A 121,896-nucleotide genomic window follows, 5' to 3' on the forward strand; every position below is an offset into this window, starting at 1 on the left:
GGGCCCCACTCCCCATCTCTTGGCACAACTGTGAGTGGCATCTCAGGCCTCCTTCCTCCACCATGTCAGGAATCAATATAGTCTTGTGAATACGGGGAGCTTTTCTATGGAGGTTTTAATGTTTTTTCCTTTCAAAAGCCAGGCCTTTCCTTCTTAGGCCAGGCCCCCAGTTCCTGGGACTTCCTTCCTCCCCCTTGTTTGAGGAGGACGTGGCCCCACAGCTCCACCTGTTTATAACAGAAAAGCAGCAGAGGAGCTGCCGCCACCTGTTAGTAGCTGCAATTTGGTGAGGGACACTTGGGACTAATTTAATGGGTCCCTACACCCTCCTGAGGCCAGACTCCAGGAGAGCCCCCGGGAGATGCCCTACCCGTCTCGGACATATGCGCCCTTCCCCAGAGCAGCGCCGGGGGCAAAGGAAGAGCCCAGGACTCATCTGATGAACGAGTGGATGGATGGATGGACAGACTGACCAACAGGGCGGCAGCGGATGGGGTGTGTGCAGACGAAAGGTGTCCCCCCAAGAGCCTACTGGGGCCGTACCCCTCAGCTGCCTTCCATGCCAAGGACCAAGGCCAGAGACCTCAGAGCTGCCCACCCACAGGCCCGGGGCAGGGGCAGGGGCCACACTCCATAGGGTGAGGGGTGGTGCCCATAGGCAGCAGGGTAGGCTCCGTGGAGGGGCTGGGCCCTGGGCTGGACTTGGCTGGAGCCCAGGTCAGAAGGTTTGCAAAGCGTGGGCGCCAACAGGAAGCACCAGGACGCTTGCCTCTGGGTGAACTGTGCCCCCACACTAGGTCCATCAACCACCAAGGGCATTGGGGAATGCACTCCCCACCCCGCCGCTGCAGGCGGTGGGACCTGAGGCAGCCTCCCAAGCCTCTCTGTGCACCAGCACACTCCTGAATTCGGTTTTGACTATTATTTTGCTTCTAACGTCCTCACACCTTTCTCCCCAGATCCTCCCCCTTCTGCTCCTTAAGGCTCCCACCCCATCCCCCTCCATCCAGGCAGGCTCTGCCCTGTAGACTTGAGTATGTGCCCTCCCACAACTCCAGGCATGCACCTGGCAGCTCTACCCCCGACCTGGGCCCAGCCCACCTTCTCCGTGAGTGCCTCCCATGCCCCCCACGCTGAGCCCACCGCACCCCGAAGCCCTCCTGCGCCCTCTCCCACCTCCTCTTGGGAGGTGATTGACAGGCCACCTGCCACCTGGGATCCAAGAGCAGTGCTCACTCACCCTTCGAGGCCCTCACGTTCCGGGTTCTCAACCTGATTGTGCACCCAGAGCGACCTGAGGCTACATGCAGATTCCAGGCCCCACAGACAACCGCCTCCTCCAGGAAGCCCACCGCCTCCTCCAGGAAGCCCACCACCAAGCCCTCGTCCAGGGCTCCTGTGCCAGGAACTGGCTCCAGGGAGAGCGAGACACTCGGGGCTGGTCACAGGGCTCAGATAAGACTCCTCTGAGCCTGGGGCTGGAAGCTGCAGCGGTGGTCTAGCAGGCATCGCCATCCCTCTGGCCTGACTGCGGTGAGGGAAGGTGCACCCCAGATTCCTGGCTTTGCCAAAACTGTGCCTGGCAGGGACCATGCATCCTCCGGGAGGCGCCGCAGCTCTTGGGGGACACCCGCAGCCCTCTCTGCCAAGGGGAGGAGGGAAGGTCGGCAGAGGCCCTCCAGGCTGGCTTCCCCTGCCACGCGGCCCCGCCTGGCCTCTGCAGGGCCCCAGGTGGGCCTGGGGTGGACCTGGATGCAGGGCGGGGCCCAGTCCATGCCAGGCACATACCTCCAGGCCCGCTCTGTGCCGCACAAACTTGTCTCCCAGGATTTTTCCACACGAAACCCGTCTCCCAGGGAATCAGCCAGTCTGATGAGCTGGGCGTTCCCACCCCGCCCTCCGGGGCCCCCACAGTCCTGTCCCACCGCAGAGGCTGCCCCGCACGCGCCAGGCCAGGGATGGAGCCCGGGACACCTCAGCTGTCAGCAGTGGCCTCTGGAATGAGCTGGGAGGCTGGCGGGATCCGGACCATGGGCAGGGTAGGTCTCCCACCCCTGCCCCACCACCCCGACCCCACCTGGTGGCCCAGCCCAGGCCTCGCCTGTCCTTTCAGTGGGCCCTCCCCTCCCCCTTTAGCCCCCAACGCTGATTTCCGACTCCCACCTCTAGCTTCCTTCCCCTCAGCACTGACCTCACCCTTAATGCTGCCTCCTAACCCTGGATCCACCCTCACTGAGGGGAAGGGTATGCCCGAGAGGAGAGCCCAGAGCCCGGGTCCAGGGTCCAGAGAGAGGCAGAGGCTGTCAGATGAGCTCATAAGAGAAGCCCAGGGGTTGTCAAGATGTTCAGCTCCCACCCCCAGCCCTCCTAGGCTTATCCCCACCCCCCCCATCTACCAGGGGCCTGTCCCGGAGGCCAGAGGGCCTCAGAACCTGCCTGCTGGCTCCACTGGCTGTGGTGCTCGAAGGAGACCTTCTGGGCACAAGCCCTGCTTGGTCTGGGCCTCCCCCGCCACCCCACCCCCACCCTCACTCCCTCTCCATCCCGGCCACTGCTCTCCCAGACCCCCTGGTTCTTCCCCGCACACCCCCACCCTCACTCCCTCTCCATCCCAGCCACTGCTCTCCCAGACCCCTGGTTCTTCCCCGCACACCCCACCCTCACTCCCTCTCCATCCCGGCCTCTGCTCTCCCAGACCCCCTGGTTCTTCAGCGCACACCGCTCCTGCCCCAACCTGGCATGCGCTGACAGGAGTGCAGGCCCCTCTGAGTCAACCCCCTGGGGCAGCCCCGCCCCCTGCACCCTGACTCATGTGCTGGGAACGGCCTCCCACCCGAGGGCCTGGGGGGCAGGAGCAGTGGTGCCAGGGTCCCAGAAGCCAGAGAGGGTCAAGTCAGCCCTTTGGAGGCCTCTGTGGGGGGTGAGGGGGTCCTGAGGGTGAGTTCCAGGGTCGGCAGGCCTCGGGGGAGGGCCGGTCCATCCACACGCTTCCTGTGGGGAGGGGGCTCTCTGGGTTCCAAGCACCAGGGCCTCCATGGAGTCCGGTTGGACCCTAAAGCTCCGTCCCTCCATCCTGTGTCCTGACCCCGGCACTGACCCCTGGCCCCCCACAGTGTCTCCTGCCAACCCCTTCCTAGGCCTCATCCCCGCCTCACCAGCAAGGCTGGGCTACCGTGGAGGCTGTCTGGTCCTTGGAGCTACCTAGGGCCCTAGACCCCCCAGGGGGTGGGACACCCTCCCCTTCATGTTGGGGGTGGCAGGACATAGGCCCCCTCAGGACCTCTGCCCTTCCCTGACACTCGGGACACAGAGGGCCCCTCTGTCCCAGCCCCACAACAGAGGGCTCGGTCCGGCCTTTACAGGCTGAGAACAAGAAGGACCCAGGGCCCCCGTGGCCCTGTCGTGGGATGGGAGAAAAGGAGGCAGGAGGCCAGGCTGGGACCTGGGGCCATGCAGGGCCTGTTCTTCCGCCCAAATTCCACCTTAAGCAGGCGGTGGCCCCTCCCTCCCACCTGGCCAGGTGTCCCCGCCCCCAGCTGCGCTCAGGGCTGGGCAGGCGTCTGTCTCCAGGCGGCCCTGGGTGAGGCTGGCGGGGCGGGGACTTCAGGGAGAGGGCCTGGAGGGACAGGACGTGAAGATAGTTGAGTTTGGAGGCGGCCGCCAGGCCTAGGCCCGGTGGACCTGCCGCCATGCAGGATGGTAACTTCCTGCTGTCGGCCCTGCAGCCCGAGGCCGGTGTGTGCTCCCTGGCGCTGCCCTCTGACCTGCAGCTGGACCGCCGGGGCGCCGAGGGGCCGGAGGCCGAGCGGCTGCGGGCGGCCCGCGTCCAGGAGCAGGTCCGCGCCCGCCTCTTGCAGCTGGGACAGCAGCCGCGGCACAACGGGGCCGCTGAGCCCAAGCCTGAGGCGGAGACTGCCAGAGGTAGGCCAAGGCACAAGGCAGGTGCCGGGCAGAGGGGACCGCGGCGGGGACGATGGTGGCGGAGAGAGGTGTCTGCGGGCGGAGGTGGTAGGGCGAGGGCAGAGGCCGCAGTGAGGCTGGCTCCTGACTCACCAGGCCTCACACTGAGTCACGCACCCCGCCCCAGCGGGCGTGGGGAGAAGCCATGGGTGGGGCTCCCCATCCAAGCAAGGACCCCCGGGTCCTCCAGGGACAGAGCCTGGCCAGGTCCCACCTGTGTCCTCAGCCTAGAGCCTCCCCCGTGGGGGATGACAGGGAAGGCTGGCACACGGCAGGCGGGCCAGGCCCCTCAATCGGCAAACCCGGAGCACGCACGCGACTGCCCCAGAAGCACAGGCTCACGCACGGTCTCAGGGACACCCAGACACCCACGCTTCTCCCACACCTCATGGGAATGAGCAGAACAGGAAAGCGGGGAGAGGTGTGGGGGGGCTGGGAAGTCCTGGAGGAAAGCCAGGCCTGTCTGGACCAGGGGCTCCCTGAGGAATTAGAGGGGAGGGCCCCACTGGAGTGACCCAGATTTCTCTGTGGGAACAGCAGGTGGAGGAGCACCCCTCAGTGCCAGCCAGACCCACCTGTGGCGGAATCCTGGCCCCACTCACGCGAGTGCGTGTGCATGCGTGTGAGTGTGAGTGACAGGAGCACGCAGATGCTGTGGTTGAGGGCAGTGGTTCTAGAACGTCATTTCCTCCTTCGCCAGCTACAGCAACAGGGATTAAGGTCAGACAGTAAGAGGAACCTCCCAGAATGCCAGGGACCCAGATGCCAGTTCATCGTGGTGTTTAGAGGGGACCCCCAGGACTGGTCTCCAGCTACTGGCCAGGGGGAAGTGAAGGTCACCCAGCGGAAGGGCCGGCCCGGCGGCCTGGACTGTGGGGTCCTCCCTTCAGGGGCCTCAGCCTTGCTGGTGACCAAGTTGGGTGCCCAGGGGTCATGGGGTGGAGGACGGTGAGGGAAGGGTTAATTACCACCCTGGCTACCCTGCCAATTAGAGGGGGGTGGATTATAATTGGGGGGTGGGGGTGAGGTCCCCAGGCTGGGGCGTGCCCCTACTCCGGGCTGGGCCTCACCAGCGTCAGAGAGTTAATAGCCCCGGCCCAGAAGCCCCATTAACCAGGGTGAGTCTGGGGCCCCTGCTGTGGGGGTGTACCCAACAGAGCATCCAGCTCTGGGCAGAGTTGTGGGAGGGCCATGGCCCCCTTCCCTGTACCCCACACTGAGCCCCTCAGCCAGTGGTCGCTCTGCTGGGCCTTCTCATGCCCCCGCCATCAGCCCGTCCTCTCTGCACCCACCCACGAGTCCATCCCTCTCCCCACTCACCATCCACCTGCGGGACCCACCATTGTCGCCGGCTCTCCCACCCCTCCGTCCACCACTCTGTCCATCCTTCCAACAGTCACAGCAGCCCTCCCATCCTCCTCCTGCCTGTCTCTCCATCCACCCTCCGCCCTCCGCCCTCTGTCCACCCGCCTGTCTGTCCACTCACTGTGGAGTCGGGCTGACGCAGCTGCCCTTGGCGTGTGTGTGGCTGGACGGGGTGGGTGTGGCCCCTGCCTCGGGCTCTGCCGGATGGGAGAGAGCACTGCAACAGGGCATACTGGTCCAGGGAGACAGTGTCACTCTCCTGTGACTGGGCACAGATGAGATTTGGGCACAGGAGGGGCTCAAAAGGAGTCAGTGTGAGTTGGGGCAGGCCAGGTTGGCTTCCTGGAGGAGGAGGCTGGGCGCTGTACCATGGCAGGGATTGGAGAACTGATGTCAGAGTCCCTGGCACATTCCTCCAGGCGACCAGGAGGTCAGTGGGTGAGCGCATCTGCCTTCTTGGGCAGAGGAGGCACAGCTGGGGGGTGGGCTGTGGAAGGTGGACCACCAGGGCTGACATGTGAGGAGACCAGGCCATGGCAGGAATGGGGAGGTCCTGGCCCCGAAGCCCCTGGCCTCCCTGCCCTGGATTGGAGGCTGCTCCTGGGGTTGCGAATAGCGATGGAGTGGGGAGGAGGCAGGAGGCCGGGGCTTTGCCGTGTGGCAGAGCTGGGCTACCACCGTCCCTCTCCACAGGCACATCCTGGGGGCAGTACCACACCCTGCAGTCTGGCTTCAGCTCTCGCTCTCAGGGCCTGAGTGGGGACAAGACCTCGGTGAGCAACGGGCCCAGCCCGAGGGGGACAATCTGAGCTCTGCAGTTCGGAGAGGGGGAGGCTCTGCGGCAGGGCTGGACGCAGGTGAGCCCAGGCACGTCCTCACTGCCCCCTCTCGACCCACAGGGCTTCCGGCCCATCGCCAAGCCAGCCTGCAGCCCAGCCTCCTGGTCCTCCCGCTCCGCCGTAGACCTGAGCTGCAGTCGGAGGCTGAGTTCTGCCCACAACGGGGGCAGCGCCTTTGGGGCCACTGGGTACGGGGGTGCTCAGCCCACCCCTCCCATGCCCGCCAGGCCTGTGTCCTTCCACGAGCGCAGTGGGGTTGGCAGCCGGGCCGACTATGACACACTGTCCCTGCGCTCGCTGCGGCTGGGGTCCGGGGGCCTGGACGACCGCTACAGCCTGGTGTCTGAGCAGCTGGAGCCTGCAGCCACCTCCACCTACAGGGGCTTTGCCTACGAGCGCCAGGCCAGCTCCAGCTCCAGCCGGGCAGGGGGGCTGGACTGGCCCGAGGCCGCCGAGGTTTCCCCGAGCCGGACCATCCGTGCCCCTGCCATGCGGACCCTGCAGCGATTCCAGAGCAGCCACCGGAGCCGCGGGGTAGGTGGGGCAGCGCCGGGGGCCATCCTGGAGCCTGTGGCCCGAGCGCCATCTGTGCGCAGCCTCAGCCTGGCTGACTCGGGCCACCTGCCGGACGTGCGTGGGTTCAACAGCTACTGTGGCCACCGAACCCTGCAGAGACTCAGCAGCGGGTGAGTGTCTGGGCCTGGCACAGGGAGGGGGCTTCTGCCACAGGCCCAGCCTGAACCCAAAGTTAGCCTGACTCTTGACCCCTGGCTCCGCAGTTTTGATGACATTGACCTGCCCTCAGCAGTCAAGTACCTCATGGCTTCAGACCCCAACCTGCAGGTGCTGGGAGCGGCCTACATCCAGCACAAGTGTTACAGTGATGCAGCGGCCAAGAAGCAGGTGACCACCCGACCACCCACTCACTGCCCCTGGTGACCTCCCTCAGGGCCCCACCACCTCCCACTGACCTCTGCTCACTGACCACCCCTCATGGTCCCCAAGCTGACCAGGCAGACCCCACTGTGTCCAGAGTCCCCTCAGCAGAGGAAGAGCAGTAGGGTACAGTTTGGATACACGTGCATCACCTGCATACATCTGCATACACTTGCGTTACCTCTGTACGCCCGCATACACCACCTCCATACACCCGCATACACCTGCATCACCTCCATACACCCGCATACACCTGCGTCACCTCCATACACCCGCATACACCTGCATCACCTCCATACACCCGCATCACCTCCATACACCCGTATACACCCGCGTCACCTCCATACACCCGCATACACCTGAGTCACCTCCATACACCCGCATACACCTGCATCACCTCCATACACCCGCATCACCTCCATACACCCGTATACACCCGCGTCACCTCCATACACCCACATACACCCGCGTCCCCTCCATACACCCGCATACACCCGCGTCACCTCCATACACCCGTATACACCCGCGTCACCTCCATACACCCGCAGACACCCGCGTCCCCTCCGTACACCCGCAGACACCCGCGTCACCTCCGTACACGTGTATACACCCGCGTCACCTCCATACACCCGCATACACCCGCGTCCCCTCCATACACCCGCATACACCCGCGTCACCTCCATACACCCGTATACACCTGCGTCACCTCCATACACCCGCAGACACCCGCGTCCCCTCCGTACACCCGCAGACACCCGCGTCACCTCCGTACACCATCACCTCCATACACCCGCATACACCTGCATCACCTCCGTACACCCGCATACACCTGCGTCACCTCCATACACCTGTATACACCTGCATCACCTCCGTACACCTGTAGACACCTGCATCCCCTCCATATCTACATCTATGCACCTGGACACATCTGCACACACGTGCATAGTCTGCATCCATCCACATGCATCTGTGCGCCCCCATGTGCCTCCGCCCGCAGGCCCGCAGCCTTCAGGCCGTGCCTAGGCTGGTGAAGCTCTTCAACCACGCCAACCAGGAAGTGCAGCGCCACGCCACGGGTGCCATGCGCAACCTCATCTACGACAATGCTGACAACAAGCTGGCCCTGGTGGAGGAGAACGGCATCTTTGAGCTGCTGCGGACACTGCGGGAGCAGGACGATGAGCTTCGAAAAAACGTCACAGGTGCTGCCTGTCCTCTCCTCCACCTGTCCTTCCTCCACCTACCCCCCTCCATCTGTCCTCCATCTACCTGTCCTCCATCTACCCCCTCCTCCACCTGTCCTTCCTCCATCTACCCCCCTCTGCCTTCCCCCCTCCACCTGTCCCCATCCTCCACCTGTCCCCCCTCCTCCACCTGTCCTTCCTCCATCTACCCCCTCCTCCACCTGCCCTTCCTCCACCTGTCCTCCATCTACCCCTCCTCCACCTGCCCCCCTCCACCTGTCCTCCATCTACCCCCTCCTCCTGTCCCCCTCCACCTGTCCTCCATCTACCCCCTCCTCCATCTACCCCCTCCTCCACCTGCCCTTCCTCCACCTGCCCTTCCTCCACCTGTCCTTCCTCCACCTGTCCTTCCTCCACCTGCCCCCCCTCTGCCTTCCCCCCTCCCCCCGCCCCCTCCACCTGTCCCCCATCTACCCCCTCCTCCACCTGTCCCCCTCTACCTGTCCTCCATCTACCCCCTCCTCCACCTGTCCTTCCTCCATCTACCCCCTCCTCCACCTGCCCTTCCTCCATCTACCCCTCCTCCACCTGTCCCCCCTCCACCTGTCCTCCATCTACCCTCTCCTCCACCTGCCCCCCTCCACATGTCCCCCCTCCACCTGTCCTCCATCTACCCCCTCCTCCACCTGTCCTTCCTCCATCTACCCCCTCCTCCACCTGTCCTTCCTCCATCTACCCCTCCTCCACCTGTCCCCCCTCTGCCTTCCCCCCTCCACCTGTCCCCCCTCTGCCTTCCCCCCTCCCCCTACCCCCTCCCCCTGCCCCCATCTACCCCCTCCTCCACCTGCCCCCCTCCACCTGTCCCCCCTCTGCCTTCCCCCCTCCCCCTGCCCCCTCCACCTGTCCCCCCTCTGCCTTCCCCCCTCCACCTGTCCCCCGCTCCCCCCATGTCCTTCCTCCTCCACCTACCCCCTCTGCCTGTCCCCTACTCCTCCTGTTCTCCCTCTGTGTCCCCCCAACCTGGTCCCCCTCCTCCACCTGCCCCCTCCGCCTATCCTCCCACCTGTTCCCCCTCCTCCACCTGTCCCCCTTTTCTGCCTGTCCCCCTCCTCCTGTCCCTCCTCTGCCTGTCCTCTCTCCTCTGTTCTGATCCCTCCACCCCATTTGGTTCCCTTCTGTCCCTTTGTCCCTTTTGCTGGCCATGTTTCTACTTGGGCCTCCCCTGCCCGCCTCTTTCCTGGACCCCTGGCCACTCTGTCCTGTGGCTTTGTCTCCTTGGAGCCACCTCCCGCACCAAGCCTGCTCACCACACCCCACATTTTGTCCCCTTTTGCTTGGTCCCAGCTCTATCACCCCAAATGCCACCCCAGGGTCTCCCCAGCAGGGCTTGTGGGTGAGGCACAGAATACCAGGCCAGCCCCTGGGGAGAGGCAGGACCTCCTCACTCCATGCCCAGAAAAGTGGAGGGGGTTGGAGGGCAGACTCTGAGAGCAGCCTCCCCCGTGGTCCAGGGATCCTGTGGAACCTCTCATCCAGTGACCACCTGAAGGACCGCCTGGCCAGAGACACGCTGGAGCAGCTCACTGACCTGGTGTTGAGCCCCCTGTCCGGGGCTGGGGGTCCCCCCCTCATCCAGCAGAACGCCTCGGAGGCGGAGATTTTCTACAATGCCACCGGCTTCCTCAGGTGCGCCAGCCTCGGGCAGTGAGGCAGTGGGGTGGGGACTGCGGGCAGGTTCATTGTAGGGACTCCGCCTGGCCTGGCGTTCACAGCCCCACACACCGCACGCCCCGCACTGGGGGATGGGCGTGCGAGGGCCCAGGATGGGATGGGACGGGGCCTGGGATGGGGGGTCCCTGGGGGGCTCTGATCCGCCTCGGTCCCCAGGAACCTCAGCTCAGCCTCTCAGGCCACTCGCCAGAAGATGCGGGAGTGCCACGGGCTGGTGGACGCCCTGGTCACCTACATCAACCACGCTCTGGACGTGGGCAAATGCGAGGACAAGGTGAGGGGCGCGGTGCGGGAGGGGGGGGCCGTGCACCCCGGGCCGCCGCCCTGACCCGCGCCCCTGCCCGCAGAGCGTGGAGAACGCGGTGTGCGTGCTGCGGAACCTGTCCTACCGCCTGTACGACGAGATGCCGCCGTCCGCGCTGCAGCGGCTGGAGGGTCGCGGCCGCAGGGACCTGGCTGGGGCGCCGCCGGGAGAGGTGGTGGGCTGCTTCACGCCGCAGAGCCGGAGGCTGCGCGAGGTGGGCACCAGCCTGGGCGGGGCGTGGGGGTGTGCTGCGACCCCGGCCCCACTGACCCCGCCCCGCTCACCCCGCCCCGCTCACCCCGGCCCTGCTCACTCCAGCCCCGCTCACCTTGCCCCGCTCACCCCGCCCCACTGACCCTGGCCTACCGCTGACCCCGGCCCGGCTCACCCCGGCCCCGTTCACCCCGCCCCGCTGACTCCCCCCGCTCCGGCGCAGCTGCCCCTCGCCGCCGATGCGCTCACCTTCGCAGAGGTGTCCAAGGACCCCAAGGGCCTCGAGTGGCTGTGGAGCCCCCAGATCGTGGGGCTGTACAACCGGCTGCTGCAGCGCTGCGAGCTCAACCGGCACACGACAGAGGCCGCCGCCGGGGCGCTGCAGAACATCACGGCAGGCGACCGCAGGGTGGGGCACCCAACCCAGACCCGAGGGGCTCCCAGGGGTTCATGCTGTGGCGGGGGAGGGCAGGGGAAAGAGGGAGGGGAGGAGGTAGGGGACGCAGGGGGCCCGCGGAACCTCCGAGGTCAGTGTCCCAGTGGGGCAGGCCTTGGGCCCTGGGAGGACTGGAAGTTCTGCCCTGGGTTTGAAGGGAGGCACCTGATCCAGGCTGCGGATGATGTCCCCAACTGGGGGGCAAAGGCGGAAGCAGAGGCCCCCCTGAGGGTGGCAGGAGGATGCAGCGACCCGGTTGTCGCAGGACCCCCCCAGGTGAGGGTCTGAGGCCTCCGGTCACGGCTCACACCCTCCCTCCCCACAGTGGGCGGGGGTGCTGAGCCGCCTGGCCCTGGAGCAGGAGCGTATCCTGAACCCCCTGCTAGACCGTGTCCGGACCGCAGACCACCACCAGCTGCGCTCACTGACCGGCCTCATCCGAAACCTGTCTCGGAATGCTAGGAACAAGGACGAGATGTGTGAGTCAGGCAGACCCTCGTCCCCACCCTGCTGGGCCCACACATCAATTTTGTCTTTACATGTGGGCTTCAGGCCGCTGGAGTCAGTCCAGCTCCCTGAGGGAGGCAGGGGACCCCAGGTGCCCAGGTGGCCGGGAGTAGGGGTGTAGACTGACCCCCGGCCTCCCACAGCCACGAAGGTGGTGAGCCACCTGATCGAGAAGCTGCCGGGCAGCGTGGGTGAGAAATCGCCCCCAGCCGAGGTGCTGGTCAACATCATAGCTGTGCTCAACAACCTGGTGGTGGCCAGCCCCATTGCCGCCCGAGACCTGCTGTACTTTGACGGGCTCCGAAAGCTCATCTTCATCAAGAAGAAGCGGGACAGGTAGGGGCCGACCCAGGCATTCAGCAGCCTGGCCAGGGGTCCTCCCAGCCCACCCTGCTTCCTGGCTGTGTGTCCCCTCCTGACTCCCCTCCACCCTCAGCCCCGACAGTGAGAAGTCCTCCCGGGCAGCGTCCAGCCTCCTGGCCAACCTGTGGCAGTACAACAAGCTCCACCGTGACTTCCGGGCGGTACGTCTCCCGAGCCCAGAGCGAGCCGGGACCCAGTGCAGGGCATGGGATGCCGGGGGAGGGTCACGGAAACCCATGTGGAGCAGACAGTGAAGAGGCCAATGGGAGAATGGAGACCAGGGACCCAGAGGGGAAGGGTCCGGGCCACACCCTGCACACTGCAGGAGGGACAGAGAGGGCAGAGGGCTGCACGGGCAGACATGCACCCTGACCTTGGGCCTCTCTCCACTGTAGAAGGGCTATCGGAAGGAGGACTTCCTGGGCCCATAGGTGAAGCCTCCTGGAGGAGGAGAAGGTGACGTGGCCCAGCGTCCAAGGGACAGACTCAGCTCCGGGCTGCTGGGCGGCCCAGCCTGGAGGAGAAGGCTGATGACCGAGGGGCCCCTCGCTAGGACCCCTGTGTGCACCTTGGAGAGTCCTGGGCCACCAGGAGGGGCAGGGGCTTATAGCTGGGGACTTGGCTTCCGCAGGGCAGGGGTGGGGCAGGGCTCGAGGCTGCTCTGGGGTATGGGGTGGTGATCCAGTCACATTGGCAGAGGTGGGGCTGGCCGTAGCCTGGCAGTATCTTGGGATAGCCAGCACTGGGAATAAAGATGGCCATGAACAGTCACTGCCCTGTGTCCTTCCATGGCTGGCCTGACTCTGTGGCTGGCAGCATGATCCTGGGACGTGAGGTGTCCCCAGGCACCCCCCTGCTCCTGAGGACACCCACCCCCTGGGCTCACACACAAGCCTCCCAAGGTCAGAAGATGCAGGACACGGAGAGCCCAGCAGAGGGACAGCTGACACCTCAGGGCCGAGAGGGGACAGGGTGGGCAGCAGGTGCACCACAGACACAGATGGAGCAGAGCTGGGGGCCTCAAGAGCAGAGGGTGACCGGAGTGGGAAGAGGGGGGCTGCCTCGTGGGCTATACTCATTCAGTAAAAGAACCCAGCTCCCTCTCCGCCCGCCTTGGGCCCGGAGTTGCCTGGACCAGGGGCTCTCACACTGGCTGCCTGAGGTCTGGGGGCGAGTAGGCTCTCGGACACCTCCATCCATCTCACCCAGTGCCAGGCCATTTATTTGTGAAGTCACTGTGGATATTTTTAAAACAGAAATCTTCTGTGACGCTCAGAACTTGAGGTCTCTAAGGGGCCTGCTCCGTCCAGAATCTGCCTGCATGGGAGGGGTCTAGGAACAGTCACGTCACCAGGCAGGGAGGCCCAAGGAGGCTACTGTGAGCACGGGACATGCCTGAGCTGGCTTAGGAAGGGGGATGGAGAGAGGGCAGATTTGGTGATTTGTGGGGTGGGGATGAGAGAGGGAGGGGTGGAGGGCTGAGAGAGCCACAGAGGGGAGCCGAACCGAAACCTTCTGCCGCATGGGAGGAGACTGAGGCCCAGGCAGAATCCAAAAGGACTTTATTTTCTGGCACTGGGAGGCACCCCTGAGGCCACAGCCTTTTCCCCCAGGGTCCCAGGGCTGCTGGCAGGGGGTGTGGTCCTGCTGAGCAGAGGAGCGATCCCCCAGCCCTGGCCCCCGCTGTCCCTGTGATCCTGCACTCTGGGGTGGGAGCTACATATCATCCTTGGACACCAGGCAGTAGAAGTCTGTGCGGGCACTGTAGTTTCGCGAGCCGAGGTCCGAGACGTCCACTTCACTGCTCCGGCCCTCCCCCAGCGAGACCCCACTCGTGTGCGGTGGAGCTGATGGCTCTCCAAAGACAGGCCCCCGGACACCTGGGATGGGGAGACCGATACGCCTGAGGTGGCCACCCACAGCCTTGGCCCAGACCCACTGCCAGGGGCTGCCCCTGCTTGCCCCCTGCTGTGATGGCCTGTGAGGCCCAGGAAGTTCCCAGGTAGACCGAGGGCCAAGCACCTCCCGGGCAGAGAGGTGGTGCAGGGGCTGTCCGTGCCAGGAACAGTCCTCACCACCTGGGGCCCCCTCCAGGCCCTCTGCCCTGTGCCTCTCCCCACTCCGCCCCGTGCTGAGCTTCTCCAGTCGGAAAGTGGGGCTGGGCGGGCATACCCAGGTCTCCCTCAGGGTCCGGGTCCACCTCTGAGTCCAGGGCCCGGCCCTCCGGGACTCGGCCTCGAAGAATCAGCATGGGGTCCTTGTCGTCCTGGAGCTGCGTCTGGGGGTCTCCTTCCACCGGCCTGTAATGCACCTTCCGCGGCAGCGCCAGCTGTAGTTCTTTCCAAAACTCGGAGGAAGGAGTCTGGGGGCCAGGTTGGGGCGGTTCGCAGGTGTGAACACCTCGGAAGCCCCTGGCGTTCTGGCCCCCAAGGGCACACCTGCGGCTGCCCGTGGGTTCCACGTCCTGCAACAGCTATTCCGTGGCTCCGGGGCCCTCAAGGGCCGCTCCCCGCATCGGGGTCCCAGGCAGCGGAACCTCCCCCCAGGGCCCATTCAGAAAGCGTGGTGCCGCAGAGCTCCCCACGGAGGGGTCCCCGCCTGGAGCCCGGGCACAGCCCATCTCCAAACCGCCGCTCGCCCCGGCCCCCCACGCCTGCTCCGCACCACGGAGCCGGGCCTCCAGAGCAGCAAGGTCACCAGGTGGCGGTGCTGGCGCAGCAGGCGGAGCGCCGGGTGCGCGGGGTCGCGCCTCTGGCCCTCGAAGGTGATGAAGATGGGTCTGCGGGTGAGCTCCAGCAGCCGGCACAGGCCCTCCCTGCGGGGCGGGACCGTCAGGGGGGTGGGTGCTAAGCTGGGTCCCACCCAACCCCGCGCGGGACCAACCGGAAGCTGTGGCTGCACCAGGCCCGGCTCAGGAAGGCGTCGGAAAGCACCACGATGAGGCGGCGGCAGCGGCTCAGGTTCACCAGGAGGTCGGCGGAGGGCTCTGCGGGAGGGTGGGCGTCGGAGGTGCGGGGCGGGGGCGCAGGGGCGGGGGCACAGTGGCGGGGGCACAGGGGCGGGGGCACGGGGCGGGGGCGGGGCCCTGATCGGTGGGGCGGAGCTCGTGGTGGAGGCGGGGCTCGGGGTGGGCGGTGAATGGGGCGGAGCTCGGTGGTGGGGGCGGGGCTCCGGTGGGACGGTGGTGGGGCGGGGCCTCTGGGGGCGGGGCCCGATTGTGGGGGCGGGACCTCTGGGGCAGGGCCCAGTGGGGCGGGCCCTCCGGGTGGGCGGGGCCCGGGATACCAGCGCGCGGCAGGAGGTCGCGGTCGTCCAGGAAGAGCTTGTATCCCCGACGCCGCTCCAGCTGCGGCTTCAGGATGAAGTTCACGAACTTGCGGTCCTCTGGGCAGTCGCTGTAGGAGACGTAGGCGTCGTAGAGCTTCCCGTCTGCGGATGGCGGCCAGTCATCCCGGTGGCTCCTGAGGCGTTACTCCAGCCCTGGGGGTCCCCAACACCCCTAACCATCTCCCACGTGCACAGAGGCAGACCCGCCCCGGACTTTAACCCCAGCCGGGCCCGCACAGAGCCCCCTGGGGCTAACTCCTCCCCGCCCCACGCCTCCAAAGCTGAGCTCAGCAGCGCAATCTCAGGGAGGCCGTGGCGACCCCTCCTCGTGTCCACGCGGGCCCCACGCACCGTTCATCTCCACCTCCCCATACGCGTCCTGGTACCAGAGCAGCACGTTGAGACGGCACTTGACATAGAGCAGGGCAGCCAGCAGCAGGGTCAGCAGGACCAGGAGGGAGGCCAGCACTGCAGCCACGTGGCTTGTAGGGCCTGCCGATGGGCTGCCTGAGCCGCTGCCCCTCCAGCAGCCCCCAAGCCTCAAGGTCCCTGGGCCTCACTGGGTCTAGGTCCCCTCCTACCCTCCACCTGGGGAACCCCCATCACCAGCTCTCTGAAGAGTGAAGGAGGAGGAGCTGACGTTCTGGATGGAGCAGGCAAAGGCCCCGTAGACCTCAGCGCTGGTCACATTGATCCCCAGGACGCTGGACACAAGCACCTCTGACAAGTTGGCCTTGTCCCTGGGGATACCAAGCCAGGGTCAGGGTCGGCCGTGGATACCAGTGGACACCCCAGAACCCCACCTGTCTGGGTTCGCCCAGGGAGGCTGCAGAATTGGGCCTCCTGGGTGGTTCTTGGGCCTTAAGCCAAGAGAAATGACCTGAACCTGGAGGGGGTGCAGATTTGTTTCAGAACAGCCGTCCCAGTCCTGGGTCTGGGGCCTGGAGGTCCTCTGATCACAGGCTTGGCCAGATGGTCAGCGTTCATTCAGGCCCTAGACTTTGCTGACACCCATAGCCCTGGGCAGTTACAAAGTGTGTGTCTACAGGGGCCATGCGGACCCGAGGGTCTGTCCCTGACATCACTGACCCTCCATCTGGGTCCACAGAGGCACTCTGCTCATGTCATGTCTGGCCAGGTGGTTACAGACCCAGGCGTTGGTCAGGGAGACCACTGCCCTTGGCATGTCTGAGAGGTCACTCTGACCCTGGATACCCAGGTCTCTTACCAGGAGTACTCGTGGAGGCTGTAGTGGCCCCCATTTCCCAATGGAAGCCCATCTTTCAGCCACTGGACTGAAGGCAGGGAGCAGTGGGGCCCAGAGACTACCCAAGCTGTGCAGTTCAGAGCCACTGAGCTGCCCAAGGCAGGCCTCAGCACCTGGTCTTCAGACGGGGAGAGGAAGTCAGGGGCCTTATCACAGACACCTGAAGAGAGAGGACACAGTGGGTCAGCTGTGCCAGGGTGCCTGGCCCTGCCACGTCCACAGTGGTCCGTGGTGCAGGAAGAAATAAGGCCTCTGTGTGGCTTGGCAGTCACACCATGTCTGCCCATGAGTCCCATGAGGACAGGCTTAGCACTTGGCACGTCTTCCCCCAGTAGTGGCCAGGCTTTGTGTGTTCCACCCACCCTGTGCTGAGGGGGCAGAGAGCAGTGGCCAGTCACAGTTGAGCTGCCTCAGGCCCACACTCAAGCCCCATCTGGCTGCTTGTCCACCCAGGACGTGAGTCCAGCCCCCCATTTCCCAGATGCACCTGTTGCCCACCCCTGGTGACACCGTGAGGCCTGTCTCAGAGGAGGGGCCAGGCACTGCGCCCCTCAGCCTGGCCTGCCTCTGCTGGGGGATCTGCAGACAGTGTAGGCGCCAGTGGGTTTGGGGACCCAGATGCCCAGTGTGCCAGCACCTTCCACCTGGATGGGCAGAGCTGGGAGCCTGGAGCAGCTGGCCTCATTCTTGCCTCAGGGGTCTTGGGGCCCTCTGCTCCTGGCCACAGGCAAGCCCTCCTCACCACCTGAGGCCTGAACTTGTTCATCTTTACATCAGGGTGATGAGCCCTAGCGGGAGTGAGACTGCCATCTTCTCAGTGGGGTATGGTCTCCTACCAGCTCACATCTGCCACACCCCTGCTGTGGGCCCCAGCAGTGCCCACTCCTAGTATTCCTGGGCTTTACTGACCTCATGAGCCTGGTCTGAGGCAGGAGAGGGTACAGGGCTCATCCTCACCACTCGCCCTGGTTTCAGGGCCAAGGGCCCAGAGGGAGGGGTGAGCAGGGGCCTTTGTACCCCCGGCATGTGGCCAGGCAGAGCGCCTGGGACAAGAGAAGGATGCACACCGTGAAGCTAGCCTGAGGGGCAGGAGGTGGGAGTGGGAACTCAAGCCCATCCCTCTCTGACCTGCCTACCTGGCATGGTGCTGAGCCAGGGCCTCCTCGGGGCAGGCTGGGCTCCAGGGTCACCCCCGGCTCCACCGGGCTCCTCGGCCGAGCAGACTGATCCAAGAGCTGGGCAGGACTCCTCTCTGTCCTTGCAGTCAGCTGGACAGGGCACCTGGACGGGTCAGAGGCTGCCGCCATCCCCAGGGAACAAGTTAAACAGGAACAGGATGAGTTAACCAGTAACTGCCGGCCACAGACAGCACTGGCCCTAACCAGATGCCACCTTGAGCAGCCGCATGGATGCTGGCAGAGTTCTCAGAGGCCAGCAGGTGTCTCTTTGAGCCCCTTACATGTGGCCAGAATGGGCATCACCTCATGCAGCCCAGGGCCACAGGGAGGAGCCATCAAGTCCAGGACCACCTCCACCGGCCCTGGGGCCACCATGACGACCCCAGGGTGCAGTGGACGTACACCAGGTGGGACCCTGTCTCCTGAGACGGCAGTTGGCCTCACTCCTGGCTGTCCCCTTCAATGGAGCTGCCACTGCAGGGGATGCTGCAGTGCCAGAGACACAGCCTGGTCTTGGGGCAGGGGTGAGTGATGTGCCCTATACCATGGGGGGCCCATCTCTGACCACGTCTGGATGCAGCCAGGGGGTGGGTGCCCAGCTCTGACCCATGTCTGGATACAGCCGGGTGGGGGTGCCCAGCTCTGGCCATGTCTGGATACAGCCGGGGGGGGTGCCCAGCTCTGACCACGTCTTATACAGTCAGGAGTGCACATGAGCACAGACACCTCGAAACGCCTCGGGAAACGCCTCGGGAACCTCAGCTTAGCCTCGCCCTGCGGTTGTGAGGCTGGAGGGTGAGCGGGGCCCAGTGGGGATATAGGTCCCGGGTCTTGGGCCCTTTCCCAGCCCGTAGCAGCAGCCACACACACCTCAAGTCTCCCAAAGCTCCTCAGTGAGGTAGCCGCAGGGAGGAGCCCAGAGCCTCTTCCTTGGCAGCCCAGGGCCCTGAGGGCCTCTCCTCACTGGGTACCACAGGGTCACCCTGTTTATTCAACAGGCACTGACTGTCTACGCCTCTCCCTGCTGCAGGGACACAGTGGAAGTGGGGATGTGGGGATCAAGCCTAAGGTTCTGCACCCCAGCTCCCTCAGGATTCCTCCCCGCTAAGGCCCCAGAGGCGGTAGCAGGGACGGTCCTCTTAGCCTGCCACCTGTTCCCTCTGCATGGGTGAAGCACAGTCAGAGGCCCAGGTCTGGCTGTTTGGCAGTTTCCTCGGGAACCAACATGGCATGGGGTGCACTCCCATGGGGGATGGCAAGGGGGTCCTTGAAGAAGCCCTTGCGGTGGAGGACAGTCCAAGGAAAGTCTGACCCAGGGGAACCACCCACTGAGGGTCCTTAAAACACACACTTCCCAGGCCACCAACTCCTCACAGCAAGTGCGGGAGGACACACCCCCAGCCCAGCAGAACCCCCGGCATCTCCTGCAGTGCCTCCATGACTGCCCCAAGCTCAGACCTCAAAGTCCTCCCTCCAAAACAGCCTCAGAGCCTTCTGGAAGTCAAGGGCAGACTGCCAGGATATGAGCACAGCAAGAAAGTAGGTGCCCTCCCCTGCACCCTCTCCCCTGCCCACCTTCCCCTGCACCCTCTCCCCTGCCCACCTTCCCCTGCACCCTCTCCCCTGCACCCTCTCCTCTGCCTGCCTCCCCCTGCACTTTCTCTCCTCCCCACCTTTCCCTGCACCCACTCCTCTGTGCACCTTCCCCTGCACCCTCTCCTCTGCCTACCTTCCCCTGCACCCTTTCCCCTGCACCCTCTCCTCTACCTACCTCCCCCTGCACCTTCTCTCCTCCCCACCTTTCCCTTCACCCTCTCCTCTGCCTACCTTCCCCTGCACCCTCTCCTCTGCCTACCTTCCCCTGCACCCTCTCCTCTGCCTACCTTCCCCTGCACCCTCTCCTCTGCCTACCTTCTCCTGCACCCTCCCCTGCACACCTTTCCTTGCACCCCCTCCCCTCCCTACCTTCCCCTGCACCCACTCCTCTGCCTCCCCTCCCCTGCACACATCACATACACACAGCCCTCTGCCCAAGCACACCTGCACTGAGCTTCAGTCTCAGCCCGTGTGCACGCTTGCACCTCCCACACAGCACACTTCCTACCACACACAGCTCCCATTACCACTGCACAGAGCTTAGGCTGCAGACCCCTCACACACCTTCTGAGTATATACAACACCCATTGCAACACTTGTCACAGAGCCCAGGACCACAGGCACCCCACAGCACACACACTGTACCTCACACCCACCCTTGGCCGCTGATGCCACACTCACAGCCTCCTGCTCTCTCGCACTCTCTCACACACACATACACACATGCATGCATGGGTCCTGTGCACCGCAGGCCTCCTCTCAGCCAGGCCCTGACACAGGCTCACTCAGAGCAGCAGGGAAGGTACAGTCACCTGGTTCCCGTTCTTTCCTCCGGGGGGCAAATGTTGGTCATTGATGTGCCTTTGGGAGCAAACTCTCGCCTCCGCTGGGTCCCAGTGAGTGTCCACAGCACCAAGGCTGCTCTGGGTGCATCACCAAGCGCGGTGGGGACCTGGCTTGTGTTTATGTGTATTTTAATCAGAACTTTCCTGTAGCTTCCTGGCCTTGCAGTCACATCCTCTCCTAAACCTAAACCCCACCCAGGCACCCACCCCTTCCCTAGGCGGGCGGGAGGACGGGCAGTTGGTGGTTCTCACCCCGCCTGCCCCGGCTCTTCCTGTAGCTCTGAGTCAAGCGGCTCCTTCCTCTGGGGCCCGCCCCAACCCACCCAGGCACGGCACTTTCCTCTGTGCTGTGTGTGTGTGTTGTGTGTGTTGTGTGTGTGTGTTTGTGTGTGGTGTGTGTGTGGTGTGTGTGTGTGTGTTGTGTGTATGTGTGTGTGGTGTGTGTATGTGTGTGTGGTGTGTGTGTGTAGTGTGTGTGTTGTGTGTGTGTGTGGGGTGTGTGTGCTGTGTTTGTCTTGTGTGTAGTGTGTGTGTGTTGTGTGGTGTGTGTTGTGTGTGGGGGGTGTGTGTGTGCTGTGTGTGCTGTGTGTGTTTGTGTTGTGTGTGTATGTGTGTGTTGTGTGTGTGTTGTGTGTGTGTTGCGTGTGTGTGTTGCGTGTGTGGTGTTGTGTGTTTGTGTTGTGTGTGTGTGTGGGGTGTGTGTGTTGTGTGTGCTGTGTGTGTTTGTGTGTGTGTTGTGTGTGCGTGTTGTGTGTGGGGTGTGTGTTGTGTGTGTGTTGTGTGTGCTGTGTGTGTTTGTGTTGTGTGTTGTGTGTGTATGTTGTGTGTGTGTGGTGTGTGTGGGGTGTGTGTTGTGTGTGTGTGCTGTGTGTGTTTGTGTGTGTGTTGTGTGTGTTGTGTGTGTGGGGTGTGTGTGGTGTGTGTGCGCGTGTTGTGTGTGGGGGTGTGTGTTGTGTGTGTGTGTTGTGTGTGTGTTGTGTGTATGTGTGTGGGGTGTGTGTGTTGTGTGTGTGTGCTGTGTTTGTGTTGTGTGTGTGTTGTGTGTGCTGTGTGTGTTTGTGTTGTGTGTGTGTTGTGTGTGTTGTGTGTGTTGTGTGTGTTGTGTGGGGTGTGTGTGTGTGCTGTGTGTGTTTGTGTTGTGTGTGTGTTGTGTGTGTTTGTGTGTGTGGGGTGTGGGTGTGTTGTGTGTGGGGGTGTGTTGTGTGTGCTATGTGTGTTTGTGTTGTGTGTGTGTTGTGTGTATGTGTGTGTGGTGTGTGTATGTGTTTGTGTTGTGTGTGTGTTGTATGTGTGTGGTGTGTGTGTGTTTGTGTTGTGTGTGTGTGTTGTGTGTGTGTGTGTTGTGTGTGTGTGTGGTGTGTGTGTGTTTGTGTTTGTGTGTGTGTTGTGTGTGTGTGTTGTGGGGTGGGGGGGTGCTCAAAGGGGCAGGTTCCGGGGGTAATGGGTGGGGGGTCCTCCAGCCAGAAGACCCCAGCCAGGGCCATCCTGCGCACACACAAGGAGGACGGGGGACCGTGCAGCCTCCCCGGTGCCACTAGGACTCACACTCAGGAGCCAAGGGGCCAGCCGGTTTGCTCTCCAGTGTGCCTCTGACCTCTGACCCGGGGAACGGGGACCTTCAGAAACTTCAGTCAACAATGGGGCTCCAGCAGAGCTCATCAGCCCTCTCCCGGTCCCTCTCCCAGGCCCCGCATGGGTGAGCAGTTGCAAGGGGCTATGGCATCTTGCGGACCTTCCCTTCAGGCTGGGGTGGGAGGGCAGCGCCCCCTTTTCCAGATAAGGAGCAAACACAGGTGGCTGAGGATCCTGGCTCAGAGCAGGTGAGGGGCAGACGGCATCTCCTGTTGTCACCACACTGACACCCCCCAGGTTGACCTGGGACTCGGGACCCAGTGACCGGTGGCTCGTGCTGCCCACACAATCAGACAAGGGTCTCCTTTGGCCCCTGGCCCTGCCCTCAGCCACATGGGGGCAGGGCTTCATCATGGAGGGGCTGCCCTCCAGCCTCCTGGCCCTGGCTAGGCAGCCTCACAGCAGCTTTCTCCAGGTACTTACCTGCCTGAGTCCCAGCCCCGCTAGGACCCTCCTGTGTCTGGGCACTCAGCCTAGGGTGATGGTGGACCTTGGGCTCGGGATCGTAAAGAGCTGGACGGACAGCATCCCTTCCCCCACAGAGCCTGGTACCAGCCCCTCCTTGAAGTGGGCCCTTGGAAGCCCCTCAAGAAGGTTCTCCCCACACTGCAGGTCAGGAAGCAGGCACAGCAGAGCCCAGGGCACCCCCGCAGGAAGCGGGAGCAGGGCCTCCAGCACAGGCCCCGGGGTCAGCCGCCAACTCCGAAGCCCGGGCCGGGCGGCTGCTCTGTGCACCGGTCTCGGCGTCACCATCTCTCAGGGCTGGCTTGAGGTGACTTGGCACCCCCTCCTTCCCTCTCTCTGCTAAGGTCCTCCGCCCCCGAGCCCCCAAGTCCACCGTCCAGGGTGAGCATGAAAACCCACAGTCTCCGACCCTCGCCCGCACAGCTCTTTCGAGGCGCCCAGAATCTCGGTCCAAGCCTGGCCCCGGTCGCCTCGCACTGCCCACCGCACTCTGCTGGGCACCCTGAGGTCCTTAGAAAGCGCCAGCTCCTCCCGCCCTCAGACCCAGCCAGCGCCCTCGGTGCGCGGCCGCCCCTGCCCGGTGGGTTTGGTGCTCAGCACCCCAGCAGCCTGCGGGTGACTCCCGCTCAGCTCCGACGCGCCGCCCCTCCGCTCCCCGCGCGCGCTGGGCCCCCTGCGCCGGTCCTGAATCAGGAACGTGGGCAACAGGCCGAGGGGCTCCGTTTCGCTCCCCTACCTCGTGCCCACATGCGCCCTGGGCACCCTCCAGGTGCGGAGGGCGGAGGACTGGGACGCGCGCGGGGGGCGGGCACGGGGGTGCGGCTCGGGGCGCTCGGCCCGGGCAGAGGCGCGCGGATGGCGGAAGCTCCACCCGGCGCCCGGCGAGCTCGGGCCCCAGCCTGACTCTTGGTCCGCCCTCGGCGCCTCAGGAAGCCTCGAGCTGGGATCCCGGCTTGGGGGACCGAGGTGGGATCCCCGCGAGCCTCGGCGCTCCTCGCCACGCTCTGTTCTGCGCCGAGGGTCACCAAAAAGCCGCTGACCACGTCCGGGAGAGGAAAGGGCGGCCCCCGCCCCCTTCGCCCACTTTCCTCCCTTCCCCCAGGCCTGGAAGGGGCCAGGACGCGGGCGAGCTCGGGCTTCCGGGCGACGCGGGAACCTCCCCGGCCCCGAGCCACTTCCTGAGAGACCGCGCCCGGGGACCAGCAGCGCCCCGGGCCCCCGATTCCAGGCCTGCAGCGGCTCTGGGAGGACAGCGACCTCCACTCACCTTCGCGGGTCTGATCGCGACCGCCACTCACCTGCTGCCAGGACTTGGGCTCGCGCGGGGCGGGGGCGGGGCAGCTCACCTGAGCCAGGTGCGCAGCGGCAACAGCCCCGGCGGCGGCAGCAGGTGCGGCCCCGCCCCGCAGCCAGGGCGGGGGCGGACCCCAGCGTCCCGCTCTGCGCCGGAGGCTGGCGCTGGAGGCTGCGCTGCTGCCCGGGAGCCGCTGCCAGTGGCCAAACCAGCCCAGCCAGCCTGCAGAGCCCCGGAGCCCCAGAGCCTTGGGGACTCTTTGGAGCGTCCACCACCCGCAGGGTTCTGCGCGCCCGCCCCTACCTCTTCCCTTTCCTCCAGGAAGCCTGTCTTGACCCCCACCTCACCCCCAAGTGACCCTGATGTCTTCTCTTGCTACCCTCAACACCCCAGGTGCAGGGAGGAGAGGACTCCCATAGGCGCCCCTGCCTTGGAAGCCCATGGAAAACCGGAGAAGGGACAGGTGGCCTGCGGCGCCCTCACCTGGTTCCAAACCTTCCACACTCTGGGTCTCAGTTTCCCATCTAGCCCTGAGGGCAGATATAATCCACCCGGGACCCAGCCAGGCCAGGAAAGCAAGACAGACAGGTTTAATTTTATTACAGAAGCCACTGCTGGCTGAAGGGAATAGGCCAGCAAGGTGGGCTCAGGGTACCCCCAATAGCCAGGATGGGGGCATGGCCGGATCTGGCGCCTAGAAGTCAGAGGGAGGCCCAGGAAACTTGCGCCAGTTTTCCTGCCTTGTGGCTGCCTGAAGAGCCCCCTACTCCCAGTTCTGTGGGTGCCCGGAATCACCCAGAGTTCAAGTCAGGTCTGTGCCAAGCCTGAGAGCCCCCACAAAGACGGAGCAGGCGGAACAGGCCGGCGGCTTCCAGATGCCCTGAACATACAGGGGACTCCTGTGGCCCCCCATAGGCATGGCCTTCTTACAGCACCCCTCAACACGCATAGCGGTGAGCTGGTGGGAGGTGCTGGTGGTGGCACCGTCTCAGCTCCTAGTGGCCTCTAGACAGGCTCTGGCCCTACACGTCTGTGCTCCTGGCACTGAAGATGGAGGTTGGGGTGGGATGGGCGGGCATCGGGGGCGGAGAGCCTGCCCCCACCCCGCCCAGCCTCTGCCTTCCATGCCACATCTTCTCACGCAGCCTCTGGTACTTCACCTCCAGAACCTTGTTCTTCACTGACTGAGGGACGTCGGGCACGAACCAGGCCGCAATGAGCTTGATGCACAAAGCCACATGCTAGGGGCAGCACAGGAGAGGTCCGGCAGGATCAGGCGCCAGCAGGCATTTGGGGTTTCCGGGCCGGGGAGGAGGGCTGGAGAGAGAACTGCCCAGACCCACTCCAAGGCCTCTCCCGGTTCCGGCTCACCTCAAAGAGGATGACGAAGGCCAGGCGGATGGCCAGGAGGAACCAGAACTGCTCGGAGAAGTTGTAATCGGGGGGATTGCGGTAGTCCCTGTATCTGGGGTAAGGAAGTACCTGAGGTCAGGGGTCGGGAGTTCAGAGGGCATTCTTGGGGGATGGGGAGTTCCAAACCTGCACAGAGTCACGTTTTCTGAGCCCTCAATCCTATCGGGGTCCTGGAAGTCCTTGGTGTGGAAGACGGACAGGCTGTGGTTGACGTAGCCCTTGAGGCAGCTGGGGAGAGGGGAGAAGAGTGTGGGGTGGGGTGTCTTCCAGGGCGGCCCCTTCAGGCCCCAGGGTGCTTCTAGCTTGTGTTATGGAGCAAACAGTGAGGTGGGGGCCACACCACAGACTGCCTCCAGTGGGATGGAGCTCCCAGGCCAAGCACATCTTCACATCCAGGGGCTTGGGGGTGCTGTGGGGACTCTGGACATCACCAGCCACTTTCCCTGCCAGGGACTGACCCTGGGGACCCAGTCTGGTTTGGTGGTTCCTCCAGGTCAGAGAGCTGGATAAATCAGAAGAGGACATGCGGAACCTCACGTCGGGAGGAAGCCGTTCTGGCAGGGCCTGCTCAGGAGGCAGCCAGGTCTGGGAACTTCACCCCCAACTGCGGTCCTGGCCAGTTATCCCTGACCTCCAGCCCAGGGCCTGCAGTCAGTGGGCACAGGGCAGGGGCCACCCCCCGGGCCCCAGCCTCATTAAAGCCCCAGGGGTATTGACAGATCCAGCCATTCCCAGGAGAGACAGTCTGGGTTTCCCCAGGGCTTGGCTGTCGTGGGGCCAGTTTCTCCTCGGGGTCTCCAGACACTGTGAGGCCTTACTCGACGGTGGAGTTGGCTTCTTTCAGGCATGGGCTATAGCGGTACTTGTAGACCACGCGGGGGATGAACTCAGATGTGAAGGCGATGACCAACCCGTTGGCGATGACCGCCAGCACACCGATGGTCTCCAGCACCTGCAGCCAGGTCCCTGCACCAGAGCAGTGGACAAGCGGTCTGACTCGTCTCCCTCGGCTGGTTCTGCCCCCAGAGCAGTGGACAAGCGGTCTGACTCGTCTCCCTCGGCTCGTTCTGCCCCCCACCCCCGGCCAACGACGGGCATGCCATGTCTCTGTGCATGGTGTCCCATTGCAGCCCTAGGGCCACAGTATTCATGAGGAAGTCCCCAGCCACGGCAGAGCATGGCCTCAGCGCTCCTGCACCCCTCACCCTGACGTGGACAGGGAGGGACCCAGGACCCTCATCCCTCCATCTTCCTGAACTTCTCCCCCAAGCCACTCCACCTCGTGGGTTCCCACCCCAGGGTAAGACCTTGTAACCTGGGCCCCAAGACTGGGGGCCTCCCTAACACCTCTCTCCCTTTCCCCACATCCAGCGCCCCAGCCCCTGTGGCTCCCCTGCTGCCTGTCCATCTCCACGTGACCAGTCTTGGGACACAGGCCGGCTGCTCTGTTCCTGCCCCAGCCACTGGCAGAACCTGGGTCCCGCTTGGGGACGTCAAGCCCCTCCGTGAGAGCCTGAAGGTTTGTGGGAGGGGCCTACAAAGCGCCCCGCCCCGCCCACTCTGGGACCCTCCCACCCAGGCTCAGCCCACATCCGAGGCCGAGGCCATCAGAGGAGGGCTGGGGGCTGTCTGCGGTGTGAGATCACAGATTATGTCCAGCTGAGCCGGCGTGGCCAGCGGGAAGCCCACAGGCCTGAGGCCGCCCGGTTCCCACCCATCCTGCACCCGCGGGGCCTGACCGATGTCCTTGGCCTTGCGCGGCACCAGGCGCCGCTGCAGCCAGACCATCTTGATGGCGTCGAGGCGGATCTCCACGAGGTTGCTGAAGAGCGCGAGCAGCGGCGCCAGCGGGAAGGCGGCCACGAAGATGGTGGTGAAGCCGTACTGGATCACTGCGGGGCGGGGGTCAGGCTCGCCGGCGCCCCGCGCTCATGGCCGTGGACCCCCGCCCCGCATTAGTCTCGCGAACCCCCGCCCCGCAGCGCCCACGCACTCATCTCCATGAACTCGTCGAACAGGCTGAAGACGTTGACAGAGTTCAGAAGGTAGTTGCGCCGCCAGTCCCTGAGCTCGGGGTCCCGGGGCAGGTGCCCGGCCAAGGAGGCCCGCAGAGAGCGGAACTTGTGGGTCACCCACCTGCGGGGAGAGCTGCGTGGCGGGGAGGGCGCAGGGGCGGAGGGGCCGGGGGCTCCCGGGGCTGGGCGGGGTCGGCACTCACGGGACCAGGTACTCCCCGCAGTTGCTGAGTGTCTGCTTCAGGCCCATGATGATGGCCATCTGCACGAACAGGTCCATCATGCAGCCGCTGGCATGGCACTGCGGGGCCAGAGAGGAGGAGTCAGGGAGGGGTCCTGGGGGAGGGCAGGGGGGCAGGTCCACCATGCAGCCGCTGGCGTGGCACTGCGGGGCCAGACGGGGGAGGGGATCAGGGAGGGGTCCTGGGGGACGGTCAGGGGAGCAGTGGCCTGAAGCCTGGGGGCGACTGACCTCTTCCAGCTTCCACAAGCCTGCCAGGCGCGTGGACTTCCCGGGGTGGCCGTTGATCCTGGGGGGGAAGGGGAGGTCTGGGGCACTGCAGGCCTGCCTCGGACAGGGTGGGTGCAGCAGGACAGAAGCAGAGAGGAAAGAACAGGCAGGGCAGGCCCTCAGGTGAGCGGGGCACAAGTGCTCACATCCAGGCGAACCACACCCACACGTGGACGCGCGCGCACGCACACACACACACACAGGGGAGGCCACAGGCTCCCAAACTGTACCTGCACGTGGGCACACACACACACACACACACACAGGGGAGGCCACAGGCTCCCAGACAAACCGCACCTGCACGTGGGCACGCACACACACACACACACACAGGGGAGGCCACAGGCTCCCAGACAAACCGCACCTGCACGTGGGCACGCGCACACACACACACACACACACACAGGGGAGGCCACAGGCTCCCAAACTGTACCTGCACGTGGACGTTCACACACACACACACACACACAGGCGAGGCCGCAGGCTCTGACACGTGCTCCAGACACTGTCTGTTACAGGTGGCCTCAGTTTCTCCCCCTGGAAACGGCACATTGGGTTATTTTGTGTTTAAAATCACTTGCTTTCCATAATATGAGAAATACATGAACTATCTTAAACCAAAAGCCAGGCTCGTGGTCAGTGGTGAAATCCGAAAGCATTCCTATTGTAGCTCACGACAGCTGGTATTTAACACGGTTCTGGAATTCCTTGCAAATCAGCAAGAGAAATATAAAGTATAAATAGTATACATTTGCAAAGGAAACAATGGCTCTTTTTAGAAAACATGATTATATACCTGGAAAATCAAAATAAAACAACTGAAAGGCTGGGTGGATAAATCAATCGGGTGCTCAAGTGGATGCAAAGTGAGCATCCAGCAGAACTGGCTTGTCTGTGTGGGGAAAAGCTGCAGGGAAATGTGGCGTGAGAAAGCATCGGTCGCCCGCAGACACCAGCACCAGTTATACCATAACGAGACTGAAACTCACAAGGCATCTGTGGGGCCTACATGAAGAAAACTATAGAACTACTAAGGAGCATGAAAGACTTGCGTGGAGAACCTTGTTCTTCCATAAGGAAACGCGGGAGGTATTTGTAGTCAGAGCGAGGGGCTGCAAAGACATCCACGTGCTCATTCTTGGAGCCTGTGACCACGTTCTTACCTGGCAAAGGAATTTTATCTCACACGGCAGATGGGATTAAGGCTTTGAATCAGCTGGCTTTGAGATGGGGAGATTATCTCGGGTCATCTGGTTTTCCTGGTGTAATCACAAGGGTCCCTCCATGGGGACAGGGAGCAGCTGGGAGTTGGCCTGACTCAGAAGGACTCAGGACCCAGAAGGACTCAGGACCCAGAAGGACTCAGGATCCAGAAGGACTCAGGAGTCAGGAGGACTCAGGATCCAGAAGGACTCAGGAGTCAGGAGGACTCAGGACCCAGGAGGACTCAGGACCCAGAGGGACTCAGGACCCAGGAGGACTCGGGACTCAGAAGGACTCAGGAGTCAGGAGGACTCGGGACCCAGGAGGACTCAGGACCCAGAAGGACTCAGGACCCAGAGGGACTCGGGAGTCAGAAGGACTCAGCCCCACACTACAGGCTCTGCAGGGGGAGGAGCAGCCATACACCAAGGAGAAGCTGAAAACGAATTCTCCCCTGGGGCCTCCAGAAGGAGCCCAGCCCTGCTAACCCCTTGGTTTTCAGCTGGTGGGACTCATCTGGGACTTGTGGCCTGCAGAACTGGGAGGTAATAATTTGACTGTTTGGGCCGGGCGCGGTGGCTCAAGCCTGTAATCCCAGCACTTTGGGAGGCCGAGGTGGGCGGATCACGACGTCAGGAGATCGAGACCATCCTGGCTAACCCGGTGAAACCCCGTCTCTACTAAAAAATACAAAAAAACTAGCTGGGCGAGGTGGCGGGCGCCTGTAGTCCCAGCTGCTCGGGAGGCTGAGGCAGGAGAATGGCGTGAACCCGGGAGGCGGAGCTTGCAGTGAGCTGAGATCCGGCCACTGCACTCCAGCCTGGACGAGAGAGCGAGACTCCGTCTCAAAAAAAAAAAAAAAAAAAAAAAAAAAAATAATTTGACTGTTTGAAGCCACTAAGCTGTGGTCATTTGTTATGGTGATTTTCTTGGAAATAATGTATCATTTTACTTCTACGATCTTAAGCCAAGTCCCATAGTCCCACAGAATTTTTTTTTTTTTTTTTTTGAGACAGAGTCTTGCTCTGTCGCCCAGGCTGGAGGGCAATGGCGCGATCTCGGCTCACTGCAAGCTCCGCCTCCTGGGTTTAAGTGATTCTCCTGCCTTAACCTCCTGATTAGCTGGAATTACAGGCGTGCACCACCACGTCCGGCTAATTTCTGTATGTTTAGTAGAGACGAGGTTTCACCCTGCTGGCCAGGTTGGTCTCAAACTCCTGACCTCATGATCCGCCCACTTCAGCCTCCCAAAGTGCTGGGATTACAGGCGTGAGCCACCGTGCCCAGCCAGTCTCACAGAATTTTTAGGTAATTTGACAAAATGATTCTGACATTCATCTGAAAGAATGAAATACGTAAATAACCATTAAAAAAGTAGAAAAGAAGAGTGATGGACAGCAGCTAGCCCCACCCTACAGTAAGGCATAAAGGAAGAATACCCAACACAGCAAGGGGCTAGCCCTGGACTTGTCAGAATCCATGAAAAGACAATATATAAGCAAAGAATGGAATTTGGGGTATGATGAAGAAGGCATTTCAAACAGGCTTCCCTCATTTCAAACAGGCTTCCCTCCTCTGCCCCTTGCAGCAAAACAAATTCCTTACAAGTCAGGGATTTGAACGTTTAAGGTTTTTTTTGGTTTGTTTGTTTGTTTTGAGACAGGATCTCTGTCACTCAGGCTGGAGTGCAATGGTGAGATTATGGCTCACTACAGCCTCCACCTCCCAGGCTCCAGTCATCCTCCCACCTCAGCCTCCCAAGTAGCTAGGACTACAGGCCCACACCACCACACCCAACTAATATTCTATTCTTTGTAGAGATGTGCGATGGGGGCTGGGGGGGGCAGTGGCATGAAAAAATAGAACCATAAAGGAACGTATTGTCAAAAAGAAAATTTGCTGTAGTGTAACATGGGAAACCAGATACATTTTCACCTCTGTTTTCCAAGAGACCCCCTGTGCAAAGAGGCACTGCCTAGAACTAAGCTCTAGAGCCAGACTTTGGGGTTTTTATCTGTTCCACCACCCACTGGCTGTGTGTCCTAGAGATAGTTTCTTAACCTCTCTGATTCTCAGTCATCTAATCTGTAGATCAGCTGTGCCCTATAGGGCTATTGTGCAGATTAAATGAGTTAATGATAGAATGTGTGAGTGTGCAATGGATGTAGCTACTATTATGCCATTCCTCAAGATTAATCAATATGTTCAACTGTGGGCCAGGTCCAGTGGCTCACACCTGAAATCCCAGCATTGGGAGACTGAGGCAGGCAGATCGCTTGAGGTCAGGAGTTCAAGACCAGACTGGCCAACATGAAGAAACCCTGTCTCTACTAAAAATACAAAAATTAGCCAGGCATGGTAGCGTGAGCCTGTAGTCCCAGCCATTATAAAGACCCATCTCATCCATCGAGAAAAATCAATTCAGATCTTGGGTCCTTAATATGAATGAATACCCATGAAGGTTTACTCACAAGAGGGAAACCACCTGTGTAACAGGAGGATAATGATTAAAAACCAAAAATGGACCCTTTAGGAAACAAGAGATAATCAGGGAACAGATGAGAACTTAGGGAGAAGGAAAACCTAATTGAAATCCTCAAGAAAATAAAAACACAGATGGGATGCTGTGAATAAAAAATAAATAGGGAACAAAAAACACTCTTAGAAATTAAGACTTTAGGCCGGGCGCGGTGGCTCAAGCCTGTAATCCCAGCACTTTGGGAGGCCGAGACGGGCGGATCACGAGGTCAGGAGATCGAGACCATCCTGGCTAACACAGTGAAACCCCGTTTCTACTAAAAAATACAAAAAACTAGCCGGGCGCGGTGGCAGGCGCATGTAGTCCCAACTACTCGGGAGGCTGAGGCAGGAGAATGGCGTGAACCCGGGAGGCGGAGCTTGCAGTGAGCTGAGATCCGGCCACTGCACTCCAGCCTGGGCGACAGAGCGAGACTCCGTCTCAAAAAAAAAAAAAAAAAAAGAAATTAAGACTTTAATAGTTAAATGTAAAACAAAGAAATCAATGGATGGAGAAAAAGGCAAAGTGAAAGAAATCTCCCCAGATGTTACAGGAGGAGACAGATAAGGGACGCATGGGCGAAAAAGGCGAGGAGCGTGGTCAACAAGCCCGCAAGGACCAGAAGCTCCGTGAAGAGAAAGCGGAAGGAAACATTTTTAAAACCATACCTGAGGGAAAAAAGTATTTAAAAAAGAAGAAAATTTAAGGAGCCTAGACAGGACACAGGATTTCAATGGGAAGGGCTCACCGATTGCCCAGCACAGTGATAAAGAAAAACCCACCCCTGTATTGGTCCCCAGTTTAAAGAGAAGGTCCTAGAGCTTCCAGAAGGAAAAAAGTAGTATTGGTCCCCAGTTTTTGTTTGTTTGTTTGTTTGTTTTTGAGACAGAGTCTCGCTCTGTCGCCCGGGCTGGAGTGCAGTGGCGCGATCTCAGCTCACTGCAAGCTCCGCCTCCCGGGTTCCTGCCATTCTCCTGCCTCAGCCTCCCGAGTAGCTGGGACTACAGGCGCCCGCCACCTTGCCCGGCTAATTTTTGTATTTTTAGTAGAGACAGGGTTTCACCATGTTAGCCAAGATGGTCTCAATCTCCTGACCTCGTGATCCACCTGCCTCGGCCTCCCAAAGTGCTGGGATTACAGACATGAGCCACTGTGCCCGGCCATTGGTCCCCAGTTTAAAGAGAAAGTCCTAGAGCTTCCAGAAGGAAAAAAGTAGAAGGCCTAGGAAGGAATGAAAATCAGGTTTTCCACACACTTCTCACCAGTCGCTTTGTGTGTTAGAAGGCAACACAGTGCCTTTCAAGTTCTAGAAGGACATTTATTTTGAACTTAGATTGCTATACCCAGCCATGTCAATCACATGGGAGGGTAGAATAAAGACATTTTTAGACATAGAAGAATTCAGAAAGTTTGCCTCCCAAATATACTTTTTTTAGTGAAAAAGAGCAAAAACCAAGAAAGAAGATGGCTTGGGAATTCAGGAAATAGTGGCCCTAACCCAGGAAAGTAACAGAAACAAGTCCCAAGAAGACAGCCGTGAAAGAGACCCAGAGAGCAACCTGCCAGGCGTGGGTAGGAGAGTGGAGGGCTCCCAGGGAAGGTCTCTGGAAGAAAAGGGAGTCTGTGCAATACATGGTACACCGTAGAGAGGCTGGATAAAATTGAGGGTATGATAAAGGCATTCAAGAAAAAAAGGCAACTAGAAACCCCAGGACTGGGCAGGAGAGTGGAGGGCTCCCGAGAAGATTTCCGGAAGAAAAGGGACTCTGTGTAATACACAGAGATGGATCCCAGCAGATGGATTGGAAGGCCGACAAAAAAAAAAAAAAAAAAAAAAAAAAAAAGATAAAAGAGACTCCAGGAAAAACAAAGAGCTGTACAATAAATGTTATAAATATGATGCAAACTAAAACATACCATGATTTTAAGAAACTGACAAGAAAGAAAGAAAGAAAAGAAAGAAAGAAAGAAAGAAAGAAAGAAAGAAAGAAAGAAAGAAAGAAAGAAAGAAAGAAAGAAAGAAAGAAAACTTTGCCTTGGTGCTACGATAACAAAAATGCTTAGATAATATGAACAGTCAGTCAGTTGTAGGAAAAAAACACAATGGTCAATAAATATCTGGAAAGATGCTAAACCTCACCAATAGTTTTTTGGTTTTTTGGGTTTTTTTGAGACTGAGTCTCACATTGTCACCCAGGCTGGAGTGCAGTGGTGCGATCTCAGCTCACTGCAAGCTCCGCCTCCCAGGTTCATGCCATTCTCCTGCCTCAGTCTCCCCAGTAGCTGGGACTACAGGCACCCGCCACCACGCCCGCCTAATTTTTTGTATCCCTGGTAGAGACAGGGTTTCACCGTGTTAGCCAGGATGGTCTTGATCTCCTGATCTCGTGATCCGCCCACCTCGGCCTCCAACAATACTGGGATGACAGGCCTGAGCCACCGTGCCCGGCCCCTCACCAATATTTTTTTAAAGGCACATTTAAAAAATGAAAAGACTGCCCGTTGGCTCAGGATGGAACGTTTCGCACACTGTGGGTGACTTTGTTGCTGACACGGCCTTTCTGGAGGTCTCTTTAGCAGGATCTATGTTAATGTAAACGCACACTCCCAAGTCACAATTAAACTGGCGACTGCAGGCACGGAGGCTCACACCTGTCATCTCAGCACGTGGGGAGGCCGAGGCAGGAGGATTGCTTGAACCCAGGAGTTCGAGACCAGCCTGGGCAACATGACAAAACCCCGTCTCTACAAAAAATATAAAAAATTAGCCAGGCGTGGTGGCACATGCCTGTAGTCCCAGCTATTCAGGAGGCTGAGGCAGGGGGATCGCTTGAACCAGGAGTTTGAGGCTGTACTCCAGCCTGGGGCAATGGATCAAGATCCTGTCTCGAAAAGTAAATAAATAAAATAAAATGACAGGCTGCTGACACCACTATCAGGCATCACCTTACAGGTAGAAGGGAACCGGAGAGGCCTGCAGTCCGCTCAAGACATCAGGCTTTCAGGGGAGATACTCAGGAAGCAATCCAGCGCTGCCGGGAGCCCCAGGAAGCCTCAGGACTTGGCTGCCTGGTGACTTGGGGGCACTGATTCGGAGAATGCAGCTGCAGCTGGAAGGTCCCTGGGCCTCCTACCTGACCACAAAGCCCCCTCAGGAGGACTAGAAGCTCACTAGGGTTTTCAACAACCAAGGACTCAGCACACAGGGTTGGACCAATTGACACTGAGGCCCCACAGTGTCCTCCCCAACCCCAGCCCCAGCCCCAGCACATAGACGGCGTCCTCCTGCCTGCAGACAGGAGACCAGGGTTCAGTCCCAGGAACTTCCAGAGTGAGAGGTCCGCCAGGAGATACGTGGCCCACAGCAAGCCATGGTGCACGCCTTTCCCAAGACGGATGGAGGTCGAGAACCAACATCTACAGGGCCAGGCGTGGTGGCTGACACCTGTCATCCCAGCACTTAGGGAGGCCGAGGCAGGTGGGTCACCTGAGGTCAGGAGCTCAAGACCAGCCTGGCCAACACGGTGAAACTCCATTTCTACAAAAAATACAAAAATTAGCCAGGCGTGGTGGCGGGCGTCTGTGGTCCCAGCTACTCGGGAGGCTGAGGCAGGAGAATTGCTTGAACCCAGGAAACAGAGGTTGCAGTGAGCCAAGATCGCGCCACTGCACTCCAGCCTGGGTGACAGAGTGAGAATCCGTCTCAAAAAAAAGAAAAGTAAAATTGCAGCCAGCATCCCTCTCATCTCACCTTCCTAATTAGTGAAATGAACCTTTCTGGCTCCACAATCAATGTGCACCTTTTTTGGCCAGGTGCAGTGGCTCACGCCTGAAATCCTAATACCGAGCCTGAGGCGGGAGGATCGCTTGAGCCCAGGAATTCCAGACCAGCCTGGGTAACACGGTGAGACCCCATTTCCACAAAAATTATTAAAATTGGCCGGGCGCGGTGGCTCAAGCCTGTAATTCCAGCACTTTGGGAGGCTGAGACGGGCGGATCATGAGGTCAGGAGATCGAGACCATCCTGGCTAAAACGGCGAAACCCCGTCTCTACTAAAAAATACAAAAAATTAGCCGGGCGCGGTGGCGGCGCCTGTAGTCCCAGCTACTCGGGAGGCTGAGGCAGGAGAATGGCGTGAACCCGGGAGGCGGAGCTTGCAGTGAGCTGAGATCCGGCCACTGCACTCCAGCCTGGGCGACAGAGCGAGACTCCGTCTCAAAAAAAAAAAAACAAAAAAAACCCAAAATTATTAAAATTAGCTGGGTGTGGTGGTGCACACCTGTAATCCCAGCTACTCATGAGACCCAGGAGGTCAAGACTACCATACAGTCAGCCAACATGTGCCACTGCACACCAGCCTGGCGGCAGCGAGACCCTATCTCTCTCATGTATATGAGGGTGCGTGGACAGGCAGGCCCAGGAAGACACTGAGTGCATTTCCAGCATAAAGAGCAGGTGCCCTTATTCCCAGGACAAGCCATTTCTGCCAGTGCTGTTACGTGCCTGCAAACGCATGAGGAAGCCTGGGAGGCCACCAGACTGTCTTGATGCCACCTCAGGGCCTGGAATTCAGGAGCTGGGCTCACTGCAGGCTTCGTTCATGTGTCTCTAGGTTGGATTTCCACTCGCTCTCAGCAGAAATTATTTTTAAAATTAAAAGAATGGATATTGCCACTTTAAAGGCGGTGGAACAAGCCCTCGTGAGTTGGGTTGGAGCAGCCTGGCGCCAGCCCTACCTGCCCAGGATGAAGGCGATGTAGATGAGAGACGAGAAATGGGTGAAGAACTGCAGTGTGAAGAAGCGGATGGTAAACCTGCTCTCTCGCTCCGAGTGGGTCCTGGGCATCTCTGGAACGGAACGGGCCCTCACCTCTCTCCCTGCTCATGGGAGAGGCCCTGGGGCAGCAGGAAGGGCCCCCTCCCCTGCTCTCTGACCACAGCTCCAAGGCCCAGCCCTGAGTCCTCCCGCCGGGTCCCCCAAGAGGGCCTGGGGTCGTCCTCTCACCGAAGTCACAAAGCTTCAGGGCCACGTACTTGTTGATCTGCGGAGGAGGGCACCGAATGGGCTCACTGGGGCCACGGCAGACCCCCCAGCTCGCGCCTGCCCCGCTCCCAGCCCCACCTTGGTCATGATGCTGATGGTCACATAGTGCACCAGGGCTCCGGTCACCACCACTGCTGTGGTCACCTGATCCTCCAGGAAGGGCAGGGCCGAGCTGCTGAAGAGTGCAGAGGCCAGGACGCGGTAGACCACCAGGATGTGGGCCATGCCGATCATGAGGCAGATCTGCGGGACGGCTGTGGTGGGTGGGGGCCAGGGCGGGTGCGCAGCCCGGGTCTCCAGCCCCACCGCGGTGTCCCCCGAATACCATGATCAGGGACAGGATGAGGATGACGGTGCTGCGCAGGTAGGAGTGCTGGTGTGGCCGGAGCTTGTAGTCAGGGCAGTTAATGAGCTGAAGTGCCATTTCCTCCTGGGGAGAGCACCAGGCAAGCCTCAGACACGGGACACGCCTCACAGGTGGACAGACGGGACACACACCCCACACGTGGGGAGACAGACACGGGACACGCCTCACAGGTGGACAGACGGGACACACGCCCCACACGTGGGGACACGGGCACAGGGACACGCCTCACAGGTGGACAGACGGGACACACGCCCCACACGTGGGGAGACAGACACGGGACACGCCTCACAGGGGACAGACGGGACACACATCCCACACGTGGGGAGATGGACACGGGGACACGCCTCACAGGTGGACAGACGGGACACACGCCCCACACATGGAGAGACAGACACGGGACACACGCCTCAAACACGACAGGCATATGTAGGCCGTGCAGGGCACCAGGCGCCCACAGCCTGTGCCCAGGTCCGCCTCAGCTGTGCTGCCAGCTCCACCTCACCTGGTCTTCGTCCCACGTGTACAGGTCCCAGTGCAGGACCACGCGGGCACGCTGCCGCTTCCAGATCTCCAGGAACACCGTGGCTGTGGCGGGGGCAAGGAGGGGCATCACTGCGCTACGCCGGGTGGACCTTGGAGCTCAGGCTGGCACTTCCCCCGGCCCCGCAGAGGCGTCCCGCAGCAACTCACCCCAGAGAGCCATGAAGATGGCGAACACCACCGTGCCGTCATTGTCAAAGAGGTGAGTGAGCTGGGGGGGTGATGGTTGGGCCGGAGAGGAGATGGGTGAGCTGGGGAGGGGGGCAGGTGAGCCGGGGAGGGGGGTGTGAGCCGGGGAGGGGGGCGGGTGAGCGGGGGGGGGGGTGAGCCGGGGAGGGGGGTGTGAGCCGGGGAGGGGGGTGTGAGCCGGGGAGGGGGGCGGGTGAGCGGGGGGGCAGGTGAGCCGGGGAGGGGGGTGTGAGCCGGGGAGGGGGGTGTGAGCCCGGGAGGGGGGCGGGTGAGCGGGGGAGGGGGGTGAGCCGGGGAGAGGGGGTGAGCCGGGGAGGAGGGGTTGAGCCGGGGGGGGCGGGTGAGCCGGGGAGGGGGAGGTGGGCCGGGGGGGGGTGAGCCGGGGGGGGTTGGGCCGGGGAGGGGGGGTGGGCTGGGGCTGGGCCTCCCCCTCAGCCCTGTGGGAAAACTGAGCAGCTCTGCAGGGCTCCAGGCCTTGGCCTCCCCACCTTCGGGTGGGCGCACTGTGCCCATCTTCCGCAGGCCCTGGGGTGGACCCAGAGGTGACAAACCTTGGCGAAAGTGCAGGTTTCCGAGAGCCGCTGGTACCTGCGGCTGTGGTCGCCGAGGGGACACATGAGGATGTCGTGGGCCTCACAGATCTCCTTGCTGAAGGGGCAGGGATGAGGCTGGGGCCAGCTCCTCCTGGCAGCAGGGCCCACCCCGGACCCCCACGCCCGGCCCCTGCTGCAGCCCACCTGATCTGGCTGGCATCAAACAGCGAGAATCCGCTCAGAAAGACCAAGAGGCCTGTCAGGGCGGCCGGCACCAGCATGTAGTTGTACCAGCCCAGCCAGGCGAAGTACAGGGCCACCTTTTCCCCAAAGTAGTTCCTGCAGGCAGCAGCGGTCAAGGCCCGCTCCGCTGGGCACGTGGCTGTCAGGGGGCGGTGGGGGAGGGACGGGGGTGGGAGGGGGCGTAGGGGTGGGACGGGGGTGGGAGGGGCGGTGGGGGAGGGACGGGGGTGGGAGGGGGCGTAGGGGTGGGACGGGGGTGGGAGGGGTGGTGGAGGTGGGAGGGACAGGGTGGGGGAGGCGGGTCTCTCCTTTGGTGGCATCAGTGAGTCTGAATGGGGAGCACATCTGTGGGCATGGGGGCATCTGTGGGGGTGTGGGCAGTGTGGGGGCATCTTCTGGGTGGTGTGTGGGGGCGTCTACAGGGGTGAGGGCAGCCGTGGTGGTGTGGAGGCATCCACAGGGGGTGGCAACTTCCGGGTGGTGTGTGTGGGTTAGTCTGCAGGGCTGTGGGGGCTCCCGTGGGTATCTGGGGGCGTCCGTGGGGTTCCTGCGATCTCTTTGGCCAGCGTTACCTGATCTCGTCAACTGGCTGCTCGCGGAACATGTGTCTCCAGCCTGCCCACGTCTTCTTCAGGTGTCCCTCCCCCTGGCTCGGGCGACAGGGAATGAGAGCCCCCATCCCAGGGTCCCACCCCAAGGCCCTCTCCCGGCTGCCCACTCCTCACCTTGTGCAGGGGGAACTTGGCCTCGAAGACCCCGTCCTTTTCCAGATCCTCGAAGGTCTCTGTGGGTCACAGGGGCTCACGAGTCAGGGGGAGTGAAGTGCTGGAGGAGGCTGCCCGCGGCGCCCCGTCGGTGCCCCAGCCCTGCCCTCACCGCCAGCCGAGGTCTTGGTCTTCATGACAACGAAGTTCACGATTCGGATTCTGAGATTCAAGAGCCAGAGCAGGGTGGGCCCGTGTGACCACAGTGGACCCTGCCTCCAGGTCTCGACCTGCCCTCTGGTCTGGCCAGGCCCAGGCCCCTCCCTGTCCTGGCGGAGCCCCCAGCCTGCCAGCCCTGACCGGAACCCGGAATCCACAACCCATCCGGGAGCTCCCCCCACACCCTCCTTAAAGTGCTCCCGGGGCCTGACCTGCCCCACAGCATCCAGGATGAGGCTGGGCTGGGGGCTTCCTCTCCTCCCAGCCCGTCCCTCCCAGAATCCCAGACCACAGCCCCCACCTCCAACCACACCTCCCACCTGCGGGCCCCTTGTGTCCAGAGCACACCCCGGCCTTTATCCGCACACACCCTCCTTATACCCTGGGAGCTGTTCTGTCTGTGCAGAGACTGGGGCTCAGGAAAGGGAATGTCCCGAGTCCACACAGCCACAAAGCAGCACAACCGGGTGTCCGACGGCAGAGCCGGGCTCCGAGCCTCCCCCTGTGCCTAGAGACATGGCTCCTGGACACCCCAGGGCACGTCGCAGGCACGCGCCCCCTCAAGCCACCTCCCCTCCTTTGATGCCCCCTCGCGACCCCCGAAGACCCACAGCTCTCTGTTCACGGATCCGCTGCCCCCTCCACTGCCTCGTGACCACTGCCAGGAGTGTCCTTGGCCGGTCCACAAAGCAGGCTCTGGCTGAGCCCTGCGGGGCCTGGACGGGGCTGGGCAGGTCATGGGGGCATGGAGGGCCAGGCTTGGAGGCTCCCTCCTGGGCTGGAGGACTGGGGAGAAGCAGGGCCTGAGGGAGTGAGGAGGCTGTCCCTGCCGGGCCTCTGGGTCTGTGCCTGGGAGGCCAGGGACAGTGTCCAGGAAGGGGCATCAGACCTGGAGAGGAGGCGTCTTCAAGAGACACTGGCCTTGGTCCAGGAGGGGCCACTGGGCCTCTGCAAATGCCGCCCACCCCCTAAGGCTGGCTCTGACTCTGTCCCCAGGAACGAAGGCAGCCACACGGGGCCCTCAGAACGCTCTGAGAGGTGAGAACCACCATGATCCTTTATTGGGATGGGGAAGCTGAGGCTCACTCAGCCAGTGGGTCTCACACCTGTGGCCCCTGCCCTGAGACCACGCGGCTGTCCCGCCTTGGCGATGCCCGGAGCCTGGCACTGTCTCCTGCCCGGTCTGGACCAAGCACACGGGTGGCAAGGGATCCTCCTGGCCGCAGCTCTGGGTGCAGCCTCTCACCTCGTGGTGACCGGGACGGGGGTCGGAGCGGCCAGCTCGGCGTGGGGGGCAGGCCCCTCGGGCTCCAGGAGGAGGGTGCGGTACAGGTCGAAGATGCTGCTGTCAGCACGGATCCCAAAGAAGACCCGTTTCTGGTCCTGTATCGTCTGGGGCTGGGGGGCACACGGGACCCTCTATTCCACCTCCGAACCTTCCCTACCTCTGCAGCCCTGGCCCAGACCACGGAGCCTCCTCGCTTCTCACGCCCCTGCTTCTCCCCAGTCCTCCAGCCCAGGAGACAGCCTCCAAGCCTGGCCCTCCGTGCTCCCGTGACCAGCCCCACACCCCGTGCCCCTCGCTGGGCACCAGCCCACCTTGATGTGGAAGCCCTTTCTCCTGAGCTCCTCCAGGAACTGCTCTTGCCGGGGGTCTCCCTGGGTGCGATGATGGGCCACGAGGACATAGTCCCACTGCTCAGAGGCCTCGGCCTACAGGAAGGAGGCACCGGGCAGGTGAAGGGGCAGGACAGGGCCGGGGGGGCCCGGGAGGGGCCCACGGACACCCACCTCACAGGTGCCGATCTCCATCAGAGGGAAGCTGTCCCCTTCGGGCTCCACCAGGATCCGGAGGCTGTCTTTGCCCTGGGGGTTTGGGGGCAGAGAAAGGGATAGGAGGATGTGATTGGGGGCAAGAGGCCCCTCACTGGCGGGTCCCTGCGTCAGACCACATAGTCACACACCGTCCTTCCCCACAGCGAGAACAGCAGAGTCCCAAGGAGTTGGCTGTAGGCGGGTGACAGGCCAGAGGGCCAGGACCTCCTGCAAACAACCGACAAGACTGTGGAGACGGAAGCACGTGAGGGTTCCTGCAAATGCAAAAGGGAAGATGCAGCCCACAGAGGCCAGCGGGATTGTACGGAAGAGGAGCATGGTGAGCAGCCGACAGGGGAGGCGACGGGAACGCCAGAACAGCCAGGGAAAGGCAGGTCAGAGGACCAGGAGACGCCGATGCGCGGGAGAAGCCACAGGCACCCCTGCACACTGCCGGTGCTGTGCGTATCAGAGCATGGGTTTGGAAACCTGTTGGACTGTGTTTAAAATCGAACGCTCCCAGCTCCTGGCCCAGCCCGTCCACCCCTGGAGGTGCAGACAAGGGCACTCACGGCGGCCCCATTTCACATGAGGTCCCGGGGGCTGGGCTGACGGATGGACACCATGCCATCCTCACACAGGGAGGGTCCTGCAGCAGGCGAGGTGAGTGCCTGCAGGGCACAGCACACGGGGCTCCCGCGGGGTGACTGCCAAGGCACATCCCAGCAGTCACAGGGACAGGAGAGTCTGGGGCCAGAACCTTCCGGAGGAGGGGAATTTGCAGGGCCTCAGAGCGTCTGCCTGATATTTGTTAATTACTGAGGCAGTCCCCATGCCATCTCTGGCTGCATCATACCCGGTCCCTGCACCTGAGTCCTTCCCCTCTCCCTGCTGCATCCTCGCCAAGCTCAAGACCTGCCTCCTTGCCGGGCGCGGTGGCTCAAGCCTGTAATCCCAGCACTTTGGGAGGCCGAGACGGGCGGATCACGAGGTCAGGAGATCGAGACCATCCTGGCTAACACAATGAAACCCCGTCTCCACTAAAAATACAAAAAAATTAGCCGGGCGTGGTGGCGGCGCCTGTAGTCCCAGCTACTCGGGAGGCTGAGGCAGGAGAATGGCGGGAACCCGGGAGGCGGAGCTTGCAGTGAGCCGAGATCGCGCCACTGCACTCCAGCCTGGGCGACAGAGCGAGACTCCGCCTCAAAAAAAAAAAAAAACAAAAAAAAAACAAAAAAAAAACAACAATAAAAAAGACCTGCCTCCTCCGGAAAGTCTCACTTGACTGCTTGAGCCTGTTGGCCCTTGAGGGCTGCCGGGTAAAGCAGAGGCCACCCAGTCACACTTCATTTCCAGATAAACAACAGGAGGATGTAGTATAGATAGGGTAGGGTAGGGTAGGGTAGGGTAGGATAGATGCCCCAGTGATTGCATGGTGCACGCCTACACTAAAAATGTTGTTTATCTGACATTCAGCTTGACTGGGTGTCTGTTTCTTTTTTTTTTTTTCTTCTTTTCCTTTTTTTTTGAGACCGAGTTTTCCTCTTGTTGCCCAGGCTGGAGTGCAGCGGTATGATCTCAGCTCACCGCAACCTCCGCCTCCCGGGTTCAAGCGATTCTCCTGCTTCAACCTCCCGAGTAGCTGGGATGACAGGCACCCACCACTGCACCCGGCTAATTTTGTATTTTTAGTAGAGACAGGGTTTCTCCATGTTGGCCAGGCTGGTCTCGAACTTCCGCCCTCAGGTGATCCGCCCACCTTGGCCTCCCAATGTGCTGGGATTACAGGCGCCTGGCCCTGTCTCTTATTTTGTTTCGCTAAGTCTGTAACCCTAGTCAAGGTCTGCCCTCCAGCCCCCACCGCCCCCACACACACCAGGAGCTACTGATTCCGGGACAGGTCTCCCCATTCTCTCTAGTGTCTCAACCACAGAAGCCAGGAAATGCATCCAACCAACCCCAGAATGGGAGGCTCTCAGGCAGGGGATTGGTCCACAGCTAGTATCAGTCCTCAGCCAGTCAGGAACCCAGGAGAGCAGGAGGTGAGCAGGGGGTGAGCAGGGGGTGAGCAGGGGTGAGTAGGGAGGTGAGCAGGTGAGAGGGGGGTGAGCAGTGAGTGAGCAGGGGTGAGCAGGGGGTGAGCGTTCCCGTTCCCGCCTGGGCTGCGCCTCCTGTCAGATCACCGGAGGCATCAGACTCTAGCAGGAGCGAGAGCCCTGCTGGGAGCTGCACATGCAGGGATCTCAGCTGCTCCTTATGAGAATCCAGTGCCTGATGATCTGAGGTGAGACAGTTTCATCCCAAAACCATCCCACCACACCCACAGCTGTGGAAAAACTGTCTTCTGTGAAACCGGTCCCTGGTGCCGAAAAGTTTGGGGAGCGCTGCTCTGAGGCATCCGACGCCCTGGTCACAGGGAGATGGGCTGCGCAGACACCATCTCAGCGCCCAGCGCCACACTGCAGCCTCCCTGGGGCTCTGAGGCCTCCGACACCCCGGTCACGGGGAGATGAGCTGCGCAGACACCATCTCAGCGCCCAGCGCCACACTGCAGCCTCCCTGGGGCTCTGAGGCCTCCGACACCCCGGTCACGGGGAGATGGGCTGCGCAGACACCATCTCAGTGCCCAGCGCCACACTGCAGCCTCCCTGGGGCTCTGAGGCCTCCGACACCCCGGTCACGGGGAGATGGGCTGCGCAGACACCATCTCAGTGCCCAGCGCCACACTGCAGCCTCCCTGGGTGGGGAGGTTCTTGCCCTAATTGGCCCACGGGGCTCACCTGGTCCTTCTGCCCCATCCTAGACCAGCAGTTCTTCCTGCCTCAATCAGCCCTTCCTCTGACTCCCTGCCTGGCCTTCCCAACAGCCCACGGACAGATACCTGCACTCAGGTGTGGCATGCCACACTGAAACTTCTCCCCCGTCCTGGGTCAGAGGAGAAACCTCCATCCTCAGACAGATATGCAGGGAAGGGCGTGGCACCTGCCCAGGTGGGAGAGGCACCTCTGTCTCAGTGCAGAGGGCAGCCTCGCCCGAGGGGACTGGTGGCCCGGGGGACGTGGGCGTCACCACTCTGGCTCTGTGGTTTGCCTCCATAGGAGCCCGGGAAGTGTGTCAGTGGGGTTTGTGGGGGAATGGCCCCTCACATGCCTGGCTTCAGACCCAGGATGAGGGTCCCTCCTCTGCCCAGAACCCCAGCTCCTCTGGCAGACGCTGAAATTAGAGACCCCCTCCCATCAGCCTGGGCCCAAAGCTGAAAGCAGGCAGGATGAGCCCAGACCCCTGAGAAGGAAGGGACGAGGCAGGGACCCCAGACCAGGCGGGACTTTCAGAGAAGCCTGGGAGAAGGGACTGTCCTTGGGGATCACTCTCAAGGGTCAGGGTGGGAAGTCATCCTTCACCCCAGAAATGAGGCACAGAAACCTCTTCCCCACCAAAGACATCCTGCAGCCCTGGGGTGATGACCCCACGCCTCGAAACAGCCGAATCAGCCTACCCCGGGGAGTAGGGTGTGGAGCCCTCATCACTGATGTGGGCTGACAGGGAGGCCTCCACCCGGGGCAGAGCTACACGCACACCTGGGGCGTGCCAGCCCCTGGCTGCCCTTAGCTGCTCCCTTAGACCAGGCAGAAGCACTAGGGCTGGCAGGTGGAGCCCCCCCAACAGCCAGACAGGTGGAGCCCCCCAGCACACACAGCCAGACAGGTGGAGCCCCCGAGCACACACAGCCAGACGGGTGGAGCCCCCCAGCACACACAGCCAGACAGGTGGAGCCCCCCAGCACACACAGCCAGATGGGTGGAGCCCCCCAGCACACACAGCCAGACAGGCCTCAGGCTCTGAGACTCTGCTGCGGAACTCTGGGCCCACCGGCCTCCAGGACCTGCCGTCCATCTGTCCATCCATCTCCAGGGCCAGTGTTTACGGAGCCACACCCACCGGCCCATCCCCGGGGCCGCAGCCACAAGCCTCCAGGACTGGGCCGTCCATCTGTCCTTCCATCTCCAGGGCCTGTGTTTATGGAGCCACGGGGGCCTGGCTTCTCCACACCACCCTCGGGGTCTTCACAGGTGGGGGCTGGACCACCTGAAGTCACCTCTGCTTCCACCCAAGCAGACTGTTCGGTTTATCCACAGTGAGAGGTTTATCCACAGTGAGACGTCTGGGACCCCCCATGTCCCCAGTCCATGGGCTGCACCTCCAGAAAGCTGTGTGTGGGCCCAAAGGCTCCCAGCTCCCAAGGCAGGGACTGGGGCTGGCCCTACACACTCAGTCTTGGGACCTCTGAAGCTTCAGCCAGCCTTGCCGTCTGCAAACCCAGAGAGGGAGGCCAGCTCCGGGTGGACAGCCGGCCAGGCCGTGGCTCTGACACAACTGAGATGCCCCAGGCCTCAGTTTCCTCATCTGTGCAACAGGGTGCCCTCACCCCAGCCCCCAGAGTCACCTGAGCGGTGTGCAGACACAGGAAGAAGGTGGACAGAACCACACACTGTCCTCCCCGTCCTTCCTGCACCACAGCCCTCGCAGGCAACACACCCAGTAATCCAGGGCCCCAAGGAGTTGGTGGGGGGCCCCTGGCACCCCCATTGTGGGCATAGGCCAGCATCCAGTGGGCAAGCCCCCGGCTCCCAATGAGGAAGCTTCTAGAGATACTGTAGCCCACAGGAGACCCTTCCAAGGGCCGGAGTGTGAGGACGGAGCTGGGGGTCCTGCCCATCCTTCCTCTTCCCAGTCCAGCCTCCAGGTTGGGGGCAGGCAGAGGAGACGGCTGTGTAGATATGACCCCACCCTGCTCTTGAGAGGCCTGGCCAGGGGTCCCGTGACACATGTCCCCCCAGGTGTGCATGGGAAGGTGTTTGGGCCTCATCTCCTCCTGAGGTCACGTCAGGCCTCTTGGCCAGCACCCTGAGCCCTCTGGGAATCTGGCCCTTGAGAACTTCAGTTTCCTCATCCCCGGAGGGTCCCCTCCTGCGCCCACCGCAGTCGCAAGCACACAGAGGCCCACCTTGTGAGCCACAGTGCCCAGCCTCTGCCCAGCCTACGCATCCTCTGAGCAAACCTTCCCTTGGAGGCCCTGAAGCCAGTCGTCCGCCCACCCAGCTGCCCAGTCTGTCATCTGTCAGTTCACCCATCCATGTGCCCGTCCATCCCCAGACACTGACGGAGTGACCTGCATGCAGCCCTCCCAGGCAGTGCATGGCGTTCGTGGATGCAGGGGCAGGGGCCTACTTGGCAGGTGAGGAGGCATGGAGCTTGGCATTGTAGGGTAAGAGGTTGGCAGAAGGTGAGAAAATGGGAGCAGAATTCCTGGGAGAAAGAACATGTGTGGGCAGGCCCTGAGAATCAGGGTGCAGTTGGTATCTGGGACTCAGCAGTCAGCACCTCCCAGGGACTCAGCACTCAGCACCTCCAAGGAGGACTTGGTAGCTACTACTTCTGGTGACTCAGCACTCAGCACCTATGGAAACTGAGTCCAGGGACTCAGTCCTTGGCACTTCAGCTTTGCAGAAGCATAAAGGACAAGAAGGGAGCTGCCAGAGGGGAGGCTGGGGGTTGGCAGAAGCCAATCAGGGAGGGCTGCTTGGCCAACTGGAGAGCTTGGACTTCAGCAGGGGCAGTGGGGAGCCATGGAAGGGGTTAGAGCAGAGGAAAGGCACGCTCAGATCCAGCCTGGAGCTGGGACTACCAAGTCCTCCCCGTGTCTGCAACTGTCCTTGTTGATCACCACGGGAGTTTGGACCTGCTCCGTTTCCGACCCGGACCGGTTCACCCCTCCTTAGGCAACTTGGTGGTCCCCTGCTCCTGGGAGGTCACCATATTGATGCTGAACTCAGTGCAGACACCCAATCAGCCTAACACACTACAGCCCAGAACTCCCAGGCTCGAGCAGTCCTCCTGCCTCAGCTTCCCAAGTGGGACTGCAGGCACACGCCACCAGGCCCGGGTTCGAGCAGTCCTCCTGCCTCAGTCTCCGGAGTAGCTCGGACTGCAGGCACACGCCACCAGGCCCGGGTTCGAGCAGTCCTCCTGCCTCAGCCTCCAGAGTAGCTGGGACTGCAGGCACACGCCACCAGGCCCGGCTATAACTGTCCTTTTTGAAGGACTGATGCTCTCACTTCTGGCAGACCAGGTGCTGCCTCTCCCAACCCAGTCCCTGGCCAGCCCCAAGTCTCTCCTCCACCCCCAGCATGGGAGGAAGGGGCTGGCAGTGGGGACCCTGAGCTCAGGCCAAGGGGCATCAGGTGCTGGGCTGAGCAGCCAGGGTGTCGGAGCTGGATGTGGAGGGCGGAGGAGAGCCCTGGGCAGAGGTGAAGCAAGAGGCCGCCTGCGCAGCCCACGGGTGGAGGCCCTGGCAGGCCGAGAGAGAGTCTGGTTTCACTCTGCACCTCACCACTGCCTCCTCCCTGGGCCGACCAGGTGCTGACCCGCCCAGGTGTTGGCCTCTGGCCCCAGGTGACCTCTTCACTGGCGGAGGGGAGAAAGGATGTCTTCCTGTGTGTCCTCCTGCACCGCGCCCCCTTCTGCTCTGCACCCCCACCCCCAGATCGGAATCCAGCTGCAGCAATCGGCCCCACCTGTGCCTGGGGAGGGCTCCTTGGGGAGCAGAGAGCCCACAGCCCGCCGGCCACTCTGCAGCTCCCAACTCTGGGGCAGCCCGCCTGGAGCCCACGGCCCCTCCCCCCTGCACCTGGTGAGGACCAGCTGCAGGGTCTGGGGTCCTCACCAGCAGCCCCGGCCCCGGTGGACTTGCCCGCTCCATCTCGTATTGAGGACTCTGGTAAAGGTTCCCGGTCCCACACACTTGCTAAGAGCCCGGCCCTGGTGTCCTCAGAATCCCGAGCTGGAGGGAGGAGCACGGCCCTCCTCCAGCACTTCCAACCCCCAGCGTGCCCCAGGGGTCCAGCAGGCAGCTTAGCTGAGCCGGGCTCTCACCCTCACCATACCTGGCAGCCTGCAGGGACACAGGTGCCTTCCTGGTGGGGCTGGCAGCCGGTGGCTGGGGCCGGGTGGCCCAGGTGTGGGTGTGGCTGGGGCCACGCAGGTGTGGACCCTTCTGAGCACAGAACTCACCTGCATTCTGGCTGCGGCTGCAGTTCCGGCCGGGGTTTGGCGGCCAGGAGAGCAGCTGCCAGTGGCGGGCGCTCCTACCTGACTTCCGCGTGGGGTTCGCCCCTCCCTCCTCCTCCTCCGGCGTCCCGCAGCCTCTGCGCCTGGGTGTAGTCGGGGAGGAGCTGGCGTCCGGGCCAGGAGAGTCCCCCAGCCCCTGGGGTCTGCGACACCTTCCTGGAGCCCAGATGGCGGGTCAGGGGCCGGAGGGGCAGGTGGGGAACTCCTAGGCTAGAGTTCCCGAGAACGGGGTTTCCACTGTGAGATGGAGCTCATGACACCTGGTCCTAGGGGGAAGCAGAATGGCACAGAGCCCCTGACAGAGCTGGCACCAACACCCCCACTTGCCTTGCCTCTCTCACCCCTGCTCACACATCCCCATGTTCCCTCCAAAAGCATCCCACCCCAGGCCACGGCCTCCCCAGCCCAGGCCACCGCCTCCCCCTCCCAGGCCACGGCCTCCCCAGCCCAGGCCACGGCCTCCCCAGCCCACAGGTCCAGTGTTGATTCCCTTAGAGGAGAAACTGGGGCAAGGAGGACTAAGGACGAGACAGACTCCCAAAGAAACTGTCTTCTCCCACCCGAGTCCCTGCTTTCTGGGCCCCAGCTGGGCAGTCCTTGGAGTCTTGGGGACAGGTGGCTGGCCCCAGGCTGTGTAGACAACGGAGGAGGAGTCCCCCACCCCACATCCCCAGGCCCTGAGCACGTTCTGTGCAGCCTGGGCTGAGGGCAGCAGCTGGGCAGACTCTGGGTGTCCTGAGAGTGACCGTCCAGTGGAGTGCCCCGAGGATGGAGGGGATGCAGGGAGTGGGGGCCCAGGCTGCGGGCTGGCAGGCATTGTCTGCAGTGTGTGTGGCGAGGAGTCCGCTTCTGAAAGCTGCTGGGAAGCTGGGGAAGCAGGGACAGGGCTCTGCAGGCAGACGCTGTCACACCAAACAGCACCAGGCCCGCTGGGGCCAGAGCACCCCCGGCAAGCCCAGCAGCCCTCTACTGTGGTTCAGGCCCAGGGCTGACAGTTGGCTCCGGTTTCCCCAAGGGTTAACATGGCCCCACCCATGTTTCTCCTTGGGGGACCTCCTGACAGGCTGGGACAGCAGCAGAGACCACAGCTTTACCACTTTGGCAAAGACAAGGGAGTGAAGTGGTGGCCGAGGACCTGTGAACTCAGATGGAGCAAATCCAAATGGGACACATTAAGATTTGTGTGCAGAATGGTGGTGGCTTCGACAAGCTGTGTATTTCTCCTGTAAGTGAAATCTGGAGTTGGCCAGGTGCGGTGGCTCACACCTGTAATCCCAGCACTTTGGGAGGCCGAGGCGGGTGGATCACCTGAGGTCAGGAGTTCGAGGCCAGCCTGGCCAACATGGTGAGACCCCGTCTCTACTAAAAATACAAAAATTAGCCAGGTATGGTGGTGTACGCCTGTAATCCCAGCTACTCGGGAGGCTGAGGCAGGAGAATCGCTTGAACCTGGGAGGCAGAGGTTGTGGTGAGCCGAGATCACACCATTGCACTCTAGCCTGGGTGACAGAGTAAGACTGTCTTTAAAACAAAACAAAAGTCTGGAGTTGGCTAGTCCTGGACTAGCATGGCCGCACTACAGTCATCAGAGACCCAGAATGCCTTTAGCTTGTTGCTGTGCCGCCTTAAACATACGGTCCCATCACCTGGTCCAAAACGGCTGCTCAAGCTCTGGTCACCTCATCCACATTCCAGCCAGTGGGAAGAGGAAAGGGTGAAGGAGGCACCCTTAGTCACATGACCACACTCTACGGCAAGGAAGCCTGGGGCATGTGAGCTCTTTTCCCATGGAAGAAAGCAGGGTAAGCGGGACAGGGACCATCCAGCAGTCTCACCAGAGAGTCATAGCGGCCAAGTTCAATCTAGTTCAGAAACAGAATCTGCAAGGCTTGTTGAGCATGGGTGGAACTTACACGCAAGATCCACGTGCGCAGCTCCTGCACTGTCCGTGACGGGTGTGGCTCCCCAGTCCCCAGCTCAGCCTGCCCAGGATTCTCTGTGCTCACGTTGTCATTGTGCTAAAGCAATCTGCTGGCAGGTCGTGTGAGTTACTCAGGCATCACTTCTGCTGTCCACACAGCTGCTGTGCTCTTTTTCAATGACTTTTTCAGCATTCCAAGTTTCATTGCAGAAACTGTTCCTCCTCCCCCCACACCTTCCGTGGGCATCACCTGAGAAATCCTCAGTCACTCCCAGAGTCCTGGCTGCAAGGCCAGCTCATCCAGCCTCAGGGGAGAGAGCTCACTGAGGTGGCTGCACTGGCCGCGGGCCTCACCCGTTGTGGAAGTTCCCTCACATTCAGTGAAGGGTGGAGAGGGAGGGGGACCCCACCCAGTCCTATCTGGACAGAAAACCAGTACAGCCCTTTCAGAAGGCAATTCGACTATAATACATATTAAGAGCCTTAAAATTGTTTAGACTTTGGTCCATTAATCTAACTTTTTGTAAACTGTTCTAAAAAAGATGCAAAGTAATGAAAATACGTATATATGTCATTTGCCGCAAAAATTGTAAACCACTAATGTTCAACAATAGGAAAATATCAGCGAAAACGTGGTATTCATATTTATATGCTGATTAAGCAGACATTAGAAGTTATACTTTCAAAGAGTTTTTGAGAACATAGGAAAATGCTTATGTTATACTGTTAAATAAAAAACATAGATTACATGGCCGGGCGCGGTGGCTCAAGCCTGTAATCTCAGCACTTTGGGAGGCCGAGGCGGGCGGATCTCGAGGTCAGGAGATCGAGACCATCCTGGCTAACACGGTGAAACCCCGTCTCTACTAAAAAATACAAAAAACTAGCCGGGCGAGGTGGCGGGCGCCTGTAGTCCCAGCTACTCGGGAGGCTGAGGCAGGAGAATGGCGGGAACCCGGGAGGCGGAGCTTGCAGTGAGCTGAGATCCGGCCACTGCACTCCAGCCTGGGCGACAGAGTGAGACTCCGTCTCAAAAAAAAAAAAAAAAACAAAAAACAAAAACATAGATTACAAACGTATAAAAAAATTTTGCAGATTAAAATAGATGTATTTATTTTATTATTATTTTTTTTTTGAGGTGAAGTCTTGCTCTGTTGCCCAGGCTGGAGTGCAGTGGCGCGATCTCAGCTCACCCCAACCTCCGCCTTCCGGGTTCAAGGGATTCTCCTGTCTCAGCCTCCTGAGTAACTAGGACTACAGGCATGTACCACCACACCCAGCTAATTTTGTATTTTTTGTAGAGACGGGGTTTCACCATGTTGGCCAGGCTGGTCTCAAACTCCTGGCCTCAGGTGATCCGCCCACCTCGGCCTCCCAAAGTGCTGGGATAACAGGCATGAGCCACTGCACTTGGCAGAGATTAATTTATTTTTTTAAATATTCTTTTACTTTAAGTTCTGGGATACATGTGCAAAACGTGCAGGTTTGTTACACAGGTAAACGTGTGCCATGGTGGTTTGATGCTCCTATCACAAACATGTATAAAATGTTTATTTAAACTAAGCTAAGGTGCATTAAAATATGGGAAGAGTAGATTGATATTTGATATTTACATTTGCTTAACAATGTCAATGAAGGATGGTGTATTATGCTTTTCTTCATTATGTTTGTTTTCAAATTTTCTAACACAAACACGTAACACTTCAATAAACTGTCTTATTAAATTTGCTTTATTTCCATATTCAAGTCTATTACTTTAAACTTTCTTTCCCCCACACTCAGCCTGACTCTTGGCTTCCGGGTTTGAATGCAGCTCCTAAGAGGCAAGAGTTTGACCTGGACGTCCTGGCAGTTGGCCCTGCCCTGCGTTGGCAGAGAACTTTGGTCGAAGGCCCCGCAGGCCTCCTGCTCTTCCTCTGTGGACCCTGGACCCTGCTCCTCTGTCCTTCCTCCTCCCACTTCAGAAGACCCCGTCCACCAGACCGCCTCCCCCTGAAGCCCAACGTGCAGCAGAGTCCGCTCCTCCATCCCTGAAGCCTCCTTTTAACTGGGGGATATGGCAGCCACCCGTGGAGAGGTCAGATGACAAAGCCGGCGAGGGCCAGGGAGCGCCCAGGTGAAATCCCTCGGGCAGGTGTGAGCACCAGTTGTCATTACCTTTGCTCTGGGCCCCTCAGAGACCTGTCCTGCCCCACCCCACAGCCTCCTGGGTGTGGCCACAGACACTAATGCTTCGTCCAGAGCACTGCTCAGAGGCAGCCCCTGCCCCTGTATTCTCTCCCGGCTGGTCTCAAGCATCCTGCTGGCTCCAGCCTCTTGGCTGACAGTGCTTGGCAGGTGACCGCCAGCCTCAGGCCCCTGCAGGGGAGACCCTCTCCCAGATGGGCCTCTGCCCTTGAGGTCCACCTGAAGCCGTCCTTGCCTGCCACACCAGGCTGGCATTGGGGTGGGGACCCAAACCCCTCATGTCTTCATTGCAGGGACAACTGGGTCTCCCTGCTGCCTCCCCAACACCTCCGGGCCTTAAATTTCCACCCGTTCCAGCTTCTTGACTTGGGGAGCAGTCCTGCTGTGCACACTTCCTCCAACAAGCCGGAGAAAGCTCCCAGGCACAGGTGTGCATGTGGCACGGTAAGTTTTCTGTAATCCACTCACCTTTACGGATTTACCGCACCAGGGGAAATATTATAACAGGCATTGTTACTTTAGAAATTCCTGGGCTTCCTCTCCCTTCCTTGCAAGGGCATTTTTAGAAAGCATTTTGCCAACATTCACTATTTACTACCATAAATGTGACTCTGGCCAGCTCTGTCCCTGGGTAAGGCCGGAATTGACCATTTTCTTTTTTTTTTTTTTTTGAGACGGAGTCTCGCTCTGTCGCCCGGGCTGGAGTGCAGTGGCCGGATCTCAGCTCACTGCAAGCTCCACCTCCGGGGTTTACGCCATTCTCCTGCCTCAGCCTCCCGAGAAGCTGGGACTACAGGCGCCCGCCATCTCGCCCGGCTAGTTTTTTGTATTTTTTAGTAGAGACGGGGTTTCACCGTGTTCGCCAGGATGGTCTCGATCTCCTGACCTCGTGATCCACCCGTCTCGGCCTCCCAAAGTGCTGGGATTACAGGCTTGAGCCACCGCACCAGGCGACCATTTTCTTAAAAGTTCCAGCGCCCTAAGGCTCCTGGTGGGCATCTCCGCAGCTGAAGAAGGCTTCTGTCCCGTGCACCCTTCCCCAGGCGGGGGACCCCCAGTTCTGCTGCTCTGGCATTTCAAAGAACCAAGTCCTCCAAGCTGCTCCACTGCCTCCTAACACTAGCCACGGTCCTCCCTGAACCACAAACCTCCGGCCTCACCCCTGCCTCTCAGGCCCATGTCTTGCAATGGACTCTGCCAGTCCACGCATGCCTGGGTGTGGGGGGGGTGCACTTATGCAGCTGGGGTGAAGACAGGGACAGGGTAATGTGAGACTCAGATATGAGACGCCAGGTGCAAAACTGCAGGTAGAAAGCCCCCTGTAGAGTGCAGGGGTTCAGGGTAGAGGCTCCGGGGTCTGGAAAGAGGTGGGTGTAGCTGTCACCAACCTTTCTCTGCCTTAGCTTTTTTTGTCTCTAAGCGACAGTCAAAAATAGAACCTAAGGGGTGTGTTAAGATCATAATAGTTGGCCGGGCGTGGTGGCTCACGCCTGTAATCCCAGCATTTTGGGAGACCAAGGTGGGCGGATCACCCTGCGGTCAGGAGTTCAAGACCAGCGTGGCCAACTTGGTGAAACCCCGTCTCTACTAAAAATACAAAAATTAGAGGCATGGTGGTGGGTGCACCTTTAATCCCAGCTACTCCGGAGGCTGAGGCAGGAGAATTACTTGAACCCGAGAGGCGGAGGTTGCAGTGAGCCGAGATCGTGCCATTGCACTCCAACCTGGGTGACAGAATGAGACTCTGTTTAAAAAAAAAAAAAAAAAAAGAGATCACAATAGTTAGCATTTACAAAGCGTTGGGAATTCTACTTGGCACTTGGCCAGAGCTCCGTAGTGATGGGCAACGAACACGTGGTCTGCGCGCCCGGGCCGAGCGGTCTGGCAGCGCCCAGCCTTCCAGATCACGCTACTCCGGGTCCCAAGGCCCCGCCCACAGGCCCCATCCTCGGCCCCGCCCCCGGCCCCGCCCCCGAGCCCACTGGCCAGCGCGTCATTGCGAGGCCGCCTCGCGCGCAGCGTCCTTGGGGCCAGGGACCCCAGTGGGGCCGGTACATCTCCCCGCCCCGGCCTCTGCACCCCGGAGGGACGGCAGGAGGGCTCTCTGTGCAGTTTGAGGGAACACTCATACGCAGGAAATGACCCCAACACCACCGAGAGGCGCCTGGAATGTGAGCGCCACCGGCTGGGATGGGAAGAGGTCTGGGAGGGGACCTGAAGGATGGTTCACAGGGCACCAGGCCTGTCGGGTGATTGCTGGAAAGATGGCATGGGCGGGAGCTGGCTGCTCTGGCCACTCAGCCGACCCCAGCTGGACGGCGCCAGGGCCTGGGGCAGGGGGCCAGGGCCTGGGGCAGGGGGCCAGGCCTGGGGAGGCCCAACAGCACGCCTCTTGGGGCCAGCGCGTCCCCCACTGCCCAGCCTTGTGTGTCAGGAGCTGGGGTGAAGGTCCTGTCACAGGCCCCATCCCTGCTGGGCGTGGCTGTGCAGGAGCCCCGCAAATACGTTTATGTATTTAGTATGTGAGTTATATTTCAATAAAGTTGATATGAGATATACTTCACATACCATGCAGTTCACCCGTTCAACTCGTTTCGAGCGAACAGTTCAGTGGTTTTTAGGACATTCACAGATAGGAGCCGAGGTCAATTTTACAGCATTTTCATCGCCCCAAAAGGAACCTGCTACCCTTTGTAGTCGCTCCTTATTACCCCTTCCCCAGCCCCCGGTGAAAACTCATCTAATTTCTGTCTTCATGGATTTGCATTTCCTGGACATTTCATACAGATAGATCACAAAAGGCGTAGTCTCCTGTGACGGGCTTCTTTCACCTAGCATAATATTTTCTTTTCTTTTCTTTTTTTGAGACGGAGTCTCCCTCCGTCGCCCAGGCTGGAGTGCAGTGGCACAATCTCGGCTGACTGCAAGCTCCGCCTCCCGGGTTCAAGGGATTCTCCCACCTCAGCCTCCCCAGTAGCTGGGATTACAAGCGCCCGCCACAACGCCCGGCTAATTTTTGTATTTTTGCGCCACAACGCCCGGCTAATTTTTGTATTTTTAGTAAAGATGGGGTTTCACCACTTTGCCTAGGCTGGTCTCGAACTCCTGACCTCAACTGATCTGCCCCCTTCGGCCTCCCAAAATGCTGGGATGACAGGGGTGTGCCGCCGCGCCCGGCCTGCCTAGCATGATGTTTTCAAGGTCCAGCCGTGCTGTAGAAGCGCGTGCTTCGCTCCTCTACGGCTAATAACATGCCGCTGTTATCAAAATGCTGCAGCCATGAGCGCTGTGTATAAGTTTGGCGTGGACACGTGTTTCCATGTTTGAGGAGCTGCCACATTGCTTTTCAAAGTGGCTCAGGAGCTAATTTTTTTGCGGGGTACCATGTCAACAATTTGGGTCAACCAAAACCAGCGTGTCCGCACCATTCTCGCCGCCCAATTTCGCGCGATCTCGCGAAAGAATGACCCAGATCAGTCCGGGCGCGGTGGCTCACGCCTGTAATCCCAGCACTTTGGGAGGCCGAGGTGGCAGATCACAAGGTCAGGAATTCGAGACCAGCCTGGCCAACATAGTGAAACCCCGTCTCTACTAAAAATACAAAAATTAGCAGGGCCTGGTGGCGGGCACCTGTAATCCCAGCTACTCGGGAAGCTGAGACAAGAGAATCGCTTGAACCCGGGAGGCGGAGGTTGCAGTGAGCGGAGATCTTGCCATTGCACTCCAGTCCGGGAGGCGGAAAAGAATGACCCAGATCGCTTGGGGTGAAGGATCGAGAAGCGCCCCAAAAGGAGAACGGGGCTGGGCTCCGGGATCTGTCGGCGAGGAAGGGGCGAAGGGGTGGAGGGACTGGGGCCAGGCCGCCGGGGATGTCTGTGGTTACCTCCAAGCTCTGGCGGCCTTGGCGAGACCCGCGCCACCCGCAGCTGGGTTCCCGCGACCTCAGCCGCAGGGCGGTTCGGCTCTGGTTTCCTGGCAACCAGGCGGCATCCTTCCCAGCAAGCACTGCGTCCAACTGGCGACGCCGGATCACGAGGCCCAGTATGCCCCGCGCGGACTACAAGCCCCACAATGCACCGCACACCCTTTCCTGGCCGGCCCCGCGCCGCTCTCCTGAGACCCCGCGGGCCAGCGCCGCGACCCCTTCCCGGCGCTCTTCGCGCTGTGGGCGGCGCGTCCTCTAGCCGGTGACCCGGTGTGCGTGGGGTCGAGGGGCCGGGCGGAGCGGCTCCGGGCCGAAACGCCATGCGGAGGGGCGAGCGCAGGGACGCCGGGGGTCCGCGGCCCGAGTCCCCGGTGCCCGCGGGCAAGGCCTCGCTGGAGGAGCCGCCTGACGTGCCGTCTGCCGGCCGAGCCACCGGGCCGGGCGCGGGCCGCCGCAGCACCGAGTCCGAGGTCTACGACGACGGCACCAACACCTTCTTCTGGTGAGGGGCGGGGGGCGGCTGCGGGGCGGCGAGGGTGTCCTCGGCCTGGGGGTCCCGGCACCGCTGGCCTGGGGGTCCCCGGCAGCGCCCTCCCGCCGTCTTGGAGTCCAGGGCTGCGGCCGGGGATTCGAGGGTGTGGCAGCACCGCCCCCCGGGTCCCGGGGAGCGGCCGGACCGAGCTCCCGACGCCGGGTCTGACGGAGGGCGGAGGGCGGCGCTGTAGGCGGGGGAGACCCTGGGCAGACCCTCCCTGCGGCCACTTTGCGTCTCTCTCGCCGCCCTCCCCACCCCTGCCCGCCTTGCCCCTGACCGCGCGGTTCTGCGATCCTGACCCCTTCCCCACCGCTCGCCTCCAGCGTCACCCCAGAAACGCTCTCTCTGTCCTGCGGTCCAAGCTTCGCCTGTGTCCCCCGTCATTCTGCCTGTGGTTGCTCCTCTGCTTGCGGCTGCAGGAAATCATCTTGTGTGTGGCCCCCGGCCCCACGTGGCGATCGTGTTGATTAGCAGAGTGTTGTGCGTGCTTCAGGAATGTAGTCGGTGTTCGTCGAATCAAGGCTCTGTTTCTCTCCTCAGTTGCCCCTAGCGGGGCCAGCGCCTCCTCCCTGCACAGCTCAGCCTCAGCTAAACCTTGGGGTCCCCCTGTCCGCCACTCTGCCTTTAATGGGGGTGGAGAAGGAAGAGGCCCCCGGGAGCAGCTGGAGTGTGGCACTCTGTGTCCAGACAGGCTCCAGGCGCCGGTCCTCCTCCCGATGGCTGCGACCCTGGGCTGGCCCTTTGCTGATGCTCTTCTGTGAGAAGGATCAAGCCGTCCACCTGAAAGCAGGCTTCGTGAGAGGAGGGTTTGGCTTTTCTTGACTGCAAGGTGCCCAGTTCCCATCCTGTGGAAGGCCGGGGGGCACAGGGGCACTAGAGATGGCGTCAGCCCCAGGAAAGCGTGTGGGAGACAGGCACCTGCGGCCAGCAGTGGAAGGAAGGCTGTATGGACGCTTCCAAGAGAACCGTACTGTGGGATGGTCGGAGAGCAAATCTGAGGGGTGAGAGAGCCTGATGGAGGAGTAAGGGACATGTCAGGGGAAGGTACCACCACAGACAGAGACTGAACCGGCCCTGGCCTGTCACCGGCAGCCAAAGCTCTGGAGAGAGACTGTCCAAGTGGTGGGAAAGTGGGTTAGGGTGGAGGAGGCCCCACGCAGAGTCTTCCATGAGGTGTGGGCAGCTGCTGTTGCGGGGAGGGCATCCGAGCTCTCCTTTGGGGAGATGAATGCACCAGGTGGCTGTGGGGCCCTCGGGAGGGAGAGGAGATGGGGTGCCTGCCACGTGCACCCTCTGGCCTCCCGGCCCTGTGGACATCAGGCCTCTCCGTCAGGTGCCCTGCCACACCCCTTCAGGCCGTCCTCGCACAGCACAGCTGGGGACCACCGGAGTCTCTGAGGTCCTGGAGCAAGAAGACTGGACTGGCTCTCCTTGTTTCTCATTTGGCCGTTCAGCACATTTTGGGGACCCCTACTGTGTCAGTTACCGTTCTACGGGACACAGCAGAGAACTAAACAAGAAGCTTAGATTCTGGCACAGGCATGGAACTTCAGAAGGCACAAAATGTGCTGGCTGGAGGGGTGCTGAGTGTGGCGGAAGCCAGGGGGCACACACAAGCCCACCCAGTACCAGGGAAGCAGCAGCAGCAGCTCAAAGGTAGGAGGTGCTGGTCTCTTTAGAAGCACAGACCAGTGGTCCCTGCCCACAAGGGGTATTTGGGACACAGACGCCTGGGCATAGAAGGGCTTGCCTGTCAGGAGGCCAAGGGGGCCGGGGTGCTCTCCAGGAGCGGGTGCAATGGGGCTGGCTGGTCCAGGTACCTGCTCCCTGGGTCTTCTTGGTGGGTGGCTCTGGCTTTCCCCTCGACCCTGTCCCTGTAGAGACGCATGGGGCAGATTCTTGCTGCACCTCCTCCCTTCCCTGTGCAGAGGCAAGAGCTTCATGCTTCCCCGTGGCAGGTAACTCAATGCCTGTCTGGTGAGAATTCTGTTTACCTGCAGAGCCTTGCACTGACCTCCTGAGTCCACCTGTACTGATTTGCTGTGCTGGCATTTTTTTAACTCTTAATTTTATGTTTTAGATAGTTTTACTTTTTATTTTTTATTCATTTTTATTTATTTATTTTCAACAGAAACAGGGTCCGCCTGTGTTGCCCAGGCTGGTCTTGAACTCCTGGCTTCAAGTGATCCTCCCGCCTCAGCCTCCCAGAATGCTGGGATTACAGGCGTGAGCCACCACACCCAGCCAGGGCGTTCATTTTCCAGGATGGGTGCACTTCCTCCGGCCAGTGCTGGCTGCCGTGTGTGAATTTTGTTTCTCTGTGATTGCTTGTCAGCCTTAGGGATAGGGCTTGCAGTTAGATTCAGGGCTCACCTGGCGCTGGGAGCACAAGGCTGAGCTCTTCTTCTCTAGATTCATTCAGGGTAGCAAGGACAATTGTGGGGAATGTCCAGAGGAAAACGTTTAGATCCACAGACTCCGAGAAGCGCTGTGCGAAGACGTGGCAGCTCGTGTGGTCTGGAAATTGTTTGGGAGAACACCTGGAGACCCCTTACCTGGCGAGGTGCCTGTGAACGTTGTCGCCTGTCCGTGGAAGACACTGAAGCAGCTTCGGATGACCACACTTGCTGATCAGCTCCCGCCGGGGACCACTGTGATGTTCCGAGAGTTTTTATGTTTATGTCTCGGAATGGGCGCCTCGAATGAGCCTTCTCAGTGACCCCCGGACTTTGTGTGTGGGGTGACCTCTGACCTTCAGATACCCCAGGTTTCTGGAAGATGCCTTTCTCTGTTGTCCTGGATTGGGCTTTCCCAGCTTTGCCTGTACCTGGGAGCACGAATAGCCAGATGAAGTCTTTCTGGTCTTGCTGGTCAGAGCCAGGAGGGCCAGTGCCCGGTCCAGGAGCCTCTCGCAGGCCTTGAGCAGCCCATCTGGGCATGGCCTTTCCTTGGCATTTTCCTCTTGGTCTTGGCCTTCCTGCCCACCATGAGAGTGGGCATGAGACTGGCCATCTCCAAGGAGGCAGCTGGGCCTTTTCCACTCCCCATGGCAGGGAGCCAGCTGTCCCCATGGCCTCACCCTAGTGAAGTGGCTGAATTCCCAGGATTTATCACAGCTCTGTTCTGTGTCTGATCACAGGACCCACACCTTCCCGGGGAGTCTGCCCAGACAGCAGTGGGGTGGGAGGAGCCATTGAACAGAACTGGCATCCTGAGAGGGACACAGAAGTCTGCCTTTAGAGTCTTGTGCTATCTCGAGCAGCACTCTGTCACTTCCAAGATGTGTGGAGGTCATGCTGTGTGTAGCACAAGGACCAGAACTCACTAATACGGATCGTACTTTCCAGGAGCATTGGGTTTGAGCAGCTTTGAGACATGTCCTCCTGCAGGGCTGCTGTGCCCTTTCTCTGGGTCCCTTACCCTCTGCCTCCCTTCCTGCTGGGTCCTCTGTCTTCCCATTTCTGCTTCCCCAGGGCCAAGAGGGTGCTGGGCACGTGGTGGCCCCTCAATGGCTGTGCACATTTACCCGAAGGGACAAAGGTTGTCTTTGTATTTCAGGTAATCTCTGTGTTTTGGGGAAATGGAAAGATGGTGTCGGGTTAGGGTTGGTTAATGATCAGAGTTTCCCTGGGCTTCACAAGGAGTGAGTGTCGGGTCGGGGTTGGTTAATGGTCAGGGTTTCCCTGGGCTTCACAAGGAGTGAGTGTCGGGTTAGGGTTGGTTAATGGTCAGAGTTTCCCTGGGCTTCACAAGGAGTGAGTGTCGGGTCGGGGTTGGTTAATAGTCAGGGTTTCCCTGGGCTTCACAAGGAGTGAGTGTCGGGTCGGGGTTGGTTAATGGTCAGGGTTTCCCTGGGCTTCACAAGGAGTGAGTGTCGGGTCGGTGGCCACTTTAGAAACCACAGGAAGGTCTTTGTCATGGAAAGTCGTGTGTCCCACCTGTAATCCCAGCACTTTGGGAGGCCGAGGTGGGTGGATCAGGAGGTCAGGAGTTTGAGACCAGCCTGGCCAATATGGTGAAACCCAGTCTCTACTAAAAATTCAAAAATTAGCCGGGCATGACGAGGCTGAGGCAGGAGAACTGCTTGAACCCGGGAGGCGGAGATCGCGCCACTGCCCTCCAGCCTGGGTGACAGAGCAAGCAAGATTCCATCTCACAAAGAAAAACCAAAGTCAAGTTTTAATTTTAACTTGTGTTAGCATGTGATCCTGTCTTTGTGTGCTATAGGGACACGGGCTGCTCGCCCCACCCCTCAAGCTTTGCGTTTATTCCTGGGATCCTGCATGTGAATTGGAGCCTGTGCTGTGTCTGGCAGACACTGACTGGGGTGCGGGCACGTCTGAGGGTCAGGGTGGGGCCAAGCGCAGCAGCCGCCTCCTCCGGTGGGTCTGTGTGTAGAGTGGTGGCATTCTGGGTGTCCCTGAGGCCTGGTTGTTCCCATCTTCTTCCTGAGCCCACGTGGAGAGGACGAGGGGTTTCCTCTGGGTCCTGCTGGTCTCTTGCAGAACAGGGGTGAGCGGTGTCCTCAGGTTGATCTAGCTTCTGGGTCTCCCATTCTGCATCTGAGCAGGTTGATGGGCTGTCTTCTCTTCCATGGTTAACCTCCCTTAGGCTGGGGCTCCTCCACCCGTTTTCTTATAGACGTCATGCCCAGAGTGAGAACCCCTCACGTGGGGCGGCCGTGTGGTTCCAAGGCAGGGTCCTGTGGAGGCCCTGTTAGCTTCCCCACTGGAGGCCTCCCTCACAACAGGCTCCTGTCCCGGCACCTGCTCTCCAGCCAGGCAGAGTCCCGCTCCTGTGCACACCACACCGTCTGTCTGTGCTGTGGGCCCTCGGCAGCGTTCTGGGTGTCTGGAGCCCCTTGACCTTGTTCCTCTTACAAGATGGGCCTCATCAGGAAGCCCCAGGATGAGGCTGTCCCTGGCTCCTCCGAAGGTCACTTCAGCCATGTGCACCCTTTGGAGAGGTCCCTGCTGTTTCTCAGAACTGCTGGGGATGGAGGCTGAGCTCGAGACTGCTTGCTCCTCATGCTCCTTCCTTGCTGTGGTCTCCGGAGATGCCTCCCAGGCCACGAGCCCTTCTGGCATGGTTTTACTGGGACCTGGCTTTGCAACAAAAATAGTTGTTTTAACCTCCCTAATCACTCCCATCCCTCTTGTTTTTCTCTGTAACATGTAGGGTTTCTTAGCCCGCCTGTACTGGTCTCACTCCACTGGAAGGAAGGCTCAGGAAGGCTCAGGAAGGCAGGCTGTGCCTTCTCCAGGGTGCGGCTGGGACGGAGGCTCAGGGAGTGGCTGTGATGGCCGAGTGTCCAGGAGGCTCCAGGCCCCGCTGCCCGCCTTGCTGTATGACCTGCACAGTGTCACTTACAGCCCTGACTTGCCTGCAGGCACCACACACACTGCATGGAGGTGCCCTGGCCGGGCACGTACACAGCCAGAGCCACCGCGCTCCTGCTCGTCATCACATCAATGGCTTTGTGATCTAAACGCTGCTTGTTGTTTTTGGTTTGTTTTTCTTTCTTTTATTCTTTCATTCTTTTTTTTTTTTTTTTGAGACAGGATCTCACTCTCACCCAGGCTGGAGTGCAGGGATGTGATCTCAGCTCACTGTGGCCCCCAACTCCTGGGCCGAAGTAATCTCCCCTCACCCTGCCTCCTCCCAAGTAGCTGGGGCCAGACACATGCCACCACGCCCAGTTATTTATTTACTTTTTTTTGGTAGAAACAGGGTCTCACTATGTTGCCCGAGCTGGTCTCTAACTCCTGGGCTCAGTTGATCCTCCTGCCTCAGCCTCCCAAAACTCTGGAATTACAGGTGAGAGCCACGGCACCTGCCCCCAAACACTCCTGACTCTTATCCTAACCGGGGTCATCTTACTCTCCTCACCGAAATCTGATGTCACCTGTATGGAGGAAAGGGTGGGCCTCATGGAGGGGCAGGCCAGGGGACACGGGACTCCTGGGCCCCAGCGGAGCCCCAGCCCGTTTCCCCTAAAGGGCTGTCTCCAGGAAGACGCGTTCTGTAAGTGTAGTGTTGAGCGGAGAGTGAGTTTCTGGGTCGCCAAATCCAGGCACCCTTAGGAGTGGAGGTCTACGGGGCCTTCTGAAATGGGTCCTCTGCTGTGATTGTGGCAGGTCTCTGAAGGACCCCACTGTACTGAGCTCAGCGGGAAGGCTGAGGTGCCCTGTGTCTCCTCATGGCTTAGGACTCAAATGCAAATGTATTTTTTAAAAAAGGTGGTTGATAGTTACAATGAAACTTTTATTTACCTCTGGTTGTCTTAAATGCCTAGTATTGTAAAATATGGCAGAAGAATTCACTTTTATGCCTGTAATCCCAGCACTTTGGGAGGCCAAGGCAGGCGGATCACTTGAGTTCATGAGTTTGAGACCAGCCTGGAAAACATGGCAAGATGCCGTCTCTACGAAAAATACAAAAAAATCCAACCTGACCAACATGGCAAGACCCCATCTGTACAAAAATACAAAAAATTCAAGCCTGGCCAACATGGTGAAACCCCATGTCCACTAAAAATACAAAAATTAGCTGGGCATGGTGGTGCGTGCCTGTAGTCCCAGCTACTCAGGAGGCTGAGGCAGGAGAATTGCTTGAACCCAGGAGGCGGAGGCTGCAGTGAGCTGAGATCAATACCACTGCACTCCAGCCTGGGTGACAGATCAAGATTCGGTCTCAAAAAAAAAAAAAATTAGCTAGGCGTGGTGGTGTGCGCCTGTAGTCCCAGCTACTCAGGAGGCTGAGGTAGGAGGATAGCTTAAGCCCAGGAGCGGGAGGTTGCAGTGAGCCAAGATCACACCACCTCACTCCAGCCTAGGCAATGGAGACAGACCCTGTCTCAAAAAAGAAGAATAATTCATTCTCTGTTTTCTTCACTTGCGGCTTGAAGGGGACCAGCCCCCCCCCACCCAGCCCCGCCACACACACACCTGTGGGCGTTTCTCGTCAGGTGGAACGAGAAACTTGAGAAAAGAAACAGAGACAAAGTATAGAGAAAGAAAAGTGGGCCCAGGGGACCAGTGCTCAGCATACAGAGGACCCAAGGACCCACGCCAGGCACCGGTCTCTGAGTTCCCTCAGTATTTATTGATCATTATCTTTACCATCTCGGAGAAGGGGAGGGGGGCGTGGCAGGACAGTAGGGTACAGTGGGGAGAGGGTCAGCAGGAAAACATGTGAACAAATGTCTCTGTGTCATAGACAAGGTTAAGAAAAGGGGCTGTGCTTTGATGTGCACACACACAAACATCTGGGGCGTAAAGAGCAGCATTGCCGCCAGCACACTCACCTCCAGCCCTAAGGCGGTTTTCTCCTATCTCAGTAAATAGAACACACAATCAGGTTTTACACCCAGACATTCCATTGCCCAGGGACCAACAGGAGACGGATACCTTCCTGTATCTCAGTTGCAAAGAGGCCTTCCTCTTTCACTAATCCTCCTCAGCACAGACCCTTCACGGTGTCGGGCTGGGGGACAGTCAGGTCTTTCCCTTCCCACGAGGCCATATCTCAGGCTATCACCTGGGGAGAAACCTGGACAATACCTGGCTTTCCTAGGCAGAGGTCCCTGCGGCCTTCCGCAGTGTTTGTGTCCCTGGGTACTTGAGATTAGAGAGTGGTGATGACTTTTGTGTTTTTTTTTGTTTGTTTTTTTTTTTTTTTTGAGATGGAGTCTCGCGCTGTGTCACCCAGGCTGGAGTGCAGTGGCGCGATCTCGGCTCACTGCAAGCTCTGCAAGCTCCGCCTCCCGGGTTCACGCCATTCTCCTGCCTCAGCCTCTGAGTAGCTGGGACTACAGGCGCCGCCACCACGCCCGGCTAGTTTTTTGTATTTTTAGTAGAGATGGGGTTTCACCGTGTTAGCCAGGATGGTCTCGATCTCCTGACCTCGTGATCCACCCGCCTCGGCCTCCCAAAGTGCTGGGATTACAGGCTTGAGCCACCGCGCCCGGCCTCTGGTGATGACTTTTAACAAGCATACTGCCTTCAAGCACTTTTTTAACAAAGCACATCCTGCATAGCCCTAAATCCATTAAACCTTGAATCAACACAGCACATGCTCTGCGAGCACAGGGCTGGGGCTCGGGTTACAGAATTGTTCTTAGTACAGAACAAAATGCAGTCTCTCATGTCTACTTCTTTCTGCATAGACACAGTAACAGTCTGATCTCTCTTTCCCCCGCAGGGCTAGTCTGCTTAACATAACCGGGTGGGCATAAAACAACTCCTAAATAAATGGAGAAATAGTCCGTGTCTCATGAATGGGAATCCAAAATGTTAGTCACCCAGCAGTTCTCCTCACACTACTTTGTAAATTCAATTCCACTCCAGTCGAAATCCTAATGGAATCATTTGTGTCAACTTGCCAAACTGCTGTTTAAACTAATATGGATTAAAATTAATGTAGAGTGAATGTGCAAGATTAATTAGGATTAAAAATGATAAAAAGGGCAGCATTCCGAACACAGGTGGACTCTGGCCAGGGTCTAGCCTGGAGCCCCCACCTGCACTCCTGCAGCTCTACCCTGGCTCTTCATGAAACCGGCTGAATCCAGGTGTGGGTGCGTTCCATGGAGCACCCATTTTCAGGTGACACGTCCGTGCGCCGCCACAACCACGCTCACTGGAACATTCCATCACCCAGAAGGCCCGTGTCTCTGCTCCAGTCTGCTTTTCGTGGATGTAAACTCTTTTCCTTGAGTTGTGTGTGGGTGGCAGCAGATGGGAGGTTTCTTTGGTGCCTGGCTTCTGTAGCCTCTTTTTCTTTCTCTTTTTTTATCTTTTGAGATGGGATCTCACGATGTTCACGATGTTGTCTTGGCCGAAAACAGTCCTCCTGCCTGGGCCTCCCAAGTGGCGTGTCTTTGAGATCCGTCCACGTTGAGGCCGTTGCCAGCAGCACGTTCCTCTGAGTGCTGAGCCGTGCTCCGCAGTACGGAGGGACTACAGCCTTTCGTCCACTGATAGAGTTTTGGTTTGTTTCCCGTTTTAGGTTATTATACCTGAAACATCTGCATGTAAGTCTGACTGGACCTGTGTTTTCATCTATCTCAGGTCCACATTTGGGAGTGTGTGGCTGGCTGGATGGTGGACGTAGGTCTCACTTTTCTGTGCCTTTTGCAGTCCCACCTGCAGTGCATGAGCGTCTTGCTCTGAGACCTCACCAGCCCTTGGCGTTGTGCTGCTTTTAACTTCAGCTGTTCTAGCAGATGTGTACTTATGTTGTGTCATGGCTTGGATTTGCTTTCACGGTGACCAGTGACGCTCCTCATTTGTCATGTGCTTATTGGCCATTTGAATGTTTTCCTTGTGAAGTGTCTGTTCAATTATTTGCGTATTTTTTCATTAAATTTTTTATTGAGCTGTATGAGTTCTTTATAAATTCTGGATAAAAAGTCTTTTGTTTTGTTTTGTTTTTTTGAGAGAGATCTTGCTCTGTCTCCCAGGCTGGAGTGCAGTGGCACGATCATCCTAGCTCACTGCAGCCTCGACCTGGGCTCAAGCAAATCTACCACCTCTCGAGTAGCTGGGACTGCAGGTGCCCTCATCATGCCCGGCTAATTTTTTATACAGATGGGGTCTCACTGTGTTACCCAGTCTGGTCCTGAACGCCTGGGCTCAAGCAATCCTCCTGTCTCAGCCTCCCAAAGTGTGGGGACTGCAGACATGTGTGGCCTACAAAGTTTTATCAGATATGTGTATTGTGAATATCTTCTCCCAGTTTGTGCCTTGCCTTTTCATTTCTTTTTTTTTTTTTTTTTTTTTTGAGACGGAGTCTCGCTCTGTCGCCCAGGCTGGAGGGCAGTGGCGCAATCTCGGCTCACTGCAAGCTCCGCCTCCCGGGTTCACGCCATTCTCCTGCCTCAGCCTCCCGAGTAGCTGGGACTACAGGCGCCCGCCCCTGCACCCGGCTAATTTTTTCTATTTTTAGTAGAGACGGGGTTTCACCATGGTCTCGATCTCCTGACCTTGTGATCCGCCCACCTCGGCCTCCCAAAGTGCTGGGATTACAGGCGTGAGCCACCACGCCCAGCCGCCTTTTCATTTCTTTAGGGCACAAATAGTTTATGTTTCATGGAGGCAAGTCCTGGGCAACATGCTTTAAGTGCGTTGTTCACTTAATTTTCATGATGTCCTTGGAGGTCAGAAGCTCCCCCATTTAGACATGTGGAAACTGAGGCAGGGAGGGGGTGCATCATCTCTCTGAGGACACACTCTGGTGGATGTAGGACCTGGGTTAGACACGAGGACACACTCTGGTGGATGTAGGAACAGGGTTAGACAGGAAACTGAGGCACGGAGGGTACATCCTCTGAGGACACACTCTGGTGGATGTAGGAACAGGGTTAGACATGAGGAAACTGAGGCACGGAGGGTACATCCTCTGAGGACACACTGGTGGATGTAGGAACTGACGAACTGGGTCTCTGCCTCCATTTGCAGGTGGTTGTGCAGAGGGGTCTCAGGGGAGTGTCTGGCACAGGCAGTGGCTGGGGTCCGGTGGCCCCTGGTTCTGGTACTGGGCTGGTTGTGGGCTTTTCCACCAGCGATGGGACAAGACAAAACTGCAAAGGGAGTGCCCTGCCTCCTCCTCCCACGTCTGGGCTCTGACAGGCCAGAGGACGACAGACCCGCGGCTCGCATCTTCCCCCACCTGGCAGCGGTCACTCTGCAGGCCTCTGCTCAGGCCCCTTCTCAGCTCTTGGTTTCTTGGGCTGCTGCACTGAATGCCAGATGTTATTTCATGGACTGAAAGACTGGTTGTCTCGGCTTGTCTTGCGCAGTGAAGAGCACCATGTTTATGTGTCCAGTTGCTCTTACTAGCAGACACCTGCCCTGGACGCCATGTGCGGCACATGCCCTGTGAGCAGCAGCCTTCAGCTCCCTGGGAATGCTCTTCCTGTCCAGCCTCCTGGGGGTTGGTCTCAGCTGTGACTGGCCAGCAGACGCTGGGTCATCTCGGAGTTACCCAGCCAGGGACTTGCAGCCAGTTGCTGGCTGGGAGTTGGAGCGTGGAGTTTAAGCCCTCTCCTTGATGTAGAGAGGATTTGGGGCCTGTTACGTGAGTATTTAGCAACGTTGCCCAGGCTCTGACACCACGCTTATGCGTTTTTGGATTTCAGGCGAGCCCACACCTTAACCGTGCTCTTCATCCTCACCTGTACGCTTGGCTATGTGACGCTGCTGGAGGAAACACCTCAGGACACGGCCTACAACACCAAGAGGTAACCTGTCATCTCGTCCTGCCTTCTGAACCTGCCCTGTGCCCCTGTGTGGTGGGTGTGCGTCCTTGCTGCTCGGGCTGCCAGGGGCTCAGAAGGCCTTCACCAGAGGGCTGCGTGGGGCCGCCAGCCTCTCCCTTGAGTGTGTCTGACGCGCGGACTCCCGGGACTGCCCTTGGTGCTGCACGGCGTTCCTGGTCAGCCCCCTCGCCTGTCACTGGGAGCCAGGAGTCTGTGTCATCTCCATGTGGCCGGCAGCCTGTGCCACGTTTCCCCTGAGTTTTGCATGTTGAGAGGCTGGAACGAGCTGCAGCAGCTACAGGGCTGAGCCCTTGAGTTTGGGCGTCTCCGGGGGTGAGGTTCCTGTGGTGGCCACATGCTGGTTCCGTCGGCCCGTGGGGCTCTTGCACGGACGGGGGCCGACACGGGCCGCTGACCATCTGGTCAGCAGCCTGCGACCTTGCTTATGTGGTCAGGAAGTGAGTAAACTCATCTTCTCAGGTGTATCTCCACAGGCAGGCTAGACATTGGGTGTGTCCTCTGCCTGAATTCCGTGGAATCTGACGCCAGTCTCAGAAGTGTGTGTGGAAGAGAAGCTGGTTTTCTTTTTTTTTTTTTTTGAGACGGAGTCTTGCTCTGTCGCCCAGGCTGGAGTACAGTGGCCGGATCTCAGCTCACAGCAAACTCTGCCTCCCGGGTTCACGCCATTCTCCTGCCTCAGCCTCCCGAGTAACTGGGAATACAGGCGCCCGCCACCTTGCCCGGCTAGTTTTTTGTATTTTTTAGTAGAGACGGGGTTTCACCGTGTTAGCCAGGATGGTCTCAATCTCCTGACCTCGTGATCCGCCCGTCTTGGCCTCCCAAAGTGCTGGGATTACAGGCTTGAGCCACCGCGCCCGGCCGAGAAGCTGGTTTTCGAGCCTATAAATCAGTCTTGAGTTTTCTGCACTGCGAGACTCTCCTCTCGCATTGCTCCTCCGACGCGCTCCCAGGGTGTGTCTGCCCAGGGCTGCCTCCTGCCCAGCAAGGCCGCCGTCACCATCAGGGCTTGGTCCCCGTTTGCTCCGGCGGGAGGAGGCCGGAGCAGGGTCCGGAGACCAGCACCAGGGTGGGGACGGAGGTGGAAGGAGGCATTGGAGGCCTGTTGGTGCTGGGGCCACAGGTCGGCTCTGGTTGGCGGGAGCCCGGGGGTTTGTGGGACTTCCGCTGTCCCTACAGCTCTCGGGCCAGCACTTCATTTTGTAAAGCAGGAGTCTCGATGTCTTCGTGAGTGTTGGATGGCGTGATGGGTAGGCATGGTACAAACGTCGCCACACTTGCATGGGCGTTGGTAGCCCTGTTTGCCCATTGACTTGCCACCAGCCCTGTGGGCTCTAGAACACAAGCACGCCCAGTGCCCTGTCTGTAGGCGACCGGGATGCTTTAGAATCACGCACAGCAGACCTTATAACCGAGCCCCTCTCCCTGGGGGCAGTGGGGCATTTCTGGTTAGAAATTGCCATTGGGGTGCCTGGACCCAGGGCTGTGTGGCCTGCTCCCCAGAGGAGCTCACCCTCCATCCTCACCTGGGAGGCGCAGGTGGCCTCTCCTGTCCTGGTCTCCCTACCCGGCTCCTGGCTGCATGCTCTGTGGGTTCTCTCCCACCTCGCTGCCATCCCTCTCCCAGTCAGCTTTGCCGGCCCTTCCCCTTTCCTTCCAGCTTGCTCCCAGGCCTGGCCTGGCCAGCGCCTCCCGTCCTGCAGGCCCAGCTCACTCCTCCTCCCTTTCTCAGGCAATCCCAGCAGGGGTCACGTGCAGAACCTGCAGGCCTGGTGTGCACTGGGTAACTAGGCTCCAGAAATAGATGAGGCAGCATGTGCCGTGCCTGGGGCCCCTGGACCTGTGGCTCTGGAGGCAGCGAGGCAGTGGGCAGGAGCCCCATGTATGCCTAGAGGGAGCTTTCAAGTAGGACTTGGTCTTTCTTGAATTCATCCATCAGCACCTGGCTAGGAGGGTCTGTGGCATCTGCCGGGCACAGCAGGGCAGGTGGATTGGGAAGCAGGACTGGGTCTCACCTCAAGTGTCCCACATGGCAGGAACTGTCAAGAGCAGGAGTACAGGGGGTGTCTTGGGAGCGCTCCCCGAAAGCATTCACCAGGCCCCCACCAGGCGCATCACAAAGCCTCACCACCCCAAGTCAGACCCTGCCCTCCCAGGCCTGGGTCCTGTGGGAAGCACTGGGTGACCCAGACCCAGAGGGGCCAGGAGCTTAGACCCCTGAGGGGGCAGCAGCGGAGGGCATGTCCCCCACTTCACCCAGCGCTGGCCTCTCCTGAGTGGCCCCCGACATGAGAGGCTGGGTTCTGCCATCCTGTCCTCTACAGCAGGGAGCCCCTGTGTGTGTTCACTGAGAGGGGCCAGGAGACGGGAATTCACAGGGCCCTGGGCATTTTTCTCTGAGGTTCTGTTTTGGGGACACTGTATGTGCTCCCAGCTCACATTCTCTGCCCCCCTCACCCTCTTTGAGGGCACAAAAGAAGCCACCCATCCTCTGCTGCTGGCACCTGGAACCTGCTCTGGGCTCCTTCCTGCAAGGCTCGGCTGCTGTAGGTCACCCTGGCACTGAGTGTGGCTCTGCGGCTCCTTCCAGTGAAATTGCCGTGGTGCACCTGTCCCAAGTCCATTCTCATGGCCTGGACCCGCACTGCTGCACACCAGGAGCCCAGTCACACACACGCACAGGGCGGCCACACACACACAGGGTGCCCACACGCAGGGCGCCCACACGCAGGGCGCTCACACACACACAGGGCGGCCACACACACACAGGGCACCCACACGCAGGGCGGCCACACACAGGGCGGCCACACACCACACACAGGGCGGCCACAGACAGGGCGGCCACAGACAGGGCACCCACACACACAGGGTGCCCACACACAGGGCGGCCACAGACAGGGCGGCCACAGACAGGGCGGCCACACGCAAGGCGGCCACACGCAGGGCGCCCACACGCAGGGTGCCCACACACCGAGTATCCAGGAGGCTGGGGGGGGGGCTGGTTTACTTTTAATACGAGAATTATCTGATGTCCTCAAGGGTAGATTTCTTATGTAGAAACTACCTTCTAGGCCGGGCGCAGTGGCTCACGCCTGTCATCCCGGCACTTTGGGAGGCTGAGGCGGGCAGATCACGAGGTCAAGACATCGAGACCAGCCTGACCAACATGGTGAAACCCTGTCTCTACTCAAAATACAAAAATTAGCCGGGCGTGGTGGCTCATGCCTGTAGTCCCAGCTATTCGGGAGGCTGAGGCGGGACAATCGCATGAACCCGGGAGGTAAAGCTTGCAGTGAGCCGAGATTGCGCCACTGCACTCCACCTGCTGACAGTGAGACTCCATCTCAAAAAAAAAAAAAAAGAAAAAGAAAATACTTTCTAGAAGTTAGGCTTATTTATTTTTTTTTTTTGTTTATTTTTTTGGAGATGGAGTCTCGCTCTGTCCCCCAGGCTGGAGTGCAGTGGCGCAATCTCGGCTCACTGCAAACTCCGCCTCCCGGTTTACACGATTGTCCTGCCTCAGCCTCCTGAGTAGCTGGGACTACAGGCGCCTGCCACCACGCCCAGATAATTTTTTGTATCTTTAGTGGAGACAGGGTTTCACCGTGTTACCCAGGATGGAAAAAAAATTATTTTTTTCTGTCAACATTGACCAGGTTGGCCTCGAACGTGTAGCCTCGCCTCCCCGAGTGCCAGAACAACCAGCCTGAGCCACCGCAGCTCCCAGCCTTATTTTCTAAAGTTAATATTTATGTTATTAAAGGTAAAAAGTTATAAAACTAGCTAGTGTGTCTTCCTTCAGCTTGCTGTCATTGTTGTTTTTATGCACCTAACAGGTTCCCCACCTTGGGGGATAGTTTTCTTTTTTCCCTGTTTTTTTTTTTTTTTTTTTGGGAGATAGAGTCGTGCTCTGTTGCCCAGGCTGGAGTGCAGTGGTATGATCTCGGCTCACTGCAGCCTTCACCTCCCAGGTTCAAGCAATTCTCGTGCCTCATCCTCCTGAGTAGCTGGGATTATAGCCGTGCACCGCCACGCCCCACTAATTTTTTTATATTTTGGTGGAGACAGGTTTCACCATGTTGCCTAGGCTGGTTTTGAACTCCTTAGCTCAGACAGTCCACCCGCCTCAGCTTCCCAAAGTGCTAGGATTACAGGCGTGAGCCACTGTGCCCGGCCCCGTTTTGTTTTTCTTGAGTCAGCTTTATTGACCTATAATCTATGTCTGATTCGCGCATACGGCTGATGACTTTTAACGGATTCATACCCCTGTGTGCCCACCACTGCATGGAGGTGTGGAAAATGTTCATTGTTCAAGTTTCCTCTGACCCTGTGCTCAGAGTGCCTCCCTGCGCTCGGGTCACCCCGGCTCGGGCAGTGCCTGTGCATCTGCCTGAGTGAGGGCGGGGTCTGCGCTGCCGGCCCCCGCTCCTTGTGAACGCAGTTTCTCCTCCGGCCCGGACTCACCCGCTGGAGGGCGTCCTTGCTGTGCCTGCCAGTGGCTCGCTGGGGAGTTTCCACTGCGTGGACACGGTACCGTTCACTGATCTGCCTGTGTCGGGGTGACCTTGGGGGAGTGTCCAGCTTTCCTCACCAGCCCATTACATTTTTATCCCATTTTAAACTTAGTAAATTAAACCTCTTCACACATTTTACTCAATAAAATACATGTAACATATATAAATATAATACACTTAAAATATAAATATCCTTACTTGTAATACATATGAAACAATGCATATAAATATACTCATAGAGCTGAAGAATAACAAAGTTGGACACAGACACTACACAATTTCAAGACTTCCTGTCAAAAATACACCAAAATACCGAGCCCAGAAACAGGCACGCCAACTACAGGCAGCTGATCCTTAACAGAGGAACAAAGGCGATTCCGTGGAGAGAGGACGGCCTTTTCAACACTGGCGCCAGAGCAACAGGACATCCACATGCAGATCTGGACACAGGCCTTGCACTTCTCACGACAATTAATTCTAAATGGATTTTAGATAAGCCTCAATGTAAAATGAAAAGCTATAAAACTTCTCTTTTTGTTCGTTTTTGAGACAGGGTCTTGCTCTGTCACCCACGCTGGAGTGCAGTGGTGCAGTCATAGCTCACTGTAGCCTCCAACTGCTGGCCTCCAGCAGTCCTCCTGCCTCAGCCTCCCAAGGAGCTAAGACTACCGGTGTGCACCACCACACCCAGCTACTTTTTAAAATTTTTTGTAGAGATAAGGTCTCACTATGTTGCCCAGGCTGGTCTCAAACCCCTGCTTTGGCCTCCCAAACTGCCGGGATTACAGATGTGAGCTCTCATGCTCAGCCTTAATTATAAAACATCTTGGAGAAACCACAGGAGAAAGTATAGTGACCTTGGGTTTGGTGATAATAAAATACCAGCAGCACAATCCATGAAAATAAAAACTTGATCAACTGGACTTCATTACAACTAAAACTGTCTGCTGGGTGTGTGGCTCATGCCCCTAATCCTAGCACTTTGGAAGGCCAATCTAGGAGGATTGTTGGAGGTCACAAGTTCAAGACCAGCCTGGGCAACATAATGAGACCCCTCCCCCCCATCTCTACTAAAAATTAGGAAGAGGTAAGTTGGCTAATTGTGGTAGTACAAGCCTGTGGTTCCAGGTACTCAGGAGGCTGAGGCGAGAGGATTGCTTGAACCCAGGAGGTCGAGGCTGCGGTGAGCTACGATAGCACCACTGCACTCCAGCCTAGACCCCAGAGTGAGACCTTGAAAAAATTAAAACTTCTGCTTCGTAAAAGACGCTGTTGAGAGAATGAAAAGGTGAACCACAAGCTGTTAAAAATGTTTACAAAACGTCTATCTGACAAAGGACTTGTATTCAAAATATGCAAAGAACTCTTAAAGCTCAAGAAGAAGAAAGACAGGCTGGGCAGGGTGGCTCACACCTGTAATCCCAGCATTTTGGGAGGCTGAGGCAGGACGGTTGCTTGAGGCCAGGAATTCCAGACCAGCCTGGGTAACATGGTCCATTAGTCTGTTTTCGTACTGCTATAAAGAAATACCCAAGACTGGGTAATTTATGAAAGACAGACATAGAGACAGATAGTAACGATAAATGAGCATCAAGCCACGACGACAGGAAGGAACCTGAAATCCACGTTTCTAGAAATCCACGTTCCTAAGAGAGAAGGCCACGCACCGCGATTTCAGCTCGATGACCTGGAAGAGGTGAAATGATGTGGTAGTGAAAGCATCCGTTGTTTCCTGGGGAAAGGGGAGAGTGGATAGAACGCAGCATGCGTGTGGCAGTGAGGGCGCTCTGTGCTGCACCGTCCTGGTTGGTACACGAGACTGTGCATTTGTCCGAACCTGTAGAACTGGACAGCACAAGAGCAGACCTTGTGCAGATTTTAAACATTCATTGAGGACATGGGGGTCCCAGCGGGGGAGGCCGACGGACGAGAATCTTAACTACTGCAAATGCATTCTGTGACCTTCCTGAAGGGTGTTCAGAGGAAGGTGCTGAGTAACTTTGGAAATGAGCAGCGTCTGTAAGGCCAGAGGCAAAAGGAATGACACAGACGCTGCTCTAGTCGATAAAGTTTTTCTCCACAGAGGTGCTGGGTGGCAGCTCTTGTCACTGTGGTGTGTGTGATGGCTGTGGGAGGGGAGTCTCTGGGTAATCAGAGGGAGGAGGAGGGGAGTCTCTGGGTAATCAGAAAGAGGAGGAGGGGAGTCTCTGGGTAATCAGAGGGAGGAGGCTGGAGTGACCCCTGTGATGGTGGATTACTATTGCACATTTAGCCCAGAAGAGAAACAGATGGTTAAACAGTGTGTGTGCAGTGGTTAATGGATACACACGTATCTTGTTGCTCTGCAAGCTGAGGGGGACTAGAACCAGTTATGCTTGCAGCAGTGAGCACACCCAGGCCCAGATCCTGGTTCCTAGTGCCCTCCAGTCCATGGGGCCAGGGCTCTGTCTGACAAGAAATGGCTGATTCTAGCACCGGAACAAGAAATGCCCAGGATCAGCTGATCCTGGCGTGAGGAGCTCGGCCGGGCGCGGTGGCTCACGCCTGTAATCACAGGACTTTGGGAGGCCAAGGCGGGTGGATCACGAGGTCAGGAGATCGAGACCATCCTGGTTAACATGGTGAAACCCCGTCTCTACTTAAAAAAAAAAAAAAAAGCAAAAAATTAGCCAGGCGTGGTGGCGGCGCCTGTAGTCCCAGCTACTTGGGAGGCTGAGGCAGGAAAATGGTGTGAACCCGGGAGGCGGAGCTTGCAGTGAGCCGATCGCGCCACTGCACTCCAGCCTGGGCGACTGAGCGAGACTCCGTCTCAAAAAAAAAAAAAAAAAAAAGTGAGGAGCTCGGTGAACAAAACCCCACAGTCACAGGATTATGTCCCAGCGAAAGAGCCTCCCAGTGGCCAAAGAGCAACAAATCAATCAAGTAGTATTAGAATATAACCCAAAGTATAAAATAAACATGCACATGCCCATACTGATATAACTGATTGAATAAATAGAAGGAAAGAGACCAACCGTCCCTGCAGAAGGTTTTCAGTAAATGAGGTAGAGCCCCCGTTCCAGGAGGTGGCGAGCTCCCTGCCCCACAGTGCGCTGCGCGTGGTGACCTCCCTGCCCCACAGTGCGCTGCGCGTGGTGACCTCCCTCCTCCCTGCCCCGCCGCGGGCTGTGCATGGCGACCTCCTTCCTGGGCGTGCAGCACGGAGAGGGCGGTGGGATGGGGACGCTGCAGTGGAGGCGCCCGCAGACACCCCTGGGCCCGGTGGTCAGGTCAGCATCCACTGGTCATGTGTTCACAGTGTGGCCGATGGTGAGGCTGCTGCCAGATCCTCCCAACCCTGACGACCCCAGCCCGGCCACACAGAGGCACAGCCCACCGTCTCACTAAGGAACGTTCCACAGAATTCCTCACCAGGCCTCCTCCAAACCGTCCAGGTCATCAGAGACAAGGAGAGTCTGAGAAACCGTCCCAGCCTAAGGGAGCCTGAAGAGACAGGACGAGCAGATGTCAAGGAAGAGATTGTTGGTGGGGGTGGATGAAGGGGGAAGGACGTCAGGACAAAGGAGGCGTAGGCCTCGGCAGTCGTGTGGCAGCACTGGCTTTTTTTTTTTTTTTTAATATTTGTTTATTTATTTTTGAGACTGAGTCTCGCTCTGTTGCCCAGCCTGGAGTGCAGTGGTGTGATCTTGGCTCACTGCAAGCTCCACCTCCTGGGTTCAAGTGATTCTCCTGCCTCAGCCTCCTGAGTAGCTGGGATTACAGGTGCCCGCCAGCACGCCTGGCTCATTTTTTGTATTTTTAGTAGAGACGGGGCTTCACCATGTTGGTCAGGCTGGTCTCGAACTCCTGACCTTGCGATCCACCTACCTCGGCCTCCCAAAGTGCTGGGATTACAGGCGTGAGCCACTGCGCCCGGCCAGCACTGGCTTATTAATGGTGAGATGTTAATGGGAAAGCTAGGCGTGTGAGATATGGGAACTTTTACTATTTTTACAATAATTCTGTAAATTTAAAACCATTCTAAAATTAAAAACTTATTTTTGAAATGCAATATATTTGCTTTCCTTTTAAAGCACTTCCCTCATTCTTACCCAATGGACACACCTTCTCAAGTACTTAAGTAATTCTTTTTTTTTTTTTTTTGAGACTGAGTCTTGCTGTCACCCAGGCTGGAGTGCAGTGGCTTGATCTCAGCTCACCATAACCTCTGCCTCCCAGATTCAAGTGATTCTCCTGCTTCAGCCTCCTGAGTAGCTGGGATTACAGGCTCCTGCTACCACACCCAGCTAATTTCTTGTATTTTTAGTAGAGACGAGAGTTTCATGTTGGCCAGACTGGTCTCGAACTCCTGGCCAGGTGGAACTTAGTGATCCACCTACCTCAGCCTCCCAAAGTGCTGGGATTACAGGTGTGAACCACTGCACCCAGCAAGTAATTCTTATGAACAAATTAGCCTTATAAAGTTGTCATAAACATGTGATGTGTGGCCAGGTTAGAGTCCCGTGTGACCTGGTCTGAGCTGGCCTCTGGGCGGCGTGCCTTGTCGGGGGTGCCATGGGCTGTTTCGGGGAGCACCAGCCTGGGGTGACACGCGCCTGTCGGGCGGATGGCGGCCTGGGGTGACGCGCCTGTCGGGCGGATGGCGGCCGGGGGTGACGCGTGCCTGTCGGACGGATGGCGGCCTGGGGTGACGCGTGCCTGTCGGGCGGATGGCGGCCGGGGGTGACGCGTGCCTGTCGGGCGGATGGCGGCCGGGGGTGACGCGTGCCTGTCGGACGGATGGCGGCCGGGGGTGACGCGTGCCTGTCGGGCGGATGGCGGCCGGGGGTGACGCGTGCCTGTCGGACGGATGGCGGCCGGGGGTGACGCGTGCCTGTCGGGCGGATGGCGGCCGGGGGTGACGCGCCTGTCGGGCGGATGGCGGCCCGGGGTGACGCGTGCCTGTCGGGCGGATGGCGGCCTGGGGTGACGCGTGCCTGTCGGGCGGATGGCGGCCAGGGGTGACGCGTGCCTGCACCAGGAGCAGCTTTCCTTGGCCAGTGCCCATGTTCCTGTTTTCATTTTTATCTTTTCTGGGGAGGACAGGAGATGATTTCAGTGTCTTTCCACTGAATGTTACGACCCGCTCCATGCACCATGGAGGCACAGCTGAGGTGGGGCCTGTCTGGCTTCAGGGGGCCCTGGAAGGTACTTTTCACACCTCCCAACCCTCAGCACTGAGAGACTTCGGGAGGGGCACCTGTGACAGGGACGCGGGTCCCACCTTGCTGAACCCAACAGCGAGGGCATCTCTGCTTCTGTCCCTGGAGGTTGACAGCAGTAGTGTGGGAGCTGGGGCCTGGGTGGAGACCGCGTCAGAAACTCTGGTTTCACCTGGGGGGCCATGAATGTCCTGCCAAGGGTGAGACCCTCGGGGCTCTGGGTGGAGAGCAGCACCTGCCCAGAACCACCAGACCCTTGTCCCGGCTGCACCAGGGGCCAGTGGCCTTGTGCCCTCCTCCATCCTCCGTCCTGCAAGCCTCCGGCGGGGCTTGGCCTCACCTGCCTCTGTCTACTCAGGACTTTCAGGACCAGGCACTCCTGCAGGCAGAGAGGGGAATTTCTCGGACTGAAGTTGTTATTAGGTATTTTTTAAGACTGTTGTCTTAAAAACAGATAGCTTGTCTCTGTGGCCCCCACGCAGCAGCTTCCTTCACGGCAGCCAAACCCAGAAGCAGCCCAGCGTGCAAACACACCGAGGTGTGACTGTCAGCACAGCACGACTGAGCCGTGGGAGGGACTGGGTGATGCAGCGGCCAGGGGGTCTCAGACCCCGAGCTGAGCACGAGCGGAGAGGATGGGTGCATCCGAATGCCTGCAGAGCACAGAACGGGTCCACGGAGCACATCCACAGAGCGGGTCCACAGAGCGAGAGCACAGAGCACGTCCACAGAGCAGGTCCACAGAGCACATCCACAGAGCGGGAGCACAGAGCACATCCACAGAGTGGGTCCACAGAGCACATCCACAGAGCGGGAGCACAGAGCACGTCCACAGAGCAGGTCCACAGAGCACGTCCACAGAGCGGGTCCACGGAGCACATCCACAGAGCGGGAGCACAGAGCACATCCACAGAGCGGGTCCACAGAGCACATCCACAGAGCAGGTCCACAGAGCACATCCACAGAGCGGGAGCACAGAGCACGTCCACAGAGCGGGTCCACGGAGCACGTCCACAGAGCGGGTCCACGGAGCACGTCCACAGAGCGGGTCCACGGAGCACATCCACAGAGCGGGTCCACAGAGCACATCCACAGAGCGGGAGCACAGAGCACATCCACAGAGTGGGTGCACGGAGCAGGTCCACAGAGCGAGTCCACGGAGCAGGTCCACAGAGCACATCCACAGAGTGGGTCCACAGAGCGGGTCCACGGAGCAGGTCCACAGAGCACATCCACAGAGCGGGTCCACGGAGCAGGTCCACAGAGCGGGTGCACAGAGCAGGTCCACAGAGCGAGTCCACGGAGTAGGTCCACGGAGCACGTCCACGGAGCAGGTCCACAGAGCGGGTCCACAGAGCACATCCACAGAGCGGGTGCACAGAGCAAGTCCATGGAGCAGGTCCACAGAGCACATCCATGGAGCAGGTCCACAGAGCACATCCACAGAGCAGGTCCACAGAGCACATCCACAGAGCAGGTGCACAGAGCAGGTCCACAGAGTACATCCACAGAGCACATCCATGGAGCAGGTCCACGGAGCAGGTCCACAGAGCACATCCATGGAGCGGGTCCGCAGAGCACATCCATGGAGCGGGTCCACGGAGCAGGTCCACGGAGCAGATCCACAGAGCGGTCTGCAGAGCACGTCCACAGAGCACATCCACAGAGCGGGTGCACAGAGCAGGTCCACACGTCGGATGCGGGGGCGGATGTGAGCAGTGTGCCTGTGGCCAGGGCTGTGTGTCTGCACGTCCACCAGCCTAAGCTGCTTCTCAGTGAAACCCACTGAGACTCTGGCTGAGGCCTGCCCCAAAGAGCTTTGCCGAGGAGGGAACCCCTCGCGCCCTCCTTCCCGTGAGCCTGCGTCTTTGGTTGCAGCTACAGCTGTCATGCTTCCATCTTATGAATCACAGGAATCCTGTTGGTGTTGGATGAGTTGACCCCAAAAAGACACAAGAACTCTCTAGAGACACTTCCTGGGGGTCCTGCGTGCTGGATCAGGGAGGCAGTAGCTCCTGACGCCTTCCTCCTACGTGGGCTTTGTGATCGCTGATGGTCACATGGGGGGCGTTTGGTGGCCTCTGTAGAGCGAGTGTCTTCCTGATGGGACACTGGGAACCACCAGCAGCCCGAGCACAAGGGCTCCCAGCCACTGGGCGGGGGGCAAATGTGAGGGCGAATGTTGGGCCCAGGGTGGTGGAGGTGTCCGGGCCTTGCCCGCCCCGGAGTTGCCCAGCTCTGCCCGAGGCCCTTCCTCCCGCCCCAGCATCGGGCCCTTCCTCCCACCCCAGCTCTTCCACAATGGGTGTCTGGGGGTCCCTGCAGCCTCCCACCTCCCTCCTGGGAGAAGCCTGCACACACTGAGGGGCTGTTTGTTCTTTATTTGCAGAGGTATTGTGGCCAGTATTTTGGTTTTCTTATGTTTTGGAGTCACACAAGCTAAAGACGGGCCATTTTCCAGACCTCATCCAGGTAACTTGCCATTTCCTTCTCCGTGTGCCCCGTGGCAGTTCTGTTCTGAGCAGCCATCTGTGTCTGTGCTGCTGGGTGTGAGTGTCCCGTCCTCCCCTCCGCCCGGCCCTCCCCAAGGTCTCCAAGGCCACTTCCCACGTGGACGAGGACGTGGCGTTCTCAGCTGGCCGTGTGCTCCTCCTCCAGCCACCAAGGGTCCCTCCAGGCCTTCTCTGGCCCTTTCACTCTTCCCTGTCCAGGGCTCTCCGGCCCTTCTCTTCCTGCTTCTGCCTCCTCTTTCCACAGACCCGGTGGCAGAGGGCTCCAGGTGGGGCTGTGAGGCCGGGGACTGCAGACTCCAGGTGGGGCTGTGAGGCGCTGCCCACCCCCTGCCCAGCACATTCTGCCTCGGCCTCCACCCCACCTTATGGCCCTGACTTCTAACAAACCCTCGTGGGCCAGAGCTTCCCCCAGTCTCAGTGCGCTGTCCCCACGTCCCACCCCAGGGAGGGGCTCAGGCTTCTGTAGGGTTGGTGGTTTCCCCAGAGTGGCCACACGAAGTAATTAGAAACATAGTTTCTGGTTCAACAGGAGTAGGTATTATAGGAAATTTCAAAAATGCAAAAAATACTTAAAAATAAAACTACCCACAAATAATAACCACTGTTAAATTTTCACGTTTGTGTATATGGACATATTCACGACCTCGAAAGACTGGAATCCTGAACGTGTGGCTTCGTGCGTTCCCCACTTCAGGTTCAATAACTTCAGTCATTTTCTTATAATTTTTTTTTTTTTTGAGACGGAGTCTTGCTCTGTCGCCCAGGCTGGCGTGCAGTGGTGCGATCTCAGCTCACTGCAAGCTCCACCTCCCGGGTTCACGCCATTCTCCTGCCTCAGCCTCCCGAGTAGCTGGGACTACAGGCGCCGCCACCTCGCCCAGCTAATTTTTTGTATTTTTAGTAGAGACTGGGTTTCACCGTGTTAGCCAGGATGGTCTCAATCTCCTGACCTCATGATCCACCCGCCTTGACCTCCCAAAGTGCTGGGGTTACAGGGTAAGCCATTGCACCCGGCCCTTCCTTACTGATTTTTTAAATGACTTTAGTCATTTAGGTTTAAATGACTTTAATCATTTCCTTACTAATTTTTTGACAGCTGAAATTTTAATGACTGCTTGTTTAGCTGTCATTTGAATGTACTACATTTAACCAATTTATTTAAGCCATAATACTGTATATTTAGAAAGTTTCCAGTTTTATTTTAATAAACTAGGCTGTGGTGAATTTTTTCCCTATGCTCTGTGTAAATATCTGATTATTCATTTAATAAAATGTCCCAGAAGTAAGTATTGAATTATAGGACACACACAGTTTAAGCCCGTGATACGTGTTATAAAATTGGCCTCCAGGAGAGCGGCGTCTGCCCCGGGAGAGCGGCGTCTGCCCCAGGGTCAGCGCCATGGTGGTGAGTGAAGCTTCCCCATCCCCAGAGGCCCTGAGCGGGGAGCCGTCCGGTGACCCAAGCAGGCTGGTCTCGCTGGCCGCTTCCTTGCCCAGGGCGTTGAGAAAGGGCTCCTTGAGTTCCTGGTGGGCCGCTCTGCTGACTGACAGCTGTGTAGGAAGGGCCCAGGGCTCTTGTCTGCCCAGTCAGCTGAGCACAGACGGTCTTGCCTCAGACGGGTTTGGATTGCTCAGCAGAGCAGTGGAAAGTGCAGCGATAGTCTAAAAACTGCCTGTCACACAGTGAAAAGCCTGGTGCAGTTACATGTTTGTTGGGTGGATTTGGAGGGAAGAAGAGCTGCCGGAAGCTCAGCCAGTGGCCGTCCTTGCTTGGAGATGCACCAAATCCCTCCTGGGTGCCGGCATCACCGGGTGCTGGGATGCAGCCGTGAGTGGGGCAGACTGGTCAGCAGGCAGCAGCTTTTCCTGGCATGTGGCCCCGGCACAGGGAGAGACTCCCGGGAGGTCCTCAGCTCCGTGCAGTCTAGGAGCTCCGGCTGCAGGTCCCCTGGTGGGATGTGGAGCATCTGGGCCTGAAGGTCTTGATGCTTCTGAAAGCTCCAGCCATGGCTCCTCTGAGCTGTGGCTTGTACCCTCCTGCTGGGCAGGGCTGGGAGTTCCCAGGGTGTTCAGTTTTGGTTTGAGCTCTGCTCTACCTTTCTTCTGTTAGTTTAGTTTGCTTGGCATAAATTCCACGTTACTTTGCCAGTCTTCAATTTACTGATGGGGAAGCCTGTCCTGGAGCCACCTTCTTCCACGTGTCTTGTTAACTTGGGGGCCGGCAGGGAGCCCTCAACCCTCTGCAGTCACAACACATTGAAGTGGACAAGTGAATCCTGTGCAGCGGAGGTTCTGGGAGGGGCAGGGAGAAGGGTTCTCCAGAAAGGTGGTCCCTGTGGGCTCTGCCCACCTTCTTCCCACTCCCCTGGGTCTGGCCCAGGAATGCCCAGTCCGGCGGCTGTAGCCGTAGCCATTAGCGACTGGGCCTCATGAGGAAGAGTGGAAATGAGCCCAGCCCGGCCGTGGAGGGAGCCGCTTTCTTTGGAAACTTGAGTTGGCTGCAGCTCGGAGGGAGGCGGAAGGTCCTGGGCCACTGAGACGGGCACCCCTTCTGTGTAAACTGCATTTTCTTCCTGGCTCCCTCTGAAGGCTGAGTTAGCCACAGTGTTGCCAGGGCTGCTGAGGCTGCCTGTCTGTCTTTCCCCTGTGGTGTGATGTTTAGAAAGGCAAACGAGCGCTGGGGGCTGGAGGTGGCCCTGGGGTCAGGGAGGTCTGGAGTTGCTCCGGGGAGCGAGGCAGGAATGCAGACCAAGGGCCTGCTGGGTATTTGGGGGCGGCAGCCTGGTGCTGGTCACATGTGAAGCCTGAGTGGGGAGAGGAGTCCGAGATCACCTTTCTGATCTGGGGCCCTCCCCAACAGGAGAAATGTGAGAAAGATTCGACTCGGCAGTGGCGGGGAGGGAAGTTAGCCCCGGACGTGGTGACCTGTGGCCCACTCAGAACATTGTGGTTTCATGGGTATAGCTGTCCCCTCAGAGAGCGCCTGCAGGCCGGGCACCTGCTGCGAAGGCGTCCCCTTCAGTCAGTGTCAGAGAACTCCGGCAGGCCGGGCACCTGCTGCGAAGGCGTCCCCTTCAGTCAGTGTCAGAGAACGCCGGCAGGCCGGGCACCTGCTGCGAAGGTGTCCCCTTCAGTCAGTGTCAGAGAGCGCCGGCAGGCCGGGCACCTGCTGCGAAGGTGTCCCCTTCAGTCAGTGTCGGGTGAGGGCTGCCCCAAATTAGTCTCACCACGACCTTTAGCTCTTGGGCCACTGGGAAGTGTTCAGGTTCTCACCCCGCACGTGAGGAATCAGTTTGTGATCTCAGCTGTCTGTCTTGGGTCCCAGACCTCCCTAAGCAGCTTTTCCTAAGAACACCAGGGCGTTTGTATTTCCTGCCGATGGAGGGCGGCTTTTCGTGAGCCATGGTGGCCGTCTTCCCCTGAGTACGTCGGGGCCTCCTGCGTTTGGTCCTAAAACCTCACGTCTGCGTGTCTTGCCATGAGCTGCTCGGAGCCGTGGGAAGTCAGGAATTGAGGGATGGTTTCACATTAGAAGTCTATTAACGTAACTCATCACATCAACATGAAAAAATTAATCCCCTTAAATGCAGAAAAACAAAAATTCATATTCATCTATGACAAAAACTTAACATACTGGAATTTAAAAAAATTTTTAACATGATAAAAAAGTATCCTAGTCTGGGCAACATGTCAAAACCCCATCTCTACAAAAAAAAAAAAAATTAGCTGGATGCGGTGGCAGTCACCTGTGGTCCCAGTTACTCAGGAGGCTCAGGTAGGAGGTCGCTCGAGCCAGGAGGCAGAGGTTGCACCAAGGTTGCGCTCCAGCCTGGGCGACAGAGACTCCATCTCAAAAAGAAATATCCACCAGAAACCTACCCCAGACTTCATGGCACAAGGTTAGAAGCGTCACTGGTGAACAGGACAGGGATGTTTGCTGACTGATTCTGTGCAGCAGTTCACGGGCCGAAGATTTAAGGGCTGGAATGGAAAAAAATGAAGAAAAAAATTCACTTTTTAGAGGGAAATTGTGCCTAATTCTCAGTTACAGCTTTATAAAGGCTCTCCAGGGACCTGTGAGGGGCCCAGAAGAGACCGGGTGTGAAGGAGCCAGGAGCCAGCCTGGGGCTGAGCGGGGCCCGGAGGCCTGGGCCGGGCGCACTCACCTTCTGTCATCTGTCTTTGTAGCTTACTGGAGGTTTTGGCTCTGCGTGAGTGTGGTCTACGAGCTGTTTCTCATCTTTATTCTCTTCCAGGTAAGCCGTGTTTCTGGGTTGGATACCTGGGAACTTAGGTGACGGTCTGGCCCCAGGCAGGGTGACAAAGGAGGCCTTGCCCACCCGGCCCTCGAGTGATGGGAGGAAGCAGGGCCGGACCTCAGAACATAGGCCGAGCCGCGGGGGCCTCCAGGAGCATCTGTGTGGCCCTCGAGTGATGGGAGGAAGCAGGGCTAGACCTCAAAACGTAGGCCGAGCCGCGGGGGGCCTCCAGGAGTATCTGCTGGTGGGGGGCTGACTGTGGCCGTGTAGCAGGGCCACACCTAAGTGTGGACACAGACGAGGGCAGGGCCAGTGGTGCAGCTGCCAGGGTGGCTTTGCCCACAGCTGTCTGAGTGCGGGTAGGGACTGGGCATGAAGGGAGCAGCAAGGGACCTGCGATGCAGGCCAGCATGTGTGTGGCCAGGGCACATCTGGGCCTCAGAGGGGCCCCCAGCGCCCAGAGGGACAGGGTCTTTGTGTCTGTGTTTTGTGGTTGACCAGTGTGGCTGTGTGTGCTGCTTCCCCATCCTGACCACCTTCCGCAAGACGGGCGGGTGCGGGTGGGAGATGCAGCTCCTTTGTAATTCCTGGGTCAGGCTGTGTTGCTGCCACAAATGCTTACTTTATTAATACTCTCTGTTCCGTTTAACTCAGTTTAAACACACATTTTGGGGCTGTCTTCAGGTTACAAAGGACTTTGCTATTCCCAGTCTTAAAACTCTGTCAGTGCGTGACCAGATTTTTTTATCATCATGGCAGAATTGGCTTCTCTGGGGCAGTGTACGTTCTATGAATTTTAGCATTTGTGTGGACTTATAGAAACACAATTAGGATGTACAACAATTCCACTGGCCCCAAAATTCATTTGTGTTACCCCTTGGTAGTCGTACCCGCCCCGACACCTGACTGCTGGTGAAGGACGCTTCTGTCTCCGAGAGTGTCCTATACACGGAATCATGCAGTGGGCAGCCTCTTCCCGCCCTGCACGGTGCCTCTGAGGTTCATCCAGGTTGCATGTGTCTTCCCATGCTCCTCTTTCTTTTAGTATTTATCTGTTTTTGAGATGGAGTCTCACTCTGTCACCCAGGCTGGAGTGCAGTGGTGTGATCTCGGCTCACTGTAGCCTCCACCTCCCGGGTTCAAGTGATCCTCCTGCCTCAGCCTCCCAAGTAGCTGGAATTACAGGCACCCGCCACCACCCCCCACTAATTTATTGTAATTTTTAGTTTCATCGTGTTGGCCAGGCTGGTCTTGAACTCCTGACCTCAAATGATCTGCCCGCCTCAGCCTCCTGAAGTGCTGGGATTCCAGGTGTGAACCGCCCCGCCGCCCTGGGCTCCTCTTTCTTGGCAGTGACAGTTTCTCAGGCTCCTTGTGTTTGGTGACCTGGACAGTTTTGTGGATTGGTCAGGAATGTAGTGGAATACCCCTCGAGTGACATTTGAAATTGGACAGTGTGAGTCTACCCAGGTTGTTCTTTTTCAAGATGGTTTTGAATCATCTGGGTCTCTTCCATTTCCAAACAAATGTGAGGATCACCCTTTCCAGTTCTGTGGAAAGAACAGGTGGAATTTTTTATAGGGATTGCATCGAATCTGCAAATCTGTTTTGGGAGTAGTGTCATCCTAACAATATTAACTCAGTCCTTGAAAATGGGATGGCTTTCTGTTTATTTAGGTCTGTAATTTCTTCCAACAATGTGTTAGAGTTTTCAGGGTTTAAGTTTTGCACTTCCTTTATTACATTTACATCCAGTTATCTTATTCATTTTATGCCCTTGTAAGTGGAACTGTTTTAATTTTACTTTTGCATTGCTCATTACTAGTGTATGGAAATGTAGCTTATTTTTGTGACTGGTCTTGCATCCTGCAACCTTGCTGAACTTATTAGCTCTAAGAGTTGTGGGGTGTTGGGGTAGATTCTTAAGAATATGCTATAGTCAAGATTATGTCTTCTACAAATAGAGTTCTACTTCTTCCTTTCCAGTCTAGATGTCTTTTATTTTCTTGTGTAGCTGCGCTGGCCAGAACCTGCAGCTCAATGTTTCCTAGAACAGGCAAGGATGGGCTTTTTTTTTTCTTTTTTTTTGGAGACAGGGTCTTGCTCTGTTGCCCAGGCTAGAGTACAGTTGTGCGATCATAGGCCTCCACAGCCTCTAACTTCCCAGGCTCTCAGGTGATTTTCCTGCCTCAGCCTCCTGAGTAGCTGGGACTACAGCCATGTGCCACCACGCCTGGCTTTGTTTTTTTGAGACATAGTCTTGCTTTATCACCCAGTCTGGAGTACAGTGGCATGATCTTGGCTCACTGCAACCTCCACCTCCCAGGTTCAAGCTATTCTCGTGCCTCAGTCTCCGAAGTAGCTGGGATTACAGGCACGTGCCACCACACCCAACTTTTGTATTTTTAATAGAGACAGGGTTTCACCATGTTGGCCAGGCTGGTCTCAGAATTCCTGGCCTCAAGTGAGCCACCGCACCTAATTTTTAAATTTTCTGTGGAGGTGAGGTTTCGCCATGTTGGCCAGGCTGATGTCAAACTCCTAGGCTCAAGCTATCCATCCCCCTTGGCCTCCCAAAGTGCTGGGAGTATAAATGTGAGCCACTGTGCCTGGCCAGATGGACATTCTTACCTGATTCCTGATCTTAGGGGAAAAGCATCCGGTCTTTCCCCACTGAGTGTGTTAGCTGTGAGTTTTTCCTGGATCTCCCTTACCGAGCGGAGAACATTCTGTGAGTTTTTCATGGATCTCCCCTACCGAGTGGAGAACGTTCTGTGAGTTTTTCATGGATCTCCCTTACCGAGCGGAGAACATTCTGTGAGTTTTTCATGGATCTCCCCTATCGAGTGGAGAATGTTCTGTGAATTTTTCATGGATCTCCCCTACTGAGTGGAGAACGTTCTGTGAGTTTTTCATGGATCTCCCCTACCAAGTGGAGAACGTTCTGTGAGTTTTCATAGATCTCCCTTACCGAGTGGAGAACGTTCTGTGAGTTTTCATAGATCTCCCCTACCGAGTGGAGAACGTTCTGTGAGTTTTCATAGATCTCCCCTACCGAGTGGAGAACGTTCTGTGAGTTTTTCATGGATCTCCCTTACTGAGCGGAGAACATTCTGTGAGTTTTTCATGGATCTCCCCTACCGAGTGGAGAAAGTTCAGAGTTTTTCATAGATCTCCCTTACCAAGTAGAGAACATTCTAGTATATTCTTAGTTGGTTGAGTGTTTTTATCATGAAAGGTTGTAAGAGTTTTGTTACATGTTTTTTTTGCATCAAGTGAGATGATCATATGGGTGTTTTTCCCCCTTTGTTAATATGATGAATTACATTTATTTTCTTATCCTGAACCAACCTTGCATTCCTGGGATAAATCCTGCTTGGTCGCAGGGTGTGCCTTTTTACATATTGCCGGACTTGCTTTCCTAGCATTTTATCTGAGATTTTTGCATCCATATTTGTAAGAGATACTGTCCTTTAATTTTCCTGGAATGTCTTGTTCTGGCTTTGGCACCAGGGTTTGTGAGGATGTGTCTGATGTTTTCTCATGATTCGTCTGGGGTGAAGGCACACACTGGCACCATCACCATGATGCACCTGTGGTGCTGTGGACCTTGACCACCAGGTGAGGTGTGTCTGTCAGGCTTTCCACGGTCAATCCGTAGTGCATTCTCCACAGGGGTTCACTGGTGCAGCCTGCACAGAGGGGAGTTTCGTTGCCCTCCTTGGAGTGTGCGTCTGTGCGCTACCTGGAACTCTTGTGCACGGGAGAGATCCTGCTTCTCTTCCGTTAGGTATTCCATCACGTGTTTGTTTACGTCAGTGCGGAATTACAGATACGTGTCTTACACGTGGATATTTATTTCAGCACTGCTGTATTTATCATGGTGCCCAAATTCTTTTGCCTTTGGGAGTTTCCACTTGGTTCCTATATTGCTTTCACACGCCATCACTGAGTTTTTGGCTTTTTGTTTTGTTTTTCTGAGCACATCCTGACTTCCTAGCACTGCGGGATGCTCCAGGCTCCTCCTGTCCACTCCCTACCCCAGTCCTGGAATCAACCCCTTCTCTAAGAGCCCTGGGTCCTTCCTGAATATTAGGGACTGAGACCTGGGTGCTGGGTGGGCTGCGTGGTCCTGGGTGCCACAGCTCACTGTGTGCTCAGATGTCTGTAAATGATGTAAACCTCCCTTGAGGTCAGGCCCAAGAGCCTGCCTTGCCCCAAGGCCAAGAGGTGCATCTGGCTGATGCCAGCGTCTGGGTGAGGAAAGAGTGATGCCCCACAAGGGTGACTTCTGTGAGGGTGTTGGCCAGAGCACATGTGTGGGGAGGGGCCGGGGGTGGGGCTGCGCAGCAGGAACTCGAGGCCCCGTCCCACTGCTGTCTGTCCAGTGGTCCTAGTCCCCCATGTCCTGAAGCGCACCTGTGCCCACCTGGCCCCGAGGAGCACAGGTGTGGAGACTTGGGTTGTCGTGCCGGGGGTTCCTTCTATACGCGCTATCCCACCAGGATTTCCCTGGGGTGGGAGGGCTGCTGAGACAGGGCGCTGCCCTCCTCCAGGGTGACTGAGATGCAATTTACAACCATGATCTCCCGGCCGGGCGCAGTGGCTCACGCCTGTAATCCCAGCTCTTTGGGAGGCCGAGGCGGGCGGATCACGAGGTCAGGAGATGGAGACCATCCTGGCCAACACGGTGAAATCCCGTCTCTACTAAAAATACAAAAAAAAAAAAATTAGCCGGGCGTGGTGGCGGCGCCTGTAGTCCCAGCTACTCTGGAGGCTGAGGCAGGAGAATGGCGTGAACCCGGGAGGTGGAGGTTGCAGCGAGCTCAGATCGCGCCACTGCACTCCAGCCTGGGCGACAGAGTGAGGCTCCGTCTCAAAAAATAAATAAAAAATAAACAACCATGATCTCCCGTTTCAAGTTGCCACCACTAACTCTAGCCCCACTGACGGGGCACTGGCCTTGCAGACTGTCCAGGACGGCCGGCAGTTTCTGAAGTATGTTGACCCCAAGCTGGGAGTCCCACTGCCAGAGAGACACTATGGGGGAAACTGCCTCATCTATGACCCAGACAACGAGACTGACCCCTTCCACAACGTCTGGGTAAGACGCCGGGAGCCCTGAGGTGGATCCCTCCCCGGGTGTGGCCTGTGCCGGACCAGGCACCATCCATGCTCCTGCCTTGCCCCCCGTGCCCCTTGGCCCACATGTGGGGTCTCCTCCTGGCCCAGAGATGTGCTGAGGCCCTGTCCGTTTGGGTGGTGCTCACGATGGCCGGGCCCCGCTCTCTAGGCTGTCAGGGACGTGGTCTCCACAGGCCACAGCAGCACCTGTGAGTCCCTGGCCTTCTTCCCAGCGTCTGGCAGGTGCTGCTTGGTTGTGGGTTTGACCTGCCAGTGTGGGGGGTGGGGGTGGCTGTGCCCCAGGGTCAAGGGTCACACCCTGTCGCCCACAGGACAAGCTGGATGGCTTCGTTCCCGCGCACTTTCTTGGCTGGTACCTGAAGGTACGGCACCTCCTCTTCGCGGCCACCCTGCCCCAGTTCTCAGGCCTGCCCTGTCCTCTGGGCCCGTGGGGTTGAGCTCAGGGTGCTCTGAGTGTGGTGGGAGGGTGTCGCGCTGCATCCTCCCTGGAGCCCTGGAGCCGAGCCCGGACCCTGGCCGGGTCCTCACTCCGTCCTCAGGGTGGGGGCGGCGGAGAGAGGCAGCAGGGCAGGAAGTCCCGGCCCCACCTGGGCTCAGGCACTGCCCCGTCCCACTTCTGAGGGGCCCTGTGCTACCTGGGGGGCCAAGAGCGGTACCCGCTGGACCCTGCAGCGCACCCGGCAGCCCCTGCACGCAGCCTCGGCTGGCTTGGCAGAGGGACCAGTACCCCGGCAGTCTGGTGTCAGGCCCCGGGCATGGGGATGCTGCCTTGTTTGCTGACAGTGATAGCATCGAGGCTGCTGGAGGGGCAGCCACCCCGCCCACACTCACCCTGAGACCTCGCTGGGGGGCCGCCCACTCACACTCACCCTGAGACCTCACTGGGGGGCCGCCCACCCCACACTCACCCTGAGACCTCGCTGGGGGGCCGCCCACCCACACTCACCCTGAGACCTCGCTGGGGGGCCGCCCACCCCACACTCACCCTGAGACCTCGCTGGGGGGCCGCCCACCCCACACTCACCCTGAGACCTCGCTGGGGGGCCGCCCACCCCACACTCACCCTGAGACCTTGCTGGGGGTCCTGCCAGTGCTCTCAACTCCAAGAATGTTGCCAGCCGGGGTGGGGGCCGTGTGCACCCGTGGGCAAGGCCGAGCATGGCAGCACATCCCACACTCTGGTTGACCCTGGCACCCGCAGACCCTGATGATCCGAGACTGGTGGATGTGCATGATCATCAGCGTGATGTTCGAGTTCCTGGAGTACAGCCTGGAGCACCAGCTGCCCAACTTCAGCGAGTGCTGGTGGGACCACGTAGGTGCCGGCAGAGCCCCCAGGGCAGTGGGTGCAGGCTGAGGGGCATTCTCGGTTCCCCTGTGCCCTGCTGGGGTCTTCCTCAGGGGCTCCGTTACCCCCCAACCCCTGCGACGAGTGCTGGCCCCTCCCCGCAGTGGATCATGGATGTGCTTGTCTGCAACGGGCTGGGCATCTACTGCGGCATGAAGACCCTCGAGTGGCTGTCCCTGAAGACGTACAAGTGGCAGGGCCTCTGGAACATTCCGACCTACAAGTACGTCGTGGGGGCTGCAAGGGCAGGGCTGGGTGCGGGTTACCCAGAGGCAGCCTCAGCGTCTGTGCCCCAGCGGACCCCGAGCACCAGGCCTGTCCAGCGTGCGGCTCAGCGGGGTGACTGCGGGGCTTTGCCTCCCGGAACCTCCCGTCTGACCCGTTGTCACTTGAGCCTGGCCGCCCCTCATGGTGGCCACGGCGTCTGACCCACTCACCTCGCTCCTCAGTCTCCGGCCGGCCTGGCTCAGGGGCTCTGGGATCCTTCCGTGCTTCTCCCTCCCCTGGTTGCTTTGGTTATGAAATAGTTGCTGGTACTTTGTCATTATGACTTTGGAATTTTAAAAAGATACAAAAGTCTAAGGAAAGGCCTGGGGGGCGGGGGTCTCCCCTCCTGCCTGTGGGTGCCCCGGCTCTGCCTGGATACCTCTGCACACGTGGCCAGCTCATGGCGCCGTGGAGCGCCCTCTGAGGCGCTGCGGCCGCTGCTCAGACTGGAAGAGACTGAACAGCAGAGGGCTGTGGGGAGGCAGGGCTTGTGGCTGCGTGGCCAGACCTCGGAGAGCGGCCAGGCAGCAGCTGGGTAACCAGGAACAGAGTCCGTGGCCCGATGCCGCAGGGTGGGGCCGGGTGACCAGGAGCAGAGCCAGCCCGTTGGCGCAGGGCGGGGCCGGGTGACCAGGAACAGTCTGTGGCCCGATGGTGCAGGGTGGGGTTCGGTGGGCTGCCGTCCTCAGGCTGCCGGCTCTGTGGTTCCCAGGGGCAAGATGAAGAGGATCGCCTTCCAGTTCACGCCCTACAGCTGGGTTCGCTTCGAGTGGAAGCCGGCCTCCAGCCTGCGTCGCTGGCTGGCCGTGTGCGGCATCATCCTGGTGGTAAGGCCGGGCTGCCTCGCGACGGTGTGGCGGGCTGGGGGCCAGAGCTGGTGCTCACCTTCTCCTCCCCTAGTTCCTGTTGGCAGAACTGAACACGTTCTACCTGAAGTTTGTGCTGTGGATGCCCCCGGAGCACTACCTGGTCCTCCTGCGGCTCGTCTTCTTCGTGAACGTGGGTGGCGTGGCCATGCGCGAGATCTACGACTTCATGGATGACCCGTGAGGGCTGCGGGGAGCCGGGCGGAGACACCCCCGGGGCGGGGGTCCGGGTGGAGACACCCCTGGGGGGCAGGGGGCCGGGGAGCAGAGACTGGGAGGCTGGGGCCTGGGCAAGGCCTCCTGGAGGACCCTGGGGGGCCCGGAACGCTGACCCCCCTGCTACCCCTGCAGGAAGCCCCACAAGAAGCTGGGCCCGCAGGCATGGCTGGTGGCGGCCATCACGGCCACGGAGCTGCTCATCGTGGTGAAGTACGACCCCCACACACTCACCTTGTCCCTGCCCTTCTACATCTCCCAGTGCTGGACCCTCGGCTCCGTCCTGGTGCTCACCTGGACCGTCTGGCGCTTCTTCCTGCGGTGAGTGGGGGCGGGCGGGTGTGTTCCGAAGGAGGGCTGCTGTCCAGGTCTCTTGGCGCAAGCGCTGTGGGAGTTTGGTGGTGGTGGTGCCTCCTGTCCCTGCTCCAGCCCTCTGGCTGCTTCTGTGGGAGGGGCCTTTCCTGACCCAGCCCTCGGGTCCTTCACTCTGCACTGGTGGATCCAGGCTCCTCAGGGCTCCAGTCAGCCACGGCTGCTGTCGCAGGGCCAGGGTACCCGGCCCCCACCCAGCCCATCCTGGACCTCCACAGGGATGAGGTGCCAGCTGTCCGTGGGGCCTGCAGTGGGGGCTGGTGTGGAAGCAGGTGATGACACTGCCCCCTGCCCCCAGGGACATCACTTTGAGGTACAAGGAGACCCGACGGCAGAAGCAGCAGAGCAAGGATGACCAGGGCAGCGCCGTCGGCAACGGGGACCAGCACCCGCTGGGGCTGGACGAAGACCTGCTGGAGCCTGGGGTGGCCGAGGGCGAGGGGCCACCAACTCCAAACTGACCTGGGCCGTGGCTGCCTCGTGAGCCTCCCAGAGCCCAGGCCTCCGTGGCCTCCTCCTGTGTGAGTCCCACCAGGAGCCACGTGCCCAGCCTTGCCCTCAAGGTTTTCTTTTCCTTTTCTCCCGTGCATCTGGCGAGGCTGAAGGCAAGGGGTGGAGGAGGCCCCAGCACAGCCTCATCTCCGTGTGTACACGTGTGTGTGTGTGTACACATGCATGGCCACCTGTGGTGTGCACGTGTGCTCTCCTCCAGTGCCGGGAGCTGGCTGGCGTGGCAAGGGTGTGCTCTGGGGCAGCGTGTCCCTCAGGAACCAGGTCCTCCCTCCCCTTTCTGCCTGGTCAGCCCCGTGGCCTCTGGCCCACCAAGCTCCGTGTCACTCAGCCACGGCATGGCCCCGGCAGGGACATCACAGTACCCTTTCTGCACTCCGTGGGCCCCGGGTGCACTGAGGCCTGGAGGAGTCCACCCTGGCTCCACATCCACCTCCGCAGCTCGCGTGGGCGTTCGTCCACAAACACTCCATAGCTGAGAGGCAGTGGATCCAGGCGGCGACGCTGAGCCATTTCCTCAGAGCCTTCCTTTCACACAGACCACCCTGGAGGACACGCGGACGGGGTCAGAGATCACTGAGCTGGCCCCTCCGGGGGGCCTGGAACCCGGATGCTGGGGCCATGACGCCTCTGGCTCCGAGTTGAGGGTCGTCTTCACGAGCAAAGAGAACCAATAAAGTGACAACGAAAGTCTGAGGCTTCCAGCCCTCCCCCCAGCTCCCCGTGTCCTGCTTTGGGGTCCAGTGCAGCCCCCCAGCCTGCTCTCACACCCAGCGCCCACTTGGGGAAAACCACAGAGGACGGGAGGCACTGGGGTCAGCCTCAGCCTCTGCGCCTGAGCAAAGACTTGGCGCCCGCCCCGCCCTGCCTCCCAGAGAGAGCAGGTGCCGGACGCAGCCCCTCCCCCAGGCTCCAGGAGGGTCCAGCACCCACCCTCTACTGCGTTTGTCCCAGGGCCGGCGACCACTGGGCAGTGGACACAGGATTCCTGGAGAGGGGCAGCTGCCTTCTCGGGCCACTTTTTTTTTGAGATGGCGTCTTACTCTGTCACCCAGGCTGGAGTGCGGTAGCACCATCTTGGTTCACTGCAACCTCCGCCTCCCAGGTTCAAGCAATTCTGCCTCAGTCCCCCAAGTAGCTGGAATTACAGGTGCCTGCCGCCACTCCCGACTAATTTTAGTATTTTTAGTAGAGATGGGGTTTTACCACATTGGCTAGGCTGGTCTTGAACTCCCAACGTCAGGTGATCCACTTGCCTTGGCCTCCCACAGTGCTGGGATTACAGGCGTGAGCCACCGTGCCCAGCCAGGCCACTATTTTTTAAACTTTACCATGAAAATTTTCAAACACAAATGGAGAGAAAAGGGGTTCCCTGAGCCCGGTTCCTAGCAGGGGGGAGGTAAGGGGTGTCGGTGGCTGGTTGGACACAGCCTGAGGGGACTCCAGGAGCCAGATGCACCCACACTGCCTGCTCTGCCTCAGGGCCCCAGGCTTTAAACAGCTTTACTTTTTTTCTTTGACTACTTTTGGGGAAATTTTCAACCCCTGTATGTCAAGGCTCACATGAGAGCAGCCTCCCGGGCTCGGCAGGAAGATGTCCTGTGTGGCCACCACGCCCGGTGCCCAGCAAATCCCTTTTCCAGTCACAGCTACTCACAGCTTTGGCCTCTGCGGCCCTGCCCTGTGCGGCAGGACACACGGGGCCTCAGCATCTGCTCTTTGCAGGTGGCAGCTTTGACCCCTCAGGAGGAACTCCCCACTGTGGGGGCCCCTCTCCCCCCCTCACTCCTGTGGGACCCCACTGTCACTCCACCCGTGCTCTGCATCCCCCTGATGCTCTGAGCCCCGTGGCGGCTGGTGGCGTGGTGGCAGGCGGGGGTGACGGTGGCGGCCGGCGGGGGTGGCGGCCGGCGGGGGTGACGGCAGGCGGGGGTGGCGGCCGGCGGGGGTGGCAGGCGGGGGTGACGGTGGCGGCCGGCGGGGGTGGCGGCCGGCGGGGGTGACGGCCGGCGGGGGTGGCGGCCGGCGGGGGTGACGGTGGCGGCCGGCGGGGGTGGCGGCCGGCGGGGGTGGCGGCCGGCGGGGTGACGGCCGGCGGGGGTGGCGGCCGGCGGGGGTGACGGCAGGCGGGGGTGGCGGTCTGCTCGTGGTCACCGTCTGCTCTTCCCAAGGAGCAGGACGAGGCGGGGCTTGCGATGAGTCCTGTGTTCAGGCGCCCGCCGTGTCCCAAAGGCGGCCCCTGGGAGCCTTTCCGGCAGCAACTCAACCCCAGACAGCGCCCAAGGGCTCTGGTTCCCCACACACCGAGATGCTCCGAACTCACCTTGGGCATCTCTTGCCCCAGGCCTGGCATCACCCATGTCCCCAAGGAGCCCTGTTCCCCTGACTAGGGGGGTCATAGTTAGTTTCTAAGATCCTGGGTCATTTTTTAATGTAGTATGTATGTATATATGTATGTATGTGTGTGTGTTTGAGACGGAGTCTTGCTCTGTTGCTGGAGTGCACTGGCGCAATCTCAGTTCACTGCAACCTCCACCTCCCAGGTTCAAGCCATTCTCGTGCCTCAGCCTCCCAAGTAGCTGGGATTACAGGCATGGCCACCACGCCCAGCTAAATTTTGTATTTCTAGTACAGACAGGGTTTCATCACGTTGGCCAGGCTGGTCTCGAACTCCCGACCTCAAGAGTTCCCGACCTGATCCACCCACCTCAGCCTCCCAAAGTGCTGGGATTACAGGCAGGCGTGAGCCACTGTGCCCGGCCTCCGCACCCAGCCCCTGGGTCGCTTTAAAGGGCTTTATTGGGCCGGGTGCGATGGCTCACACCAGTAATACCCAAGACCAAACACCAGCCTGGGCAACATGGCAAGACCCTGTCTCTACAAAAAATACAAAAATTAGCCAGGTGTGGGGGTGCACGCCTGTAGTCCCAGCTACCTGGGAGGCTGAGGTGGGAGGACGGTTTGAGTCCCGGAGGTCGAGGCTGCAGTGAGCCGAGATCGCACCACTGCACTCCCACCTGGATGAGTGAGAGACCTTGTCCAAAAAAGGGGGGTTGCCGGGGAACTTCTTTGCAATGAATTTGTAGTTGCTGACTCAGCATCAGACCTTTGAAAGCTGACAAGCGTCCCCCCTCTTGGCTTGGCAGGGCAGGGCACCCCGGGCTGGCCCACCTTGATCAGCTGCCCACCCGTGGGCAAGATGGGCTGCCCCTGAGGATGGGCCCCACCGTCCCACACAGAGCTGCAGACAAAGCTGGGGCAAGAACTGGGCTCCAGGCAGGACCCCAGGTCGGGCTGCGCTGGGCAGTGCTGGGAGCTCCTGAGGCTCCAGGGTGGAAGCTGTGGGAGTGCTGGGCCTGTGGGCAGCTCCCAGCAGGCGTCACCCTGCACAGGCAGAACCAAGGGGCATCCCCCACCCCAGGCAGGGCCTGCCCTTTGCTCCCCAGTGTGGGTGGGGTACGGCTCACAGGACCCAGCTGAGCACAGCCAGGGCCTTGGGCTGCTTCCCTGGTGCAGGTCCCTTAGGCAGTGAGAAACCCATGCCACGTGAGGTGGTGTCGTCTCTGATGCCAGCACAACTCGCAGGGACCCCAGGAAGGACAAGAGCCCCTCCTGCCAAGAAAGTGCTTTAATGGTTTATAAAGTGTCCAAAATATACTGGCAAAAATAAGCGGATCTGAGCGTTTCTCTTCAAACCTAGGATATGCAGGGCGAGGACGTGGCAGGGGCTGGTCAGCCCCAGGGGTGCCTCGAAGCCGGTCGTCCAGGGAGAGCAGCGGCAGGAAGCGCCTCAGGAGATGACCCTCAGGGATGGCTTCTCCTCCTCCAGGGCCTGCAGCCGGTCCTCCATCGCCTCGGACCAGTAAATGTCGTACAGGCTGCACAGAGGCCAGAAGGGAGGCATGGGTCTGTGTCCTCCCCAACCCCCGCCTTCCTCCCTGGGCAGCCCTGGCCACACCACCCGCCCAACGCGTCCACATACACCAGCTGCTCCAGGAGGCAGCCCGGCTGCCGGACACTCTCCACCAGCTGCAGGACGCCCGCGTCCCCCAGGCAGTTGTTGCTGAGGTCCAGCTCGCGCAGGCTATGGTTGGCCAACAGGGTCGCGGCAAGGCTGCTGCAGCTGCTGTCACTCATATCACAGTCGCCAAGCCTGGGTGGAGCAGGGTGGGGGTCAGGGTGCGGGGCGTGCCTGGCACCACATGACCAGCCGAGCAGCCTGGGCCTGGGGGGTGCGATGGAGGCCCACGCCGTGAAGCCCAAGGACCGACGGACACCTGTGCTCGGCAACTCGGGACCCTCAGGTGGGGCCGTCCCCAAGGCTCAGCCTTGGCAGCTTGTCTCACTGTCCCTCTATGGCCCTGGGCAGGTTCCCCACCACAGACAAAGGCCACACAGACAAGTGGGGCACGGCAGCCTGACATCTGAGACCTTCCGCAGGGAGGAGAAAGGACAGGAGGGAGATGCCGTCCACCCAGAGAGCCACACCCACCCCCTTGCCTCTCCTCGGGGTGGGCTTCAGAGGAGAAGCCAGCCAGAGGCCAAAGGGCAGCTGTGGGGAAACGAGGGTATGGAGACCACCAAGAAAGGCACAGAGTGGACAACAGACTTGAGGTTCCAGAGAGTAACGAGGGTACAGGCCAGACAAGAGGGTGGAGGAGACAAGACCCGACACCCACTTCCCGGGGTGGAGCCGCCACAGGCCGGACAGCAAGGCCAAGGAGTTATGCTGGGCCTCTCCAAAGTGGGGGCCAGAGAAGCTGCAGGACCCCCACCCTGTGCGGTGGCTCAGGGGGAACCAGTCTGCAGTGAGCAGGACCCAAGGTTCCTCTCCACACCTGGAACACCCACAAGGTCCTGACAGCCAGGATGGTGTCCCTTGGCAGGGAACTGGAAATCCCCCAGCAGGAGAAAGCCCTCGGGAAACAGCCATGACTCAGTCTGCAGGACCCCCTGTCCAGCATGACTTAGCCTGCAGGGCCCACTGTCCAGGGCTCCGAGGCCTCACTCAGAACCTGGTGCCCAGCCCAGGATGACCAGCCACCCATGGAAAGCCCCTGGCAAGAGGCACACGGGAAATAGCAAACAAAAGACAAAACACTGAGGATGGAAATTCAGTAGACTGGCTGGTAAATGAGAACATCTCCCAAAAATAAAACATCGAAGAGAAAGAAAATTTGGAGAGCACAATTAGAGGGCCAGTCCACAAGACATCAGGACAGGCTCATGGGCACACCAAAGAGAAAGGGAAGAAAAGAGAGAAAAAAAATCAGCAAAGGCATATTTTCTTAGAACCAAGTATCCAGCACAGTCAAAGAACAAGACCCACATCAAAGCCAAGCACATGGAACCCCGAACACAATGGACAAAGAAATCTGGAAAAACTGCTGAGAAAAAGCAGATCATACGCACAAGATCACAGTGGCTCATGCCTGTAATCCCAGCACTTTGGGAGGCTGAGGCAGGCAGATCATTTGAGGTCAGGAGTTCAAGACCAGCCTGCCCAACATGGTGAAACCCCATCTCTACTAAAAATAAAAAAATTAGGCCGGGCATGGTGGCTCACTCCTGTAATCCCAGCTCTTTGGGAGGCCAAGGCAGGTGGATCACGGGTCAGGAGATCGAGACCATCCTGGCTAACATGGTGACACCCTGTCTCTACTAAAAATGCAAAAAATTAGCCAGGCGAGGTGGCAGCGCCTCTAGTCCCAGCTACTCGGGAGGCTGAGACGAGAATGGCGTGAACCCGGGAGGCGGAGCTTGCAGTGAGCCCAGATCGTGCCACTGCACTCCAGCCTGGGCGACAGAGCAAGACTGTCTCAAAAAAAAAAAAAGCTGGGCACAGTGGCACACGCTATACCCAGCTAAATGATCCAAGGGCAGAGCAGGGGCACAAGGCCTCCAAAAATTACCTTCTGCAGAAACATTTCTCAGGAAGCTGCAAGAAAACGTCCTTCAACAAAGGGAGGAAATCCGGAAAGACATCCTGACCCGGAAAGACATCCTGACCTGGAAAGACATCCAGAGCCGGGCAGGGTTCCCGCGCGGGAGGAAGGTGGGCGGGGCTTCCAGGAAGATGGACCACAGGGTGGCCAGGGAGGCTAGAGCCGCATAAAGCTCTCAGGTTTCATGAACTATGACCTCTTTCAAAGCTAAAAAGAGAACTCAAAGTGGTGCCACCACCCTGCCTTGCCCAGCACATGAACATGCATGCTCGCTCTCACCCATGTACTCATGCACACGCACACTCGTGCTGACACGTGCTCTCACACACTAATGCTCACTCTCACCCATGTGCTCCCACACATGGACAGTCGTGCTCACACTCATGTTCTCACACACAGACACGCACGCTCACTCTTGCCTGTGTGCTCATTCTTGCTGTGCTCATACACACACTCATGCTCACAGACACGTGCTCACTCTCGCCCATGTGCTCCCACATGGACAGTCGTGCTCACACTCATGTTCTCACACACGGACACTCATGCTCACTCTCACCCATGTGCTGACACAATCATGCTTACACGTGCTCACATGGACACTCGTGCTCACTCTTCGCCCATGTGCTCAATCATGCTCACATGCTCCCAGACATGTATGCTCACTCTCGCTCGTGCTCGTACGTGTTCACACACGTGCTCTCACCCATGTGCTCATACACGGACACTCATGCTCACACACACGGAGTCGTGCTCACTCATGTTCTCACACACGGACACTCATGCTCACTCTCACCCATGTGCTCAATCATGCTCACACGTGATCGCATGGACACTTGTGCTCATACTCGCTTGTGCTCACACACTCATGCTCACGTGCTCACTCGTGCTCTCACCCATGTGCTCACTCTCGTGCTCACACACACGGACACGTGGCTCACTCTCGCCCATGTGTTCACACACACGGGCAGTCATGCCCACACGTTCTCACACACGGACACTCGTGCTCACACATACGAACACTTGTGCTCACTCTTGCCCATGTGCTCACACAGTTGTGCTCATACATTCTCACACGGACACTCCTCTGGCTCGTGCTCACACACACGGACACTCATGCTCACATGCTCACACAGACACGTCCTCACTCTCGCTCGTGCTCACACGTACACTTGCTCACTCTCGCCCATGTGCTCAGACACGCTCATACACACTAGTGCTCTCACCCATGTGCTCACACACGGACACTCGTGCTCACACGTGCTCACACGGATACTCGTGCTCACCCATGTACTCACACACGGACACTCATGCTCACTCTCGCCCATGTGGTCACATGAACACTCGTTCGCATGCCCATGTGCTCACACAAACGGACATTTGTGCTCACACGGGCTCACTCTCACCCATGTGATTTCACAGACACACATGCTCACACTGTGCTCACACTCACAGACACTGCTCATTCTCGCCCATGTGCTCACACACACGGACACTCGGGCTCACACATGCTCACATTCATGGACACTCGTGCTCACACATGCTCACATGGACACTTGTGCTCTCTTGCCCATGTGCTCACAGACACCCATGCTCACACACACGTGCTCACATACGCCTCACCCATGTGCACACTCATGCTCACACACTCGTGCTCACACCCACATGTGCTCACACACGGACACTTGCGCTCACTCTCACCCATGTGCTCGCACACATGGACACTCGTGCTCACACAGACACTGCTCACTCGCCCATGTGCTCACACACGTGCACATGACCTCCCAAATATGTGTACTCGTGTCCCTCTCACACTCACCAGAGCACCCGCAGCACGGAGCCGGGCTGGCCCAAGCCCTTGCAGAGTTCCTGCACGCCCGCGTCCCCCAGCCTGTTGTTGCTTATCTGCAGCTCCAGGAGAAATTTATTCTGGGTCAGCACCGAGCTGAAGTGGGAGCAGCAGGCGGCTGTGAAGCTGCAGGACTTCACCCTGTGGACAGACAGGACTGAGGCCTGGCAGCGGACCAGGCTGGCCCACAATTGCAACTGGCCCTTCTCCTGAAAGCCCCACATGGACCTGAGCAAAAACATCTGAGAGCCTCCCAAGGTGTGGGCACCTGCACCTGGTCCTCAGCCCCAAGCACCGTTACTATCAAACCACAGGCTGCTCCCTGGCCCATGCATTCTGAACGCCAGAGCTGAGCCCAGCACCTCCACTGGAGTCGCTCACTCCTCCCCTGGTCTCCTTGGTGACCCTGGCCCTCTCTTGGGCGACAGGGCCCTGCCCCGACAGCCACACTCACCACAGTGACTCCAGCTGGCAGCCGGGCTCCAGCAGCGTCTCACACAGCAGCCGGGCACCCTCGTCCCCCAGCTCGTTGCCGGCCAGGCTGAGCTCCTTCAGGCTCTCCTTGGTCCTGAGGACACGGCACAGATCCGCACAGCCCTTGGCGGTGATGCCACACTCCCAGATCCTGCAGGACATGGACCCCCCCAGACTTTCCTCAGCGCCATCTCATGGCCTGAGGTGCGCCCAGCGGGTGGGGGAGGGCTCTGAGGACGGCCCGCGGCCCCTGACCCTCCAGGAAGGAGGCCTCGGGGAGGTGACTCACCACAGGGTCCTGAGGCTGGAGCTGGGGTGGAGCAGCCCTGGGCACAGCTCTGCAATGCCCACATCACCCAGCTTGTTGCTGCCCAGGGCCAGCTCCCGCAGCGAGGCCTTGGAGGCCACGATGCTGCACAGGTCCCGGCAGTTGTTTGACGTGATACCACAGCTCTCCAGCCTGGGGACGCAGGTCACGCGTGAAGCAGCATGGGACCCCCGGCCCACACCCCGCACCTCCCCAAGGCCCAGGGCCTACTTGAGCGCCTCCAGCTGGCAGGGGGAATCCTTCAGGCCCTGGCACAGCACACGGACGCCGGCCTCATTGATGTCGTTGTTGCTAACCGTGAGCTCCTTGAAGTCCGGCTTGGCCCTGAGCACGGAGGCCAGGGGCTCGCAGCTGGCAGCCGAGAGGTTGCAATACTCAAGCCTGGGGGGTAGCCGAGCTTAGCACCACACAGGAATGTGCACCAGCCAAGGGTGTGATGCCAGGGAGTGCAGGGGGGTGCTGGTGTCTCATCTCTCCCTCAGCCTTCTCCTGCCTAGGCATCAGGTGGCAGTGCTGAGGGCCCCCCCAGACTCATCCAGAGGCCCAGGCCTCTGTGGACACCGGCATTCCTTCTGGAAACCCCTCACCCCCTCCCCGACCTCGGACCTCGGGGCCCAACCAGGCCCAGGACAAAGAAACCAGCCTCTGGAGGGCAGGGCCGCCTGCACGTGCCAGGCCGTGGTCAACTCACAGTGGCCGGGCCCCCCACACACACTGAAGTGGTGAGTGGAGCCGGACTCACGGCCAGGTCTGTTCCCACTGTCAGGTCCTGGGGCAGCTGTGCCTTGCAAAGGGCAACTGGAGGGGGAGGGAGGGCGACGACAGATCCCCCCAGTCCCAGCATCATGGAGAGGGGAGAGCACCACAAGGACCCTGTGACCTGAGTCCCTCCTCACGGCTCCTGGCAGGCGATGTGCTATATAGGGGGCTGGCTGGGGGACAGGCAGTGGAGAGCATGGGTCCCGGGGCAGGGGACACACTCACTGCAGCTTTTCCAGGCGGCACTGGGGGTCCAGGAGTCCCTCGCAGAGCAGCTGCAGGCCCGCATCCCCCAAGAGGTTGTCGCTGAGGTGCAGCTCCTGCAGCGTGGGCAGGGAGCGTAGCGTGCCGGACAGGACCCCGCAGCCGGCCCCCGTCAGGTAGCAGTTCTGGAGGCTGGAGCATACCTGGCCGTCAGCAGGGCTCCCCTGAGCCAAACTGCCACACCCTTCACCTGCCAGAGCCTGGAGCCCGGAGCGGCGCTCTGCAGGCAGTAGGTCTGTACTGCTCCTTCCCTGGTCAGGCCGAGTGAAGGAGGGCACACGTGTGGCTCGGCTCAGGGAAACCTTGTCTGCAGACACACCCTTCAGCAGGGGTCCTGTGGTGATGCTGGAAGGCCAGGGATGGCGGGCGGGCCCAGACCTTGGGCGCAGGGGCTGGGACAAGGCAGGAGGGGCCCTGTCCCCCCGCCGTGAGGCCACCAGGCCTGTGTGCCTCTGGCTGATGCTGGAAATGCCCGCTGCCACCGCCTGCCCACCCACAGCTGCCCACGAGCCCCTGGCAGCTTTTTCCCCTGCTGCCGGGCTACCAAAGCAGGCCGCACCAGGCCAGAGGCAGTGCCAGGCCCCACCTCACCTCAGCTTCTGGATCTTGCAGGAGGGGCTCTGCAGGCCCTGGAGCACGCAGTGCACGCCAGCATCACCCAGCTCATTGCTGCGCAGGCTGAGTTCTGTCAGTGCAGGGTTGACTCGGAGTGCCGAGCTGATGTCGCCGCACCGTGCCTCTGTGAGGCCACAGTCGTCCAGCCTGCAACCAGACCCCAGGGTCATGCGGGCCACACTCAGGCTCCTCCACTACCCCACGCGCAGATTACAACCCATCAGCGGGCCCAGAAGACAGCACGGCAAGTCACACAGGACGTTGCAGAAATGAAACAAAAAAGAGGAGAACTGTTCTGTGAAAGTTTTAAGGCCGGGCGCAGTGGCTCAAGCCTGTAATCCCAGCACTTTGGGAGGCCGAGACGGGCGGATCACGAGGTCAGGAGATCAAAACCATCCTGGCTAACACGGTGAAACCCCGTCTCTATTAAGAAATACAAAAAACTAGCCGGGCGAGGTGGCGGGCGCCTGTAGTCCCAGCTACTCGAGAGGCTGAGGCCGGAGAATGGCGTGAACCCGGGAGGCGGAGCTTGCAGTGAGCTGAGATCCGGCCACTGCACTCCAGCCTGGGCGACAGAGCGAGACTCCGTCTCAAAAAAAAAAAAAAAAAAAAGAAAGTTTTAAGATGCTTGCACGTATGCAGACGTGTGCCTGAGGCCTCACGTGCTCCTCGCCTCCAACCCTGAGGCACGAAGCACAAAAGCTCCTGGTCTGTCTCTAGGGAAAAAATCAAACCTGTCTGAGGTGACACCTACGGGAACTGCCTGGAACAGGACGCAGCAGGTAGTTCAGACACCGGAGCAAATACACAGTGACACCAGCTTCTAACATGACAAATACACATACTCCAGTCCTTCCTGATTAAATGAATAACTGAATAAATACAGAAAGGAAAAAAACCAGGTCTTGCTCACAAAAGAATGACAATTGATCAATGTGGAGGAAAGAAAGAAATTACAAAATTCAGACCGGGCGCGGTGGCTCACACCTGCAATCCCAGCACTTTGGGAGGCCAAGGTGGGCGTCACCTGAGGTCAGGAGTTCGAGACCAGCCTGGCCAACATGGTGAAATCCGTCTCTACTAAAAATACAAAAAGTAGCCGGGCGTGGTGGCAGGTGCCTGTAATCCCAGCTACTCGGGATGCTGAGGCAGGAGGACTGCTTGAGCCCAGGAGGTCGAGGCTTCATGAGCCATGATGGAGCCGTGATGGAACCACTCCAGCTTGGGTGACAGAGTGAGGCCCTGTCTCTAAAAACAAAAAGAATTTAAAGTATCTCTCGAAGGCACTGATCGGTCACAGGAGGAAAGGCAGTGGCGTCACAGTGAAGAGGATTCTTGCCAAAAATGCGGGACTTCAACCATGAGAAACCATCAGACAAACCCCAAGAGAGGACGTCCTACAGGAGCACGGCCAGACCCTCAGACCACCAGAACCAGAGAGATGAGGGGACAGTCACAGACGTGGAGAGGGCTAAGGAGACGGAGGACTGAGGGCCACGCAATCCTGGACCAGTCAGGAAGAAGAAAAGGGCAAGACGGAAAAGCAGACTCTGCCTGGAGGTGCTGGGCCAGAGCTAGCGTCCGCAGGTACACAGGACCACCCCACCAGGGAGCCCCGTACAGTCCTCATAACCCTCCGCAAACCTGACACTACTTCAAATAACCAGCTAGAAAGAGACAAGATGAGACCCACCCAGGCACTCATGTCCTGCTTGTGAAGCCAATGGGGTTGTGAGGACCTCGAGGGCCAAGGACTCCCAGCCCCCAGCTTGGCAGGGACAGGCAGCGCCCCACGGAGGCTCACGGAGGGGACCCCAGCTGTGTCCTGCCCTCGTGTCTGCAAGGGAGGGAGACGCGCGGAGACACCAGAGCCAGAGACCCACTGGCCAGTGCCGGCCCACACTGCATGAGCCTGGAATGGGCTTTACATTTCTAAATGGTCGACGAGAAGCACAAGAATCACATTTCATGCACGTGGAAGCTGCACGGAATTCATACTTCACGTCCATAAACAAGGCATTCCAGAGCAGTGCACCCTTCAGAGGACGCCGCCACCCGCGAGCCTGCCCCTGCCAGCACCCCAAGGCCACCCCGAGGGCAAGTGTACCTGACCACTTGGCACTGCTGGAGCAGGGGGAGGAGCTCGGCCCACCTAGCGTCACTCAGCTGCTCACACTGGATGTCCAGGCTCATGGTGGAGGTGAAGAGCCGCTGGGTGGGAGGCAGAAGGAAGAGAACGTCTTGGCCAGATCCCCTCACGGTTTCACGGGCCGGAGATTCTGCAAACGAGAAAAGTCCAAACAGGACCCACAGGGCTGATGTTTCAGGAGGAGCCGCAGCCTCTCCCGGAGCAAACACTTCCTCTTCAGCACCTTCCCCACCTTCGTCTCTGGAGCAGCCGTCGGGAGTGGGGCAGGGGGGCAGGGACCAGCACCCACCCCCAGAAAGGCCACCATGGGCAGCAGAGCTTGGGAACACAGATGCCAGCCCACCACCTGGCTGTCGCCACCCAGCCTCTGTGGGCACCTCCTCCTGCCTTATAGAGGGCGGGACAGCAGCAGTCCAGGAAGCCCATGCCTCTCATTTGCCTGGGCAAGGACAGGGTACGGTGGGGTGGTCTGTGAGCCTGGAGGCCCCCGCAGGGGAGCAAGGGAGTCTGTGCACTTGGCCTGTGTCTCACTCTGAGGACAGGAGGACTGGGCGGGCCAGGCAGGCTGCCCACAAAGCCAGAGACCTCTCAGGATGCCAGGATCCTGGACCCGGCCAGTGTCCCAAGCAAGACAGAGCAGGTGGTGCAGTCACTTGGGGTGCCAGCTTCCATGGCCCCCCTCTGGGGCTGGGGACTCTGCACCAGGCCAGGGCACATCCCCTGTCCCACGGCACACCAGCCCAGAGGCCAGACTGCCAGGCAAGCTGGGAGAGTCAGCCTGGGACGGGCACGGCTGCCACATCCTGAAACCTCCCCAGGCACAGGCCCTGAATATGGAAGGAGGTTCCCGAAGCCCTGCGAGCACAGCTCAGGTACCTGCCAGGGGCCTGGGGAAGGGAAGTGGTCAGGCAGAGACAGCCACCCCAAACCTCGGTAGGTGGATACATTCCCTGAGCACCTGCCAAGCACTGGCCTGGGGACTACAGCAGGGCAGGAACCTGGAGAGGAGGCTCGACGGCCAGGAGGCCTCCCTGGAAGCAGCAGCCCTGATGCCACACTGAGGGGAAGGGCGGGCAGGGCTGGGGAGAGGCTCTCATCCAAAAGCCCCAGGGAGCTGGCAGGATCCACTCCAGGAAATGACGCAACCCCAGCTGCCCTTCAGAAAGACGGCCAACAGGACCGCTCGAGAGGCTCCTGGTGCCCCAACACCCCCAGCTGCCTGAGTCTGTGTGCCAGGCACTCCTCTTCCCGGGGCTGGTTCAGAGGCGGCTGGTCCACTCCGGATGAGTGGAGGGAAGAGGCCCCTGGTACCAACCAGGAGGAAAGAGGCAAGGCTGGGCTCGGGTCCACACGCCTGGGAACCAGGCCTGCAAGGACAGTGGTAAAGGGCGGTGACACCCCATGGCCCCACGCGGAGGAACTGAATCCACCCGACCCGAAGCGCGTGAGCAAAACCGACCAGGGTGTGGTCACCCAAACTCTGACTCCAGAATCTAGTCATCGGGAGGTGCTGTGGACGGCAGTGGGGGTGGAAGGAGAGCCTCAGGCAGCTGCCCAGGCTGCACATGCTCCGCACATCCAGCCCGACACTCTTGTGTCCTCCATAGCCAGATGAAAGGTGGCCCCAGGGTGTCCTCCTCCTGGGAAAGCTTGGTGGGGGCTCAGGGAGGCCAGCGCTCCTGTGACCATCTGGAACTAGGGCTGTGGGAGTGGCCCCGTCCCCACCCCTCAGGCTTGGCCAGACCCTGCTGTATCCCAGGAAGGCCCTTCTGAACCTCTGTGGGTCACAGATCCCACTGAGAACCCCATGAAAATGCGGGTGTAAACGCCCTTCTCTGTGACTGGAGAAGGCCCTGGCTCCCTACACAGCCAGGGCTAAAGCACACTCAGGAACCCGCCACCACCAGCCAGCAGCCTGCTTTGGTCAAGGCAGGGGTCTGAACAGCGGCCCTAACGGTCCCTTATCCGGAAACCAGACCTTCCCAACCTTAGGGCGGGAGGTCTCCGCAGCGCCCAAGGCCTGAGCCCCCCCGCCCCGGGGAGCCACACGGGAGGGGCCGTTCGGAGGCCAATTCAGGTCCTTCGGTTCCGACGTGATGGGGACGTGGACACGGCGACCTCCGAGGGGCGCAGGGCCACCCCCTAGGGAGACACGGGCCACGCTCAGGCGACGTGCAAACGTTCCTGGTCCCTGGGACCCCCGCCCGCGTCGAGTCCCTCGAACCCGCTAGTTCTGGACACCCTGCCGCATACTAAAGGGCTGGGAGGGAACCTCAGAAAAACACGGAGGGGGTCTCCCCTGCTTCTCTGCCCCCGCCCGCGCCCGCTCACCCGGCGCCGCCGCCGCAGACCCAAGGCCCGAGCCGCTTCGCGCTCCTTCCGCCCAGGCGGGGGCGGGCGGAGCCTCCAGCGTGCCCAGCTCAGTCCCCGGGCCTCGTTCCAGTTACTACCCCAGCTTCCCCACTCCCCCCTCGGTTGGGGGTGAAGCCTGACGTCCGCATCCCGTTTCCCACCGTCTGCCCCCAACCAGCCTTTCCACTTAATCTCCTGGAACCGGCGCCTGCACCCGCCTTCCCCCAGACCATCCCTCCAGCTCTGGCAGCCCCTGCCTCCTCCCACAAACAGGCCGGATTCCAAGAATTCCCCAAACACTAAAATAAAGCAAACCTGAGATACTCCTTTTTGCTGCCAGACTGGAGATGATGGAACAGATTGACGATGATTTGTTGTGGCTGACGCGAAATGGGCGAGGCTGTGAGGAGAGGTTTTGGAGAGCCGCTGGGCCCTCCTGAAAACTTTGGACACACCCTCCGTTTCTATCAGTCAAGAGTTCTGGCCGGGCGCGGTGGCTCAAGCCTGTAATCCCAGCACTTTGGGAGGCCGAGACGGGTGGATCACGAGGTCAGGGGATCGAGACCATCCTGGCTAACACGGTGAAACCCTGTCTCTACTAAAAAATACCAAAAAAAAAACTAGCTGGGCGAGGTGGCGGCCGCCTGTAGTCCCAGCTACTCGGGAGGCTGAGGCAGGAGAATGGCATGAACCCAGGAGGCGGAACTTGCAGTGAGCCGAGATCTGGCCAAAACCAATGTATATCTTTTTTTTTTTTTTTTTTTTTTTGAGATGGAGTCTCGCTCTGTCGCCCAGGCTGGAGTGCAGTGGCCGGATCTCAGCTCACTGCAAGCTCTGCCTCCTGGGTTTACGCCATTCTCCTGCCTCAGCCTCCCGAGTAGCTGGGACTACAGGCGCCTGCCACCTTGCCCAGCTAGTTTTTTGTATTTTTTAGTAGAGACGGGGTTTCACCGTGTTAGCCAAGATGGTCTCGATCTCCTGACCTCGTGATCCACCCGTCTCGGCCTCCCAAAGTGCTGGGATTACAGGCTTGAGCCACCGCGCCCGGCCCACCAATGTATATCTTAAATGTATTTCATTGATGCCTCATATCTCTCTAAAACATATAAAATCAAGCTGCCCCAACCACCTTGGACACATGTTCCCAGGATCTCCACCGGCCGCAGTCACTCATTTTTGGTTCCGAATTAATCCCTTCAAATATTTTACATTTTAACTATTACTATCAACAGTACCTTTTTAAAAATAAGAATGGCCCTGAAAGATGTCAACATCCGAATCTTCAAACCTGTGGTGTTACCTTACGTGGCAAAAGGGACTTTGCAAATATTAGGAATATTGAGATGTGAAGGCTATCCTGGGGTATCTGGGCGGCCGGCATATTATCGTGAGGGTTCTTATGCAGAGACAGCAGGTTTTGAAGATGGAAGAAGATGGCCTCTAGAAGTTGGAAAAGCAGATTCTCCTTGGGAACCTCCAGAAGCAACTACCCTTGCCAACACCTTGATTTTAACCTCCTAAAACTCACTTTGGGCTTCTGAGCTTCAGGCCTATAAAACAACCTATCTATGGCAAATTCGTTATAGCAGGGATGAGACAATAGCTCACTGCAGCCTCCTCCTCCAGAGCTCAAGCCATCCTCCTGCCTCAGCGTCCCAAGTAGCTGGGACTACAGGCGTTCACTACCACAACTGGCTAATTTTTTCCATTTTTTTGTAGAGACGGGGGTCTCACTATGTTGGCCAGGCTGGTCGCAAACTCCCGGGCTCAAGAGATCCGCCCGCCTTGGCCTCCCTAAGTGCTGGGATTACAGGCTGCACCAGCGCATCCAGCCAAATGTAACCTTTTTTTTTTTTCTGAGACGGAGTTTCACTCTTGTCACCCAGGCTGGAGTGCAGTGGCATCATCTCGGCTCACTGCAACCTCCGCCTCCTGAGTTCAAGCGATTCTCCTACCTCAACCTCCCAAGTAGCTGGGATTACAGGCGCCTGCCACCACGCCCGGCTAATTTTGTATTTTTAGTAGAGACGGGGTTTCACCACGTTGGCCAGGCTGTTCCTGAACTCCTGACCTCAGGTGATCCGCCCGCCTCGCACTCCCAAAATCCTGGGATTACAGGGGTGAGCCACTACGCCCGGCCCCAATGTAACTCTTAACGGCAATATCGTGTGCAGTCTCCCGCTCGTATTCGGTTTACTCGACCAATCGCTAAGACGACACTTGAGACTGTTTTCATATCTTTAGGCTTTCCACCATCCTAGAAAGGGGCCTTGCCTGGTTCTAAGGCCGTTCTGAAACACTACCCAACTGTCCTCGGGAAACGGTGCAGAAATCCTCTGGTTTCCCCCAAGGCGCGTGGGCACCTTGGCTGGAACCTCGCCCAATAACACGATGTGCCTGGGGCCCCTTCATCATTTCCGCCAACCCTGGTTACAGCCCTGACGCTGGCCCCTAAGAGCCGTTCCAGTTCTGTCGCTCTCCTCCCCGCAGCCCCAGGCGGTAGCTTCGCGGCCCGGCGTCCGGTCTCCCGGTGGTCCCAGAGCGAGGCTCCGCAATGGAGGGCGAAGGACCCTCCCTCCCCGACCTCGCACGACCGAGACCGCCCACCTTTCCCCCAACGCCCGGCGGTGGGAGCCGTTCGAGTCTTCTCCGCCAGAGCGGTCCTTCCCGGGAGGCCGGTTCTTTGGGGGAATAAGGTCAAGGGTTACGTGATTTGGGGAAGAAAGCTCGGCTGGACCAAGATTGCTTGCGTAGCTCGCTGGAATCTAAGGCACTAGGTGGCATGACGGCCACGCGAGAACGACCCAAGTAGGCGCAGCACCGCCCCCCGCCCCGCGCAGGGACTTCCGGCGCGCCCCAAAGGGGAGCTCGCGGCGCGATGACGTCTTCAGGGAGCGCCACATCCGCCGGGCGGCGCATCTGCCCAGCGCAACCTTGCCGGCCCCAGACCCCTGCCCCGCCCGACCCCGCCCCGCCGCGGGAGCGCGCCACTCGCCCGCGCAGCAGGTGCCTCAGTAGCGCTAGGCGCGCGTCTTCCGAAAGCCCGACCGAGGCCGGCGTGGGCGAGGCCTGGCTACAGGCTGACGCACCGCTGGAGCTACTGACCTCGGGACGACTGGCGGACGGTCGCAAGCCTGGAGACCCAGAGCGAGACGGCCGACTTCCTTCTCGAGCCAGCAGAACGGGTTGAATGTGTCGACACCTCCAGCCGCCAGAGTCAGCGGCGCGGGCTTGTTGGAGCCGGCTGGTGGGCGCGGTCAGGTGCGGGGGCGGGGACTACTGGGCGGGGCTCGGCGCAGGGGCGGGGCCTGATGGGCGCAGTCTCGATGCGGGGGCGGGGCCTAGAGGGCATGGCTCGGCTCGGGGGCGGGGCTCGGCGAAGTACAGTCGGCGCAGGGGCGGGGCTCGTGGGGCGAGGCTCGATGCGGGGGCGAGAGGGTCTCGTGGGGACGGGGGTCTCCCTAGTAGGCGGGGCTTGGTGCTGGGGGCGGGGCCTGGCGGGCCCGTGCTGTGGCCTCGCACTGGCAGACACTTCTCGGCGATTCCTCAGAATCCTCGGAGGAGGCGGCCAGACCCGGAGCGGCAGCGCCGTGGAGGCGGAGTCGCAGGCGCGGGTCGGGCCTGGCTGGGGCGCGGAGCGCGGCCCCCGGAGAAAGCGGCGGCCTCGGGACAGGAGGGACCCGGGAGAAGCCCCCCTGGGGCGGCTCCGCATGTCGGGGTCGCGCCTCTAGGCGACCTTGGTAGAGGGGCTCCTTTGCGCCGAGATCGCGACCCTCGAGGGAGCCACGGCCCGGTGATCCACGCTGCCCGTCCCGGCCATTGGCTGCGCCTTTGTTTCGTGGGACAAAGAGCTGCGGACCCAGCTCTCATCGCGGACCCAGCTGCTCCCGCGTCCATTCTGCGGCCAAGACACCCGAGCGCCGCCCGGAGCCCCGGTACTGAGGGGCGCAGGCCGAGTTCCAGACTAGCCTGGGAAACGCAAAGCGACCCCACCTCCACAAAAGTGGGTTTACTTTAAGTTTTTGACTAGTCCCCAGTTCACAAAATTGACATTTTGGCAGATGAAGATTGCAAGGAAACTGACGGTACGTCAGATTTGTTCTTTAGCAATTTGCTAAACCTCTTCTCTGACTGCCTTTATTATGTATTTATTTTCCAGACAAGGTCTTACTCCGCTGCTTAGGCTGCACTGCAGTGGCGTGATCCCAGCTCACTGCAGCCTCCACCTCTCGGACTCCAGCGATCCTCCCGCCTCAGCCTCCCAAGTAGCTGGGACCACAGGCGCCAGCACGCCTGGCTTATTGTTTTATTTTATGTAGAGAAGAGGTCTCCCTGTGTTGCCCAGGCTGGTCTTGAATTGGGCTCAAGTGATCCTCCTGCTTCAGCCTCCCATAGCGCTGGAATTACTGGCAGGAGCCACTGTATCCGGCTTGATCATCTTTAAAGAAGGTGGTTCTGGCCGGGCGCAGTGGCTCACATCTGTAATCCTAACACTTTGGGAGGCTGAGGAGGGTAGATCACCTGAGGTCAGGAGTTCAAGACCAACCTGGCCAACATGGTAAAAACCTGTCTTTACTAAAAATACAAAAATTAGCCAGGCGTGGTGGCGGGCACCTGTAATCCCAGCTATTCGGGAGGCTGAGGCGGGAGAATCGCTTGAACACGAGAGGCAGAGTTGCACTGAGGCTAGACCACACCATTGTACTCCAGCCTGGGCAACAAGATGAAACTCTGGCTGGGCACAGTGGCTCATACCTGTAATCCCAGCACTTTGGGAGGCCAAGGCAGGCAGATCACCTGAGGTCAGGAGTTTGAGACCAGCCTGGCTAGCATGACAAAACCCCATCTCTATTAAAAATACAAAAAATTAGCCAGGCATGGTGGTGCTTGCCTGTAATCCCAGCTACTTGGGAGGCTGAGGCAGGAGAATCACTTGAACCCAGGAGGCAGAGGTTGCAGTGAGCCAAGATCATGCCACTGCACTCCAGCCTGGGCAACAAGAGTGAAACTCCCTCTCAAAAAAGAAAAAAAAAAAAGAAACTGTCTCACAAAAAAAGAAGGTGGTTCACACACACACACCCCCCCAGGAAAGCTCAGGGCCGGAAGGCAGCCAACCTGGCCGTGACCCTCATCCTGCACACGTGAGCTTGGTGACCAGTAGCTGATTCTTTAACCCTCTAAGCTTTGGAGTCTGGATGTGAGGTTTAAAATTCATGACAAGAAGCTGGAAGGATGCCTCCAGCCTGACTCCTGGACTGGTTCTCTTGACCACTTCAAGAATGACATCTTTGCGAAAGCTGCTAAAATGTTCTGGTTTCATTTCATTCTTTTCTATGCCATGACCTCTCAGATTTGTTCCTGGCAATTCTCATAAGAGTGAAGGAAATGTTTAAAGTGGCTGTTTGGGCTTCCTTTTGTGACACCCTGTGGGGAAGGTGCCCAGGTATGTATGGGTGCTGAGTGTGTGGCCAGCACGGTGTCTGTGGCTGGGCCTCCCTCCTGGACAGTGCGGCCACAGCCCCTGAAAGGTATGTCTTCATTTTTATTTATTTTTATTTTATTTTATTTATTTATTTTTTGAGATGGAGTCTTGCTTTGTTTCCCAGGCTGGAGTACAGTAGCGCCATCTCGGCTCACTGCAAGCTCCGCCTCCCGGGTTCACGCCATTCTCCTGCCTCAGCCTGCCGAGCAGCTGGTACTACAGGTGCCCGCCACCATGCCCGGCTAACTTTTTGTATTTTTAGTAGAGACAGGGTTTCACCGTGTTAGCCAGAATGGTCTCAATCTCCTGACCTTGTGATTCGCCCGCCTCTGCCTCCCAAAGTGCTAGGATTACAGGTGTGAGCCACCGTGCCCGGACTTCATTTTTATTTTTGAACTTACTTGGCTCACCTAGTTATGTCTTTATCTTGTTTTTTAACTTACCCAGTTCACCCAGTGTGGAATTAGGAGTATATGGACATATTCCCGCCCCCAGTTTTATATACCGCCCCAGAGCTGACTACTCTTGGTCGCTTCTGCTAGGTCCTGGCCGACTCGAATGTGCCTTTCCTCCTGATCCTGTGCCACACAGGGCTGAGGGATGCTACCCTCTCCTTCTTCACCTGCCCCTCCCTCACATATCCAGCCCCACCAGGCTACACGTTAGCTTAAAGAGGGAGCTTTCACATTCCCCATGAAAGGGAATCCAGGGGCAGGCTGAGGCAGGAGACCCCCAGTGTTCATGAGATGCCATTCTAGAGAAAGCACTGTGGTGCTGAAGGCCTCAGTCAGACCCCAGGGAGAGATGCCCCAGGGTGACTTTGGGTGGAGAGTCCTGTGCCTGTTCTACTTCCATAAAAATATCCAGGCCGCCGGGTGCGGTGGCTCACGCCTGTAATCCCAGCACTTTGGGAGGCCGAGGCGGGCGGATCACAAGGTCAGGAGATCGAGACCACGGTGAAACCCCATCTCTACTAAAAATACAAAAAAAAATTAGCCAGGCACGGTGGCGGGTGCCTGTAGTCCAGCTACTCAGGAGGCTGAGGCAGGAGAATGGCGTAAACCCGGGAGGCGGAGCTTGCAGTGAGCTGAGATCCGGCCACTGTACTCCAGCCTGGGGCACAGAGCGAGACTCCGTCTCAAAAATAAAAAATAAAAATAAAATAAAATAAAAATATCTAGGCCAGGCATGGTGGCTCACGCCTATAATCCCAGCACACTGGGAGGCCGAGGCAGGCAGATCATTTAAGGTCAGGAGTTCAAGACCAGCCTGGCCAACATGGTGAAACCCCATCTCTACTAAAAATACAAAAAAATGACGGCGCTGTGGCTCACACCTGTAATCCCCGCATATTGGGAGGCTGAGGCAGGCAGATCATTTGCGGTCGGGAGTTCAAGACCAGCCTGACCAACATGAAGAAACCCCATCTCTACTAATAATACAAAAATTAGCTGGGTGTGCTAGCACTTGCCTGTAATTCCAGCTACTCGGGAGACTGAGGCACGAGAATCACTTGAACCCAGGAGGCGGAGGTTCTGGTGAGCCGAGATCGCGCCATTGCACTCCAGCCTGGGCAACAAAGAGCAAAACTCCGTCTCAAAAAGTAGTAATAATAATATTTAAAAAATGAGCCGGGCATGGTGACCTGCACCTGTAATCCCAGCTACTCAGGAGGCTGAGGCAGGAGAATCACTTGAACCCAGAAGGTGGAGGCTGCATTGAGCCGAGACTGCACCACTGCACTCCAGCCTGGATGACAGAATGAGACTGTGTCTCTAAATAAATAAATAAATAACATGTTTGTCTAAAAATGCCTTTTTAATTATGAGGTATGTACAGAAAGCACACATAGTGTAAGTGTAGCACACGCTGGACTTTCACAAGTGACACGTGAAATGGGAAAACATTGGCCGGGCATGGTGGTTCATGCCTGTAATCCCAGCACTGGGAGGCCAAGGCAGGCGGCTCATGAGGTCAGGAGATCGAGACCATTCTGGCTAACACGGTAAAACCCCATCTCTATTAAAATACAAACATTAGTTGGGCGTGGTGGCACATGCGTGTAATCCCAGCTACTAGGGAGGCTGAGGCAGGAGAATGGCATGAACCCAGAAGGCAGAGCTTGCAGTGAGCTGAGATCATGCCAGTGCACTCCGGCCTGGGCGACAAAGCGAGACTCCATCTCAAAAAAAAGAAAAAAAAAGGCCGGGTGCGGTGGCTCACGCCTGTAATCCCAGCACTTTGGGAGGCCGAGGCAGGTGGATCACAAGGTCAGGAGATCGAGACCATCCTGGCTAACACGGTGAAACCCCGTCTCTACTGAAAATCCAAAAAATTAGCCGGGCATGGTGGCGGGCGCCTGTAGTCCCAGCTACTCGGGAGGCTGAGGCAGGAGAAGGGCATGCCTAGGAGGCAGGGCTTGCAGTGAGCCAAGATAGCGCCACTGCACTCCAGCCTGGACAATAGAGCGAGCCTCCGCCTCAAAAAAAAAAAAAAAAAGAGGATGAAGTAGCAAATATTTGAGAATTCAACTTGATTGGTGGCTGTTACAGGTTCATATCTGAGTGGTTACGTAGTGGGTAGTTTTTCTTTAACTTACACTGGCAATGAATGACAGCTGAATTTTGGTGACTGGACTGCTCCTAAGGTTTGGAGTGTAGGGTACCTCTGATTCATGGGCTAAGTTCTGCCGCTTAGCAGAAGGAGCTCATAAAGAGCAGGCTGAGGGGAAATCTTTGCCCCATAAGGGCTCCTCACTGCAAGTGAGAAGGTCTTGGCTTAAGCCACCAATTTCAATCAGACAGAAAGCAGACCAGTGAGCAGGACGGTGTATGCCTCAAGAGATCTGTGCTGATGTGGGGGCCTCAGATACACGACGCCTGTCAGGGCCCAGGCATGACCCTCTCCTTCCCTCCTGCATGGAGATGCTGTGAGAATTAGCCATTCCTACAGGGCCCTGTCAAACACTGAGCTAACCTCCGGGAACCCAAAGATATTCAAAACACCAGCCAGTCCCCCCAACACACACACACACGGTGCTGGAGGGGACAGCTGTGCAGCAGCAGAACATGGGAGGTCTTGATCAGTTAATTAGGAGGTGACCTTTTTTTTTTTTTGAGATGGAGTCTTACTCTGTCACCAAGTCAGGAGTGCAGTGGTGCCATCTCTGCTCACTGAAACCTCCGCCTCCCGGGCTCAAGCAATTCTCCCACCTCAGCCTCCCAAGTAGCTGAGACTACAGGTGCGTGCCACCACACCCAGCTAATTTTTGTATTTTTAGTAGAGACAGGGTTTCACCATGTTGGTCAGGCTGGTCTCAATCTCTTGACCTCATGATCTGCCCGCCCTGGCCTCCCAAAGTGCTGGGATTATAGGCGTGAGCCACCAAGCCCAGCCTTTTTGTTTGTTTTTGCTTTTGAGACGGAGTCTAGCTCTGTCGCCCAGGCTGGAGTGCAGTGGTGCAATCTCGGCTCACCGCAAGCTCTGCCTCCCCGGTTCACACCATTCTCCCTTCTTAGCCTCCGGAGGCTACAGGCACCCACTTATAGGCCTGGCTAATTTTGTTTTTGTATTTTTAGTAGAGACGAGGTTTCACCGTGTTAGCCAGGATGGTCTCGATCTCCTGACCTCGTGATCCATCTGCCTTGGCCTCCCAAAGTGCTGAGATTACAGGTGTACAGGTGTGAGCCACTGCGCCCGACCCTTTTTTTTTTATTAGACGAAGTCTCACTCTGTCACCCAAGCTGAAGTGCAGTGACACGATCTCAGCTCGCTGCAACCTCTGCATCCCAGTTCAAGCAATTCTGCCTCAGCCTCCTGAGTAGCTGGGATTACAGGTGCCCACTACCACACTTGGCTAATTTTGTGTATTTTTAGTAGAGATGGGGTTTCACCATGTTGGCCAGGCTGATCTCAAACTCCTGACCTCAGGTGATCTGCCTGCCTCGGCCTCCCGCAGTGCTGGGATGACACTGAGCCACCGTGCCCAGCCAGGAGGTAACTTGATCTGTATGTTTGCATTTACATGGTGCGAGGAAACAGCACCCTAGGTAGATAGAACAGCGTGTACAAAGGCCCGGAACTTTAAAATCACCAGTCTTCTAGCCTCTATATTCTTCATACTAACTTTGCCTATTTTGAACTTTATGTAAATGGAATTACATTGCATGTTCTCTTTTGTATCTGACTTCGTTTTCTCAATACTGTGTGAGTGGTATCCATGCCATTTAAAGTGATGGTCGATTAACTTAATGCTACGTGGCCTTCTAGTTGATGGAGGCCAGGCAAGACCCACAGTGAGGCTGAGCCTCTCAAGGGTTCCTGGCTTTGCCCAGGAAACAATTCAAGGGCAAGCTGGAAGTGAAAGAAAACAGGCCAGGCATGGTGGGAGTTACTACCCCTTCCCTAGAAACTTTTGCCTGAGCCGCCCCTTAATCTGCATTAAATTAAAAGTGGGTATAGGCCGGGCGCGGTGGCTCAAGCCTGTAATCCCAGCACTTTGGGAGGCCGAGACGGGCGGATCACGAGGTCAGGAGATCGAGACCATCCTGGCTAACATGGTGAAACCCCGACTCTACTAAAAAAAAAAAAAATACAAAAAACTAGCCGGGCGAGGTAGCGGGCGCCTGTAGTCCCAGCTACTTGGGAGGCTGAGCCAGGAGAATGGCGTAAACCTGGGAGGCGGAGCTTGCAGTGAACTGAGATCCGGCCACTGCACTCCAGCCTGGGTGACAGAGCGAGACTCCATCTCAAAAAAAAAAAAAAAAGTGGGTATAAATGTGGCTGCAGAACTGCCCTGAGCTGCTGCCCTCAGCACATTCTGCCTATGGGCCTGCAGGGGCCATCACGGAGCTGTAACCCTGCCGCTTCAAGCTGTTTTGTTTTGTTTTTCTTTTGAGACAGTCTCGCTCTGCCCTTCCAGTTTAAATATCACGCAGGCTGGAGTGCAGTGGTGCAATCTCAGCTCACTACAACCTCCGCCTCCCGGGTTCAAGCAATTCTGCCTCAGCCACCTGAGGAGCTGGGACTACAGGCACGTGCCACCATGCCCGGCTAATTTTTGTATTTGTAGTAGAGGCAGGGTTTCACCATGTTGGTGAGGCTGGTCTCGAACTCCTGGCCTCAAGTGATCTGCCCACCGCCCGCCTCGGTGTCCCAAGGTGCTGGGATTACAGATGTGAGCCACTGCGCCCTGGAAAAGTGCTTTCTTGAGATGGAATCTGCTCCTGGTGAAGATGCTCTAAACACTGCTGAGATAACAAAGGATTTACAATATTCCATAAACTTCGCTGGTACAGCAGCGATGGGGTTCGAGAGGATTTTCCACTTGTGAAAGAAGGTCTGCTGTGGACAAAATGCTTCCAAACAGCATCACGTGCTACAGAGAAATCTTTTGTGAGAGGAACAGGCTCAGTATGGCCACCTTTATTGTCTTATTTTAAGAAATTGCCGGCCAGCCGTGGTGGAGAATCACTTAAACCCAGGAGGCGGAGGTTGCAGTGAGCCAAGATCGCGCCATTGAACTCCAGCCTGGGTATAAGAGCGAAACTCCATCTCAAAAAAAAAGAGAAAGAAATTGCCACAGCCACCCCAGCCTTCAGCCACCACCACCCTGATGAGTCAACAGCCACGAACAAGACCATTCACCAGCAAAGAGATCCCAACTTCCTCAAGCCTCAGATGACGGATGGCACTTTTTATCAGTATCTTAGTTTTTATTTTATTTTTTAATTTTTATTTATATATTTATTTTTGAGACAGAGTCTCACTCTCTTGCCCAGGCTGGAGTGCAGTGGCGCCATCTCGGCTCACTGCAACCTCCACCTCCCAGGTTCAAGCGATTCTCCTATCTCAGCCTCCCAAGTAGCTGGGGCTACAAGCACGTACCACCACGCCCGGCTGATTTTTTTGTGTTTTTAGTAGAGATGGGGTTTCACCGTGTTGGCCAGGCTGGTCTCGAACTCCTGGCCTTAGGTGATCCATCCACCTTGGCCTCCCAAAGTGCTGGGATTACAGGTGTGAGCCACCGCCCCCAGCCATTTTATTTTATTTTTGAGATGAAGTCTTGCTTTGTTGCCCAGTCTAGAGTGCGGTAACATGATCTCGGCTCACAGCAACCTCTGCCTCCCAGGCTGAAGCAATCCTCCCACCTCTGCCTCCCTAGTAGCTGGGACAGGTGCGCACCCCCACACCCGGCTAATTTTTTGTATTTTTGGTAGAGACAGGGTTTCACCATGTTGCCCAGGCTGGTCTCCTGAGCTCATGCAGTCTGCCCACTTGACCTCCCAAAGCACTGGGATTACAGGTGTGAGCCACTGTGCCCAGCCTATTATCATCATTATTATTATTATCATTATTGGTGTTGAGGGAGGGTAGGGTGGTGGGAGCCTAGTTGGGGGGGAGTGAGGAGTGGTCAGTAAAGTATTTTAAATTGAGGCACGTGCCTTGTTTTGTAAAATGTTTGCACACCTGACTGCACTGTGGTATCAACGTAACTTTTATATGCAGTGGAAAACCAAAAAATCCCTCTGACTGGCTTTATTGCGACATTTGCCTTATTGCCGTGTCTAGAACTGAACTGTGATATCTCCGGTCCGCCTGTGCTAACTTCCAGCACTACAGAGTTTGATGCAGCTAGGTGGTTTTCTCCCTGGCTGGTTGCTGCTTCTCACCCACGGAGGAGGTGGAGCCCTCGGGACCCGGCAGAACACAGGGCTGCCTCGTCAGCACTGCCTGGCTTAACCTGAAATTGGGTCATTAGACAGACTTGAAAGGGCCACCAGTAAATTCTTCTTTCTTTTCATTGGTTTTCCTCTGCTTTTCCTCCTCCCGAAGTTGGGGTCATGTCCTAAGAAGACCCGCAAGGCCTGGCCTGTGGGTGCACACGTGCGGAGGGTCGGGTCTGTGGGCTGAGGAGGGCATCGGTAGGGGACTTTGAGCAGTGCTGCTCCGGGGACACGAATTACGGGATGGGAGGCTCTCCCGCATCTGCCGAGAGCACAGCACCCCATGACTCCTGGGAGCTCGTCGTAGATGCTGAGATGAGTCCTTCCTCAGACGGGATATTTGCTAATGCCTCCGCCAGCCCGGGCTTGTCTTTCTTCTCAGAGCCTTTCAAAATGCACACACCCTCCATTCCCATGAAGTCCAGTGGATCAGGTTTTCCTTTATGCATCATGCTTTTAGTGTTTACCTAAGAATCATTTCCCTAACCTAAGTCACACTGACATCCTCCTTTTCATTCTTACACACATTTTACAGTTGTAGGCCTTACATTTTGGCTTATAACAAGTTCTGAGGCTGGGCACAGTGGCTCACACCTGTAATCCTGGCACTTTGGGAGGCCGAGGCGGGTGGATCACCTGAGGTCAGGAGTTTGACACAAGCCTGACCAACATGGTGAAACGCCGTCTCTACTAAAAATACAGAAAGTAGCCAGGCGTGGTGGCAGGCACCTGTAATCCCAGCTACTCAGGAAGCTGAGGCAGGAGAATCACTTGAACCTGGGAGACGGAGGTTGCAGTGAGCCGAGATCGTGCCACTGCACTCCAACCTGGGCGACAAAGTGAGACTCCATCTCAAAAAAATTAGTAGTAAGTTTTGAATGGATTTTTGTATGTACTGTCGTGTATAGATTGAAGCTTCCGTTCATATGTGTAGCCCCGTCGTTCTAGTACCATTTGTTGCTAAGATTCTCCTTTCTCTGCTGAATTTGCTTACGCTTATTTCAAAATCAGTTGAGCATATATGTGAGGGTCTACTCTGGATCCTCTGTTCTGTTCCACTGATCTGTCTATCCTATTACCGATGCCACACTGTCTGGATTTCTGAACCTTTATGACACATCTTGGGCCAGGTGCAAAGGTTCACGCCTGTAATCCCAGCACTTTGCGAGGCCGAGGCGGATGGATCACTTGAGGCCAGGAGTTCAAGACCAGCCTGGCCAACATGGTGAAACCCGTCTCTACCAAAACTATAAAAACTAGCCGGGCATGGTGGTACACGCCTGTAATCCCAGCTACTCGGGAGGCTGAGGTACAAGAATCACTTGATTCCCAGAGGCGGAGGTTGCAGTGAGCCAAGATCGCACCACTGCACTCCAGCCTGAGTGACATAACGAGACTCCATCTCAAAAAAAAAAAAAAACCCACATCTTGAAGTCAGGCATAGAACGCCCTCTCACTTGACTATTCTTTTCCAGAGCTGTTCTAATGATTGTAGGTGCACTGCATTGCCACACACTGAAACACAGGCCCATGAGCCCACATACATGTACAATACAAATATAAGTAACTGCACACCATGACCCAGTGGAATTTATCCCAGGAATGCAAGATTGGTTCAACATGAAATGAGCCAATGGAATTCACCATATAAACAGATTAAAAGACAAAAACACGGCCGGACATGGTGGCTCACGTCTGTGATCCCAGAACTTTGGGAGTCTGAAGCAGGAGGATTCTCAGGGTCAAGGCCAGCCTGAGCAACATGGTGAGACCTGGTCTCTAAATAAGACAAAAATACATCATTTCAGTAGACTTAGAAAAGGCATTTGACAGAATCCAGCAGCCTTATGAAGCTTTTAAAATTTTTCTTTTTTTTTCTTTTGAGACAGAGTCTCGCTCTGTTGCCAAGTCTGGAGTGCAGTGGCACATTCTCTGCTCACTGCAAGCTCCGCCTCCCGGGTTCATGCCATTCTCCTGCCTCAGCCTCCCGAGTAGCTGGGACTACAGTTACCCG

At 58.5% G+C, this 121,896-nt stretch overlaps 5 protein-coding genes, 1 long non-coding RNA gene and 1 pseudogene across 40 annotated transcripts; 3 read left to right on the forward strand and 4 right to left on the reverse strand.

Annotated features, from left to right (window-relative positions):
* Window positions 1–3,455: 3,455 nt before the first annotated feature.
* Window positions 3,456–12,609, forward strand: PKP3 (plakophilin 3). 3 transcript variants are annotated; one of them, XM_077961492.1, is made up of 14 exons: window positions 3,568–3,921; window positions 4,498–4,588; window positions 6,019–6,098; window positions 6,225–6,850; window positions 6,944–7,067; window positions 8,098–8,302; window positions 9,796–9,970; window positions 10,172–10,289; window positions 10,363–10,533; window positions 10,756–10,941; window positions 11,294–11,447; window positions 11,619–11,811; window positions 11,912–11,999; window positions 12,234–12,609. In XM_077961492.1, exons 1-14 carry the CDS (start codon window positions 3,697–3,699, stop codon window positions 12,267–12,269), a joined length of 2,472 nt encoding a protein of 823 aa, XP_077817618.1. In that variant the 5' UTR covers window positions 3,568–3,696; the 3' UTR covers window positions 12,270–12,609. The 3 variants fall into 3 exon arrangements, with proteins under 3 accessions (XP_077817619.1, XP_077817618.1, XP_077817620.1); XM_077961494.1 differs by having other exon boundaries at window positions 3,593–3,921; window positions 4,498–4,680; XM_077961493.1 differs by lacking the exon at window positions 4,498–4,588 and having other exon boundaries at window positions 3,456–3,921.
* A 774-nt stretch (window positions 12,610–13,383) lies between these two features.
* On the reverse strand, window positions 13,384–23,545 carry SIGIRR (single Ig and TIR domain containing). Of its 12 annotated transcripts, none has more exons than XM_077961503.1 (12): window positions 23,447–23,545; window positions 21,597–21,818; window positions 20,019–20,158; window positions 17,569–17,729; window positions 16,394–16,592; window positions 15,772–15,905; window positions 15,517–15,657; window positions 15,124–15,267; window positions 14,722–14,824; window positions 14,503–14,653; window positions 14,011–14,200; window positions 13,384–13,718 (listed from the first exon to the last, which is right to left on the reverse strand). In XM_077961503.1, exons 4-12 carry the CDS (start codon window positions 17,573–17,575, stop codon window positions 13,555–13,557), a joined length of 1,233 nt encoding a protein of 410 aa, XP_077817629.1. In that variant the 5' UTR covers window positions 17,576–17,729; window positions 20,019–20,158; window positions 21,597–21,818; window positions 23,447–23,545; the 3' UTR covers window positions 13,384–13,554. The 12 variants fall into 12 exon arrangements, with proteins under 12 accessions (XP_077817629.1, XP_077817632.1, XP_028688773.2 ...); XM_077961506.1 differs by having other exon boundaries at window positions 21,597–21,667; window positions 23,416–23,545; XM_028832940.2 differs by having other exon boundaries at window positions 23,416–23,545.
* A 480-nt stretch (window positions 23,546–24,025) lies between these two features.
* Window positions 24,026–47,979, reverse strand: ANO9 (anoctamin 9). 3 transcript variants are annotated; one of them, XM_077961498.1, is made up of 24 exons: window positions 47,830–47,979; window positions 40,908–41,033; window positions 40,735–40,809; window positions 40,543–40,656; window positions 40,190–40,341; window positions 38,897–38,946; window positions 38,746–38,804; window positions 38,593–38,666; window positions 37,982–38,116; window positions 37,796–37,892; window positions 37,206–37,266; window positions 37,018–37,100; window positions 36,474–36,578; window positions 36,227–36,391; window positions 36,110–36,146; window positions 35,841–35,952; window positions 27,343–27,400; window positions 27,074–27,171; window positions 26,849–26,991; window positions 26,595–26,747; window positions 25,674–25,821; window positions 24,982–25,083; window positions 24,814–24,907; window positions 24,026–24,683 (listed from the first exon to the last, which is right to left on the reverse strand). In XM_077961498.1, exons 1-24 carry the CDS (start codon window positions 47,833–47,835, stop codon window positions 24,465–24,467), a joined length of 2,466 nt encoding a protein of 821 aa, XP_077817624.1. In that variant the 5' UTR covers window positions 47,836–47,979; the 3' UTR covers window positions 24,026–24,464. The 3 variants fall into 3 exon arrangements, with proteins under 3 accessions (XP_077817624.1, XP_077817622.1, XP_077817623.1); XM_077961496.1 differs by lacking the exon at window positions 40,908–41,033 and having other exon boundaries at window positions 47,830–47,954; XM_077961497.1 differs by lacking the exon at window positions 40,908–41,033 and having other exon boundaries at window positions 47,703–47,860.
* An 8,083-nt stretch (window positions 47,980–56,062) lies between these two features.
* Window positions 56,063–93,633, forward strand: PTDSS2 (phosphatidylserine synthase 2). Of its 4 annotated transcripts, XM_015113213.3 has the most exons (12): window positions 56,063–56,421; window positions 67,595–67,696; window positions 79,837–79,919; window positions 84,149–84,216; window positions 89,189–89,323; window positions 89,676–89,726; window positions 90,566–90,679; window positions 90,817–90,935; window positions 91,692–91,806; window positions 91,880–92,025; window positions 92,197–92,382; window positions 92,732–93,633. In XM_015113213.3, the coding sequence occupies exons 1-12, from the start codon at window positions 56,240–56,242 to the stop codon at window positions 92,892–92,894; spliced, it is 1,464 nt and encodes a 487-aa protein (XP_014968699.3). In that variant the 5' UTR covers window positions 56,063–56,239; the 3' UTR covers window positions 92,895–93,633. The 4 variants fall into 4 exon arrangements, with proteins under 4 accessions (XP_014968699.3, XP_077817719.1, XP_077817720.1 ...); XM_077961593.1 differs by lacking the exon at window positions 79,837–79,919; XM_077961595.1 differs by lacking the exon at window positions 84,149–84,216 and having other exon boundaries at window positions 56,207–56,421.
* Window positions 93,634–96,556: 2,923 nt separating this feature from the next.
* On the reverse strand, window positions 96,557–110,934 carry RNH1 (ribonuclease/angiogenin inhibitor 1). 17 transcript variants are annotated; one of them, XM_077961601.1, is made up of 12 exons: window positions 110,781–110,934; window positions 107,991–108,075; window positions 107,311–107,465; window positions 105,282–105,453; window positions 103,151–103,321; window positions 102,521–102,691; window positions 101,747–101,917; window positions 101,498–101,668; window positions 101,189–101,359; window positions 100,705–100,875; window positions 96,926–97,096; window positions 96,557–96,821 (listed from the first exon to the last, which is right to left on the reverse strand). In XM_077961601.1, the coding sequence occupies exons 4-12, from the start codon at window positions 105,365–105,367 to the stop codon at window positions 96,734–96,736; spliced, it is 1,371 nt and encodes a 456-aa protein (XP_077817727.1). In that variant the 5' UTR covers window positions 105,368–105,453; window positions 107,311–107,465; window positions 107,991–108,075; window positions 110,781–110,934; the 3' UTR covers window positions 96,557–96,733. The 17 variants fall into 17 exon arrangements, 12 of the variants coding, with proteins under 12 accessions (XP_077817727.1, XP_077817725.1, XP_077817726.1 ...); XM_077961599.1 differs by lacking the exon at window positions 110,781–110,934 and adding an exon at window positions 110,283–110,494; XM_077961600.1 differs by lacking the exon at window positions 110,781–110,934 and adding an exon at window positions 110,283–110,494 and having other exon boundaries at window positions 107,991–108,270.
* On the reverse strand, window positions 105,430–106,185 carry LOC106993152 (uncharacterized; annotated as a pseudogene).
* Window positions 110,565–112,981, forward strand: LOC144334029 (uncharacterized). Its single transcript, XR_013403373.1, has 2 exons — window positions 110,565–110,936; window positions 111,226–112,981. It is a non-coding gene; the product is annotated as an uncharacterized LOC144334029 (long non-coding RNA).
* The last annotated feature ends 8,915 nt before the right edge of the window (window positions 112,982–121,896 follow it).

This window comes from Macaca mulatta, chromosome 14 (genome assembly GCF_049350105.2).
Source record: "Macaca mulatta isolate MMU2019108-1 chromosome 14, T2T-MMU8v2.0, whole genome shotgun sequence".
Classification (NCBI taxonomy): domain Eukaryota; kingdom Metazoa; phylum Chordata; class Mammalia; order Primates; family Cercopithecidae; genus Macaca; species Macaca mulatta.

Coding starts and splice junctions, on each gene's coding strand:
- PKP3 (XM_077961492.1), top strand. CDS start 3,697: ATGGTAACTTCCTGCTGTCGGCCCTGCAGCCCGAGGCCGGTGTGTGCT. Junction 8,303..9,795: donor GCTTCGAAAAAACGTCACAG/GTGCTGCCTGTC, acceptor CCCGTGGTCCAG/GGATCCTGTGGAACCTCTCA. Junction 11,448..11,618: donor TAGGAACAAGGACGAGATGT/GTGAGTCAGGCA, acceptor GGCCTCCCACAG/CCACGAAGGTGGTGAGCCAC.
- SIGIRR (XM_028832941.2), bottom strand. Junction 14,654..14,721: donor TGGTGCAGCCACAGCTTCCG/GTTGGTCCCGCG, acceptor CCCGCCCCGCAG/GGAGGGCCTGTGCCGGCTGC. Junction 13,719..14,010: donor GGACCCTGAGGGAGACCTGG/GTATGCCCGCCC, acceptor TCCCCATCCCAG/GTGTCCGGGGGCCTGTCTTT.
- ANO9 (XM_077961498.1), bottom strand. Junction 26,748..26,848: donor CGACGAGTTCATGGAGATGA/GTGCGTGGGCGC, acceptor CCCGCCCCGCAG/TGATCCAGTACGGCTTCACC. Junction 24,908..24,981: donor GAAAACGTGACTCTGTGCAG/GTTTGGAACTCC, acceptor TCCTTACCCCAG/ATACAGGGACTACCGCAATC.
- PTDSS2 (XM_015113213.3), top strand. CDS start 56,240: ATGCGGAGGGGCGAGCGCAGGGACGCCGGGGGTCCGCGGCCCGAGTCC. Junction 89,727..90,565: donor TTCTTGGCTGGTACCTGAAG/GTACGGCACCTC, acceptor TGGCACCCGCAG/ACCCTGATGATCCGAGACTG. Junction 91,807..91,879: donor TGTGCGGCATCATCCTGGTG/GTAAGGCCGGGC, acceptor CTCCTCCCCTAG/TTCCTGTTGGCAGAACTGAA.
- RNH1 (XM_015113216.3), bottom strand. CDS start 105,367: ATGAGCCTGGACATCCAGTGTGAGCAGCTGAGTGACGCTAGGTGGGCC. Junction 102,692..103,150: donor TGCAAGATCCAGAAGCTGAG/GTGAGGTGGGGC, acceptor GGTATGCTCCAG/CCTCCAGAACTGCTACCTGA. Junction 101,918..102,520: donor TGCCGCCTGGAAAAGCTGCA/GTGAGTGTGTCC, acceptor GCTACCCCCCAG/GCTTGAGTATTGCAACCTCT.